The sequence below is a fragment of the Aphelocoma coerulescens genome, chromosome 3 (assembly GCF_041296385.1).
Source record: "Aphelocoma coerulescens isolate FSJ_1873_10779 chromosome 3, UR_Acoe_1.0, whole genome shotgun sequence".
In the NCBI taxonomy this organism is placed as follows: domain Eukaryota; kingdom Metazoa; phylum Chordata; class Aves; order Passeriformes; family Corvidae; genus Aphelocoma; species Aphelocoma coerulescens.
The window spans coordinates 61,978,215-62,100,110 of NC_091016.1; the positions used below are offsets into that span (position 1 = coordinate 61,978,215).

A 121,896-nucleotide genomic window follows, 5' to 3' on the forward strand; every position below is an offset into this window, starting at 1 on the left:
GACCCCTGGAGTGCGTGATCAACAGTAAGGAGTTGAAATGGGCTCAAAATACGAGACAGTGATCAAAGACATGAAATGTTTGTGAAAACCTCCCAAATTAATTTGATGCTTGATCTGCCTCTTGCTTTGTTTGAGGTCACAGACTTTACAGAATTTTATGGAGTTCAGTCTGTGCAGGCACTGTATATGCCATGCTCTCAGCACTTCATCAAAGACATCTCATCTGGCACAAAGCACATAATTTTAGCTTGTGGTAACCTCCCTGACAGGAAATATTTCATAGCCTAAGTTTTAAGTACATAAAGATATATAGAGAAAATACCCAATGAGGTAAACACATGAGTGTGTTAGCCCCTGAAATCCTGAACATGCATTGTAGAAATACATTAGAGTAACAATTCACTTCATGCTTGCTTTCAGGAGACAAAAAACTTAAATTGAAGAATATATAGGTCAGTGCAATCATTTATAGGCAGTTTCACCACTTACGAACTTCAGTCGGTATGGTCCTTAAAATTCCTTTGTCTCCCAAGTTCTTGGAACTGGGTGGTTGGTTCTTGGAACCTGCTGGGTTGGTACTTGGTTAAGCATAGAAATTGTGTGCCATTTCCCCCTATCTATTGGGTCAGCAGTCTCTAAAACATGCTTACTCACCCAGCAGCCAGCCATCCCTGCCCAGCACTTAGGTGAAACCACTACATTAAGGCCCACAGTGAAAACTGACTTGACACCTCTTCAGTATCTTACTAATGGGAACCAGCCCTGTCTGGATGGCATTTCAAATCTGAAGGGAAAACATCTCTCCAGAAAAAAAAAAAAAAAAAAAACTAAATAAAGAAAGAGCCACTCCTGATCCCATTTGTGCTGCATTTACACCTGAAACAGAAAGGTAAGGCCCTTACTCTCTCAGATAAGGAAAATAAGGAAAGATAAGCTGCTTAGAGACCTTCTGAAAGTAGAAAAGCCAGGAGGTTTGGTCAGATTGTCATCTGGACTGTGAAAAATGGGTTCAGCTGTGACCCACGTAGGGGCAAACAAAGCTGATTGGTGCTGGGAAATATGGGAGCTGGTTAAGTAGTCTTTAGAAGGACAAAAGATTCTCAAAAAGGAAAAGCTTCAAGAGAGATTACTTTATGTAATTTATGAGATTACTTTATGTACAAGCATAGTGGAACAGACCTATATGTCAAAAGTCTGAAGTAATTTTTGGATTGATGTGAGTTTTTGAATCCTTTTATTGATGTGAACTGCTGTTCCCAACAATTCACATCAGTTCTGCTACTTCACCTTTTAGACCAATGCCCAAACTTCTATCCTCAAAACCAGCATTTGGGAGCTCACCTTTGAACTTTCAGACTCAGCTGTGGGTATGTATCATGTTTTCTTCAAGATATGAGAATGACCAGACAGAAAGCCAGGAATAGTTGTAGAATGCAAAGACAATTTTTTTTCTTTTGGAGTTTTTGAGAATGCACATGATCTTGAATTTTTTCTTGGGCTTATAGAAATGGGCTGTTTATTTTCAGCTTCCTTTTTATTGATTCAGGTTAAGTGTTTTCTCTTTTACACTGTTACAGGCAATAAAGTTTCGGTATTTGCACTTCTCTGAAAATAAACACAGATTTTCCTAAATGCAATTGATACAATATAGAAGAGACTTTCAAAGCAAAAGTTCATTGAGAAATCACGTGTCTCAAATATTAAAATGAAGTATCCACATATAAGATATAGTATTTCATATTATTATTTCATGAAACATCCTTCAACATTCTTAGAAGATATTTAATGGAGTCGATGCAATGTTGCACAAAATATAAGGAAACCACCCTAACCATAAGTTTACAGAAATACATGAACAAAGTCATAAAAATTGGGGCCTATAAACTAGTGCAAAATATTTAACTTATCATCTCAGAACAGTCATGAAACATTCTGCAATATTTGAAGAATATGCTACCCCTGTACCTAACAATATTCAGACCCCCCTTGCTTGAGGTGTAATAAAAATAAATGTAAAGCAACATTGTGACTACAGGTGCAGTAAGAAAAGAATAAAAAGAGCTGCTTGACTTTCTGTGGGTGTCGCTCACTAGATGTCAATGTAAAAAACCTTTCTGGTTATAGCACTGCTTCCCAGACTTCTGTAATTTTTTCCCTCTTAATCACATTGTGCAAAAGACAGCCTGCAATGTTAACCTGAGTTGGGTGTTGTAATGTAGTCTGCAGTTTCTCACACTGAGATGGAGATCTTAAAATCACTGACTGATCTACTACAGAAATTCTCTCTTGCTAAGCAGCTGCCAGAAATGGAGCCCTCTCCAACTACCCACACCATGCCAAGTTGTTTCACTATTGATTGAAGGCAGATGTGGCACAGTGAGCTGCTGCCAGATAATGATCTGCATTTTCACATGAGGGATTGGGTTCTCTTCACTGCTCTGCAGCTCTGAGACTGTCTTCAGAAACGTGCTACTTCATTGTCCAGAAAATCTGCACTGCACGTTATCCCCACTGGACATCACAGGCACTTCTCCCTGGGCAGTGTTCAGTTTGGGATCCAGAAGCAGCAGTGATCCTGCCGTGGAGGGGTAAGCATATTGCTGGTTGCAAAAGGGTACGACAGCAAACTCAGAACAGGAGAATTAACCAAGAAACGGATGAACAAAAACATAATGGGAAAGATCCCATTATTTCCTTTTTTTTTTTTTACTTTTTTTTTAACTTGACTGACAGGTTCTGGAATTGCAGTCACCTCTAATGCCGTCCAAGTAGGGAAGGAAGATGTAAGTTTCCAACACAGCCAGCAGATAAACCCTACACATGTATCACAAATCTGGGCATGAATGGCAGATTGATTTGTTCCAGATGCTCTTGATTTACTGTGTATATCTCATACATGGTGGGTCCAATATGCCCAGGAGATCCTGAGCTCATGTACAACAAGTCCAGTGCATTCTAGAAGCACAGACTGTGCTGTGCATGTGAGGTAAAGGCAATAATCTGTGCGTGTACAATAAACCCAGAAGCAAGAATTTGTAGGATGACTTTGCTCAAGCCTGCGCCATTAGCCACGTGGATTTGGCTAACCCAACCCCAGCAGTTCTTGCGCCCATGTTAAGTGCCAGGAATTTACAATGAAAGCAAGCCTATAGCTTTATTGGGTTTAAGGACAGAGAATAAAAATTGACCAGAATAAGTGAATAGTAATGTTCAGTATAAAGTTCATGAAAAATTTAGTGATGTTTTCTTTATTTCTTAAAATAGGAACTGTTTGCTTTTAACTGCCATTGCGTGCTGATAACTTCATTGAATGATTCACTGTGCCATGGCTTTTTTTCCCCCACCCTTCCTAATCATGCCAGCTCAGATCCATGGAGTACTCTGAAAATTTTGGATTTCTCTGACGACCTTTTGTTTTTCCCTTTCTATCATTTCAATGTTTTCCCGCCTACCTGTAGTGCAGTCCCATGTCCTACAGATTTTAATTGAGCAAAGCAACTCAGGACCATTAGCAAATGGTGCGAACTACCATCCTCCAAGAACTCCTACCCAGGAGTGAGGTGTGGGCCAGCACTTTGTGGGAGCAGCACACCGCCTTGCACGCTTCAGAAAGTGGGTCATTGCTGCGTCACCTCCACCTACCCATCTTGTGTCCCTAATGTGTTCTGTGCTTCAAAGGAAACTGACACACTTTAAATGCCTTGGAGTCTGTGCCAGCAGCTCAGGGACACAGTGGACACTTTGTTTTCTTGAGCTGAGCAGGTGGGCTTACGTGCGCTTCCCTCTGCAGTGCGTAGCGTGGAGAGCGTGCAGGGTGTGCTTGTCCCCAGGGCCGTGCTGCCACTGGGATGCTTCGAGGTGCTGGGATGCACGCTCAGGGCGCTGTGACCGGCAAGGGCAGTGTCCCCAGTACGGAATCTTCTCAGAAGTGGCCCGTGTCCTTTGCGGGTGGCTTTGGGCCTGTGGCTATCATGTCTCGAGGGGTGCCTGGGGACTGCACACCCCTGGCCTAGCCCCTAGCCAGTGAGCCGGGTCGCTGCACGGCCGTGTCAGCCTGGACGGTGCCGTGTGGTGCCGCCCGAGGAGCGCCTTTCCGGGGGTAGCCATCCCTCTCCCCAGAGCGGCGCGCCGGTCCCGTGGAGCAGCTCCTCGGAGGGTGCTTGGGGGCCCCGGTGGCGGCGGCTCCCGGGCCCGTCCTGCCCCCGGAGCGCGGTGGGCCGGGCCAGCCCGCGGGGCCGCGCCGGGGCCGCCACCTGACTGCGGGGCGGCTCCTGCCCTCCGCGGGGGCGGCTTCCCTCCGCGCCGAAGTTTCCCCGACTTGTGCAAAGAGAGAGGCAGGTCCCGCCGCGGCGCGGGGTGGGAGAAGCATCGCGGCGGAGGAGGAGCGGATCGGCGCGGGCGTGGAAGAGAGGTGGGCAAGGAGCGATGACCTTTGCGAGAAGCCGGCGAGGGAGCGGGGCAGAGGCAGAGCGAGCGGCAGCGCGGGAGGATGGTTGCTGAGACCCGGAGGAGAGCCGCCCCGTAATGTCACCATGTAAGTCTCTTCTCCGGGCTCCGGGGCGAGGGCTGCGGCTGCCGCCCGGGGCGCTGGGGGAGCGCGGATAACCCCGCGGGCTCCATCGTGGGGCGAGGAACCCCGGGCGGATCAGCAGGGCTTCCCCACCGCCCACAGAAGGTGGTGAGTAATGTCAGGGCTGAGGCGTGCAGGTAGGTAGGGCTGACGGAATGGGGAAACAGGGAAGTTTCAGGCCGGGACCTCAGAGAGCAGGACTCTGTCCCGTCCGGGCTCCGGGTCCGTCGGCGGCTGCCCTGCCGGCTCCCGGGCGGCCGGTGCCTTTCGCAGGGCACCCTAAACCCCGTCCTTTGGACCGCTCTGGTGAATTTCCCCGTGCTTGCGGACAAGCAGAGAAGCACTTGGCCCCGCTGGCCGCCTGCCCTGAGCGGCGGTGCCCCCGCATCCGCCCGGCCCCGGCCTCTCGGCTCGGGGCCGCGGCCGCTCACGTCGAGGAGCCCTGGCACCACAGGCAGCCTTCCAGGTGAGGTGCCAGCACAAGTAGGGAAAAAGTAGGGAAAGGGAGAGGAAGGGCAGGGCGGTCTTTAGAAAGCATTCCCAGCCGCACCGCGACTCTCCGCAGCGCACGGAGCGGGGGTAGCGCGGGGCTCCGCCACCCTCGGGAGGCGCGGGGCGGGCGGCGGCGCCGCGGCCGGGTCGGAGGCTCCCCCTCCTGCCCAACTCCACTGGCCCCGGGTGGGACAGTGCCCTGGCCTCCGGGTGCCTTCCCCGGAATATTTCTCCTTTACTGACTGTCCCTCACCGAAGATAAGGCGGCGTGCTGAGGTTTGGGGTTAGGCGTCCCGCCGGTGCCTTCGCAGTCAGGAGCGAGGACCTGTGGATGCACCCGAGGGAATCAGTACAAATGAAAAAGGGCAGGGGGTTCGCACTCCGCGCCGTGAAGTTAAGGCAGGAATCAGGAGTTCCTAAAGACTTCGTGTTGCGGTGCTACCGGGTTGGAAACAGCCAGATTTATTGCCTGCAACTGGGAAAAGTTCCTTTTGAAAGGAAATCCATGGGACTTAGATGGATCTGATAGGGCTGATACTGTTTAAATTAAAAGGCAGCGTCTTTTTTTTTTTTTTTTTTTCATCTCTCTTGATGAGCGTGAGGGTGTTTTCAAAGTTGTCTGTAAGAATAATTAGGAACAAGTAGTGCTTAACAAAATGAAAGTTTTAAGGGGCATTGTGTAATTAATCTTTCAAGACATTAATGTACTACAGTTTAAAGTAATGATTTCAAAGTTAAATTAACCTCTATTAATCTTGGGGAACTAAACTGTGAGTTGCAATCATCTTTCACTTGCAGTTCCACTTGAGAGTGATTAAGCTTAAAATATTTTTGTTTACAATCTATGTGAGAAAAAAAATTGTGAAATTGATGTTATCTTTCCTTTAATTTTAAAGTGTCAGCAACATTTTTCCTTAATAGCTTTAGACATGTCAAAGACCAAAGAAAGTCCTGTCAGTGTGCCTCAGGCAGAATTCACATCCTACTCCAGGGAATTTCTGACAAAGTTTTGAACACAGAAGATGGCGTATTTGAATTTATATTGCGTGTTTTGGGATGGTACAGTATACAAATGAAATGCTCCAGCATTATTCACATTTTGTGTATGTTGTCCTACTGAGCTGTGTATTCCGTACAAGGCGATGCTGTTTTGCCTGCTAGCTGGCTGCTGGCGTGTAGAGTAAAAGATTTAGTAGCTGGATGTAGCAAAACTCCCAGTAATTCCATCTTGAACTGTGTCAAATTACTATCCATTTATGGTTTAGATAATTTACATGTCTATTTTGCTCTTCTGGAATGAATTGTGAATAAGCTCATTGTCTCCCTATATTATAGGGAATGAAAGTAGCACTGGACTGAACTGAAATGGTAGCTAGAGTGCATAGCTGGTCATGTCACACAGTGTCTACACTGGGAAATGCAAGTCCCTAGAAAAATTAGCACTTCAGACTTCAGAAAAATCAGACTCCACAGAAGGCCAAAACCCACAAAAACCCCCAAAAGGTTAAGAAGGATTGCTGTTTTGAGACTATATCTATCTGTAGTAGATGTGCTCTTACCATAGGTGTCCTAATAATTCCCAAATATATTGGGTAAAATGTTTTGGTTCTGTGACAATCTGGAGTGATTTCTTCAGAGCTGCTAGTGTGTTACCAGCTGGGGACAGAACATGGCTTTTTCATTTAAATTGATACAAAATAGAGAAGAAAACTCACTATGAACAATGTTCAGCAATTTTTGTGTAACCAAAGACTGAAATAATCCATATCTCTTCTGAGATCTTTGTTATGGTCAAATGTCCATCCCTTTGCTTACCTAAACTCATGGTGTGTTTTAGTATATTGCTGTTCTGATATCCATTCCCTGTGCTGTTAAAGAATATTAAATGACAGAACAGATCTTTATAATACTATTTAAAATAACACAAGACCAAAGGGATCTCTTGGGCCATCAAGTCAGTGCTGTCAGGGGACCATATCATCTCTTGATAAGATATAAACAAGCACAGAACTGTTTCCCAATTTTTCTATAGAATTATTCATATGCTGTTTGGATTCACTTCTAGATGTTGATTAACACTAGTAATCAAGAAAAAGAACCTTAAAATAAATACCAGTGGCTGTTAAGAGGTGAATAATATCTGCAACTAAGTTGTGATTTTTTTAAAGCCTGGGAAGTATTTATCAGTTGTTACATTATCATAATTGTCTGAAATGTCAAATTATAAAAATATCAGGGATGGATTTTCATGTGGAAGAAGCCTTTTTGTTGGAAGTGTGTTATCTGCCTTTCATCCCTGACAACTTCTCGTGTGGACAGGAGTGTTATGCATCACAGTGTAAGGCTGTGAGAAGTCAGTTTTCTGAATTATGACTTTTTGTCTCTGCAAGATCCTAAGAACATATAAATAACTGATTTCCTCACTAATTTATAGCACTCAGCTAGCAGTTATGCTTTGTAAAATAGTTCTTCAATGATTGTCTCCAAAAGAAACAGATCTGACTCATGGTGCCCATATTAGTGGAGTTTTTTGGTAGCATGCTCTTCTGTGTTCATTCTTGTCTGAGTCTGATAAACCTTTTCCTTGTCAACTAAGATGCAGTGGTGTAAAGAGAATTGTTTTGTCTTCAACGACAGAGAATGTAAGTGGAGTAGATGGTTTGCTATTTTTTTGTATATTTGTTTTGTTTATTTATTTTGGTGGAGAATTGTGTATTTTTTTAATAGCAATTATGTAATTATCTAGCTTTACGCCGGGGAAAAATCTTTATAGCTACTCCTTTCTGCCTTATTGCTTGAACTTACTTATGCTGTTCTCTGTTGTTGATTATGTTCTTGAAATCTTTCCTGACTAGCACTTTTTACATGGGTGAGGATGAGGAAACAGAGTGTAAACTATCACCCTGGAGTACCACGGAGTACTGGCTTGTAAGCATTATCGCAATGCAAGTAAACAGTAACAATAGAAATTGGCCAAATTAAATACTTCTTTCAGACCAATGTAGAATTTCAGGTTCTTTTAAAAAGGCACTAGGGACAGGGTGACTGGGTGCATTCACACCAGACTTAAGCAGCAGAAGCTTGCCATGTTATTTTCCCTTGAGTATCTCAAACACGGTGTCTTGGATTCTCCAGTTATTAAATGAGCAAAAACTTTGCCAGAGCTCACAAAGATATCAAAAGTGACAATACAGGCAATTTATCTGTTTGATGAAAATCAATACAGATTTATTATGAATTAATAAATAATTTTTTGTTTCCTAGTCTGATAACTGTAACTGTGCTTGTTCAAAACAAACCAGCAACAGAAAACAGTAATGATACCACTTCTACAGGTTTGCATTGGTAAATTAAGCAGCAGGATGGCAGGTTATAGTACCTGCAAATTCTTTATTCTGTAGGAACAGGAAAATTCATTTGTTCCTCTGGTATGTCAAGCTGTTAGCCCCAACATTTCCATTTCCCCACTCTGTGAGTATATATGCATGCCATATTTGCTCGTGTGTGCGTATAACTGTTTTCATGCCTTCAAAGGACTTCTGTTCAAATTCAGTTTTCTAAATTAATCTTAAATGCATTGTGGATTTATGAATTATATACATTGAAAAGTAATAGTTCCAAAACCTCAGCTTTCTGTTGTCTGAGATTTTAATAGGGATTTTTGGATCACTAAGTTGAAGGACAATAATTCTATTGTTTGATAATCCAGTTATTTTGTATGTCTGGCTTAATCAAAGAGATTCTTGTACTTCAGAGCCCCGTGTTTTCTGTGCTTGTCTTCAACACTTGTTAAGTTTGACTTTACAATAACTCAGAAAAAATAAATCTGCTTCAGATCCCTAATTAGATATAACTACCCACAAAGAACTGAACTTCTTTGGTAATCAGATACCTATGCTGTGCAACACTGCACTCAAGGGAAGCCTAACTGGTCATAGCAGTCTGCTGAAGTGCCATTTACCTGGGCCTGTTGGTGTCTAGCCCACAGAAGTGCTTTGATGAATGACTACTTTTAAAGCTGAAACATTAGTTGTTCCTTTACAATGGTTTATCTTCCTGCATTGGTTTCCACTTTGGGGAAAAAAAGAAGCTTACACTGGAAAAGGTTTTCTATTGGCCCCCAGCTTTTGCTGGTGGGTTCACGCCAATGTCTGTGGAGCAGAAGGAAGAGTTTTCTCCTTATCTACCTCAGTATAGGTAGATGATATCTTACTGAAAAAAAGCCAGCTATCATCACCAAACAGGAGAGGAAAGAGTTGGTCAAAATAATGCATGTTGTGTTTCATTACTTGTTACTTTCTTTTGCTTGCTGCTAAGTTGTTGAATAAAATGAGACATGAAGGTATTGGAGCACCATTCATTTAGGATGCATGGTTAAAGGTCTGAATAAATTTATTAAGAGTTTTTCTTCCTGTTCTGCCCACAATGGAGGAAACATTTTGGTTTAGCTGTTAAATATCCTCTAGGCTTTAAGGGGAAGAAAACTTTAACTTCAAACTATAACTGCTGGAGACTTTCCTATAACTGCATTTATTTTATTAAATAATCAGGATGTCCCTGATTTCTCTGGCAGCACAGATAAGCTCCTCCGTTTTGGCATGGAAAGTTTCAGGATTTTCATAGAAATTGTCAGCAGAAAACGTCATAGCTATCAAAAAATTAGAGGTGAAAAATGGAAAGCCTTGTTAAGGGCAGAGGCAAATTGTCATCCACCATCTTTATCTATTTAATAACAAATATGTATATATTATGTATAATTTAATAGAATAAATGCGTTTATATGTGTAAAAAACTTCCTATTCCAGAAAAACCCCTACAAATTAACTCTTTCAGACTGTGCTTCTTGTTTCTTTTACTGAAATACCACCCACATCTAACTGCTTAGAAACCCAATGCTGACCAGTCTTCCACTTTGCTGTCTGCTAAGAACCAGACAGTATAATTTCTGACCCTTTTTAGCAGACTTTTGTCTCCATTTAAGTAACACTAGGGCCATCCAAAGTTTTCAAGCACTACTTTATGTACTGCTAGTTAATAGTTTGACTAACAACAGTAGCTTCCTCATTTTCTTGTCTTGTTGTAAAACTCCCTGAATTCTTGCTTGCTTTTCTTTTTCCCCCAGGATGTCTCATGTCAGTGAAATGTGGTGCTATCACTGGAAATGGAAGCTGCATCACTGTCTCTGCTTGTTTACCACTTATATTATATGCATGCAGCAAGCAGGTAAGTCAGCAATTTATCTTCTTGCATAAATAAATGATCTAGGACCCAAAGTTTTAATGACCAAGGATTATGCTTACACATGACTGAATTCTGTACAATATAACACTTTGATGAAAATGATGCTTTATAATTACTATTTATGATTTTATAGTTTGGGTCCTGTGTTCTGCTACTGCTGAATTTTCTTTTTGCCGGTTTTTACAATTTTGCTGTTATTTATTGCTATTTTTTTCCTTTGGATTTCTTCTTTGAGTTCTTTCATTTTCTTCTGTCTTTGCATTTACCTTGTTAATTCCTGCCTCTCTTGAATTTCTTCTGGTTGTTGAAATTCTGTGAGTATTCATGTAGTTCTTCCATTTTCCACAGTACTGTTTGTGCGTGCAGATTGTGTATTCAATAACCCTTCACTGTAGTTTCAAAGTTGTAAAATACCTGGAGTGTGTTTATTATTTTTAAACGCTTTTTATGACTCAAATAATAGAAACATTCCTCAGCAAAGTGTATGCAAGTTATATGTAAGATAACTGTACACTGTAAAGAACCATCAGTTTAAACGGACATCATCTTGATCTGTGGTGACACTTCAGCACAGCGTAATGTAATATTCTGTTTTCTTTAAACATATGAATGAGAGATTTCATTCACTAAATGTCTTGTCCTAACCACTAGAGTGCAAAGTATTTTAGGAGATCCAGCTGCTTTGCTGGAAAAAAATTGCCTGGAGTTTATTCTGGAGCATATGAAAATTTTGGAGCAGCTTGTGGTGCTCAGCTAATTCTGTATCAGATGGTAGTTTTGCTTTGACAGTCTTGCCATTGGAAAAAGGATTGTTTATATATAGAAAGGGCTTCTAGCTTCTCTGGTAATGTTTTTCCTTTTTTAAAAAAGTGCTTTTGTTAATTTTTAAAACCTACACTTTTTTTTTTTTAAGGACAAAATAATGTTGTTGCTGTGCAGTAGCACTTTCCATATTCATGTCACTTTAATAGATATTTTCCATTTCCATTAAACTGTATCCAGAAATGCATTTAGGATCTGCTCTCACCTGTGGCTCCATTGGCTGATGGATTCTGTGTCCCCATGGTCCTGGTCCAAACTTGGTCTTGGGCCATGCAGCTGCCATTCTTAGCATAAAGTAAATCAGCAAAACCTTCTCTCATTTACATCTGCTGTGTTCTGTTACCTGGTGACTAGAACATTAGGATGCCAAAATTATTAACCTTTGCTAATTCCTCTTCATAACAGATAACTGATAATTGAAAGTGTGGGTGTCACAGACACCTAAGCCCTGTGAGCCAGAAGGTCTCAGCCTTCTGTGAGGACAGAGAAAGCCAACCACAAACTCACCTGTGCATTCAGCTAATTGCAGCACACCATGGCTAGCTGTGCTGGTGCTGAGCAAGTAGGGTCAAAAGCCCTGTGCCAAACTCCAAGACACACTTCTATGAAATCATATATGCCCCTAGCTGACCTCTTCAGCAATGAAATTATTTGTGCCATTGGATTGGTAAAAGCAGCCAAAGTGTTTCAGTCTCAAGTGCATCCCTGTGGGGGCTTTTCCTTTCTTGCCTCTGCAGGAATAGATTTGAAATTTTCAAAACTTTCAATAAATGGAAAAGGTATTTCCCTGTATGCATGAATGATAAGTAGATAAATAAGGTACACTGGAAATGCCCAGCTTCAACAGACAGATGTTTGCTGTTCAGCAATGAAAGAGATGATAGGTAGTCTGCTGTTATTACTCGACTGAAATAAAAATGAGACATTTACCTTTACAGGAACCTGTCATTTGGCAGTACTTGCCTGTAGACCCTCAGGGTTCATATTTCTTTTTATGTTGATGTAAAAGCATAAGTTCTGCTTCAAAATAGAGTCTTTTCATCCGCTTTTTGTAATAAAACAAGACAAACAAAGTGGGAAACACTGCTGCTCCTGCATTTTTTATTTCGTGTTCTTAAAAGGTATTGGTCACTTTGGCTGTGGATTCATATGGTATTCATAATCTCTCTGGCAGCTTAAGCTTTACTGAATTTACAGTAGAAATGTCATAAAAGCCTGACATTCATCCAGGTTCTCTAGTGAGCTGTAAGCTTAGAAAGCTATTGGTGCTTATTAAGCTTTGCCCAGAGGAGGTTACATACAAGCAAGGGATTAAGATCATCAGGTCCAGGTTTTATGGATTATTTAAGGGGCTATTCATAAGGATAAAGATACCAGTCATGCTGTGACATGGAAAAATGCAAAAGTAATAATTTTATAGTTTAGTTTGAGGAAAACTACAGTACTGGGCCTGCTTTCGGAAACAAAGCTTAGGAGAGGGATTACACAGCTGAGAATTTAGGACAGGAGAGGGATGGTCTGTGGAAAGAACGTTTAGCCACAAATTGGTAAGTAGGGTACTGACAAGCAGGTGCACCAGTGGAGTGGAATCCAAAAATATAGGTCTGATACCTCAAAGGAGTCAGTGGATGGATAGAGACACTTGAAAAATAATGACAGAAAGAAACTATTAGCAGGGGAAAAAATGATAAAAATATAACATGTACTTTAGTTAAAACCTCAGCAGCCATACACTTTGGGTGCACTGGCTTCAGGTCATGTGTTGTGAGTCAGGGGGAAGTTACAGCACAGCTCAGGTAGTACCTTGTAAGGTTTCCATTCCTGTCTGAGGTAGATGTCCCTGAGGGTTTTATGTGGGTCATTTAGTCGTGCCTAAGTTTCCCTGTGACAAGTATATGTCTTGCCTCCCTTGTAAACAGCTTGCCTGTCTTTCAGTGGAAGGACTGCATAGGAGCTGTTAGAATGGGGGTGTTTTAAACAGAATTAGTTAAATCTGCTTGTATAGGACATTCAGATATTCCTAACTTTTTGTTTGTATGTACATTTCATTGGTTTCAGAGAGTCCAAAAGAGAACAAGTGGAGTGAACAGAGTTCTAGAAAACATAACTAATGAAGGCAGACAGAAAGAACTAAGATTTTTTTGGGCTATAATAGGCAGAAGAGGGAATGCATAAGAACTGAGAATATTTAAGGAAGTAGGTGCAGTGGGAAGGGATAGACTAATCTTTCCAGGTAGTTGAAAGGGTAAAAAAAAAGGGCTTAAATTACAGCAGTATAAATGAGGGGAGGACATCTCATCAAAAGGTTTAGAGAGCAGTGAAATAGATGTCAAGAAAGACTGGGAAATCCCAGTCCTTGGGAATGTATAGTAATATTTACCAGAAATGGCTTTAAATCTACAGTCCTCTTCCCTGGGGCTGAGAAATACATTATGTAATTTCCAAACTTCCCTAATATCTGTAGTTCTTTCTTAATCATTGTCGTGTAGTATCTCTTTTGGTTAAAAATCTGGGAAATGAGGAGATCCTTTGGAAATTGCACTTCTTCGAATATGACAGTGCTTTTGCTGTGCCTAAAAAATTGTCTTGGTGTTTGTCCTGTCACAATGGCTTCATTTTTATCTGACATAAAGAAGCAGCAGCTCAGTATTGAAAGTAAAAATCTGTTGCTTCAGGTGTGTGTAACCTCACAAAAATGTTCATTTTTGTCCCCCCTTGCTTTTTTGTTTTTCTGCTGTCATAACAAAATGTCTAATGTTTCAATATTGTGCTGTCTTTTGGAGTTGTCTGCACTCTCAATGGTAACCCAGGAGCAGAACTGGAGTTTTCTCAGTGACCTTAAATGCAGATTGCAGTTTGCATAATTATTTTCCAATCTAGTTTTAGAGTGTTTTGTCAGCACTGGACTTTCAGTTTTGAACACTTGAACATTTGAGGAGATGGCAACATCCTCATAAGAGTTTTCACCTTCTTATGTCATTAATAGACTTATAATTACATAAGAATCAATAAGTGTTTCGAGTTTTGACTGCTGTGCATCCATATTTAGTTTTATTCAGAATGTGGAAAATAGTTATTTTAGTAAAGCCATAAGGACATCTATAATTCTTACTACACTATTTCTGCATTATGCCCCATACTGATGTTATCACAAAATTACTATGACTGTAGCTAATGCCAGAGTGAACATTTGTCCTTTTGGTCATCCATCAGTAAAGTGCACTGGTGTCTGTAGTCACATTTCCATGTCCTCAGAGCAGTTTAACCAATTCTTAGGAGCTCACCAAAGCGTAAATTTCAATTCTATTACAGCCCCTGGAATTTTAATTTTAGTGGTGATTCAAAGTAAAATTTTGTGCTGTATTTAATTCATCAAGAAAAAAAATAATTCTGAAGTTAGGTCCTTCACCCACATGTCTGATGATGATCCACAATATAAGATCATCTTTGTCTGTTATGCTCCTTAATTGGGCCTGTGTAGATAAAAGGAGGGATTAAAGTCCTCCCTTGTTTATGGGAGCATTTCAGAGTGAATCTGTGGGTTCAGAAGCCTAATAAGAGATGGGAAGTCAGTGTGGTGGGAAGTATTGCTCATGCCACCAGCGCTAGCAGCAAGAGTTAGTGACATAGTGAAAATGGATCGGGCTTTATCTGGCACAGCCAAGTTAGGAAGGGTGGTTTTTCACCACAGATCTCAAACTGCCTACCCCAGACAGGGGCCAAAGATCCTATCACCAGGCAAATGATGAAATGGTTGTCAGCATATTCCCTTAACTTCCTCTGTCTTACCATGTGCAGAGCTGGAACTGAAGTGCCAAGGCATTAACCCAGTCAGTCAGCACAATCCACACGTACAGAGGGAGTGGTTTTGTAAAGTTGTTATTGGTGCTTTGTCAAACTTCTCTCATGGCATCCCAGAGGTGGGAATGGGTGTGCATTTATTGCAGAGCAGGGTAAATGTGACTGATACTGCCATCTCTGACTCGGCCATGGAAATTTTTATTTCTGAAAGTTATGGAAAAAGTCAGGATAAAAAGTTTGGAAAAAATATTCAGTCTGGCAGTCTCTTTCCTTACAGAGGCATACATAAATCATGAGTAATTGAGAGATTAGTCAGGAGGAATCTGTGTATTTAATGAATAGCTCCAAGGTTTTTTTATTCTTTCCTCTTTGTCAGGTTGTTTTTTTTTTAATATTTTAATTTAGCTTAAACAAAACATATTATAAGCTATCCCCTTTATGTTCTGTTTAATATCTAAATTTTTGCTGGCTTGAGGCATGTGTTTGCAATTTCTGTTCATACAAATCTTGCAGAGAAAAAGTTGCTAGTCGTCTTTCTTGTATTTCCCCTAGTTGACAGTTTGTTAATATAAAAGTAAATTACTGTTGAAATGAATTTCACAGGAACCTGCCTCTCATTATGTCTGTTTACGTTTTTTAGCTATAATCTTTTGATGGTGTTGATAATTCTTTTCCCTTAAATGTTTTGACCTCATTGCATTAACCATGACAGTATTGCCTTAAAAGCACAGTGATTTTTCCCCCTCCTCTGATACGCCCCCACAGCCAAACCGATATGGAATGTGCTCAGGCATTTCTAAGCTGACTACAGCCTCATTGTACAGGGTCTCTGCACTCCTTTATTAGAGCACAGGCTAAAAAATATACTTCTGCTATAAAGAATATGCCTTCAAAGAAAGAACAACCTGTCACAGAAGGTTCAATCTTTATGACCTACAGGATTTTGGAATCTGTTTGTTTATTAATTATTTTTGCCTCATTTTCTCTGTCCTCTGTTATAAATTAAAAACATAGCCAACAAAAGTTTGAATGTTTTTCAATACTATTTATGACAACACATAATAAAAGTACCTACCTTAGTAGTATATCCAAAAATAGCCCCAAGAAGACTTGTGGCCAGCTGGGCTGTGCTTTACGAAAGGCTGCCCTGATAGAGGTTATTATGTGAAAAAAAATTTTTTTATGGTATTTGTCAGTTGCTCTCAATAAACTGAATGAACATTTTAGAACAAAATGTGTTTCTGTCTTATTAAAAAACTGAAGTCTTTGAGTGTGACACTTTTTTTCTCCTGTGGATTACTAATGTGAGAAGCATTGCATCATGAAGTGAAGGTGTTAACTAGAAACAGAAGTTTTCCAGGTAAAAGTTCCTAACATACAAGTCTAGCAATTGTGTGATGTACATTTCAATATGTATCACAGTTAATACTGAGTAATTAAAATGGTTGATTTAATATCCCAATGGACCTTTTATAAGTGCGTAATTACCACTGTAAAGTCAGCATTTCCTAATTAATCAGAAGGGCTGATCTTGCAGATTTTACATGCCTGTTGTTATGCCCATGATTATTTTTGCTAGAACATAGTATTATGTTTACTTAGTGGGGTTGCTTAAGTGTTTTGCACAAGGTGTAACACGTAATGCTTACCAGATCAAGACCTCAGTTATCACTTTCTGATAGAGAAATGTTAACATTTGCATTTTCACACAACCACAGCACAGAGATGTCTGAGATAGATATACAATACTAAAATGAAGAAAGACATATGATGTGTATTTTTCAAGAATCTGAAAAAAAAACAAGTGAGAGAATTGTAGCTACAATCTAGTAAGGTACTGTGATATAAGAAAACTCACCTGGAAAGTTACATTCCTTGTTAAAATTGTGTATGAAAAACATCTGATTAAATAATTCACATGTACTGTTTCTGAATTTCTTTGTCTCATCATGGAAGAGAAAAATATCTCTCCTGTGGGAGGAAAATAATGTATTTTAGCTACAGACTGTGAACATTTTCTACAGAGTTAACAAAAATATTAAAGTAATAATGATAAGTTACATGAGAGAAGTACATCCCATACTGTGGTATGTTGAACCAAAACTACTTTTCCTGCCCTAGATATGATAATACAAGCAGGCATATCAAGGGCAAGGGAGGGTTTTCAGAAACCCCTCTTGTTTTGTCTGCGTTCAGTGCTTGTTAGTCTGCTCGGTTCCTGTAAATGACAGACTAGGCTCTAACTCTTGCTGCAATACAGGAAAATGAAGCGTATAATTCAGAGTTAGAGGTCTGCCTATGTAGTCTGGCCTCCAGATATCTTTCACACTGGTCAATTTTAATTGCCTTCTCTTGATAGATCAAACCACTTTCGACTCTAAACCCAATTCCTGACCTATTTTTTTTGGTGCCACAATGAACTTGTGCTCTTCTTTTATGATCTTTCATGTTGTAGGTTTTGTGGAGTTTTTTGCTTTATTTTTTCCCTTATTGTCTGGAACTACAGTTGCTTGAACAATATGTTGACTGTTTTCAATTTGTTAGTTGGAAACAATTTTGCTAATTGTCCTCAAGATTTCAGCTCCCAAACATTTTGCCAATTCCCATTCTGTGAATTTCCTTTTCAGTAACTTCTGAACATCTTTTCAATTATTTACTGGTTTGTCCAAATTCCAGTGTAACAAATAGTCAAATTTGACAATAGAGGCCACCACAGTGGTGACTCAGATTGCACAATCCTCTAAAACTAATGCTATATTAATTAAGATGTAAGAGAGTTTATATGGTGTGGAAGTGTCAGCATGGCATATTTTCAGACAAATTTATTTTTGAAAGTTCTTGTAGACTGAAAAAGTGTGTATTGGAAAATAATTTACTTAATTAAAGAGTGACAAAAAGTGAGTTCCTATTCTTGAAACCATTTTTCTTCTGGATATCCCCAAAGCAGTCCAACTGTCTCCCAGTACACTGTAAAACAACTTTTTTTCCAGAGCTAAATATCTGCAAGAGCTTGTAGGGTAGATCCATGAGAAGACTGTCACACAGCTAACCTAATTTTTGAAAGGATACAATGCAATGGGATTTTTTTCCTAATTCCAGTTTTTTTTCACTCATGAATATGCTTCTTAACGGGTGTCAGACAGAAAGCTGAACCTCCCTGTCTAGAACAGAGTTTGTTTTGTTCAGATGCATGCTCTGGCTTCTCAGAGCTCTTTTAATTAAGAACTGTGCAGTGACAAATCCATACTATGAAACTCAAGACATTTTTAAATCAGAACTTGCTTTTTAGGTGGAGAGAAAGACCTCATGGTTGAAGTTTATCACAGAGGCATTTGTACTAGTGACCCAGTCCTATGAGACTTTTTTTTGAGGTGTGAGTGCAACTGTTTTTTCTCATTGTTTTGAATTTACAGGAAATGTCAATAAATGGGTTTAAATTTTGAATCTTTTAGTGTTTTTTTTCCCTTCTGATTCTGTCTAAATATCTTCCACACCCAAAGTATGTTAGTGATATATCATACTGCACTTTACAAAAACTGAAAGCATACAGAGCATCCTGAAATCACTTGTCTGGTAAGTTTCTGAAAACAGTTTCTGAAACAGAAAGAGACACAGTAATATGTCTTTTGCAATGAAATCTAAAATAACTGAAAGATTTCATTTTGGGTGTGGGTGCCCACCCATCCAGTGTTTTGAAAAACAAATCACCCAAATGGTGTTAAATCATGGGTTTTAATTTTGGTTTAAAGAACCATTATATTTCATGTATGTATGTATGTATGTAATACACACACAAAAATAAAAGGGCAAAATGCTGGTGTTGAAAAAAGGCATCATTTGTACAATGGGTTAGAAGTTGTGGGGTTTTAAAAATATTATTGGATGGATAAAGATACTTAAAGGAAGTGTAACAATAAAAGTAAGGGGCCCCCTCCCTCACATGGGTAAACCTGGTACCTCAAATGTGCACCAGCTGATCCAGTTACAGTTTATTATATAATTGGTTTATAAAATGTATCCTTTTTTCTTTGGCACGTCAGATTTTGGCAGTGTACTGTTTCTGTGATGTCCAGTATTTTGATCTTATTTTGGATTGGATGTGCTTCTGGTAAAATCCTGCTATTGCAACTGGCAAAGGCATTGCGTATCAGAAATGCCACCTTGTCAGGGCTTCCCTCTGTCTGTCTCTGCATATGAGGAATTGCTCTACTGTTAAGAGATTATTTTACCACTTTTCAAGTGAATTGCATTTAACCCTTCTGCATTCCTGGAAAGATCTCTATGAAAGCCAAAAAGGCAGAAGTAGCATTGGTAGAATAATAAATTTCTCCTTCTGATGGCACATCAATCATAAGATGGTACTGAGGATTAAAAAGGCAAATATCTCTCTATGTACACACTCCCTCTCTCTAATAAATTATGCACATATTTTTCACATATGGGTAATACCAAATGAGAAATTTCTAAATCTCTGGCAAAAAAATAGTAACTTAAAAGTTACCTGCAAATAATATCTGGCATAGTCAGTTGTCTTTAGTTTTGGGTGGGTTTCTTTCCCTCTTTATTTGCAGTGTTGACATATGTGATACAAGTGTTCTATTTGACACAACTCCTGTGCTTACTGACTCCTTTGACTACTACCTTCAACAGAAGTATCTGAAGTTGTTCTTTTCTTTAGAGCTTAACAAAATTGAATTACTGGCAGTTTAATCATAGAATTAATAGCTGAACTCAAGATCTTAGGAAAAATATGCTTGGCTGCATAAATAGTTTCTGAATAGCACATCATAGCAATGGAATGTAGTAGATGCCAGAAATGTAACTGAGAAGAGTCCAGTTTTTAAAGCTATTGTTTTCAAAACATTTATCTTGCCTGATCATCCTAATCATTTTTCTGGTGTAATAAATGTTCTGAATCTGAAGGAGCAGATTACAACATTAATTTTAAAATTTTGCCATGTTTTCTTAAAAGCATTCATTTTCTTAAATAAGTATTCAAGAAAGTAAAGGCAAATAACTTACTAATAACATGATTGAGAAAATAATGAAATCATTTTATAGAAGGTGTGTGCTTTTTTATGCTTAGGAATAGTGAAATTGAGACAAATCTGCTTTAATCTTCAAATAATTTTGCACAACTTCTGGAATAAAATATAAGGAAATTCTCAAGTGGATATTCAGCTGTGTATGTTCTGGTGGTTCCTCCATGGACTACATAGCATTCATTTTACTGGGTCCAATGAAAGTCAGTGCAGGTTTTGCTATCCTTGAATAAGAGCAGAGGTGCATCACTGTGGAGCTCTTTGGAAAATCCCTTCCCAAATGTCCAATGAGAACCTATTTGGAAGTTTGTGTCTTGGCCAAGCAGTGTTCCTGTGTCAGAAGAGGCCAAAGTTCTGTCCCATGGCTTTAAAAGACTTAGCTTGCATGGCGCTGCATCACTGTTCAGTGTTCAGAAAGGAAAAAGGCTTAAAGAACAAAAGAAGGGTTGCTGTGTACACTTGGCAAGGATTATATGTTGTAACTTGTTGGTTTTGTCTGCAGATTACTGTGATCTCACCCAGTGAAATGGAAGAGGTTTTTGTATTCTGTTTTTTGTCTGTGTAATCCCCATGTCATGTGAATCCTATCTTGGTACTTAAGAATTGATTTGAGCTGCAGCAAAAAATTCAGATGCACAAACTCTTCTGGAAGGACTGGTACTGAAAGATGTTTTCTTCCAGCACTGCTCCTGCTTTTTGTGAGACATGGTACCATTTGTGGGAGTGAGCACCTCAGATTCCCAGAGATCCAGTGGGAAATTAATATTCTCAGCACTCTCAAAAACTGAGCCAAGGAGAAGCCAGCATTTTTGCTCTATCACTGTCTTTGTCAGCTAGGTTTACTGCATCTGTTTGGGGATTGTTTGGTAACTGTCAGAGTCAGTTAAAATATCATAAGCATGCAGACATCCACTCTTGTTTTTAATACTAATGCACATAGGAAAGCATTGTTTTTCCTTTGCTTTTGATTATTAGTGGCATGATTTTTTGAGCTTTCCTCTTATTTTACTTTAGTGCATGCATTTCTAGTGAGAAGCCAGCTCAGCCTGGCCAGAGTTTTAATCTTTAGGGTGAGGTCTACAGTGCTTCTTATCTTAATCAGCTACTGTGTTTATTCACTTGAAATATGCGGAAATCTGAAGAAACATCTTTTATTAGCAGGGATCAAGCCAAACAAAAAAAAAAAAAAAAAATCAGGTCTTTTCACAATTTGTGATGTTTCACATTAGACTTCAATTAGTTTTCCTTTGCAGAGTTCAATATAAGAAATGATGCAAGGACAGCAGAATGGAAAAATGGTGTCACATATTGTAATAACAAAAAAAAAGGTCTTAAACTTCTTAAACTAGAATCTGGTCATCAAAACGTGACCATTGTGAGTCACAAACATAAACTACTTAACAGCAGTTGATGAAACTTTTTTTCTTGCCAGGAAGCTCCTCTGTGGTACTTGCAATTTGTTCTTTATACTTTGTCATAATATAATTCTCTTTGTGTTTGAGGTTCAGTTTTTTTATACTGGTCCTCTTGATAGTTCTCATCAACAGTCCCCATTTATTCCTCTTATATCATTCCTTATGGTAATTATGGTGTCAGCGTGTAAACTTAGATGTGTGTGTACAAATACTGACGGTAACAAATATGACAGTCAAGTAGACTTTGTATGGCCAAGGTGCTATGTACATTCAAGAACCAGCTGCTTGGAAAGGAGGGAGATATTCTGCACTGTTATGTACCACTGTTGGGCTGTACTTACCAATTTGTCAACCATTATGAGAAACACTGAAGACCAGTATGCCCAGTCTAAACACTGGCGTGGTAAATATGTTCCCTTATGGACCTTTCTTGGGGTTATGGTATGTATTACACATATGAAGCTTTCAGTAAGATTAGCAACTTGCCTGTTATGTTTTTAAAGCTATAATGAAACTCAAAGAGGATTGTCCACTTAAAGTCATAAAATAAATATTAAATAATAATAATAATAATAGTGGTGTTTATTATTTTTCTCCATGTAACATGAGCTTTCATAAGTAAACTGGTAACTAAGTAGAATTATCATATCTCACTGGAGATATATAGTCTGGAGATGGCATCAGCCATTACCCTGTGCTTATGTACCGCCATAAATAAATCTACTTGGCTTGTTCTTTGATGTTACTTTAAAAAATACAATTATTAAAAGTTATAAAAATGGCTGATAAAAATCCTAAAATATGATATGTTTACGATACAACTTTAATAGGAGCCAATGTTGAACTAACACTTTGTATCAGTTTAAGGACAAATATTCATACGGAAACACGGTATTGTGTTTATTTGGATTGTGCAGGTGGATCTCCTGTATGCCCACATGTGCTGACAGATTTATAAATCCAGACACATAGCACAGATCTTTTGTCCACACTTTAAGTAAATTACGTTCTTGAGTGCAGGCTGCTTTGGTCATGGAAAAATATATCTGTATGAGACTTGAATGAATAATGGCTGTTATTGTGAGCACCTCTTTATCAGCAGCAATAAGAGAGGTCTGAGTGAATATCCAGGCTCCCAATTACATATGGGTAATGTCACATCCTTGTAATCTGTCTTTTCTAATTATGACAGTATGTTTATTTCTGAAATGCCACATGCTATTAAATGGCTCTTACTTGTCTTTTACTGCTTTTAAGTAACACAACCCTTTAATCACACCAATTCTGACAAAAGTAAGACATGTACGTATTTTTATTTTGCAGTAATTTCCTGTCTTACGTGGAGGTGAGGAAAAGATTGGGATTCAACTAGTGAAATAGAGAATGATAATCTAGAATCAGCACTTGCTAGTTTAGTTGATAACAGTTGATAGTTGGAAACCTGTGTGGCAGACCAGTGGGAAAGGTTTCCTTTGATTGTCACACAAGGGTAGTTTTCAAATTTGACTTATTTTAAATAATAGAAGAAAAATCTAGTAAGAAAATATATTTTAAAAAGTACTAAGGCTAGAAAGCTGGCAACCCAGTAATTAGGAAATAACAGAATTTAAGAATTCAGGTTGCCTATGGCTTTTTCCATTTTCACATCTATGGTGATGATGGAGAGTTTATTACAAAGCCACCTGCTTTTTGTCATTGGCCTCTAGTTTTGTGTAAAGCAGACATGCCAGGAGGCTGAAAACAAACATGGTTTTTAAGGTCTTTGTTTAAAGCGTGGCCAGAGGTTAAATATGTACGCTGAATGAGGAACTGGATTGCAAGAAGATCTCATGGCAAGGGTGGCTGAAGGCTGTGCTAGAAAACGGAATTGTCTCTCTAACTATTTTCTGTTACAGATGGCTCAGCAAATTAATTTCTTGGCTGTCTTTAATGTGTCTCAGTTTCTGTCACTAACGTAAACTTATAGAATGATTTTCATCTCTGATTGCAGCTGATGTGAATAGGAACTGTGTTTGACTATATTAACCTCTATGTAATGCTGCAAATCACAAGTTAGCTCTTGCATGTCTGAAAGGAGACGCCCAACATCGGAAGATTCTTCTGGTCTTGATGTTCCCCAGCTATACTTCTGTAAAATGAGTTAAAGAGAACTTTCTCCCTCACAGTCATCTTGTAAGTTTTAAATAAAATGACTGTTGCAGAAATGTTTGAGTGTTATACTAATGAGCACCACAGAAGAGCTCATGAGGAAGTCAGTGATAATGTCTCAGGAGAGGACTGGAATCGCTTCAAGGCTGGGGGTAACACATGGAAGCACAGAAGTAAAGCTGGATACTGCAAAGTTGCTTATTTCATGGGATTTGTCCTTCCTGTGCACTGAATGAGATCCTGCAAAAACAGTAGTATGTGATTATGTAATTGACGATTTTTTTTCAATTATCTGTGCACAAAGGCCAGAGGAAGGTTAACTCTGGCATTTCCTAACTTCAGTCGTCCTTGATTGTGCAACCCTAATGGTGTCTGACTGTTTCTGGGAGGGGTTTATATTGTTGTCTGTGTATATGTAGATAAAACTATAATTACTTTTAGAGATGTGTAGTTAGAATTCTAATGTATCCCATATGCAGAGCAGAAAGTCCTCAACAGAATGTAATTTACTTATTTTTCTTGTTTCATTCATTCCCACTTAATCAAGATGTTCTCCACTATATTTTTGAGACATTATAAGGAAGCTGAAATTGACAGTGATTGGAGTAATCAAACTACTTCCCTGTGAAGCCATTTGCTCAGGACTTCCTTTTAAATTTAATTATTTATTTCAGCCTTCAAATGATCCAGCAATTAGAACAACAGCAACCTGTCTCTGCACAATCTATGTAACACCATAAAACAGTATTTCATAATAAAAAGGAAAAAAAGCAACAGAAAGATATTCTGTTGTCATACTTCCAGCACACTCCTGTCACTTGAAAGATTTTTTTTTTCACTTCAATTTTTTATTCTATGTATAGCTTCAGGGAATTTCTGGTTACACATTTGAAAAATACCATTTCTTCATCTTTTCCGGTATTCTCTCCAGGATGATGTGTGGGTGCAGTTTGGGTTGTGTTTTGGGGGTGTTTTTTTCTTGCTTGTTTGCTTTTAGGTGTGTTTGTTTATTTTTAAGGCAATGTAATTTTTAGTTTACTGATGATTGATTCGTGTTGTGCTGTTGGAAATAAAAACCAAAACACTTAGCATTAGGAATAGGGGATTCCTTGTTGCTTTTAGCAAAAGAGTGACAAGAAAATACTTATCTAGGGAAAAAATGGTTAAGACTTTTACTTTTGCAGTGTTAGTTTCTGAAGGAGCAACTGAAGAGTGTTGGAGTCTGGATGAGCAGATCCTGTGTGGACTGAAGTTTGAGGGAAGGTGGCATTTTTCTAGGAAGTGGGGTTCTCTGTAATGCATACAATCTTTCTCTGTATCTGAGGTAATGGCAGGGTGCCCAGAGCTTTGTGGAGAGATTCCTACTTCTTCAGCAATAAATAAAGTAAATAAATAAATATATTTAGTAAAGGGTAGGATATCTTTGATGTTAAGATAGTCTGCTAGATGAAAGACTGGAACTGGCATGCAGTGCCAAGCACCCTCTGCTTCCTTAGTGTCTTTGGTGCCAACATCCTCAAAAAGAACAAGGATCGTAATCCTTAAGACACCAGACTTAAAAAAGGATTTCCTTTAGAGCTAAGGTTGTTTTTCTTACTCTCCAGGCTTGTAGCTAGTGGTAAGACAAATGAGTCTTCTAGAAACTATGAAATGTTTAATAACTGTGTCAATTTTCAGATTACAGATTACATCAAATAATTTTTTTTCCTGTAACTTGATGCCTGTCTGCCCTTGGAACAGAAGTAGGTCTGTTACTTCTTTAAGACAAGGGTCAAACCAGCCCAGTGTTCATATTTGGGCACCTGGAAGAGAAGAGTTAAAACAAGGCCTGTGTACTTGATACTTTCCCTCAAAACTCTCCTTGTCTTCAACCCCTTCCGTTTTGGGAATGCAAATCTAACTGAGGCTGGTGTGGCTTCCCTGTTTAGCCTGTGACGGATTTCTGCCAGCTAGTTGCCCACTCCCTTTGAACTCCTACATCCACAGTTGTCCTCAGGCAGGGTGTGCCATGTGTCCACTTCCTGCTGTGTGAAGGACCATCTTGTTCTCCTTAATTTGAACCTGTCTTCTCTAACAAAGGGCCACTAAGTGATGTGAGTGAGCAGGTACTCCTTATCTCTCTTTTCCCTTTCACCCACAGACCTTTTGTAGACCTTTGTCTCTTTCCCAGCTTGAAGAGTACCTGGCTACTTCTTCTTTTGCCCTGGCCATCCCCATCCAGGACCCACACCCATGCATCCTCTTCCTGTGGCTCAACAGCTTCATTAAACCAAGGCTGGGACATCCACATGTGCCCTGGGCTGTCACCTGGCTGGGAGCAGCAGGAGCTGGGTTGCCCATGATGGAGGAGGATCTGGAAGCCAGACTGACACCAGCACAGAGTCCTCACTGACTGGGTACTGTCTCACTATGTCTGGGCTGCGCTAATAGACAGGGTAAGGTGAAGAAGCAGGTCCAGGGTCCATCCAGAGAGTCATGTTAGGAGCAGCCAGAGACAAAGGCCAGAGACAGATACACCTACTGCATATGTCCAGCAAGAACTGAAAGCCAATTAAGGGCTTTTAGTGCACTCAGGGCACTGTCACACTTATCTATATTGAATTTTATTTGTTATTTTACTGCCTAGTCACTCTGTCTTATAAGAGACTCATTTTTCTATTCTTTACAGTTTGCCTTCAAGGTATCTACTGTCTGGAGAAGCTTTCCATCATCAGCAAACTTTGCCTGTACTCTTCTACTGCTTTTCCAGATACTTTCTGGATTCACTAATTAGTGAGGATCCCAGCAAAGACCCCTGTGCAACTCTTCTGGTGACTTTTGTGTGTTTGGCACCTTCACGTTTTCTCCTATGCCCTACTTCTTAACCAGTTACTTATCCATGCCAAAACTTTGCTTTTGATACAATGACTTCTTAGTGGCCTTTAAAGCTTACGGTGAAAGTCTTTGCCAGAAACTTTCTGGATATCCAAGTGAAATATGTCAGCTGAGTCACGTTAACCCACATAGCACAACTGAAGCCTGCAGAGAACTCCAAGAAGCTTACAAGACAAAATGTCACTTTACAGAAGTCATGTTGACTCCCCAAATAGATTTTATTTATCCAGGTGTCCACTAATTCTAGCATTCCTTATACCACAGGTCCCTTGTGGTAGCCAAGGCCCTGGTCTGGTCAGAGGGAGAAACTGTAGTAAACTAGTTTTACCTGACTGCCAGTTACCAGCAAACTTTACAGGTGATAACATTATTAGCAAGTCTTCAGAATGTATGACTTGTAATTACACTCCTGTTCCAGTGCTCTAGACTGTGACTGCATCTGGTAAAAATGGGCCCAAAAATAATAGCATGTATTTGATCATGGTGACAAGCAGTGGAAAGGACTGAGCGGTACTTCAGGTCCTTTATTAAAATGTAATGAAAGCTTCGAGCAGCTCACTTGAGTGGTAATTCCTCACAACTGTGAACATTAGCAGAACAACATTTTCAGTTGCAACGAATAGCTAGACCACCCTCTGACACCTTGGTGGAGGTGTCAAATGACAGTTTTCCCCTCAGAATGTGAAGGCAAGAAAAGTGCCATTACTTCAAAAAGAAAGGATTAATTTCTGCTTTCTTCTGAAATGCAGAAGACACAGAAATAAACTACGATGCAGAAGGAGCCAAGATAGTCTGCAATGCACCATATATGCTTTGAGTTCTTTCTTACAAATGAGGAAGCAACCTGTTACTCTGCACAGTGCAGACCTGGTAGCCATGGGACTAATGGTGCTACCTCTCTCTAAAAGGACAGAGCACTTCTGCATATCCTCATATCAACTCAGATATGGTCACATAAATAGATTATATCTTATTGGTGGGCAGTTCAGAGATCAGCTGGTTCAGACATCAGAGGTTTTTAGACCTTTCTATTTGAAAGGCCATGCAGATGTCAGATCTAAGTGGAAGATAACACTGTTGTGCTGGTTTTGTTTTCTTAGTAATCCGAATGCCAAGAAACTTCTGATGCTATTACTTCTTGTAAAGCAATTGCTTTCTCAGAACAGAGTGGCTTGTTGTCTGTAAATGAAGCAGCAGTGTTTTCATGTGCAGGGAAAAACAAAATTGGCTTAAAGGAGATTTAACTGTGAGACAAAATGTTAAATATTTGTACACTGAAACTGGTTTTTTTTATTGTCATGATCATTTTTCATGAAATAATACATTTCACATTGCACTGGTGCTAAGAGTCACAGATTACACCCAGAATAAGGTTTCCCCTTACAGCTCCTGCTTTGGCTTTTGAAATGAAACTGGGCCTTTGGTTAGTGTTGGGGATACAGTCCTGGGAGAAGGACTGGTTTCAGACAAAGCAGAGAGTTGCTTTGAGCAGAAGTCTGCTGTATGCAGCAAAGCTGCTGTAGTCCTGCTACATACGATGCAGGGTGGCCTTGCTGCCATTAGGGAAAGGATGTGAATGTGTGTTTCATGCTTATCACTTCATAGTAGGTGCTGCAAGGTTGGCTTCCTAACTGCATCACACCCATACCACTCAGCCCTCTCTGTCCCTTATACTTTGCTGAAGCTCCTTCATCACAACCATCTCTCTATAGACAGGCAAAGACCATTCTTACCCTATTCATAAGATGATTGATATTAATGTAAGCATGGTGGTATTTATTTTTGTTGATTTTTCCCACTTGGAAGGTTTGTATGATCAGCTCTTTTAGACTGAAGTATTTATATTTTTGTCTCTGTTACTATTTTGCATTTGTTTCATCGGTTGCCTCAGAGGTAGCGCTTGCAAAGAGTCAGGAAGCTTGAAAGAAAAGGTGCAATTCTCTGTCTAGTTATAAATTAACTCTTCACTTCCAGCAAATGTTTTTGAGTTGGTGAATTATCTAGGAGTTGCCTGATTGCTTACAAACAACCCTCTGCCATTTCCATAACTAAAAACTGCTTAAAGTTGCTGCTGGCACTTCATCATAGTTATGTTTAGAGTTCAGGCTGAAGTAGACTTACCAGATGATCTGAAAAGAGTTTTAAGACTGTCACCATTATTACTCCATAGTGCAGCGTAGTATCTTCAGTAGTGAAATAGGAGATCACAGTTTCAGAGCCATTTAGCTCAGGCTGACATCACCTTCTTGAGTATATGGCACTGCATAGATGCAAGCAGTGCCTGAATGGTTCTGTCGGAAGGAACGCATTCCACCTGACCATTAAACACTGCTCTGCAGGTTTCATAACTGATCCAGACTGAAGAAAATATGCAAGCAGTTACCATCAGAGCTATTATAAGAACTTTTCCTTCATGTAGTTGTTGCAGCCTGATCATAATGACTCAATTACCACATGCTACAAAATGTTGTAATTGCTGTTAGTCCTTCATACTTCATACTGTCAGAGCCTGTTTTGGCTGTTCTGGCTGAATAGTTTTGAGTCTGACTACAGGAGGTGATCGGAGCTGCCTGGATGGAGAAAAGCCAGCAGTCATGAGAGTCACAGGAGAGCTGTCTAGCACACCCAAAATCTTTTCATACTACAAATGGATCTCCAGCAATCTGTCTCACCGCAGAATTTACTGCATAAAAACACTTAAGAAAACTACAAAGAGGAAAGAAAATATCAGTTACTGGAAAACTATTTGGATGAGGAATTCAGTTGTTATTAAATAATATTGATTTTTCTCCCCAAAACATATTGGTTTTTGTTGATACTTAAAGGTGTATTAATTTTTAAAAAAAGTGATGAGATAAAAATTCTAGCTTAAATGTTTTAATGATAGAAAAAAAAATTGCTCTGAAAATTCAAAGCAAAATTTTAAGTAATTGTTTTGAATTTTCTTCAGTATTTAAAAAAGGTTTGCTAAAAGTTTTAAAGGTGGTAACAATCAAATGTTTTGACACTTATCAGAAATTACTTTGCAGATTTTTTTTTTGAAGGAGATTTCTTTTTTTCCTTTTTGTTTTGGGAAATAAGATTTCCCATCTAATTATTCCTATACTACTTATTTTCAGAAGGCTGATTACAACTATCATTTTTTAATTTTTCAGTTAATCTTTGCTACACCAAATTAATGTCTGTATCAGCTGACCAGGTATAAGGTTAATATTAGGTTTAACACTTGCAGGTATTAAAACATTCCTCAACTTTTCCATGCACGCTGAGAGAGAGCTGTACTGAAGCTATCCTGAGCCATACTGAAGAGTTCCCTGTTGGTTTGCATGCACTGCTCAGCAACTTTTGCTGAAAAACTTGCAATGATTGATGCTAGTGCCAACCACACAGCTACTAAAATAGATTTAATAGATTTCATAAGAACTAGGAGATCTGGAATAGCCTGTCTCTTAAGGAAGTAGGTACAATAATTCTCTAACTCTAGGCCAGCAGCGGTTTTGCAGACCTTGGCACTAGGGTCAGCTGGAGTAATTAGAATAAGAGGGAATACTTTCCCTAAGGAGCTCTTCATATTGACTGTAGCTTAATTGAGCTAATAGCTGAGAGTCCTTGATAGAAAAAATCCTGGAGAACAAGCACAAAGCCACTAAGTTTTATTGGCTGAACTCCTGACCAAAGTCAGATGATCTGCCTAAAAATTCTGCCATTCTTGCCATGGGAGTCTGCCATAGTTCTGGGCTCAGTCACTGGCTTTTGTGGAAGAAATAATGCTGTCACAGGACAGGAGCAAGGTGGATTTAGATTAACATGACGATATGCAGAGTTAAATTACTATTTGGTTATGCACATAGGTAGTGGGAAAGAAATTTTTTCAGTTTTTCTTATCCACAGCAATTAGACACCATGGTCAGGGTGAAATGCAAGACTTCCTTTATTTCCTGTTTACACAGGCCCTATCCTTTTTGCTCTGTGCTTCTTACTCGTGGTTTTGGACTCTTTCTCCTTGTTCCTCTGTGCTTTGACAGCCTGTCCAGCTTAGTTCTCCTACAACCATGGTGTTGGATTAATTTCTGCAGAGCTGTTATGAAATCACTCATGACTCATTCTTCTCTTGCTTCCATGAGTGAAATATGCCCTCTAAAAAAATCTCATGGTATGGCAAGGAACACTTACCAACTTGTTAAGTATGCTGAGCTGTGTTTAAGCAGGTTATAAAGTGGGTTCCAACCTACACAGTGCAGCATTAATATGCCTCTTCTAATTTTGCTGTGCCTTACCTTATTTTCAGTGTCTGTAGTTTTCCTCTTGGGACTCTGTGTTACAGCCAAAAGTCACCAAGTAACAGCTGTGTGTTTTTAGGCCACTTCTTGCCTTTTCTGACACGACCTCTCTAAAGGTAACATATTGGCCAAATGAGGCTTTGTATTTATGTTTTTCCTTCCCTTCAAAAAAATGCTGTGATCTGCTTCATTATCTTACAGTTTTTATTACTTTGCACATTCAAATATATGTTAGAGGGATATAGGGCAGTGTTGTTGGAACAATTTTTCAGATTACTTTTTGTTTCTGCAGATTTTCTCTTCATTGTGTATGCTTGGTAGGGACGACCTTAAATTCAAGACTAACACTGTAGATTTATTAATAAAAAGAACTAAGAAGACCTTTCTCCACATTGTTGCCTGCTGTTTTATGATCAGATATTATAGTCACTCATAGGTAGTATGCTTTCCATATGGAAACTTGCCACGCTTTAGGTGTTCACCTTAAGCAACTTTTATATTTCTGTTGAACTTTGTGTGTGAGGATAATAAGGTAAGTCCTTTGTTTCTATGACAGAAACTGTGCATGAAGTCAGGTCACTTGATCAGATTTTGTTATTGTCAATTACAGTTTTTTATGTTTGAGTCTAAAGTCTGTGATCCAAATCCTGCTGTGAGAACATTTCTTTTGAGTTTTGAATGAAGCCTAAAACTAGATGGTCCAGCCAAGGATGATGAAAGGAGAAAAGCTTTTAGTAAGAACAAAACGTTGAACTAAAAGAGATTTAGATGTATTTTATATGATATTTGTTTAATGTTTAAACGTAACTACTTCAAAACTTTAAGCTTATTACCCTGAATTCCTATTTTTAAGTGTTCCTCTGGACTTCTGATAAAATATCTAAGATATCTGGGTGAACAAAAGTGAACAGAGTTCATGGTAACTTTCTACTTGACAGTATGATAGGATGCAGATGTGGGAGATAGCCACTGTTCCCACCAGTCTCCTCAGACTGCTTTTGAACACTGCACTGATATGCTTCAATAGCCCCTGAAGTAAATTTTCAATTCAGGGAAATGATCACTGAGATAAACACTAAAGGAGCAGAGAAAGAAGTCATTGATGGGTTCCTTTATGAACTCAAGTTTACAGTTTGCAGTTTAATAGTTTAGACAGCATGTATATATGAGTTAGGCAAAAAAAAAAAAAAAAAAAAAAAAAACAATTAAAAAGAGAACCCCAAGAACACTGCCTTATTCTACTGTTGTAGGAGGTGAGTTTAAATACCTTCCTGCTCTACTTGGTGCATTTTGAAGGGTCATACTGGTACCAACATGGCATGTACCACCGAAATGGGCATATGCTTTATATTTTGCTGCATTTTTATTAATTGTCACATGTGGCAAATTGCTTTTCTGTTAATCACTTTTTTCTGTGACACTGAGATATTTCTCCCTGATTCTCCCTCCAAACTTTGCAGTTAATGCTTCATAATTATAAACCTGTGGTCATGGGTAAAAATATACTTACTTTTAACTATTTGTTTCTAACTTTTGTTATTGGCTGTTATTGTCAAGTAAATCTACATTCAGGAGGCAAACCCCCCTCCCTCTTTAAGAGAAGTGGGCTTATACTCTCCATGCTGTTATGTTTCTGTCTTTGGGCTTGCACCATTGCTTGTTCAAATGGTAGCTCAAAAATTACTGTATTGCAAACGTTAAGATTTTTAGTATCCGCAGAATCAGAGTAATTGTGCTTAAACACTATAGTAAAAGGTAAGTAATGTGAAAGTAGTAAGAATTGTAAGCTTTCTTGGAACTTCAGAGTAAGATGTTCAATATCAGAATTTGATTAGTGTCTCTTCCATATTTACTCCTTTTATTAGGTCCAATTTAGTTTAGATCTCCATCAGACTTCATCACTGGAAGACCCAGGACTTAGTATCCTGAAGGAGTCAATCTTTGTGGATTTGAGAATTTCAGCAACAGAAAACTTGAAGTCAAAGTGGGCTTCAGTTCTCAGAGGTGTCCAGATAATCTGTCTAGATACTCAAATTACTTTCATATTGTTATTAGTTCATATTTTGGGTGCGAAGACAGAAAAAATTGATAAATGGACTCCAACTCTAAATAAGGAGGTAGATTTTTCATTGTGGGTTTGAAACAGGCTTTTCTTTAGAACAGTTGAAATGTAATAATAAGTGGTGTTTGAAAAGGTGTTAAGGAGAGTGCCACAGTCACTGGTGTATGCTGAGGTAGGTTTTGCTAGAAAGATTAGCTGAAAATTTGCACAGTGAGGATGTTAAGTTTTGAGATGATGACACATGTTGGCTTGCTTGAACTTCAGAGCTTTATTGAATACAAAACAATGGCAGAGTTTAATATTTCAGGAAAATATTTTTAAAAATAAACTCAGAAGGAATATGGAAGCAATCCAGTACTTGTCTTTCTTTAATTGAATAGTTAAGGCAATTAATGCAGTACAATGTGTTAAAGGTCAAGTAAAGGCACAATACTTGGTTGTAAATGTGAATGTATAATCATTATTAAGAGAGAACAGTTTGTTCACACAGTTTTATAGAGGGATGATGCTGTAAAGTTTTGTCTCATACTCACTTCCTGTCTCATTTTAAGGAACACAGTGCACCTGTCATTATACTTCCTAATCTTTTAAAACCTCCTTAAACTGCGTCTCCAGAGCTAACAAAATACCTTTTTCCTGTCTGCTTTATATGTAAATAACAGATTTATGAAAGAGGTTTCCTTTGCTTGATTGGCTTGGTTTGGTTTCAGAAATTGCAGGGCAAGTCAATTGTAATACTGCAGTTTCCATTAAAAGGCAAGTGCTTTAGATGTTGTTTCTAAATAATGCTGATGACTGCAGAACCATCACAGAAAATAAATTCCTTCGCATGAAGCAAGTTCTGTTAAGACTAAGAAAGCATTCTTGGTCTTATATTAAGCTGAATAACTTGCTGATTTTGATTTGGGGAAACAAGAAGTTTCCCCAAACAAACAGGAAGCCTATTTTCAGAATTCCTCTTTCAGTTAAGAATTGATTTCTCCTGGTAATTGAGATTGAAGCTGTCTAGTTTTGTGTAACTAAATAATGTACATGTTTTTAACACAGAGACCAGTTTAACATTTTTGCAGACATGTCTAAAAACATCACATCAATATCTGTAAACCTGTTCTTTAAGATGTAGACAAATACTAGAAATAAGACATAAAGCATTTTAGAATCTAACAGATAGGCTTTAAAGCCAAACTTAGTCAAGCTTATCATAGTTGTTCTCGCTTAAGGAGAGAAAATTTTTAGGTTTTATGTGGTAAGTGGTCATAGTTGAAAAAAAAGACAGTTAATCAGTTACTTATTTCTGATCTGATTACTGTAAATTTGGAGTTCTCTTTCAGTAAAGAAGGAAGATGCAAAAAGGGAAGTGAGGCACATAGTGTCCATACTTAAGGAGTTAAATGCCTGTAGTTTGATCAGAACTAAATTCCTAACTTTGAAGTCCATTCATCCATGGAATATTTTTCTTTAGGGAACTGGTAGAAAAATGCTTTAGCATTGGAAAAAGCACTGGAATGTGTGGGGAGAATTTTTGATTGATTGCAGTGGGAGTTCACTGTCTAGAGCAGTTGCAGTACTGGATGGAGGTTAGAAAAATAAATTGCATAGCCCAGACTGACAAAAAATAAAAGGTTCAGGTATAGTCACACAAAGATCAGTCCTTGTGAGCTTAATGGAAACAATGAGGAGACACTTGGCTGTTCAGTACAAGACTTTGCAGTCTGTGTTCACAAAGGTTTCTTTTCAGCTGTTATGTGAGGAGAAATACACCAACATACCAGGAGTAGAAATTAGTGATACATCAATGAAGAAACTACTATTTTGACTTAGGTATGCCAATCTCTTCCATCTTTACATCTGATAGAAACAATATGATAAGAAAGCTTCTAGAGGCTGTATGACTGCAATTATTCAAAATTATAATGAATGGCTTGTTTGAGAATATAGATCAAAAAAACAGTATTAGAGATATCAGAGTAACATTAAATGGCCAAAATACACACACTTCCCCACCACAATATAAATTAGTCTGCCATATTGTACACAGCATTTTTCTGTTGTCATCAATGAAAAATGTTGAGAAGTAATTTCTGATCTCGCTTTTACTTGTGTATCTGGACTATTTCCAGCAAGTCCCTAAATGAAGTAGGAAAGGTGAAATCTTGCCTTAGCAAAGAGGCTCTAACCCTTTCCAGTCTTCTCACCCCTTCATTAAAATTGTACAAGAAAATACCTGATATTCTTATTTGGGACGTCTTTTCAGTTTGGTCTGGGCAGAACTCATTGAATAATAAGTGTTAACACTGAATATGTTTTTGTCTGTGGAAGGTGAAAGAATGGCTGATTTTCTATGATGGGGTACAACAGAATATTTCTGTGTGTAACAGGAAAACCCTTTATTATTTTGTGATGTTAAAAAATCCCGAAGTTTTTGACTTATATTGCTACATCTTGCAGATCAGATGAGACAAATATATTACCAACAGCATATATTTTTAATAAATTCATAAAAGGACCCAGAAAATACTACTGCTACTACTACTTATATTTATAAGTAGCCTAAATAATACTGAAATAGATACTTTGAAAACCCATAGAGAGGGCAAGTAATAAAAGGCTTAAAATGTTTCAAAGGCTCTGTATGAAATCAGTTTTGAGTTGGTGTTTCCCAGTATGTCTAGAATGCCTTGCTATTTTATTGTAATAGTGAATTCCAGTGTAGAGTAATTTTGTATAGTTTCTGTAACTTGTTAAACAACAGCAAAATGTAGTTTCAACATCTACGGCAAGAGATCCATGTAATTAATACCAGATTTTCTGGAATAGCTAAAAAATTCTAAAAAAAATTCTAAACACAAAATTTGGCCTATAAACAGACAAAGCTTGAAGAATATAATTGATAAGCCATACAGTAATCCCCATACCTGGTGTTTTCTAGAGGTCTTTATAGGAGTTGAAAATGAGGCCTATTCAGAGTACTGATAGTAGCAGCTGGAAAAGATGTTCCAACATTGAAGCCTGGGAAAGAAAACTCTGCAATTGAACTATCCTCTTATAAGCAATAAAAGATTTTGAATGCATCATGGATCAAATGGAAACTACTTGGGATATTGGATGTGTGTTAGATTTGCTGGGTGAAAATGCAGTATTTTCTACTTTCACTGCAGAGAATATTCTGTTACCCAAGAATTTAATCCTGACAACTTCTTTAGTCTGTTTCCAATGTCTATGTAGAAGAAATGTACGCATCTGTATGACTGAGGTTTACCAAGATCACCTGTGCCTAGCTGTAACGTTATTTTAACCTGTATCTGCGCAGCTGGTGGGAACTCAAGTTCCTACAAACCACTCTTCCTCACTAAAAGATTGTCAGCTGTTTTCCCACTCATTTTTTGAACTACTTCCCAGAGAAGCGTGGCACTTGTTTGCACGAATGATACCTGAGAATTTATTTAGCCATACAGCTCTTCAGGTTGTGCAGCCTGGTGTTGAATCTAACTGCACCCATCCATTTACTCTAGCTGAGGATGTGATCCTCATTATAACAATGCAGCAGCTGAACAGGTAGGAGCCACCAGCCAGAACTTCTTGCTGGAGCAGACAAAAGTATAACGTTCTTGATGACCATTCCTCTTGTAAATCTTAGCACAATTTGTGATGGAGTGGGATATGTAGATCCCAGATTGAAAACATTATGTTACATGCAGCAACCTCATAGAAAACCCCTCACCTGTTCCCACCCTATCCCTCCCCTGGCTTAATTTTCTTTTTACTGACATGTAAGATAGCTTATGTGCTCACTGTACTCACCTGTATACTTACTAGTTAATACCTTTTTACCCAGCCTATCTAAACTGAACTGTCAATACCTTTCTTTGTCCCAAACTTCTGCTACTTTGTGGAAAAAAAAATCCAACTCAGGCCAAAACTAGCAAGTCAATTCTGTTATTTTTACAAGATTATCACAGGAATGCCAATGAAAATATTCTTAAGTTACAATGGGTGTAACACAGGATTTTCACATTACCCCCTCCCTCTGGGGGAAATCCATAACTTTGTCTACAGTGTGAACTCCACTCGTATGGGTCACGGCTGATTTACCCAGTCAATGTGTTTGTTTCCACTTCCATTTTCATTGGCACAAAACCAAACAACTAAGGGGAAACAGGCAGTGCAGGGCCCCCACCCTGGCTCTGAACGTATTTTCTTCTATTGTAGCTGGTTCCCTCAATTTCCCAGATCAATCAAAACCTGCTGGAGTCACTGCTGTGATAAAGTTGGTTGCTGTCAGGGAGTAGGATATCTGTGCTAGAGTGATCAAGAGGGGTCAGAGCTTTTTTAGCGGCAATGATAACTCTACAGAAATAAATACCTACTGAATTCCAACACAAAATGGTGCTGGGGAGCAGTACGGAATATCTTGAAACACACTGAATCTCTAATGGTCCCTGTATTGTGCTGGCATCCCAGTCAAGAGCATCAGCTCTTACCTTTCCAGGACTATCATAAGGTTTTGGAGATCCAGCACATAACAAATACTGTTAATGTCAATCCTTGGATGACACCTTTGAGGACTGGATAGGATGCTACTCTTGAGAAGTCAAGAGGTCAGTTCCCTGAAATGTCCTGTCCAAAGTGTCAACAGCCTGCATATGAATGGTACAACTTAAACCAGTATAAAGTTCCAGTCCGTCTATGTGCCTAATGAAAACATTAGGAATAAAGTTGTGGTTTATATATTTATTTATGAAAAAAAATAAATAACACAATCTCTCTTGGTGTAGGACCGTGTTACACGGTTGTGTTAAGAGGAAGTGCAAATCAGCTTCTGCTCTCCTGGGTTTAGTGGAAAGCCTGTTCTTGGATTTAGTAGTAGCTGGTTACTGCCTACATTCATGGTAAATGCTTCCTGAGTCAGTAATTTACTATTCTCATGTCTGCTTTTCTAATCTTAACCTAATTTGAAAATTAAGCTTTGCTCTTCCTGATTTTTTTGGTACATTATTACTGTTACTGACCTCAAGTGTATCCTGAAAGATAATTTTGATAATGATGTTAGAAACAGGATGTAATACCACCTGTTTCTCCCAGATTTCTGTGTAGTGTTTGAACATCAAAACTAACAAGAACTGCTCAATTGGCTCCTACAAAAGGTACACAAGACAGAGCCTTGTGCTCAGCCTCACATGGCTTCTTTTGCTTTTCCACACATGCAGTGGCCACTTCTACTCCAGTAAATGAGACATGCCCAGGGCTGTTCTCTGCCTCAGAGGCCAGCTCATGCTGTGTCTCAAGTGCATGCACTTAAAAAAACGAGGGTAGCTGTATCCAGATTGCATGTTGGGAATGGCCTTTGACCTGGGCTGGCTGCTCAGCCATACCCAGGAAGGGTTTCAAGAAGACCTGTCTGGGCTGGCCTTGAGCTGCAGCCGTATGGGCAGGAGACTGGGATTGTGTCCACGACCAAGAGGGAGCTATTAATACTGTTCCTGGACAGTTAGTTAAGATTAATTTTAAACATAAGCCATGAGGTTTACCATTTCTTACAGTTATGCCTCATCAGTTATTTTATGTCTGGAGGGATTCAGAGGTCCTATTAGATACTTGGGAGAATGTCTGTTCACTTTCTGAGTTTTATGTTCCCTGCTTTGATAGTTTTCAGGTCAGAGTTCCACAGGCTGGCATTGTTACATAAGAGAAAATATTGTCTTTTATCAGCTTTCAATTTGCCACATACAATTTCATTAATTAAGTGCTTTGTTCTCATCTTACAAAAGAGAGAAAATAATCAGTTCTAATTCCATGTGATGACAAATATAATTTGTTAATAAACTGATAAGCAATAAGGGCTAGAACAACAGGAAGCAGGAATAATAAGAAAATTCATAGACAACAGTTCACTTTTATGTAAGTCTCTATACTAGCCTGTGAGGAGATTTTTTTCCTAAGATTTTATTATTTCTAGGTGCGCCAACTGGTTCATCCATTTACACCATATGTTGCTGGACATAATGCATCAGCAAAAGATGATGCAAGGCGAGCTGATAGGACTGGCCAGGACATAGTATGCTCTTTGTCTCCTGGCTCAGTGGCCAAAACCCAATTGTTGAATTATTTTGTGAGAGCACAATCTTGTCTTTCATTGAATTATAAAAGACTCTGCCAGGATTATGTGCTATTTCCAGTCAGGAATATGGAGGCTTTAAATTCTTGCTGGGTACAAGGAGTACTATGAAGATGAGGCAATGGGAATGATGCAGAATGAGAGGCTGGACTGAGTTTTTAATAGTGCTTAAAATAGTGATTCCTTACAAATCAACCAAAAGAGTCACATTTGCAAATGAAGAATAACACAAATATGAAAGATTCTTGCTAACAACTTTATTGTACTTATGCTCTGCAAAATACATACGATTACATATTGCAGAAGAATAATGTAAAGTTTCACTCATAAAGCTTATAAAATTTTATTTTATAAAATATGCTGGTTATTACTGATGAGTATATGCAGGTGCTTTCACAGAAAATGTTGTAGTGTTTATCCTCTTGGGAGTTCTATTTATTCTACATCTATTAATAACAAAAAAAAATTATTTTAGGTATTTTAGGTTTTAGAAAAATATTTAAAGTTTACTGAATTTCATTTTCTGATGACATACACTACACTGCCTGGGATTTTCATGACCGGCAGTTTGACTGTTCAGTATTTGGAGAAATTCAAAAAACCCCAAGGGTAAACTGAAATATCTTTGTCCACACACAAACTGTCCAGTATCAAAGCCTGCTACTGATGCCTTTGCAGAACTGGAAGTTAAGTATAACATAGTACTAACAAAGGATAGTGGGATGGGTTTGAACCCAGAGAAATAATGCTTTTTTTTTTTTTTTTAGTGGGAAGGACAGGGAATAAAAGACTTGGACATGGTGGCATTTTTAGAAAGTTCATGGCTGAATTAGAATTAAACCTTGCCTTTCCTGGTCTTTAGGCAGAAAGTAATTTTGGAAGGAAAAACAGATTCTGGAAGGAACTATTTCATTGCAGTTTAGTATAAAAGATAACCTCCTTCTCCCCCCACATTCAATCAGCTTTACTTAATCACATGGTAACCACCTTTCCATATGCATCCTGTGTGTTTGAGAGTGGATCTCTCTCCCTGAATGGGTGTTTGCTTATGCTGGTCCAGTTATCACTCCTTTCATTAAAAGGAAAAGATAAGGGTCAGAATTAGAGAGGATGGCACAGCCTTCCTCCCTGCTCGGGTCTGTGCCATGCCTCCCCTGTGATTTCAGACAGCAGCAGTTATGGAGTCATGCTCTCCCATTCAGCCTTGAGGGGGCTGCAGGGCTGAAGACAGGACTGTAAAGCCTCAAATACAGGACTCAAAGACACCATTGTGCAGGAAAGGACTATAAACAGTTGCTGAATTTTGAGTCCATGCTTAAATTCAAAGCATATCTGTGAGGTTATAGGATTTGCTCAAGACTTTTGGGAATTCAGAGCTGTGCACATTGTAGAAATGCTTAAGTAGAAATTGTTCCATATGATGATTACAAATCAGGGAATATCTGCATTTATACACAACGACAGTCATATTTTCAAGCAGTAGACCTCCACCCTGTAACATTGTACGTGAAGGGACAAACTTTTGTACACATCAGGATGAGAGTCTTCCTTCCTTTCTCTTTATTACAGAGATAATCCTTTATTTTATTTTTAAATCTGAATGTTTAAATAGGATTAGGATTGTCTGTTTAATTTGGTAATTAAAATACCTGCAAACATTAAATTATGTGTGGCGTATAGTAATTTTTATCAGAATACTGTAGCAGAATAAAGATCTTTTTGAGAGATCATACAGGTTCTACAATTTAGAGAGTAAATAAAGAAGCAAAAAATAAACCTGCCACATCTCCTCATCTGAACTTTCCCAGACTGAGCTCAATAAAAGTGTGGGTTGCAGAGAGCAGAGTATGTGGTCTGCAGAGGCTCCAGAAGAGTGCTAGGCTTCCTATTTTGCATAAACAAATTGAAGAGGTCTTATCTCATAACTAACTTACACGTGAGTAAGCAGAGCAGAACGTTACTTTATGTTCAGAGTAAATGATAGGACAATTCCTTGCAATTAATATGTTCACACTTTGCATATGGACATTTTTGTACATCTACAGAGTGCCTTTATGTTCAAAATTATTTTTAAGGTGAAGATAAGCTACTGTCGAAGCCTCTGCCATAGGATAGCTGTTTTGGGTTTGGTGTTTGTGTCTTGTTGGAATAACATGGGTTTGTTTGTTCTGTAGCCTTTCCAGCCCACCCACATCTTGGTGGTTTGGCCCTTCCTTGTGCTTGTCTGCAGGTGTGCCCATTGCTGACCTCATTCACCCATCTATTTGCAGTCATAAATACATCTAACCTAACGTTTGGCCATATTTGTGTTATGATATTCTTGAAATAGAAAAAACCCTGAACAATTAATTGCTTATTACAAAGCAAAACTTTTTTTTCACCTAATGTTCATCAAACTAGGTGTTTTTTCATGCTGTGACAGGAGATTATTGTAAAGTTTCTCTCCTATTTTGGGTGTCACTGCACACTTGCTAGTGCCTCTGCCATGTCACCTGCCTGTGCTCTCTTACTTAGTTCAAATGGCCATCCTTGTACGTGCTGCCTTTTCAAATATATGTAAAGTGCTTAAAAGGTCTCAGATGTCAACATGAAAGCAAATTATAATTAATCTGTACTGCTTTTTTATGTCTAAAGTGCTAGGCACTCTAGCTAAGATTTTCTGTGGTTTAGAATTGGCCTAATTCTGTCAGGCAGGGGAGATTTTGTTGTCCACTTGAATATGACTAGAATTAACATAAATATTTTGGTTTGTTTTCTGAAAATTCAATTCCAGAGCTACATAGATTTATTTCAAAATATTTTCATATGAATATTGTATCATCCACAGAGAGAAGCAGATTTAATTTGTATGCCAAAATTAAATCCAGCAGCATTCTCTTTTACTTTTATGAGGAAACCTTTTAATGTATTTAAAAAAAATACCGGTAGTGTAAATTCAGCCCATCCCAGCTATGATTGGTATCCTGTGCCACTGCCTAACCATGTGGAGTCATTTGCACTTCTGTCAGGTGGGAAATGCTGAGTGCCTCAGCTGGGAAAAGAAATTTCCAGTGTAAAGCATAACTTAGTGTGAAAACAAACTGGATAATGCACAGACTGCAAGTAAGGACTTTTTCCCTCCAGTGACCCTGTTTTCTTTTGATCCTAATCTTCACAAAACTAGGGTCTATAAGGCTGAAATAGACAGTGTTCCAAGCTGGATTGCTTTTGCACTCTTAGAAAAATTCTTGGCCAAACAAAATTTGTTGTCCAGCACTTCACCAAGGTTGGATAAGTGCAGAAATGAAAGCAGATGGAGAGGTAAACTCATGCCTGAGAAAGAAGTGCTGAATATAATAGGAGAAAAGACAGGTTTTAGGGGTAAACGGTGACAATGGAGAGAAGTAGTGTGAGAAGCTAGAGGAAAATATGAATATTAGCACAGATTTTGGAGGCAAATTCTGGAATGTGTTAGTCATTTAAGAAAAAAAAAAATTAAAAAGACAAGTACAAACGTATGGGAGAAGATTATATAAAGAATGTTTCCTTCCCAAATCTGAAGTTAGGCTTTGTAGCTCTGCATCTGGCTGTGGCTTCAGCTGCCCACAAATGACTCATGAAGTCGTTTTGAAATTGTGTATTTCAGTACTTAGAGTTGTCTTCATGAGTTTATATAGTGGAATTTAGTGCTGGTACTCTAAAGAGACAAAATCAGTGGACAGAACAAGCTGGGCAATTAATTTTGTTTCATAGGGTGTAAGGTTTGCATGTACACAGGTCTTTCTGTGTGGTGCAATCATTAATAAGTCAGATACTGTTTCCCTTAGTCCCTTAGTATTAGGGCAGTCTTCAGATGATTCAGCATGGTGTAGAAAAGCCTAGGATAGGGTATTTTCTGCTTCACAGAAATTAAAAGGTGTATATGTAAAATTGTCAGGAAACTCCTACAAGAAAGGGAATGGTTTCATGGTTAGGAAAACTGGCAACCATGAGAGTGGGATTCTATCCCTGCTTTTACTGATAAGTTCCTATTAAAAGTGGCCAAATTGCTTTGATCAAAATTTTTATTGGGCAATAAATACTCATTTTTAAATTTTCTACAGTGGGCCAGATTGTCAGAGTGCTCTCCCAGATACAGTTTAAAGCCATTGGTGTGCTTTGCACGTATAAAACCCTGTACAAATACTAAGTAGTTAAGGAAAATCAGTAGTTTCATTTCTTTGGTGAGGAATCCAAAATCTATGGAAAGTTTTTCCATTTTTGCCCATTATATCCATGCCATGATAGGAAAAAGCCATTTCCCCTACAGTCTATTCCACTTCTGAAGTCAATTAACGTTTTTGAATCACTTAGGTAACTGGTGAAAGGTCTAACTAGCTCCAGAGGAATTTATTAATTTCCATTTTTAGTTTTGTGTTGAAGTGTCACCCTAAATACTTAAATATTCTTTATTATAGGAAGTGTGAGTATGATGCAGAAAAAAAAGTGATTATGAAATTAAAACCATACTCCAGTATATTCTCATGATGGAAACAAATGAATTACCCAGTGAAGTTTTCAATTTAGGAAATGTTGAAATGAAGTCTTCGATTTCACTATCTGAAAAGGGTGTTCATTTTGGTTTGGGAAAGGATAGAGGGGGAAAAAGAGAAAGACCTTTAGTGTATAAAATATATTTATAGTGAATTTCCTGTGGTCTATGGTGGTAAAAATTACTTGACAGGCAGATTCTGGGTATGTGGGGCTCCTAACCAGGTATATCGTAGCTAAATTTGTTCCCATTAAAATCAATAAAATATCTTGGATTGCTTCTAGAAATGTTTGTGGTGTATATTGCAACAAGTATTTGTTCTCCACAGGTCAGAACTGCTCTGGGCCAATGGGATTGCAAAATATCTGTCAGCTTTGGCTGACAGCCTAAGGTTGCCACAGCAATTTTTCTCTTTAATGAGTAAAATAGGTGATGTTTATAGAAAAATAACTGTCTCATGAGAAGCTGTGCAAAACGTTCCATTCAAAACCATTCTGTTTATATATAGTTTTGTTGTTTGTTTTCTTTTCTTTTTACTTACTACTGTGGACATTTGCATGAAAACAGGATATTTCTACTTCAAATTGCAGTCATGGACAGAATAGCTACTATACCAAAATGGAGCCAACCCACTTCAAAAAAAAAAAAAACCCAACTATTTTGCTTACCAAATCTGTTTCTTCTGTGTATGCAAAGTTTTGAGCACTTATTTTCCTACCTAAATTTAGGGGCTTGTTTTTTGCATTAGTTCTGTAAAACCAACAAAACAATATGGATGTAATAAAATAAGAATACATTCCTGCAAAGATTAAATTATTTTAAAAAATCATGAGTGACATTTATGTTTTAATATTTACAGTGACAGAAGGGATAAAAGTATTTTTGTTATATGTACTGGCTTTTTTTGTTTTTACACAGCCTAGAAACAATGATAAATACTCAAGAGAGAGAGATAAATAGAAAAGCTGAGTCCTGGTTTTGGTTGTTGATGATCAATAGAATTAATAAAGACAAGGAACATCAGTGTTCTCTTTGATGGACAAATTTGACTTTTTCAGACTCAGGTTGAGTGTAATATTCTACCAATTAGAGAGATACACTTTTACTGACAAGTAGCATATTTTCTCTGGTTCGGCAATGTCTTATAATGCCCTTAAGATTACTTCAGGTATCCCAGGATGAATGTGTGCATTAACAGCCATGCTCCTATATGTATTTACATCACTTAACACTTTAGTCCCTGGCTTTGGGTCCATCTGAGTGCCCAGGGAAAGTTCTCAACTGCCCAGAGAGCATTTGTTTCTCTGGCAGGAATGAGAAGCAGAGTGAGTGAGGTGTGCTGCCAAATCGTCAGCCCCTGTAAGCCCTCGTCCTAGCAATCAGGATCCTGGATAACTGAGTCTTCCAGCTGGAGGCAGCTCCAGCTGGAGCTGTCTTACAGATGCTCTGCCCTGTAGAGGCTCACTTGCTCTGGACTAGGAGACTGCCTGCAGTGGCTTGTGGCAGAGAGCATGCTTTTCCTGTTCGTCCTCCTCTCATTTAGGGTGGTTCTCTGAAAACTGATACCTGTGTCCTGGGTTGAGGTGTATTCTATTACCATCCTCATGAGCTGTTGAAATCAGGTGGGGCAGTGTTTCCTTGCCTCCTCCCCCCAGACTATCTTTCTGTTAATGGCCCATCATTGTCCTGCTGCATGACTCAGAGATAACTCCCTCCGGACTATCTTCTGTTAACGAGCCTAATCAACACTTGGCCTCATGACTCATTACCCTATTGTGAGATGCTCCACCCAGAGGGAGGAACCAAGCATCCCATCGTGGATATAATCTGGGACTCTGAGCACCAAAGATACTGGCTCCACTGGATTTCCAGAGGACAGGAGCTACACAGCCACCGCTGGACTTTCTGAGGAAGAGCAGACCCCTTCTACTACAGGATCACCACTTCAGAGGATTGCAGCCACCATTCCACCAGACTGCTACCACTACCCTGCCTAATAGGGACTCAGGTTGTATCTTGACTCTGTCAGTGTTTTCTTTTACTTTCTTTTCCTTTTCTTTAATTTCCATTAAATTGTTATTCTGACTTGGTGCTTCTCACTGGTTTGTTTTCAAACTAGTACATAATTTGGCGCCCAATGTGAGGCCTGCTCTGAGAGAAAGTCAGAATTACAATTTTGTATTCACCATGGTGCACAGCTTGTCTGCATGGGTACTGTATCTTTCTCTCTATATCTTTCCTCACATGGGGAACTACCTGCCTGTAGTATTACTCCTGTTAAAACCAGGGAATGGTATGAGAATTGCTTTAATGGTTTATTATGTCTATAGCATAATAACCTGCGAGGTGATGAATGCCATTCGGAAAATATACTCAGTTTTGTTTGGCTGTCCTAGTCTGGGCTCCTATTTCTGGGATCTCCTCAACAATCACACCCAGCCCCTGGTGGGAGGAGTAGAGAGTGGTTTCTTCCAGCCTTTCAGGCCAGGCACAGCAGTTTTTGAAAATATTGAACTCCCTCTGGATGTCAAAGATAGCATAAACTTGCTGTCAGTTCTGCTTTGTCTTCTCTGTACAGCCTGCACCATGTACACCATGCTCAGAATCAGAGCTATGGCACAGCATCCTCAGGATGAGGGAGGGAAGAAGAGCAGAGCAACAAACACCATGTCTGCACAGACTGTCGCAGAGAAGAAAGAAACCAAATGCAAAACAACAGCGTCCATGTCTACGCAGACTGACACAGAGGAGAAAGGAACCAAAAGCACCGTCAGCATCCCCACGCAAACCATCACTGAACCAGAACAGCCCAAACCGATTGCAGTTGCCCCCGTTCAGAAGAAGAAATCTAAAAGCAAACCAGTCCGCATAGTGACTGACGAGGATGCAGCAGGACCTTCGCACCCAGCAGAAGATGCAGAGCCAGAGATCATCACTCAGTCGCTATCCCTGGGTGAGCTGCGTGACCTGCGGAGGGAATTCACCCACCAGACGAATGAGTCCATCCTGACCTGGCTGCTCTGCATCTGGGACGCTGCAGCCAATGACACCATTCTGGACGGAAGTGAGGCCAGGCAACTGGTATCTCTGTCCCGGGATGTGGTCATTGACCAGGGGATTGGGAAAACCCAAGAAACTCTCAGCCTCTGGCGGCGACTGCTTACAAGTGTAAGGGACAGGTACCTTTGTAAAGAAGACCTCCAGGTACACCAAGGAAAATGGAGCACAATGGAACAAGGTATCCAGTGCCTGAGGGAATTGGCTGTGCTGGAGATCATTTTCTCAGAAGACGAGAGATTTCCTAAGAGCCCAGATGGTGTCCAGTGCACGTCACAGATGTGGTTGAGGTTCGCACGCCTTGGACCAGAGATATACTCCCGTTACCTGGCAACGCTGCAATGGAGGGAAGGTGAGGACAGGGTGGGCGTCTTGGTGAACAAGCTGAGGATTTACGAGGACACCGTCACAGCCCCGTTTCGCACCCATGTCTCATCCGTGGAAACAAGTCTTTTGGCTGAGCAAGTCCGGAGCTTGGTTGAAGAAGGCCATCAGAAATTGAAAAAGGAGCTTAAGGAAGAGATTTATCACATCTCGCCAGAACCAACAAGAGTCTCTGCCATTAGGAGCCGGCGCCCCCCAGCTAGGGAGAGAGGATACACCCCACGAGGTAATCTCTGGTTTTTCCTTCAGGAATATGGAGAAGACATGAGTAAATGGCATGGAAAACCTACCTCCTCCTTAGCAGCCAGGGTACGTGAACTAAAAAGAGGGACAACTACCACAAGAAGCGCATTTAGAGTCAACATTGCTCTGGTCTCTCACACACAGAACTCCAGACGATACCAGAATGATAGTATGACTGATCCTCTTGAAGGGACCTCAGGAACATATTCACCGGAAGGGAGCAACATGCACCAGAACCAGGAATAGAGGGGCCCTGCCTCTAGACAGGTAGAGGAGAGGGATAATTGGGTCTTTTGGACTGTGTGGGTCCGATGGCCTGGCACAGCTGACCCACAAAAATACACGGCTTTGGTTGACACAAGCGCTCAATGTACTCTGATGCCATCAAGGTATGTGGGAGCAGAACCCATTTCCATTTGTGGGGTGACAGGAGGATCCCAGCAGCTGACTGTACTGGAAGCTGAAGTGAGTTTAACTGGGAACGAGTGGCAGAAACACCCCATCGTGACTGGCCCGGAGGCCCCATGCATTCTCGGCATAGACTATCTCAGAAATGGATATTTCAAGGACCCAAAAGGACATCGTTGGGCTTTTGGGATAGCTGCTGTGGAGACAGAAGATATCAGACAACTGAGTACATTGCCTGGCCTCTCAGATGACCCGTCTGCCGTGGGACTGCTAAGAGTTGAAGAACAACAGGTACCAATCGCCACAGCAACAGTACACCGTCGGCAATACCACACCGACAGAGACTCTGTGGTTTCCTTCCATGAGATGATTCGTAAACTGGAGAGCCACGGGGTGGTCAGCAAGGTCCATTCACCTTTCAACAGCCCTATATGGCCAGTGCGTAAGTCCAACGGAGAATGGACACTGACGGTGGATTACCGTGGCCTGAATGAAGTCACACCACCATTGAGTGCTGCTGTGCCGGACATGTTGGAACTTCAGTACGAGCTGGAGTCCAAAGCAGCAAAGTGGTACTCCACTATTGACATTGCCAACGCCTTCTTCTCCATTCCTTTGGCAGCAGAATGCAGGCCCCAGTTTGCTTTCACCTGGAGGGGTGTGCAATACACCTGGAACCGACTGCCCCAGGGGTGGAAGCACAGTCTCACCATTTGCCATGGACTGATCCAGACAGCATTGGAAAAGGGTGAGGCCCCAGAACATCTGCAATACATCGACGACATCATCGTGTGGGGAAACACAGCAAAGGAAGTATTTGAGAAAGGAGATAAAATCATCCAGATTCTCCTGGAAGCTGGCTTTGCCATCAAAAGGAGCAAAGTCAAGGGACCTGCCCAAGAGATCCAGTTCCTGGGAGTAAAGTGGCAAGATGGACGACGTCAGATTCCCACCGAGGTCATCAACAAGATCACTGCGATGTCTCCACCGACCAGCAAGAAGGAAACACAAGCTTTCCTAGGCGCCATAGGTTTTTGGAGAATGCACATTCCTGAGTACAGCCAGATTGTGAGCCCTCTCTACCTGGTTACCCGCAAGAAGAACGATTTCCACTGGGGCCCTGAACAGCAGCAAGCCTTCGCCCAGATCAAACAGGAAATCGCTCATGCGGTAGCCCTTGGCCCAGTCAGGACAGGACCAGAGGTGAAGAACGTGCTCTACTCTGCAGCCGGGAGCCATGGTCTGTCCTGGAGCCTCTGGCAGAAGGTGCCTGGTGAGACTCGCGGCTGACCACTGGGATTCTGGAGCCAAAGCTACAGAGGATCTGAAGCCAACTGCACTCCCACAGAGAAGGAAATCTTGGCCGCCTATGAAGGAATCCAAGCTGCCTCAGAGGTAATCGGCACAGAGGCACAACTCCTCCTGGCACCCCGACTACCAGTGCTGGGGTGGATGTTCAAGGGAAAGGTTCCTTCCACGCATCACGCCACTGACACCACATGGAGCAAATGGATTGCTCTCATCACACAGCGTGCCCGTATTGGAAACCCGAATCACCCTGGGATTCTGGAAATTATAACAAACTGGCCTGAAGGTGAGACTTTTGGATTATCTTCTGAAGAAGAGGAAGAGCAAGTGACTCGTGCTGAGGAAGCCCCACCATATAATGAGCTACCGGAGACTGAAAGACGTTATGCCCTCTTCACTGATGGTTCCTGCCGAATCGTAGGTGTTAACCGGAAGTGGAAAGCTGCAGTATGGAGCCCCACACGACAAGTTGCACAAGCTACCGAGGGACAAGGTGGATCGAGTCAGGTTGCAGAGCTTAAAGCCGTCCAGCTGGCTTTGGATATTGCTGAACGAGAGAAGTGGCCGAGGCTCTATCTCTACACCGACTCGTGGATGGTAGCCAATGCTCTGTGGGGATGGCTGGTTCGCTGGAGAAAAGCCAACTGGCAGTGCAGAGGGAAACCCATCTGGGCCGCTGAGATTTGGCAGGACATCGCCGCCCGAGTAGAGAAGCTGACCGTGAAGGTTCGACACGTGGATGCGCACGTACCCAAGAGTCGGGCTAATGAAGAACATCGCAACAACGAGCAGGTGGACCGAGCTGCCAAGGTGAAAGTATCACAGGTGGATCTGGACTGGCAGCACAAGGGAGAATTATTCCTAGCTCGTTGGGCCCATGATGCTTCTGGTCATCAGGGGAGAGATGCAACATACCGATGGGCCTGTGACCGAGGGGTGGACCTTACCATGGACAGCATCTCACAGGTCATCCACAGTTGTGAGACCCGTGCTGCAATCAAACAGGCCAAGTGGGTGAAGCCTCTGTGGTACGGTGGACGATGGTCAAAGTACAGGTATGGGGAAGCCTGGCAAGTTGATTACATCACCCTTCCCCAAACCCGCCAAGGCAAGCGCTACGTGTTGACCATGGTTGAAGCAACCACTGGATGGCTGGAGACCTACCCTGTGCCTCATGCTACAGCCCGGAATACCATCTTGGGCCTGGAAAAGCAAGTCCTGTGGAGACATGGCACCCCTGACAGGATTGAGTCAGACAACGGGACTCATTTTAAGAACAGCCTCATCAACACCTGGGCCAGAGAACACGGTATTGAATGGATATATCACATTCCTTATCATGCACCAGCTGCTGGAAAAGTTGAACGCTGCAATGGACTACTTAAAACCACCCTAAAGGCACTTGGTGGGGGGACCTTCAAAAATTGGGAAGTGAACTTAGCAAAGGCCACCTGGATGGTCAATACCCGAGGGTCCATCAATCGAGCTGGTCCTGCCGAGTCTGAATCCTTGCACACAGTGGATGGAGATAGAGTCCCTGTGGTACACCTGAGAGGTATTTTAGGAAAGACTGTTTGGATTAATCCCACCTCAGGCAAAGGCAAACCCATCCGTGGGATTGTCTTTGCTCAAGGACCTGGTTGCACTTGGTGGGTAATGCAAAAAGATCGGGAAACCCGTTGTGTACCACAGGGAGACCTAATCTTAGGTGAGAACGGTGTGTAGGGTTTCATTGTATATATATATATATATATATATATATATATGTATGTGTGTTTAGAGTTTAAGAAGGTATTGATTTGAGATGATGTAGATGGTAATAGAATAAGGGGTGGATAATGTCCTGGGTTGAGGTGTATTCTATTACCATCCTCATGAGCTGTTGAAATCAGGTGGGGCAGTGTTTCCTTGCCTCCTCCCCCCAGACTATCTTTCTGTTAATGGCCCATCCTGCTGCATGACTCAGAGATAACTCCCTCCGGACTATCTTCTGTTAACGAGCCTAATCAACACTTGGCCCCATGACTCATTACCCTATTGTGAGATGCTCCACCCAGAGGGAGGAACCAAGCATCCCATCGTGGATATAATCTGGGACTCTGAGCACCAAAGATACTGGCTCCACTGGATTTCCAGAGGACAGGAGCTACACAGCCACCGCTGGACTTTCTGAGGAAGAGCAGACCCCTTCTACTACAGGATCACCACTTCAGAGGATTGCAGCCACCATTCCACCAGACTGCTACCACTACCCTGCCTAATAGGGACTCAGGTTGTATCTTGACTCTGTCAGTGTTTTCTTTTACTTTCTTTTCCTTTTCTTTAATTTCCATTAAATTGTTATTCTGACTTGGTGCTTCTCACTGGTTTGTTTTCAAACTAGTACAACCTGTCTGTGCAAAATCCACTGGATGAAGCCGTCGTCTGTTTGTACAACTGCAGGATTTATAGTCACCATACTAATAAGTAAATATTCCTTCTCTGGTTAATAAATGGAACACCAGGGTTGCAGTGCAGGTGAGCATAGTCCTCTGTCTGTAAAGATTTGAAGAGAAATTAAAAATGGACAGACTTTTTTTTGTACTACACAGATCAAGTTTTCGAATTCCAGGAACACCACTTCTTCCCAAAGCTACCTGCAAATCTTTCAGTCAGTCATTTTTTCTCATTTGAAAAAATAAGCATCCCACTGAACTTTCCTAGTGTAACCAACCTGTGTTTGTTTCTGAGAGCCGAAACAGTCTCTTTACCTCTTTGGGGCCATATGAATTTGTGCTTTGCAGATAAAAATTGTAAAAACTCTGTAAAATATACCTCCCAATTCTAAATGCAGATGTAAACTGCTTTTTTGGCATGCAGCTTCACAGGGTCAGGGTCCATTTGCTTGGGCCAAACACCATTTAAATATGACTGAAAAAATATCAGGACCCTGTCAGTGGAAAGAAACATCAAGGGCTTTTTGGAGAAATAAGTTGCATTTATTCCTATTTTATAACTGTTCTGTATGTAATTTTAACTCGACAACTTTTTAAGTTGTTTTTAGTTTAGGCAACTAATAATGTGTATTTTTTCATCCTTTTGGATTTGACATGGGATTGTGGCTTGATTAAATGCTTGCAAAGTAATTCAGCATAAATGAGCCAGTTAGTTTCTTTGGTTATTTCTTGGTGATATTCAGTTCCCACCTGTTTTGTTCAGTGCTGCCTTGGCAAACTGTTACAGATTTTAGCAGTAGGCAGTTCACGGTAATAATATCATATAATACACTAAGTAAATATGTGATAAATGAGCAAATGTAAACCAAACAAGAAATGCAACCCTGGGGACTAACTGGGCTTGAAATTCTCATGGGTAAACACAGCAGGTGAGCAAAGGAGTATGACAAATAGAGTAAGAATTTCTTAAAGCCTGACTGCCACAAATGTGTCAATGGAGCTGAGTCAGCATGGGAAGAACACAGTAATTTACTGTTGATTCAAAAGCCAGTAGCTCACTGCTACCCTTCTGGGTGATGTGGAATGCATTAGCTGGAAATGGAGATGACTAACCTTTGGGGACTGCTGCTTCTGCTGCTCTTCAGCCCAACTCTTGTGCTGTCCTTTCCAGGGACACTTCTCTGGAAACAACAGCATGTCATAGAGCTGCTGGGATAACCTACAGTCAGCATCAGACCATCAGCCAAAAAATGTGCATGATACTGTCATCTTTTTAGAAGTTTCAGTTTTAGAATTTGCCTTTCTGAACTGAAAAAAATTGCTTTCACTTTGCCTTTGTCAGGCCAATATACATGTTAAATATATATATTATGCACAAGTTAATATTTAGAATAATAATTTATATTTCTTTGCTATAGGATTTCTTACATAAAGTATGCTTTTGCTATACTATTCCTCCAACATTTTGCCCACTAGAAGCAGGGCCTTTTTCTGCCTTTCTGCCTCCCATCTCTGTTTATATTTTTCAGTATAGAAATACATTTAGTTATTGTGCTGATGGTTACTTTACTCTTAAGTTACATCTGCCTGACCTCCAGTTTTTCTCTGTTTTTATTGTCAGCTCATGGATGCTATGACTGTAGGACCGTGCTAACTGACTCCTCTGGAATTTTCACTTCTCCATGCTTCCCCAGTGACTATCCCAACAGCCAGGCGTGCAAGTGGATCATCCGAGCACCTCATGGATTTATCATACAGCTAACATTTATTGACTTTGACATTGAAGAAGCTCCGGGTTGCATTTATGATTCACTGACATTAGACAATGGAGAAAGCCCAATGAACCTTTGCGGCATCACTGCCAAAGGATTATCCTATAATTCTACTGGAAATGAAATGATTGTGTCATTTAAAAGCGACTTCAGTATCCAAAAGAAAGGTTTTAATGCCAGCTATGTAAGAAGTAAGTAAATCCAAAGCATTTCATCCCATTACAGATGTTATAAGGAAATGTCCTGTAAGGATTAGAATGACATTTCCCAAAGGAATCAAGTCCTCCATGAGAAGAGAATGAGTGGGTGAGGCTGCATTTCACAGGCTACAGGGTTATCTTGTATCTTTTGTTAGCTAATTTATTTTTCTTTAGATCAAAATTATTTTATTCTAGGACATGACCAGAAGTGTGTTAGAAAAACTCTTCACATGCAAAGATTTTAGGCTTAACAGTTCTTTCTCTGCCAGTTTATGCTGGAGGATTTGGAAGCAGGATAACTGTCCTTCAGGTCAGCACACCTGCAGAGGGACATAGAAACCTAAAGGAGAGCGTGAGAGGGAACTCTAGTTGAGCCAGAAGGAAGATCAGCCCGAACCTCTGGCCCAAAGTAACTCCCAACAGTGGAGTTTGTGCAGAAAGCAGAACTTACCAGAGTTCATCCAGCCTCTGGAACAAACTCCCAGGGATGAACTGACATTGCAAAATGGCTACCTGTCATTCCAGTTCCTTGACCTTTTTTCTCCTTCCTTAAATACATACCAATGGTTTTAAAGGTTTTAAAAAGACACTCATGCTTTTTTTCCTAGAAGATAAGTGTACAAATAACTTCTGGTTGGTGTTTGGCTTTTTGTTTAGAGCATTAATTAGAATTAATTGGACAGTAAATTAGACAGTAAAGGGCAATGAGGTACAAAGGGCATTAGGACAGTCACTGACAAACCCCATATGTGGCTCACTGTTTATTCCACTTCAAGGTTATAGTTTCCCATTTCATGCTCTCAGTAGACTTCTTTTTTGTAGAAGTTAAGCTGAATACCTGTATTGCATTGAGCTTTTGTATTATTGTAGCACAGTTATGTTCTGCAGGTTGGCTGGCTCTGAAAACACAGAACAGGGAAGTTTGGCAATTCTCTCTTCAGCCACAAACACACCTTCCTCATGGTTATTTTAAAAATATTTATTACACATATCACTTATTTTAAAATAATTAAGATAGTAACTCCCAGGAATCATAAGACAAAAGTAGGCATGATTATATAATCAAAATCTGTGTGCCATCCTGAAAAGAAGAAAGGTAACAGCACAGAGGAGCTAAAAATACTTCTCTCTACTGAGGTCCTTTCATGCCGACAAAATAAATGCAATAATAATTCTAGGAGCATCTGTTTTCTTCTGAAAGTCAAAGCAAATTTTCTGAAAAGCTTCTCTATTTGAATGAACAAAACTATTTCTGTATGGTAAGAAGTTGTAATATCAAATGGATCATAAAAAATCATATGTGGTCAGATTATGCAAAATGATTTATTTCTTTATTCTTCTTTAATATTTTAATGTTTAATTATGACTGTAAGGGATGAGTTTCAATTAGAATTGAAAGATGCAATGTTGACCCTAGCTGTGTTTAATGAGGAGGAGAGGAAAGGTCCACAAACGTAGGTAGAGAACCCTTTGTGTATATATACCTACATGAATATATACACAGGTACATATACATGTACAAAAGTAAGGTACTTTTATGGAAGCAAGAGTATTACCTCCATGCCAAATTGAATAGTACCTTATGCTCATGGATAGCACCATCAAAATTAAATAGTCTTGGAAAATGCCCTTTTATTTTGAAAAAGAAGACTATTCTCCACTGTGAGTAAAATTATTGAAGACCTTCACCAATGACATATATTTTAATACTTCACATATATATTAGCTCAGAAGCTCTGTGTTAAGGCTTGCTGTTAAGCATCTAGGCTGAGGCAGGCTTCATTTGATTTTATTACTCCAAATGTGCAACTTTCACCTGACATCTTGATTTTGACTGGATGCTGAGAGAGCTGGCTGCATTCCTCTAGAGCAAGTTATAACTATATTCTTCTTATTGCTCGCAGGTGTGCAATTATGTTACTTCCAGAACATAGTTACAGACAAAGACAATAGTAACACTTAACCTGGAAATGGATACAGAAAAGGGTCTTGGAAAAGGGATCATAATGTTCTGCTTTCCTTTCAAGTTACAAAAGCATGTGGACCATAGGACATCAGTGTGCACACACACTGAAATGACAACACATCCACATGGCAGATGTCAGTACTATGCTCTGCTATGCTTGCAAAGAGTTCCCAAAGCCATCTGAGAGATTGCACACCCCTTCACTTCAGATCATGTGAAAAATTGCACACACCCTCACTTCACATGAAGTTTCAAAGCTTGTACTTCAAGCTGACACTGTTTTTAACTACTAAAAATGTGGTACGGGAGAAAAAGCATTAATTTCTCCCAGAATAAGGGGAATACTGCTGTATTTTTTTCCATTTCTCAGAATTTATAATTTTTAAATAGTAAAATTAATTATTTTGTTCAATTTTGAATTTCACAAAGCAATGCAAAGCTGGAAAGTAAAAGGCCATTCAAAGACACACAATTTACTATCTGGAAACATAGTTTAAAAATACATTAGTGGTACATACATCCTAATGTGCAGTATGTACAAAAGACAAAATACATGTGGGGAAAGACAGACATAAGAGAGTGAGTTGTGGGAGGGAATTAGTTTAGGAATAGAACAGCTTTTGTGTGGCTGCTCAGTTTTCTGTAAGAACAGTTTCAAACTGAGTTTTGCAGAGTCCTGTTGTCCATATCAAGTTGGGCACCCACACAAATATTTGTTTCCTGCTTGCCACCTCCTGCAGCACACCAATAGCAGATGGATGGGCCGTATCCTCAGCTCCAGTAAACCAGTGCAGCTTTGCCAGTCTTGGGGGAATTATGTCAATTTACACCAGCTGAGGGTCTGTCATGGTAAATAATTTCCTAGTAACACTTAACTACGTAAGTAATAACTCTACCAGTAAGTAGAAGTCACTCAGTCACCAAAAGGGGAGGAAGAAGAGCCAACAGACCTGTGTTAGTACAGAAATGCTTGAGGCAATGTCATGTAAATTTAGCATACAGTTAAGCAGGACTGCAGTAGCCCAGATTAAAAAGCACAATTCACTGAGGTAGTAACAACACACTCTCAAACACGTGCTTGATATGTGGACACTTGCAGACCTCGCTAAAGTTTGACACATTTCTTCCAGCATCAGTGACAGAATAGATGAAAGCAGGGGAGCTAGAAACAGCAGAAGGCACCTCTTAAGCACCAAACTATACTGAAAAGCCCATCAGCTGGTAGGAGACCAGTGTTTCCTGCAAGGGATTGTAAAATAGATTCTAAAGACTCCAGTCTTGCTTATGCACGAAGGGTGGTATGAGATGTGAGACAGTGAGATGCAAGTAAGGTTTGTACATTCTTCATGAGAAAATGTGTCAAAAAACCCTATGCCCATTGTAATCCAGTTATCACAGAATAGTCTGAGTTGGAAGCGACCCAGAAGAATCATCCAGTTCAGCTCTGAAGTGAATGGCCCACACAGGGATCCAACCCACAACCTTGGCATTATTAGCACCATCCACTAACCAATTGAGCTACTCTCAGGATCTTCCTAAGAGAAAAAATTTAACATCATTCTGAAAGTATTCTGGAACACCTGGATGAGTATTGCAAGAGTATATGTATATTGTTCCTCAGAGAATAACCAGTTTCTCTGATATAAACATTCATCAGTGTGATGACTGACTGTGCAACAGGAATCAGGAAAGAGATCTGCACTTAATATTGATGGCAGGATTCAGCTTTCTCCATGTGGACAAAATACTTGTTAGTTTTGTCTTTTCAGTATATGGGGAAGGTGCCAGTGGTTAAATCTGTATGATGAATACAGCAAAGTTGAGTAGACTTTTTCAGTATGGGAGCAAAGTCCCGTTTATTTCTCTTTCTATACTGTTTAAATGTGACCAGGTGGTCCATAAGTTTCCTGACCACCATAACACAGGCTAGATGGTGCTTATATGAATAAGCTTTCTTCTTTTTCAAGTCTTGAATCCTTACGCTTCTTCTGGAACACTTTCCATGTTACGCAAAGTAGCTTACAGTATAATTAACCCACTAAAAAATGCCCCTGTTTTCAGGTTGAACGCTTATTTCTATCTATAAAATCATTACAGCATGCTTTTTCCCTTGGGGAGAAAAATAAATCTATGAAGTAAATCCAGTAGCTATAAAAGCCCAGTGTTTTTCTCTCTTCCCTCCTGTTAGGCAGTTGCTGGGTTGGCAGATAATGTGCAATGCTTTATGTTATTTTACTATGTAATATGTTGGTCAAATTATGTTCTTGTGTATATCCAAATATGGTAATTTGGAACTCAGAGTCGTTGCAAGCAGCTGGCAAAGGGAACTTGCAGTACCACAGACAACATAGAATCCTTATACCCCATATATCCGTGTCTTTTCCTGGGTATGGCGTGACGGTTACCCTTCCCTCATGTCTCACCCTCTCATATTTGAAAGGGTTTTATTTCATTCTGAGGAGAGAATACATGTATTAATTAGTGTAAGTGTTGTGACATCACTGAAAAAACCCAGAGCAGGCTGGGAATTAACTACTGTGGCAGTTATTCTTCAGGTTCTGCAAGAAACAGTTTAACTTCCAGTATACACACTGTGAAAATGTGTAAGAGGTAGCAGACATTTGCAAGAGATACAGTCTGATGCAGAACTGTGGAGCCAGAAGTAAAAGCGAGGGCTGTTGCAATCTGTACCAGACACCTTTGCATGTCTGGTAGCCAGAAACTTTTCTGTGGACAAATTTGCTGGAACAATTGTGCTGCCATAAATGTGCCAATAAAACTGAGCATATTAACATTTTATTTTGAAAAATAATGTTCTCCAAAATAGAGTGAACAGAATTGTCATAAATGTACTCATAGAGAAAAAGTATATGTCATGTGATACCTTTTCTTCATTTGGTGGCTGCCATTTTGCCCATGCAAGTGAGAATGCTTAATAACAATTAGAGCAATTCTGCCTAAATACCCTTACAGCAATACATAAATAGCAGTAGGAGTAGAAATTTCTGGATACTTGTGCAAAATCCAAAACTGCTGACCCAACTGTTAGCAAATCGGGAACAGCTTGGATATAAATATTCATAAACACACAATTGCATTATTTGACCAGAAAGCTGCTGGGGACAAAATGAGAAGATGCCTAATTTCTGCTGCGCAGAAACACCCATTAGCTGAATTCAGCAACAAAAGGCTTCAGTTTGCCAAGGAATGTAATGGGGTCGTTCTTCTATTGCAATATTCAAAAGAAGGAAGGCCTGAACTTCACTGGTGTATTGCATTCATGCAGACAAGTAATTAAAATAATACATTTTAAAAGCAAGTCATACTGTGTTTTTCAAATAACTGGTTTATTCCATTGCATAATGCATCCTTACTAGATGAATGAGAAGTAATTTTTATAAAGTGAGCTGAAGCAGAGTTGGAAGTCATTAGGTAATACATACTAATATTGCTCTTAATGCAACTTACGGGGTGGTTGTTAACTGGGTGTCACACAGCATTCTCTGTGCCATTGAAAGGATCGCTGCATATTTTCGGCTGAGTGCACTCCTAAGTCAAATTCCCCTTGGTGTGTGCTGTTGGTATATTACAGTGATAAAAATGACCTGATAAATGTTTGTTTTAATGAATGTTACTTTAACCCCTGCTGCCAGTCTGCCTTTATTCCTATATGATTAATTTTTTGTTGTTGTTGATTTACTTATCTGCTCTTGGTTCTAGTTGCTGTGTCTCTGAGGAATCAGAAAGTCATCATTCCCCAGGTTCCCGACATCGATGCTGTGTCTGTGGCAGAGACCGTCTCAGTGCCAGAGCTTAGACAGTTCACACTGTGCTTTGAAGCAACCAAGGGCAACAGCGATGACAACGACGACTGGAAGGTTTTCTCCTACACTGATGCATTGTTGACAGAACTCCTCAGCTTCGGGAAGACCACAAAAGGCCATTTTCTGTCCATCTCAGGCACACAGTGCATCCTTAAGAATGCATTGCCCCGAAATGCAGAGTTTTTCACAGGAACCTTTCAGCAGCTGTGTGTTGTATGGGATAGCTTCTCGGGCAGTATAGGTATATATGCCAAAAGCACCTATCATGTAGTGAACTGTCCAGAGATCTTTGACAAAGTTATCCCTGGAGATGGGAGGCTGGTGCTGGGCTCTAACAGCAATGAAGTGAGTTCTCTAAATGGGGACATTTACAACTTCCGCCTCTGGAATTTCACCATGAATGCGCAAACACTGGCCAACCTCAGCTGTGATGTGAAAGGAAACATTGTAGACTGGGAAAATGAATTCTGGAGTATTCCAACTTCAGCACTGAAAGCAGAAAACAATTTGAGTTGTGGTGAGTATGCCTTGCCAAAACTTTTTTGCTTATTTTCCCCCCACACTTCTGTATTGTGCTGAACATATCACATACCAAGATGGAAAAAAATGAGAGCATTCCCGTGAAAGAAAAATAGCTAGGTCTTACCTTTACTATACTTTAGCTCTACTCTCACCATATACAGAGCCTTTGAAAGGGTCCAGAGTTGATTCCTTAAACAAAAAGAACAAGTCTCCTAAGCGTATTGAGTTGCTGTTTGAAATGATCTGCAGATCAAACTTTTTCCGAAACGCTCCTTATTGGTTCATACAAAAGGGAGATAATGGCAACTACCTGCTGGCCTCAAATAAGATTACTGTGGTCTCTAGAGAAAAAAAAAGTGTATTAGCTAATTAATTACTAAATGGTTTTGTACCTGCTCTTTGGTCCTTTGATTAGCCAGAGGAGCCCTTGCTAGCCTTGTGCTGTGTATGCAGAGCCAGCAAAAGCAGTGACAAAAACAGTGCATAGGAGACAGCAAACTAGAAGAAAACACTAAATTAGAGGAAGCGGACACAAAGGAAGAGTTTAGGATCAAAATCATCAGATTTTTTCTTTATGATGATGTATTATCAGTCCTTCTTTTAACTGGTAATTACTGAAAATCTTTTTTCCTGTAGATTACTCCAGAAGATAAATTTCAATACATTTACCAGCCTATTCTCATTTCATGGCTCAGACACTTGGTTCACATAAATGTCCTGGAGTACTTTTATGTATATGTGACAGAGCATTTGTCAGCATTCTGCAAATCCTTTAGATTTAACTTTAGAAGAGAAGCTGGCACCTCTGAGGCATGCTAGTTTCTGTATCTAATAGTTCATGAGGGAGTAAGGTGGCTAAAAAAGCTGCCTTGCTTGCTTTATGGTACTCATATCAAAGTGTGGGATACTCATTGACAGCTAGAACTACTGAGAAAGATCTCATCATGCCTCTGCTAAAAAAAATTAAGCAACACCTCTATAAAAGCACAAGCAACTAGGTGCCTTCACTTTTCTACCAGAACAAAGAAAAGGCTGATTTGACTGCAACTGGTGAACATGTTCTGGACAAAAAAAAAAAGTTTCTATTTAGTCAGTACAAACTGATCTGATAGAAGATAACTTCCCAAAAAATCTTAGTCTTCTTACACTGTTACACCATGATGACTACCATAACACTTTTACCAAACAATCTACCAAGATCTCTGTAAAAGCTGCAGTCTCATTTAATTTTGACCACAGTAGGAGTCTTGTTCTTCCTTCTGTTAAAGATTGTGCAGTCCTATGACACAAATATAATATCACAGCTGTGGTCATAGAAACAATAGAATTATTTTCATTCCACACCTTTATTCCTTGGGATGTGAGTGATCAGTTGTTTTCCTGCAGCAGAACATTGTTTTAGAAAAAGTATATTAGTGTTCCTACTTTAGGCCCAGTATCTTTACAGGTCATTTAAAATGTATCCACATATAAACATTGTTGTTGCCTCTAAATAAGACTACCAGGAAACTAACTCACTAGCCAGTCTTATTCTTTCCTTGAAGTGAAATCATCCCCTGTGATACAAGCTTTCCTGAGCCACAGTATTTTCTAAAAGAAAATTCTGGGTGCAGTGCCATTTCAGAGATGGTTACTAATCCCAGAGATGAAATTGTTAGAATTGTCTTCCTTCCCTCCTCTCAAGTAAAAGCCTTCTTTGTAAAACCAGCCTTCAACAGGAGAGTTGATGAGTCAGACTATCAACCATGAATAAACCACTGACATTGAGGAGCTGACTCTGATTAGGCTTCATTTAACAGCAGTGAAAGGATTTATGCAGAAAAGAGTTTTTCGCACAGCTCCAATAATGCTTCACCAGGAAGTGCCTTGTATCTTAAAAAAAAGCAAACCAAGCATTTAGCAGTGATCTCAACACATCTTTGCCTGAACAGTGCTTACATTTTCAAGGGGTATTATTTTCATGGTTTTTCAGACAAAGCTTTTACAAGTAGATTTATGGAGCATAAAACACTGGCAAATTGTTTCAGATAATCTTTTCATAGTTTTAGCTTTTATTAGCTTATTCCTTAGACTAATGTTTTCACAGCTGTACAGCCGTGGTGCAGTGCTTGTGTAAGACATGACAGAATTCTGTTTTTATTGCCATATCTTTATGCAGATTGCATTTAAAGGTATACATACACAGCCTAGGTATCTGGACTCACTGTAAAACAAGTAGCCTAGGCAGTGATAGAAGTGTATGGCTATTGACCAGTTCAGAGTTCAGTACAGGCAAACTGAGGAGCATTTAATCAGCTTCTGGTTCTTATTCTGAAGCCTGCACTGGCTACAGCTGTAGCAGGTTATGATCTACTCATTTTAAGAGTGACATGGCTGCATATCTGTCCATGCCTGCAAGTGCTTTTTTTTTTCATGTGCATTTTATGAGTCCTTCATTTCCAAGGCAAAAGGAATCCTTAATTTCACTCTCAGATTTAGCTCAGTGTGGGATGTGTCTGCCTTAGGCAGCTGGGCAGTGTTTCAGGCTAAGCTAATTGCCCTCAGTGCTCTTTATGAATAGTGGAATCAAAAAGGCTATTCCACAGGTCAGTGCATCTCATGCTGGAGAAGATGTCTCAGCGAAGTCAAAATTCTTTTGCTGTAGGAGTGCCTGTTCCTCTCCACTGACTATAAAGAAAGTCTAGCAGATACGGATGTCTGAGTTTTAGACATTTGGAGTGCGATGTATCACACAACATGTCTGTAATACAGGTCCATGGGGTCACGTGTCCTGTCAGCAAATCTGCTCCAGAATGGGCTCCTGTCTTCATGGGTCAACAGGTCCTTCCAAGAGCCTGCTCCAATGTCAGCTTTCCATGGGGTAACAGCCACCTTCAGGCATCCACCTGCTCCAGCATGGGGTCCTCCACAGGCTGCAGGTGGATCTCTGCTCCACCCTGGACCTCCATGGGCTGCAGGGGCACAGCTGCCTCACCATGGTCTGCACTGCGGGCTGCAGGGGAATCTCTGCTCTAGTGCCTGGAGCACATCCTGCCTCTTCCTTCTCCACTGACCTTGGTGTCTGTGGGGTTTTGCTCTCACATTCTCACTCCTCTCTTGGCTACAACTGCTGCTGTGCAGTAACTTTTCCCCCCTTTTAAATCTGTTATCCCAGAGGCACTATCACTGTCGCTTACAGGCTTGGCCTTGGCCAACGCATCCATCTTGGAGCCGGCTGTCATTGGTTCCATTGGGCATAGGGAAAGCTTCTGTGAGAGGCTTCTCACAGAACTGCCCCTGAAACCCCTTTACTGCCAAATCCTTGCCATGCAAACTCAATGCAATAAGTCATCTGACTTAAATGTTTTGTAAAGCTGGATTTGATTTTTTTTTTTAAGTTTTACCAAACCAAATCAAATTTTATTTTGATTTACTAATTTTAAATACTCATTGAAGAAAATATGAACACCCACAATATTTCCAGCCAACTCTCAGGTCATCTTTCCATGTTACACAACAGGGGTGAAACTTAGAGTAGGTTTTGATATTGACTGTTTAATATTAGCAGATTTATTTTAAAAACCCCACCTCATGCAGGAGATAGTACACTCACTTAGAACATCCTTCCTGGAGTTCATAGGAAGTGTACCAAGAAAGTGAATTAGCTTCTGTCTTTTAATCCATTAAAAAAAATTGTTGAAATTTAATATTTGTTGAGGATTGCTTGTTTTAATTCTACCCTGTCTTTGTTGGCAATACATGTAGTGGTATCTGTGGCATGATACAATTTCTGTGTCAAAGCTCCATGCTTCATTTGTTCTTGCATCACAGGAAATATTTTCTTAGCTGTCTTTACAAGCCGATGGGTGGTAGCTATTTAATGTTATGGAAGGATAGTGTGTTTCATGAGAGAACTTCATTGAGTCAATATGATTCTGAAGTGGTAAAGCAAAAGCCAAAAGGGCAAAACTCATAGTAAGTTCACATTTTGACAGATCTCTATGGTCCCATTATTTTCAACACAGTGTGCAAAGGCAGCTGTATCTGCAGCTGAACCTCTGGGATACATGAAGTATAATTATGCAGTTGCACCAATTCTTTTTTGTAGCCATTCTTATGTGCCTTGGTTTTGTCTCCAGATCATCAAAGTGTAATGCTTGCTGCTATGAATAATGCTGTAGAGATACAGGCTTATAACTTTATCTGTTTATAAATCATGCATACCAGAATATTAATCACACCCTCGCCCTGGGCAGAGGAACAAGTTTAATCACCTTTTATCTGGTTGGTGTCTGTCACAGGCAGATTACTCAGAAGTGTGTGGTGGGTAGCCTGTGCTGCAGCAGCAGAGCATAGCTGCTCCTCCAAGGCATGTGTTGTTGTGAAGATCATATAAATCCCAGGGCCATACTGACCCCTTTGCTTAAACCCATTTCATGGAGTACACACAAGTTGTGTTCCTTTAATGTGACGTTATTTAGTGAAAGCTAAGAAAACCACAGGAGGATATGTAAGTGACTCTTAACTTGCGAGTCAGCAGGGTTTTCAAGGATCCCTGAAATGCAACAGAAAATGAAAACTTTTAAGTTTTATAGGCAAATGGCAGTGTCAGTTTTGCGACTGAGAGAAATTAGGAAGAGGAATGTGTCACTGCATGATATAATGTGTTTTCAGACATGATAGGTTTAGGCCCAATAACTAACCCTTTCTAAATTATTTGCTTTCTTCTTTTAAAGGCTCATATCTAATTCCCTCTTCTTCAATTGAACCAACCAGTTGTGCAAACCTAGGAAGCCTTTGCCAAGGTAAGAAATCCAGGTCCTTTTCACAGTTTCATCTTTGGGAAATCTTTATTTTCTTCAGGGTTTTATTCCATTTCTTTTTTGTTGTCATTTCTAAAAGGGTGAGTGGCAATAAAAAAGAGCAAGGAAAGGAATTCTTTAGTCTCATCAAGTATGTGGGTGTCCTGTACATGCAATATGTGGAAAAAATGTGATCACTCCTTTGATGATACATTTTCCAAATAGTCTCCATTATATCAAAACTGAATTAACTGACTGCTTTCATTTCTTTCTCCACCTCTTTTTCTCCTGCACATTTTCACAGTAAAATATTAACCAGTATAAGAACTAGGTAAATCTGTAAAAAAAATGAGCAGATGTAAATAAAGGAACTAGCTTTTATTCAGGGTTGTTTTTCAATAAGCTATTTTGAGGCTAGATACTTTGAGATTAGAAGGTAAAATAATTAACATCAAATTGCAAAATTCAGCAGCTAGAGAAAGAAACACATGCTACAACACTTGGTGATGATTTAATAGTCTAAAAATCATCACATATAAAAATTCATTAGGAGTCTTTAAAGGTCAGCTCAGTTGAATGCAAGGAACGGGTGAACCCTACAGATTCCATCTCACATGAATTCCTTTTCCATGTCACATGAATCAGTGGACATGCAAGGATGGTTAATTTGTATGGTTCTGCTTAGATGCTGAAGTTCCATAAGAATTGCTTGACATGAGCAACATCAACCCATTTCCACAACACATTCATGAACACAGGCCTTATAATGTGTTGGTATGCTATGTTAAGCTTTAATTACAGCAGCAACTGCACCAAAAATATCTAGCTTCGTAACCCCTTTACAGCTGAATGGTGGAAGAAAGAGACAGGAGAGAATAAAATATAAGAGGAGAAAAAGAAGTCTCAGAACTCTTTCAAAACCAATATTTGTAAGTAAATTGGATTTAGCTTAAAAATAAAAGGGAAAATGCACTCTGATTGGAAAGCCAGTAAGAGATCTATGTCAGTTTTCAGTGTACTTTTCCCAGATTTTCCTGAGGTAAATTTGGTTCAGGTTCTTGGAGCATATTGTACTGGTCTCCACAGGGAAAGTGAAATGCCATTAATGTCCATAATCAGACTTTAAACAGTAATTTTCAGGCATCATATTCCCAAAGCATAGTATGATCTAAATACTACTACTCAAGTAGTTTGGGTAAATGAGGCATCCACAATTATTCAATATTAGTATTTTTATTTGTAAAGGGTACCACCGTATAAATACCTTCATCCATTCTTTTGGAAGATCTCTGAGTGTTTTCCTCCATTAAAATGGCATGGTATACAAAAAGAAGAGAATATCTTTCATAATGTCAGCTAATATGGCTGCAGAAATGGACACACTTTCAGCTAAACAAGCCTGCTTTTCTAAAAGCCTCATCCTTTGTCCCAGCTTTATTAACTTGTCTAATAGTAGATATTGCCTCTAATAAAAGAAGCTGCCTTTCAAACTTGCCTTCTTAAAATCTTAGACCATCTCATCTTCAATAAAGATTATGAGTATTTTCATGAAAGTAATACTCTTTCTTTCTCTAAAAAGTGTTTGGTGAAATGTCCCTTGTGTTCAGTTAGTCACTTTGGAATAAGATGCCAGATAAGGTTTATCCCACTCAGCACCATCATCATTATTGTCATAATAACGAAAATTGTAATGAGATGTCTGTCTTTTCTGTCAATACCACAGACTTTGTCTAAACTGAGAGGCCAGTTTGGACTCCTTTGTTTGTTAGGTGTTGTGCAATAACAACAGTAAAAAAGTTTGTGGATGCCAGGTTATGTCAGCTATGTCTGATGAAAGAACTAATCTCTCCATTATGCTTAGTAGAAAGTTTCATTCATTAGATGCCTCCTTTAACAGCATTGGCTGGAAGACACAATCTGTAAGAAGTCTTGTAAATTACTCCTCAGACAATATAGCTCTGTAGTTTCATGGAAGAGCTTTTTTTATATTACAGGGTGTCACTTTATATGCTCACTTTTCCAATTAGAATCTGTTTGCTCCAATGTCCAACTCTTCCTTCTCTTTCCCTAATTTTCTTGTCTCACTGAAACCTGAGCATGAACCTGTTCCTTATGCTGTGACAAGTTTGTGTTTTGTGCTCAAAAGGTTAGATAAATCAACCTAGCAAAACATTAAAAATGTGATTTCTTGCCCAAAATATAACTGCTTAACCTTCTTAGGTTGATTCTTGGTCAAAATCTTCCAAAGCCATGTAACACTGGGAGATTTTACCAACCTTCAGATTTTAAATAAGGGTTTTCAGGAAAAAAAAAATCTATGTGAGTGGATTTGCATTCCCTGGAAGTTATTGAACAAAACTAAATTGTTTTCCAAACCATTATTTGAAAATATAGTGGCATGATCTTTGAATTCCTCTAGCACATATATTCTCCCAGTCCATCATGGGGGAAATTTGCAGTTTTGGCTCCTCCTAATTCTGAAAAGCGTTCATCTGTTTCCCCAGGATTTTGTGGAGTGACTCCTGTTGGTGTCAGTGGGAACAGTACATCTGAGTTCCTACATAAATCTTTCAAAATAGGTATTCTACTTCACCTGTTCCAAGTCTGATTTCAATTCTCTTCACTGTTTGGAGTTAAGTGGATCCTTATGTGGGTGTTCTAGTTACTCATTCGTTTGTCATATTCAGTTTTTGAGGAGGGACAAAGACTCTTTTCACAAGCAGCATTCTAAGTGTGTGCGTCTTAGAACTTATGCATTTTCTGGTCTTTGCGCAACTAAGGTTCTCAGAAGAGGATTTTGAGTTTATGAAAGAAGTGCAGGACTGATCCTGCAAAATTTACACTGGCAAAATTCCCACTGAAGTCAGTGCAAGTGAGGATTGCAGGACTGGGGCCTCAGTTCGTATCTATTCATCACTTTGCACAGAAAAAATAGTGTGTTTTTTTAACATTTACGGCATTGTGTGTAGATGGTTTCATTTTACATTGTCATGCATTGTTCCCATTTTGTCTTACCTTATTAACATTCATATTTCATTCAAGTTCACCTCTTTCTCATCTTTATTACCAGCTACTGTAAATGCTACTACTCCTACACCACCCACTGTCACCACTAACATGCCCGATACTAATAGAAACGATAAGCCAAACAATGGTAAGAAATCCTGTGTTACATTTTTCCTTGTACTGTGTCTAAAGCAAATTTGTTGTATTTTAAGGTGTGTTTTTCCTACCATCATAATGTCAAGGGTCATGTCTCAATTCTGATCTCATTTACACTGAATAAATCAGGACTAAATCTCTGGACCATGTCAGAATGGTGCAAATGGGAACAGAACCAAACTGTGTTTATTTGTATTGTGTTTACCTGGCTTTGTGTCACCCATTGCATTTAACAATGCAAAGAGCAAGGGAAGGGAGAGGGATTTTTGAAAAGGGTCCAAAAAGAACCGTGCTATTGAAGTGTTTCAAGGCTGCAGGTTGTCAGATGTTGTGTAGCTCCTGCCTGTGCAGCCAGGGTGGTAGTATGCTTGGATTGTCTGTTCCTCACTAGTTCCTCGCCATTCCTCAGGCACAGGAGCCAAGTGGAACCATTCCTATGGAGCAAAGCCACTTCCACTGAGTCAACAGAAATCTTTCCACTGACTTAAAGAAGAGCTGGATCAGACTTTACTAGGGAAAATGTTGACAGTATCAGATATCGTTTACTTTTCATTTAGAAAGATTAAGGGAAAAAATAAGGTAGTAAATGAATGTATTATTAGCACAGGAATAAAGCCAGGATTTCTTTTGAGGTTTTCTCAAATTCTGTGATATCACTGTCTCCTAAAGACTGACCATCATTTTGTGAAGTGCTGCTAAAATATTTATTAGTTTGTTATAGTTGGTTGTTAAACACAGAGATAGATTTCGGCAATTTTCATCACAGGCTTAAATATATATTTTTTTACAGATTTATTTTTTCAGTGTACTCCACATGAAATAAATTAGAATCCGGGTGGAGTTTGTGGTTTGGTTTTTAGGTTGGTTTTTTTTTGGTTGGGTGTTTTTTTCCCCCAGTCCATTAGTTGTTACTGTAGGATTTAAAACTCTTGGAGTATTTTTTCTCTTGGCAGATCATTTATTGTACACTGGCAATCAGTACAGTACCGTACAGTACACAATGTGAAAGAATTTATCTGAATCCAGACTGTTTGGTTTTAATAAGCTGTAGAAATAAGAAGAAAATAGTGACAATTTGTTCCAAATAGTGTCTGCTTCCTTTTTGTGGAGCCACTCAATCTATGTTCACCATGAGCACTCTGATTTTTTTAACAGAATGAACTAAATCTTATAAATATTAGTATGAATAAAAATTGGACAATTAAGTCCTTTCTCTAGCTTTGAATCTCTCAAGAAAAAGTAGAAAGACTATGAAAATAAGCCAAATTCACTTACGGTAGAAGGAAATTAAACTTTCACTCAGCTAACAGGCATCATTTTCCACTCTTGGTAAGTTGATTTTTAGACTGAGAACAGACAGTCAAGAACAGAGAGTTAAGTTACATATATTTTCTTTAATCTCTTAACTATATGGCTTGTTACACACAGACCTGCAGGAATTCAGACTTCCTGCTACAGTTATCTTCAGAATGAAGAGAAATTCACCTGAATTTTCCCATTCACGACCACAGTGGCAGCAAGAATCTAAGATAGAAGGGATCAAAACAATAGGAATTATCTCAACCCCAATTATTTGGCCAGTGAAGCAAAGGCCTCAGCGGTTCAGTAAAAATTCAGCAGATGATAACCCAGAGAGAAAAAATCCATACAGCTTGTTCCTTCCAGCCTTGTCCACATCAGCTTCTTCTGAGGAGACTGGCAACGTAATCTTGTCTGCTTTTACTGAAAGCATCAACCTAGATAATACTGTAATGAATCAGTTGCCAAATGAAAATATTTTGAATTATTCTAGAAGTCCATTCCGTGGTATTTCTGATGCAGCAGATGCAGTTACAGAGCCTCCTGTGAAGGCAGCAGTTCCTCTTCTTCACAGCAGAAATCCTAATGCAGAGCTAGCATGGGCTTTGGCAAGTAGGCTTGGTCGTTCTGACTCTGAGCCAGCGTTCCGCTCTCCTGTTAGCAGCAGCAGCAGCAGCACTGCTTACGAACACAAAAAAGAAACTCCATGGATTTCATCTTCCAACAGCGACACAAACAATTTCATGCATACAAGCAATGTCTTGGAGCCTGTGAACTGGTGGAATGAGACAGTGTTTCATCATCATATCACCTCTGACATTCAAGAAGACACACATCATTCTCTTTCTAGCTTGTCTGTATCATCTACAGATGAGAAACCACCATTCCAAAAAAGTAGGTTAGATTTGCTAGACTTGGCACCTGAAAGTTTTTACCTGGAAATGATAGAAGGCAATGCTGATAGGAAAACTTTTTCTACACTAACAACAAACAGTGCATTTCAGTTTAGAAAATCTATGCACATTAAGGAACATCACTCAGGAGGCATTACAAATCTAACCTCTGTGGAGATTCTACACGCAAAACCAACAAGTTTTTTCCAAAACATGAAAAAAACGTACACAAAATTTATGCCTGACATCCAACTGACAAATTCTGTCCAAGGACACAGTAGAGAACTATTAACATTTTCAGCATTTCTGGTAGAACCAGGCTGGACAAGCTCAGCATTTAAGCATGTTGTAACAGCCCTGCCTGTTTATCAACAGCTGTTGACTGACACATATTTGAAAAGTGACAGCATATTTCTATCTAGTAGTAATTACTGGTCTCGTTATTTATGGCATTCATTATACTTTCAAAAGCCAAGTGAGACCCTCAGAAAAGGAGCACTGGAGAAAAATTTAGATGCATTTCATGATAGTAATGAAGAGTCAGCTTTTTCCATATTAGAGCCAGAAAACATGAATCCAGTTGGTGATTCCCGGGACTCAGATTACTTGGATTTTCCAACAAAATACGTAGCTATTTCCCCCTCTTTAAGAGCAAGTTTCTGGATTGTTTCCCATCATTTGAAAGAAGCATCTCAAGTGTTTTCTAGGGAGCCATCAGAAAATTTCTGGCTCTCGTTTAATAAACTGCTTTCTTCCCCAACAGAGAGATTGCTGTCCATTAGTTCGTATGCTAAGTCTGACAGTATCTCTGAACAAACATCTGCCATTAGATCATTAGGCAACAGAGCTGAAGAAATTAATTTTTCTAGTCATGTATTAACTTTGGAAACACAAATCTTTAGTTCATTTATTCCAGGTCTTACAAAGAGAATTTCAGAAAGTAATGCCAGGTCAATATCACAACAGTCAACAATGAACTTTGCAAACCTAACTGTGGTTTCCAACAGTGAATTTTATTTTGATTTTCCTTTCCCTTCCCTGGAAGCACCTTTCACTCAATCTTCTGTATGGGCACAGGTAAGTCCTTTTGATCAGGTACTCAAAAACTCCACAGATAGTTTGCACATGCAAATTCGAACTGACACAGTAAGTGATCAAACTGGCATGACTTTCCTAAGCAGTAGGCATCAGCCTGTGTCTGTCTTTCCAGCACATTCAGGAACCCAGCCTTCTTGTTCAAGGGATAGCCGAGCTCCTTTCTTGATCAGTACACCTGAGACTCAGGTTACTTGGGTAGTTAAGAGTTTGATAAGCAGTACAAGAACACACAGAACACCACAGTCTCAAGGTCTTCTGGAGGATGATGCTGTAACAAATACCATTGATAAACCAAGAAGTAAAGTTCAGAAAGATGCAGGTGCTTTTTTAAAATACATCACGTCAATGAGTTCTGACTTTCTTCCAATGTCTTTGGAATTAAGGCAGCTTCTTCATTCAGACTCAAAATTCAGAGTCAGCATACCTCCTAGCAGGTATTCCACGCCTCCACTCCCACAAAGTTTTCAGAACCATCTTGATACAATTTCTCCAAGCCTGCTCCCTCAGTGGGATGTAGAAGAGTTAAACTTGCCAACGACAGAAACACCAAGAAGTTATCTTACTCTTTTAGGACAAAACTCCATTGAAAATCAACTGGACATTCCAAAATACTCTCTCTGGGCAGTAGAACAAGAAATCATTGACAATATTAAAGACATAAGTGATTTCACTGTTCTGACATCAGCAAACATACCAAGGCTTTCTGAATGGAACTCAGAAGTGGAGGTATATGGATCCTTTAGCAGGAACAGAGAAGCAATGTCTATCATTACTGCTAATGCCTTGGATTTTGAAAATGCTGATTATGGACATTTTGCAAATTTCTCTCCTGTTTTGCAGTCATCGAGAACTGCAATAATGAATGATGTGGTACCTTTGCCATCTTCATATAGCAGACTCTTTATTCAGCACAAAGAGACCATCTTGACAGGCACTCTGACAGCAGCTGCAGCAGCCATCCATCACTCTCTCATGCAGACCCAAACACCAGTTTCTTCTGTGAGGTACCATGAGTCATCAGTTTCAGCTGATGTTTACTCCTTGGCCAATTTACCATCTGGGACAAACCAAAACAGCACCTCTTACCCACCACTGAATCAACTCATTAGCTCTCCTGCAGTCCTTTTGCCTTGTTTATGTGATTCCTTCACTGAGATGGGCTGCCTGTGTCGACCTGAGGTCCACTACAGTACGTCAAGCCTGTTAAGTTAGATGTAGAAAAAAACCCCAGATCATCTTATCTATTAGATACTCCGTTTGTAGACTGAATGTAGAAGTAGCTGTCTTTCGTCCTTTAGATATAGGACCATTTAGCATATGAAGATGTTTTGGAATAGTAATATAATTACACTAGAAGGGAATTTTAACATCTTAGTGACAGTAAATGTCATTTATGTGTGATTTCTAATATTTGTTTACTTCTCTAAGACAGCTCTCAGGAGACTGCGAGGATAATATACTGGTTGCTGTGTATTTTCTATCATTTAATGCCCTTTTATTGTTTGGAAGTGTATGAATGTTCTTCACTGACATATTTTTGAGGATTTCACTTTCAAAAAGAAAAGATTTTTCAAAACTAAACGTTTGGATAATTTTTGTAACAGAATTTTAAAAAACACTTATATTTCATCTATCATTATATTTTTATAGCTGGTGGTGGGTGTAGGGAGATTTGTTTTCCAGGCTACTTTTTCCTCTTTTTTTTCAAATTGTCTTTGGCTACTTTTCACCAATGTTATACTTTTTTCCTTTATTTCATTCAGCATTTTGAGGTGGGATTTCAACTGTTTAATTGTAAGAGGGATAAGTAATTTTTAGTTTTTTACTATCTGCCACTGCAGTCTCCTGAGAGTATTTTAAAATGTAGATTAGTTCTGTTCTTTTTTTTGCCTCATTAAAACATGCTTTGGGTCACCCTCTGGTGGAGATCTTGAAGCTGTTGTCTAGTTTGTAGTTACAAAGTAGTTACTGTGTATGATTTTTAAAATACTTTGCACACTCCTATTTTGATTTTGTCACTATAATTATCTAAATAAGGTTATAATTATATATATAATTACATATGAATTTTTAAGACTATATATAATGCACACTTTCTGTATGTGTGTATCTGTATGGCACATGTAAAAGGTACATTATAGATTTAAAATTGATTATGTGCTTATATGAGATATATACATATAAAGGACATCCAGGTCTTGCAAGTGTTTTCAACTTGCCCAAAGTCCAAATTTCTACTTCTAAAGAACTAATTGTTTTAATCATTTTTTTTTATTTGAAACTATCACAGTAATAATAAACTAAAATACATTTTCAGATTAAACTAGGCACCAATTTTGTGTGCCTCCTGAGTTAAGAGAGGAAAAAAAGACAACAAATTAAAACAAAGTTCATTCTGCTCATGTCAAAAACGTAATCATAGCTTACCGAAGAAGGTAACTAGTAAATCATCTTCTTTAGTGTTTTATCATAGAGGAATTTTCATACCAATCTCAATGTTCGTGTTATTAATTCCATATTGTAAAGAAAGAACAATACTCCAACCACTTCATGAACAGTAAGCAATGTATGCACATTTAAATTGGAAAATACTGACTTCAAATTTTTTTCCAGATGCCTTTATTTCGAGCTGTTGTGCAATAATTATCTATGAAATTGTAAAATCATGACATTTGCTCCATTTAGAATAAAAGGTCTTTTATTTAGAGTCAGAAAGATAGACCAGTTCCTTTCCATTCAGAGACAGAAAGGGATTTCTGTATAATTATTGTCATGTCCTGCTCTGTCCTATGTAGTGTCTCTGTAAGATTTACATAAGATTATATAAATGCAAATTATATGATGTATCTGTGATCAAGACCCATAACCTTGGTAGCAGCCCAAAACCAAGCAGTGCCATGCATGTGCATACATGCCAGTGAATTGGTCCAGAAGTTCTTAAACCTCCCCCACATCCTGGGAAATTTTATCCAACTGGAGCTTACAGAATGTTTAGTAACTTAATAAAAAAAAAAAAAAAACTGGCTTGTGAAAAGTACAGACTTTTAACACAGAGCATAACTCTGAAATGATTTGATGTTATTTATTAGATGTGAAATCTTGTAATGCTGCCTACCCACTCATGAGTTTAAAGAAAACTTATATTTAGCCAGTGCCATTTCAAAACAGTTTTCTGAATATAAAATTGCACCAAGCCAAGTGTTACACATTTTGTTACTGAAAGATGGTTTGTTCAGCTGCCAGTTTTGTAAAGCTGATGTGGGTTCTTCTACTGTCTGGCCATTGCCAGGCCTGAGAGCAAGACTGTACTTTGGAAACAAGAGCTCTAGATCCCTTCTCACACCTAATTCTGTCCTCACTTACCTGGCTACTTTTAATTGATGAGTTTCATCTGCTCTCACAATATTTAAACTCTAATCTGCAGTGGTTCAATTCTGGAACATATAACAAAATTATAACAATATGCCTAGGAGCAGAATTTATCTGTGTTTCAGACTTCATTAATTATAATAATTTTTCAGAATTGTGATACTTTCATTATCTTGATTTTACACACCACGTTAGAGGTGTATGCAAAATACTATTTTTATGTATGTTGTCCATGAGTTTCCATGTCACATTTCAAGTGTCTCTGAAAATATGGAGGGGGAGGAAATTCTTGTCAAAATCAACAGGACTGGTGAGAATGGGCCCAAACCTGCAGGGCTTATTCATTTCAGACTTTAAATGCCAACAAGAGCGTGAGGTGGCCTTGTATCTGGGGTTCAGCACAATTTTTATATTAATCATGAAGCTAAAGTCTCATTATTAAAAAGGTACATTTGCTCAGTTTCTAACATTATAATGTTGTTTTTAATGGACAGGTGGGCTATTCTACAGGATATCTATAATTGTCTCTAGTTCCAACCCCAACTCGGTGTCGAAAGTACATGATGTTGTTGCAGAATGGGTAAGTTAAGTTTTCTTTCCTGTGTGATTACACATATGAATCTGGCCCATCGCTGTTATCAGTTGGGGAAAAAAATAAAAAAGAGACTACCAAAAAAAACCTCTTCACATGTGTTCTCTAAATATCTTTCTTTTATTGATTTGTGCAGTAATGAATTCAGGTCTGGCTGGGGCTCTTCAGCACTATGGACAAAATTTTGAAATGTCTGCACTATACTGGCTAGCTTCTTAAGAAATGTAGATAGTAGGTGAGATTTTGGAAAGTATGGAGAAATCAGAATTGTCCACCAAAAGAGGTACATATCTGAGTTCCAACATCACGATATAAGACAAAAATTGTCTCCCCAAGTGCTAAAAGTTTTGAAGTTATATTGTGGCAGAAATCCTAGAAACACCAGGCAGTGTTGATTTGTGTGAGGCAATAAATTTTTCCAATTTATCCTGATGTTCTCTGCCTCAGAAGGTTTCTGCCATAGGTCACTTGCTGAGCTTTCTAGTAGTCCCTGGTTTTTCAGTCCATTTTATCAGACATAAGCTCCTCTCTGGGTGAGGGATTCTTGAGGTTCTTGCCTCTGAAAGTTCTTTCTGTCTGAATAAAGATATTCTCTCTCATTCTTGACAGTTCACATAGTCACACTGACACAATTTGTAAAACCTTTATACCAACTACTTATGCAAAAATATGATATCATGAAATATGGCAACCATTCTTTATTTTTCTTTTAGTAAACCTGGAGATTTCAGCTATCAGAAGCTAAGGAATCTATAAACTAGCATATATATATGTAATAAACTGCAAACCAGAATTGCAGTCATCCACACCTGCCAAGGTTGTTCCCTTAGCAGCAGTAACCAGGCAAACTACACAGGTGCCTGAGGCAAAAAATCTAGAAAGGAGACCTATGCAAAGGTGTCTCTCAGGGGAAAACTGAGCAGCTGTTGAACACTCGGAATAAAGAGTACAAAGATCTGAAAAGAAGATCATTGTAAGTTTGAAGACTTTCAGGTGAAAATTTAGCCAGTAACTTTTTCAGTAAATCCATTCTAATCAAAGTGTATCTGAGAATTTAAGATGTGGAAGAGAAGGAGAAAAGGAAAAGGTCAGCATCCTGTGCACTCACCTATTCACTGTGTCATGGCCTTATACAGATTTCCTGTCCACAAAAAAGCCACATCTCTCACTACCTGTTGTACAACAATCACCTCACTGAAAAGTGAGTGTTCTCTTTGCTTTGCAAAACTGAAGGGGATTTCTCAAGGGGCAGAAGGGTGAAATTCTGACACTGCCTTAAGCAACAAAGAGCCCCATTAACATCTCACCATTCATGTGATCAATGTCTTCCTGTTTTTCAGCTGAACCGTACTTTCCAGAACTGGAATTACACCGTATATGTGGTCAATATCAGGTAAATTAAGGAGGAAGATATTTATGCTGTATTCCTTTGGAGAATTAATCCACCCTAATTAATGTCTGTTTCTTTCACAGCATCCACCCTGCCTCCATAAGAGAGGGAGCAAGACAAAAAAGAAGTATTAAAAGGTAATATTTTGAACGACATTTTCTCAATAGAGGCAACAGCTGCTATTGCAAGTGGCTTTACAACAGGCTCCATTGTCTATTAATGGATTCATTGCCTATTATTTGGTGTATGCTGCAAGTCTGTAAATATATGACTGCTGGCAAGATCAGTGTTCTAAATGTGCTTAGAAACCTAATACTGGTTATCATGTTTGGTTTGGTTCAAACCTGTTGAGCTTTAAACCTTAACAGATCATTTTTTCAGAGCTCAGATTTCATCTGTCAGAAACTGAATAGATACAGGATATAGAAGTTGTACAACACACCCAGCTTTCTTTAGCAACAAGTTTTGGTACATTGGTATCTATCCACTCTCACTGCTTTTTTTCTCTTGAACCAGAGTCTTTTGAGTTAATAGACATCTTACTAGATGGAAAACACTGAAAAATCATGCTAGAATTGAAAGCTAAACGAGTGTGAGTTAAACTATTTACCATATGCTCTCATTTCCTGACTTCTGCTGGGCTTGGAGGCACTGGAGTTGGAACGACCTCAAAGGCAGCCAAAGAATGTTAGATGTGTCACCCCCCCCTGAAAATCTGGCCTCCATGGGCTTCTTTGAAAGCAGCAGGCTGATTTCTGAGGGATGTCTGGGGAGGGAGGGAATCTTAGGACCAAATTAAGGAGAGGAAACCAAAACATAGTAAGTCTTGGGAGGATAGGGCAGTAAGTGGGTATTGGATATATCTGTTTGCAGTGTAGGCAAAAGTCCTGTGAGAAAAGTTTTAACTGCTGACTCTTGAGAACTGCCAGGATAATGGCAGTAAAAGTTGGGCTTTTAAATATCAGAGATAGCCCAGTATTCCCAACTTACCATCAGGAAGTAATTAGTGGTGCTTCCAGTTTTCAACAGAGTTTGCCTAGACATGAAAAGATCTGTAAAAAGGTAATATCTCCTTCCCACATAGCCACAGCAGAAAGACAGCTTTTATTGGCAAAACCATTTAACTGGTACAGTGCAAGCCCAGTCTCTGAATGGGCTCTTTTGCTGCTTGACCTACATTTACAGTAGGGTATAGTGATGTGGGTAGGGGTTTTTTTCACACTTCTAAATGATACGGTTATGCCAGCAAGGCCTTTCAAGTGGAGACCTTGCCTCAGGTCTTACTAACAATCCAAGTCTGCTGAGGAATGTAAAGCTTTCTCCATCCTTATTCTCTCATCTTTTATGAGTCTAGCAGCCAAGCTGTACACCTGATTTCTTCTCGTCTCACCTTTCTACCATGCTGCCTCCTGGATTTTTTTTTTCTCCCTAGTCTACTCAAAAAAAAGGTTGAAGAAGGAGAAACTATTTTAGTAATTTCCCTTTCTCTTCCCTTTCTTTTCCCTCTCTTTTTGACATACAGTGAATATGCCACTAAATTACTTCTCATAATATATTGCTCTTATGGGGAAGTAACCCCATTTCTATTTCTTTTGTTCATTATATGTCATTTCAGAGGCAATGGAATTATGTGTTCATAATGTGTCATTTTTCAAGGGAGGCCTGGTCTTATGAGAAGCCAGCCTTCTTATGGGCTCTAGTGCACTTTGTGTCAAGGTCAAATGGCATTTTTTCATCATTCTGAATGATTTAGTATAAATGCTGATCATGTTACACCAAATTTTAATGTTCTCCAAATGATCAGGAATGTCATGCTGTGAATGTTTTCTTACAAAACAAAACAAACAAGACAAGTCAAGATCCTGCCCAACCTAGAAACCCAGATGGGATAATGCAAGGATAATGAAAAATTTAAGTGAGCTACATGATACACGACTAACAAAAATTACACTTACTACACATTGTATATGTACATACACGTATATAGAAATACATATACACATGATTTTCTGCCTTTCATCATATAGCTTTCATGTCTTGAATACATTTTCATGCATAATTCACCTCTTACAGAAGAAATGTTTGAGAAAAATTGGTTGAAGCATCTTTAGGTCTTAGGTTTTCTGTGTATATATCTATGCTTGTACATCCCTCCCTTCTGAAAGCATAAAAGGATCAGCTTCCCATTGGTCTTTAGTGTTCCTGGGTTTAGTCACCAGTTCTTTAGTTCTTTGAGGTTCACACATCTGTTTCTGAATTTTGTGGAGGAAAAATATGTTGAATTTCTGAAGATGCATAAAGCAAACCTTTTTTCCTACTGCTTCCAGATTATTGGTATCAAGATTCTTTGTTAGACTTTCCTTGGATTTTTCCTGGTTATGATTCTTAGGAAATCCTACAAGATGCTAGGGTAATGTTTGAGAATGTAAAACATTAGCAGGTTAGAGGTTAGAAGTTCTAAATACTTGATGGAAGTAATAGTAATTCCTGACTGCCCAGGTGAATCACTGAAATTTTATGGCTGAATTCTTGCATGTAACTTGCTCACAGTGTGATTTCATGCAGTTCCTATTATTTAAATGTTCCTATATAGTATTTCTGTGAATAGTTGCCCAAATATTTTCTTATTTCTTCATTTTGGATAGTCATGGATAAGTCTGTTGCAGTCTTAGGCATTCTACTATTTCCCTTAGTTTTTAAGTATTTCTTATTCTATTTACCTTCATGTTCATCTGAACAGAAATTCATTCCACAGTTAAAATTTAAGACCTAACAGAAATATCACAGCCTTAACTTTATCTTTTACAGAAGTGAACATATTAGTCTTAACTCTTAATTCACTAAGCCTTATTTCTCTTTTCTGAACTTTCCACAAGATCATAGCCTTCTTATTTCTGAGGCAGTATAATAGTTCTTAAAATTGCTCTTTGAGAAGGTTTTTCCCCTTTTTACATGAATTCATATTCTTGTAATTCAGTTCACATATTTTTTGCTTTCCTTTTGGATTAGTATTTTATGGAGCAGTTAAAAAAACCCAAAACCAACAAAACAACATCCCCCAGCCTGTTCTATGCATTTTGCTTTGCTTCACCCTTATTTATCACACTGCTACCTCATCAAGGATCTTCAGCTGTCACTCTCCCCTCCTAGTCTTTTTTCATGTGAAAGAGAAAGAATCATTGGAGAGAACGATTCAGAGAAGAGGTAGAAGCTGGAAGTAGGAAGTAGGAAGTAGGAAGCTGGCTTTTTTTGTCACATTAAAAATAGGTGTTTTTCAAAAAAAAATATTTTAAACTGTACTGCATTCTGGAGAAGGGAAAAAAACCCAAAATTATTGAAGTGGATTGTTGCTCTTTCATTACTGTGTTCTGTGAGCTGCAGGAATCCAAAGTACACTGCGCTGATTACGCATTTATGTACCCGGTGATGAGAGACAGAGTGCCAAGTCCAAAAGTGCATATTATTATCAGCACCTTTAATACTGTGACATCTCTGGATGACAGCAGTATATATCAAGCTAATACTTTGGTAGATGATTAACTACTTTAATAGACAGAATTTTATCACAACTATATTTGACTTTGTCTGTATTCAATTTTTCCTCTGGCTGTACTGTTTCCACCTCTTAATGAGAGGGCAGCTGTTCAAACTAGACAGGAGTTCAGCACGGGCTATGGATATAGCTCTTTCTTTGTCCCTCATTATTTTTGCAGAAACCTTTGAAAGCAAAACCAATTTGTGGATTTTATCCAAGTTAGCCAATTTTGTGGATAAACTATAAAGGTGTTTGTTTCTTTCATTAATTCTGTGCCTTTTATGACTCTGGAGCTGTGTCAAAACTTTCTGTAACTGCTGCTGCTGCTTTTCTCAGAAAAGTCCTACTGATCCTAGGTTTTGTCAGATGACTACATAGGACTGCTTCACAGTAGGGGAATTGGTCTTTAATAAAGAGTTCAGCTCCCTTGCTTCTCCTTTCTTCTCTTATTTTGCAAGTAATTTTGAGAATTCAGACCCCAATTAATTGATGATTTTTTTCTCCGCTTAACATACAAAAAAGTTTATGCTTGTTGCAACTCCCACTGCTTGATTGTCATAATTTTGGCCTATTTCCAGTTTTTGGTTGCTCTTAATATGGGAAACAATATTAACATTAGTACGGTTAAACATTTCATCCAAATTAAAAAACGCAGCGGCAGCCTGCATAAAAACTACTAAATCTAAACAGAAACAGAAGTCCCTTGTCTTGGGAATGAAAATAGAGATGAAAGCAGGAAGTCAGAGCTACCTGTGCCTGGTCCTGCTCGTTGAAGTCTGTGGGAGTTTTGCCACCACTGTCAGTGAGGCATATTCAGGCTCCTGCATGCTGTGTTCTTGGGTGTTGTTTTGCTTAATGGAAAGTTTAATGCACTTGGATAAAACATTAATTAGATTGTGTAATAGTTTTAGACAAGAGTTAGCAACACTAGAGCAGCATAATTTCACTTTTCTAGTCCTAAGTAAAGTATTAGGCTTTTTACATGCTTTGTAGATTAATTCAAATTGTTTGTTATGAAATAATTATGCTATTCTTGTTATAAATGAACATATCTGTGATGTCTGTTCCTGTTTCAAAAATTTTCTGGGTTTCCACTGGTGAGGTTTTAGGAAGGATTTGGACCTGTCCCACCTCTACTCCCCACAACTTCAACTTCAGTGTTACTGAAGGTAGTAAGGGACATCCTTTACCAGGGCTGAGAAAAATTTTAAAATGCTGCATAACATATACATTATGTGTAATATTTCTGTTTGAAAAACCAAGTAAATAAGCACCAGGTGAAAATCCTCAGGTTTCTCCACAGTGCCCTGGTGGTATCTTGTGTCCATGACCTGTAAAGAAAGCCTCCATCACAGGTGGAAGAATTTGGGATTTCCCTTTGAGTGACTGAAGGATGATCCCTTCTTAGTCTGCTGATGAAGCTTCCTGCCCTTTTCCAGCTTCCAATGACTTCCTTTGTCTTTCCACTGACTTTAATTAGATTTAGTGTAGGTCTGACATTGTTAGATGGCCTTTTTAGAAAAGCAGTGTGTTGGGGAATGGGGGTTTTCTTCGTTGTTTCAGAATATAGTGCAAGCGTAACCAAAATCTCATTTCAGCAAAGACCAGCTGTTCCATGTGAGGGATTCCAGTCCTTTCTGGTTTGGGTCTTTGCAATATTCTCTAGAAATGAATAGCCTTCATCCCAAATTAGCACATATTGTAACTGCTTTCTGTTGAAAACCCAGAGTTGCTTGTCTTCCCACACCAGATCTGCAAGGAAGAGCAAGACCCAGAGACACAAGCACAGGCACGAAGCATGACCATGGTGCTTGCAAAATTGTTCTGCTATGACAGTCATTGACTTAAAAGGAAGACTTAGGATGCTTTTACTTTTAGTAGTCCAAAAAGTAGCTGCAATTTTTAGTTTTGTGTCATGAAGTCTCAGATTTCATATCCTAACTATAACATCACCTTCTCCAGGGAAAGGAAGCTGTTCATCCTTGACATTTCTTTAAATGTGTCTATTATGTCAAGTCATAATTTTTTTCTCTCTGTTCTGACCATTTAATGTATAGCAGTCAAAATCACCTCAAGTAAAAGATTATTCACAACTCAGATGCTTTTGTGCAATGCTTTTAGTTTCCCTCTGCTTTCATACTTATTTCTGTCTTATTCTGTGTGTTACTCTAACATTTTGTCTGCTCTTTGTATTGCATCTTCACTAGTGACTTATGGAACAGTCAGTTCTTATTTTTGTCTGTCCAGTTAATGTGAAGTGGTTAAAACTGTTCAGAGGTGGCTATGTGGGCCTACCTGTGCTGTCAGCCTTCAGTTACAGCAACCCATCACTGCTTACCTTCAGAGCCAACATAACAGTAAGATTAGTAAAGAATTTAATGTTGACGTTTTAAAACTATTTAAAATATGCCAGGGTAGTTAGTACTGAAATTGCCAATGCCTTTTAGTGGAAATTTAGATTCCCTGAGTATTTAGATTCTTTTAAAATGTTTCTTTATATTCTTTAAATCAAGTAATATTAACTATGAAAGAAATTAATAGTGATTTGTGAAACAGTTTGACAACAAGAGTAATTCAGTATTTGCTCAGCCTGTCTAGTACAACAGAAAGGAGAAATTTGCATTGCTAGTTATCAACCCCATCCCTTCAGGTGCAAGACAGTCAGCGCTGCAGGGTTCGTGTGGTTTGTTAATCCTTCCTTTGGGCTCCCCTCATGGCACAGCAGCGCGACCACAGCCCGTGTGTAGGCAAAGTGTCCTGGAATAGCTCTGAGTCACGCTGCTGGAGAAGAAAGCTGGCTTTGTGGGCTGCACCATGGCAGTGCAGGCTCCACCACCACTTCCTGTGCCTCTGATGAGGATGCAGCTTCGTAAATGCCTCTCTCTGAGCTAGATTAGCTCAACAGACCAGGACAAAGTGGGATAGACACTGGTCTTCCCCAGCTTTCCTGCTTGCTCCAGCTGTCACCATTTCAGTCAAAGAAAAGAGAAACATACTCATTTATCCCTTGTGTTTACCTACACCTCAATCCATTTTTCTTTATTATATCGATGGCAGTACTGTTGGCAGTACAGATTACTGTAGATGATGTGTAATTTGTAATTGATTACTGCTGTTAGAATCTATCTGCTTTTATATGGCACACAATAAAAGATTAAAAGTTGGATGTAGCAAATCCGGTGACACCAGCAGAGCATGGCAGCCTTGCCATTTATTTGAGTGCAGTCCTACTGTTTCCCAAATTGAGAATTTGCTCTTTACCATTATAATGTTTTCTTTCTGGGATCTGAGTGTGACAAAAGTGGAAGGAAGCACTCAACTTCATGTTGCGTCAGCTGTCAAGTTAAAAGGTATTTATTTACTCTGGGAAGCGAGCATGAGTCATTCTGAAATGTTTGTAGAAATTGTTTTCACCATAATATGGAGTAGGCTCTTATTATACAGTATACATGACTTGTGCTCTAAGCGTTTCTCAGAAAACAACAGATCGGTTTAAGAGATTATTTTTATCAGTGCTTCATAATCAATACTTTTCTCTGTAATTTTTCCATGTAGCTGCAATCAGTTGTGCCCCATCTATCTGTGAGGAGAGATAAGATTGATTTGGGTTATAGGTTGTGTGACATGCTTGTAGAAGTACATGGTAGTACAAAGAAGTATATGGTAGCACAAAGGAGCACATGGCAGCACAGAGAGGTTTGTTTTTGTTGGACTCTGTGGGGAGGAGGTGTCACACAACAGATCCTTACGGAGGGGAGTTTGCCGGGAGCTGACAGACAGATGAACAGGGTGTGATCACCCCACAGAAGGATATTTGGAAAGCGTGTTGCTGATGTGGCAACATGGGATAGGTCACTACTGAGAATTACCATGTAAGGAAATACTGTGCCTTGAAAAGGTCTATAAAACTAGCTCGTTTCTTTGAATAAAAGATTCAGATTCCCTGCTGGTCTGAGTCCTTATCTCAGTCACTCACATCTCTCATTATCCCTTCCATTTTGTTGGAGTTATCCCTCCTCACAGTTATGGATACTAAATATCATTTTGGTTAGTTGGGAATCCTGAAACAGGCAGCTAAGCAGTAGCCGTGACTGTTCAGAATGTCTGTTCTGCAGCCAGAGTGCTGAGGTAGGGAGTGGCATCAGTATATTAAGTTTTCCTCTTCTGAAGTAAAGGGAATAGACGAATGAAGCCAGAATCTTTTAGGAAAGATGGTTAACTGCCAGGAGACTCTGGGGCTGAAGTACTGGAGGGCTGAAGGAATTGGCAGTCTCGTAGGCAATTTCCATACTTCTGCTAAAAATAAGTGCCGTAATAAACTTGTGCTTGTAATATATCTGAGGTGTACAGCAAATGCCTGCTAATGCATATCCACCCTACTGAGGCTATTTGCCATATACATGTTAAACACTCCAGAGACCAAAGGAATGTTAGGAGGAACTCAGTATCTCTGGGAGCAGGGAAGGAGCGACCTGGCCAGGGATAGCTGGAATTTCTCTGCTAAAATACATCCACTGGGAAAAGAGAAAGCCAAGCCTGCAGGTGGTCACATTTTTATCTTTCTTCTCCAGCAACATGTTACCAGTAAAACAGTGAATATGTCAAGAAAATTAGGCACATATGGAAGTGCAGTTCTGAGCTGTCATCATGGGGGTGTCTTTCTGAAGGCTTTTTTAACTGAAGTCCTGGTCTGTCTAGGAAGGTATACCTGAAAACCCTACTAGCCCTGTTCAGAACCCCTACAGAATTTTTTTCTGCTACTCTTCTTCCTGTAGACCACAAACCCCTTTAGCTCGCTGTTGCTTTCTTGCACGGGGGGCCACAGGTGAAAGAACCCCTGACAGGCGTGTGCCCTGCTCACTGTATGTGTGCTGGCAGTGCCACCACTGCCCAGGCTGCCAGGAACAGCTCACACACTCCAAAGGTCTGTCTTTATTCAGGCTGATGGGTATCCAAGGGCAAGGCTAAGATGAAGACAGCCCAAAGCAGGTTTGCTTTTTCCTTTTTTCCACATTTTGGCTCCCATGGACATCCAATGTTCCGTGCTTTAGTGGCTTACCTCCTACTAGCCAGAGCCAAGCAATGCTCTTGGGTACCGACGTATTCTCATCTCCAGTTTCCTTTTGTCCCAGGAGGAAATTTCTGGGCCTTCCACTCTGGGCTTATTTCCTGTGTCCTGCTAGAACTGGTTGGCTGTTCATTATTTCCCTTCCAGAAAAGTTATGTTTTGGGACAAGGGTGGGGACTGTTTTATTTTGTTCACAGAAAAGAGGCTTGGGCACTTTGAACTACTTCATATGCCCAAGAAAGTAGCAGTGGGCTACAGTACAGAACGGCTATTAGTGCTCAAACTTCAGTTACTCATCTGAGGAACTCGGCTTTCCTAATTATGACTAAAAGCTTCAAAAGTATGTCAGGGTGTTTTTCACTCCATAAAAACCTTAAGAGATTTAAATGTTAGGCATCTGTTCTTTGTTAATCTCCTAGTCTTTCTCTGTAGTCAGTGTAGAGGTGGATCCTCTGGAGGATGACTTGTCCCACCCTGGCAAGTTTTGTGAGGTGGGGTGAATCAGCTCTTAAGTTCCTAAGCCATTAGGAACCAGATTTTTAGAATTAATTAGGGCCCATTTAGAACTCACAACTCTATGGTTTCATCTTCTGAACTCTTCTGAAAACATTTCTTAGCTCTTTTGATGAGATGCTTCTTTAATGGTAACTAGAAGATGAAATTTCCCAACCATATATTCTTGTCATGGCACTATATATACCAAAATAATAATTTACAGATAATGAGCAACACTGATTTGGTGACACTGCTCCATACTCAGAAAACCAGAGTTTGTTGGATATTTTTATTTCCACATATTTGGCCTCTTTGGCCTCTGCTGTTCTGACTGAAATACTTGGATAATTTTGCTTGCAGTTTTAGCGCTTTGGCTCTTCTGGTTTATAATGCTACCAACAACATCAATTTAGAAGAGGAAGACATCCGACAGAAGCTCATAAGTAATAATCGAACCATGGAAGAAGGATATCAACTTCATACTGTGGATGTTGATCCAGTGGGTACGTAGTGTTCAGTTTTGTTGCACAACAAATTTATTTTTGCTTAATCATAAATAAGCATCTTCTGTGTTAAAATAATCACACATTTCCAAGCAGTATGATTGTTTCAGATTTTAAATTGTGCCTATAAGCCTTGTTGGTCCACTAATCTCAGCGAGCCATGCTCAAAATACCACTTTTAACACAAACAAAGTTGTCCAGATTGCTTTAGTCAGTGTCTTGCTGTCTGGTTCAAAGTGGCTGGGACAGTTCCTGACAGCTCCTCTGATGGTCTGAGGATAAGGAAATATGCTTTACAGCCAGAGCTAAAATGAGATATTTTGGACCTCTAAGGCACCTCATCCCCACTTCTCAATGCTGTTTGTGTTCCTGACAGCTGTTGCCCTTAATCAATCTTCTTTTAGCTCTTGTCTTTTCCCATCCAACTTCTACCAAAGATTGCCCTTCCTTTGGGAGGGAAGAGGTGGAGGCTGGTGTTGTGCAGATGGATACAGCATGCACGTTCAACTCTTTCCCTTGAGAAGCAGCAGCATGTGTGATCCCCCATTGTGCACTCCTCTATTGCAAACAACCAAGCATTTCACGTGAAGACAATTTTGTGCTGTAGACTGGTTGATGAGCTGAGGACAAGAAATGGAGGATGATTAGGTGAAGAAATTTACTATTAACACTGATACACTCATTTTTACAGAAAAATGTTTAGCTGAAGAAAACCCTCCAAACTATTTTTGGCCAGATACCAGGCCTACTGTGACCAACATCACATTTTGCCATGGGAGCTCAGTTCAGACTGCATCAAGAACCTGGTAAGTGTTCAAGTATCTGAGAAGCTGGGTTGTTTCAGACACAGCTCTCTGGTTATATATAGTTATTATTTAGGTATATATAATGGTTGCCATTGGCTGGTATTGTATTTCAGGAAGACGCTTTCTATACTGTGAGAGATTAGGTGGGTGCAATAATAGTATGTATTTCATTGGTAAGAAAAAAAAAATCTACCACTTCTGTAGGGCATATTGGGGCCCACAATTAATACATGTTCAACATGACTATAAAAATAGCACCTTCTTACAGAATGAAACTGTGTGATTCAAGTCATAGAATCATAGAATGGCTTGGGTTGGAAGGGACTCTAAAGATCATCTAGTTCCAAACCCCACTGCCATGGACAGGGATACCTTCCACTAGACCAAGTTGGTCAGACCCCCATCCATCCTGGCCTGGAACACTTGCATGGATGGGGTATCCACAACCTCTCTGGACAACTTGTGCCAGTGCCTCACCATCCTCAAAGTAAAAAAAAAAAATATTCCTAATATCTAACTGAAACCTAATTTCTTTCAGTTTAAACCATTTGCCATTGTACTGTCACTACATGCCCTTGTAAGAAGTCCCTGTCCAAATCTCTTGTAGCCCCCTTTACTTGCTGGAAGTTCCCCAGAGCCTTCTCTTCTCCAAGCTGAAGAGCCCCAGCTCTCTCAGCTTCTTTTTAGGAGAGGTGCTCCAGCCCTCTAATCATCTTTGTGGGCCTCCTTTGGACTTGCTCCAACAGATCAACATTTTTCTTATGTTGAAGGCCTCAGAGCTGGATGCAGTTCTCCACCTGAGATTCCATGAGAGCAGACTAAGGTGTCAGAATCACTTCCTGGTGATAACCTGGTGGCCATGCTGCTTTTGATGCAGCCCAGCCTATGGCTGGCTTTCTGGGCTTCAAACACATATTGCCCAGTCGTATTAAGCTTGTCTTCAACCATCCCTGAGTCCTTCTCTTCAGGGCTGCTTTCAATCCATTCTCCCCCCCAGCCTCTTTTTGTTCTTGTGATTGCCCTGACCCACACGCAGGACATCGTACTTGGCCATGACCTTTATGTTACTGTACCCAACGCTTCACATTTGCTACCACTCCACCACTACTATCTGACTTGTGTAAGATTTAGAATAAAATTCTATGAAGATGAGATGTGTATTTGTCTTAATCCAAAACACCTCGTCTCATCAGGGGAAAAGTAAAAGAAATTGTGAAACAAACATTCTGCCAGTAGTTAGTCATAATTGAAGGTGGGGATAATCTTATGCTTAAAAATTTGAACTTGTGTTTTTAAGGTTTAAGAAATTTTCCCTAATGTAGAGTTTTTTTGCAAACATCTACAAAAGACTTTGATTCTCTGGGTCTATTTCCCATTTATAAAAAGGGAATATTATTACTTCCATTTATATATTACCAAAACATTATGGCTTTGAGTGCCTTAAACGTGGTTATGATGATGCAATATTAATTAGTTCCTTCAGTATTTAGGATGATTATCATTAAATGCAATATGTTAGTCTTATCCACCCACATTGCATCTGGAACATGTTCTAAGAAGACCAGATCTTTTACTTTTTGAAAACAGTATGGCAACATGGATATGAATCAGCTTTGAGGTTCAGTGCCAAACAGGAAAGCAACCTGCATTATATTTAAATAACTCACTTCTTCAGCCTCCTAATCTTGTACAAGAACTGATTCTGACTGACCAACTTTTGTCATAGAATGAGTAGTGCAGAAATCAGATTGTTTTTATGTCAGAGCCTCAGAATCATTAAAAATTAAGGTTTCTGGCCTTTGCTGTCCCAGTATTGCTTATCTTTATTATTCATGTGTGGTCTACACTATACCATTGATTGTCTGCATACAGCACTTCTCATTAAAAAAATAAATTACTGTGTTCTTCCCTGTGCTGTGCTTTCCTTGCCTCTGCCTCCACTAGCTTTTGCTAATATGGAGCACTGGTGGGATGTGTTTTAGGAGAAGAGGAAGCTCTTCTAACAGTCTCTTCTAGTCATCTGCATTCCACAGTTGGTGATTACCTGCGCTGTTATAATAAATGTGATCAGCTGAGGAATAATGTTATTTTATCATGTGCTGAGTAAAGGGATAAATTTTTCCCATTTACCATCCTGCCTTTTTCCATGCTGTGACAACATGATTGTCTTTAAAGAAAACTGAGGCAAAAGTGTGTTTAATTTTGGAGCCAGTGTTACAGGGTGATAAATATGACTAAGGGATTGGACCATCTCTCTTATGAGGAAAGGCTCAGGGAGCTGGGCCTGTTCAGCCTTGAGAAGTGACAGCTGAGGGGGACCTCATCAATGTCTATGAGTATCTCAAGGGAGGGTGTCAAATGGATGGAGCCAGGCTTCTCTCAGTAGTGCCAAGCAATAGGACAAGGGGCAGTGAGCAGAAACTGATGCCCAGGAAGTTCCACCTGTATGTGAGGAAGAACTTCTTTACTGTGTGGGTTACCAAGCATCAGAACAGATTGCCCAGAGAGGCTGTGGTGTCTCCTCACTGGAGTTACTCAAGAACTGCTTGCTCTTGACTTGCTCAAAGCCATTTATAACAAGAAGAAATTATAGAAACTGCATCTGACTAGGCCATAGTAGAGGTGTAATAGTTTGTGTCAAAATTTGGGTATTTCCTGAAATACAAGGCAAGAATTTCTGCTGAAGAACTGGGGCTTCTCTCAGCACTATCATTTAATCAATCATACACTTTCACTGTCACGTATACATACTGTGTTTCACTAGGGGCCATGTTACTAGGAATACTAGTGAATTGAGAAGAGTGGACCACTGTGACACCTACATAAGAATTATGAAATATTTATGTAATTTTTTTACTATATTTCATGTGAATTTTGTCATTTTTCCTCTTTAGCTACTTGGGTCTGCAGAATTATACATCGTACTGGGGTCAGCCTGATCTTAGAAACTGTACAGGTGGGTATATTAATGTTGGTCTGTGGAAGAATATCTTTTCTCTTTATGCTAAGTTGTTTAAAAATCCTTCTAAACAAATCAGTGCAAAGTAAATAATTAAACTTTGGGGAAGTGCACCCAAGTTCAATTCAGCTCACCCATTAAAAGCTCTGGATACCAGTTACTGGATTAAACGACACTTCAGTCAGGTGAAAAGAATTAGACACTCATATGTGTTTCAGAATACCTACAGTAAGCTCTTGCTCTGAGTTGCTTTGCTGGAGAAGCCTCTTTTTGTTGTTGTTGTTGTTGTTGTTGTTGTTGTTGTTGTTGTTGATAGAGGTGTCCTAGGGAGCCTGGCTACCTAACTTAATCGATTGAGTATTTGCAGTCAGATTATATGAAAACATCATGTCATGTAAAATGAACATTCTACAGTATTAGACTGTAGACTGTAAACTGTATTATAAAAAACAACTAACAGCCAGTTGCAGGCTAAAGAAGGCTGATCTTTCAAAATGTTATTTGCGAATTCCAATAAATCTCAAATATTTTTTGATGTTGTAAAAGGCTAGTGTTTTTATTAGTTTTCTGTCCAGGTGGCATTGAAATTACCGTTTTAACATGTTTTGCCATTGGACACACTATCAAACTTTCCAGGAAAATTCTTCTCATGAAATTTGCTTGTATGCTGTGCTTGTCAGCCCTCTGACAAGTAAGAGTACTGTCCTCTGAAAGAACTGAAACATTTGCTAGGGGATCAGACTTTCTTTGGAAAGCTTAAAGGAGTGATTACTTTTTCAGTAATAGAGACTTTGAAATGCATTTGTTTCACTTCAAGAGTGAAACCTTTTCCCAGTGAAAAAGAAAGGATAGCATTAGGAGAAAAAAAGAGAGAGAATATGCATTTTATTTCTCTTCTTCATTCAATTACCCCTTTCTATAATAGTTCTGATTTACAAACTCAAATCAAAACAAAGAAAAGAAAGACACAGCCAATGAGAACAGTATACAATCAGCAGGTTCTAGATATATTTTTTAAAAATTTCAAATTTGACCAAAGGATAAAATCCCATGTTCATTACAGGTACCATAGAACATACGTTAGCTTTCAACTGTGCTAATAAAAATTTGCATTTCTGGATTACTTCAGGACTGTAATGCATTATTTTCTCTTTTTGCTTGATTCTGTATGCTCACAGAAAATGCAGCAGATATTGCAAATCAGCTTCTGAATCTCACTGGCGAGGGGCAGCAGCTGACCTCAGACAAAGTAAATGACGTTGTGCAGAAGCTCAAAAAAATTGTGAATGATGAAGAAATTGATGAATCTCTGGGTTCTACTGTTGTGACAATTTTTTCCAATATTCTAACCAGTTCAGACAGTGTACTGGCAGCCTCATCTTCAGAGTAAGTATTTCTGCATTTGAGAAAAGTTTTTGAGAGCAACCTGCAAGGCTGTAAGGATTCATCCTTCCATGTATAGACAAATGAGAAAATCAAACTCTTCTGATTTCCATTGAAAAGAATTCTCCAAATTATATACACAGATATTTCTTCTTTTACTGTACATGACAAAGACAAAATATTTGGCTGGAAAAGAAGTCTTCTGATACATGATGTAGCATAGATCTAAGTATTGCTGGAAAATTATTTCAGGACCAGTGATATGTAGTCAGACAGTTTCTGTCAGTCAAAAGCTTTTGTTTTCAAGAGAGATGCATAAATTTACAGTCAAACGGTATCCTTGTGAATACGCAGATGGGTGACAGAAACACAGTCAGTAACAAGAGGATCATCTTGTGATGTGGATAGCATGCAGAGCATAAGTAGGTTTTGTTCTGTATTCAGTTTCCAGAATAATTTTTATTTCTGTTTTTAGAGCTCTAAAAACTATTGATGCCTTGGCTTTAAAAATCCATTTTGCTGGACCATCCATGACTATTTCAACACGAAATCTCGCACTTGGAGTGTCTTCTATAAATTCAACTTCATTCAAAGGTGGTTCTTTCAGTGTCAGTCCACAGAATAATGCATCTGATTTCCAGGTACAGAACAAGCAGTTGTATTTGAACATGAAATGTGCCTGTTGTTCCAAGTGTGTTTATTGTGGTTCCTATAAATCCACTTACAACTCCCAATTCTCCGCCTACTTTCTATTTCCTTTTTCCTACAATCATCCAAACAGATAACAGATTAATGTAGTATTTCCTTGAGTGACAGGAAACACAGATAAACTCACATTCCATGCAGATAAAAAGTAATTTGCTTATAAATCCAGAACACACTTGAACCTTTTTTAGTTTTGTGGGGTATTTTTACTCATGAAAAAGGAAAATAACCTTTAACAATCTGCAGTACTGACTATTGTACAGCAGCTAACAACTCTATTGATGTCTTTCAGATACTTAGATATAGGTATCTACATATAGATTTCTGCAGATACAGTAGTTCTTCAACCTTCCAGTATAAACATTTACTGCTAAAAGAGACTTAAGTCTGATCCAGCTGTCCACACACAGGTTGATTGGCTTGTACCATTTAGGATGTCTGAGGTAGTGGAAGTCTTTCATGTGGAGCTTGACCAGCCTAGACATTAAAAAGTAAAACAAAGAGAGATCACACAAAATGTAGGAAGGTCTCCAGTGCTACAGTATCTAGACAGGATACTATAGGTAAGATATTTATCATCACCTCAAAAATTTTTTCTTCAGTTTTTTCTCACAAATAGAAAAAAACAGACATCTTAAAGTTTGAAATAACATTTGAGATGCACATGAGCACCTATGGGATTTTCCAAAGGTTCTTTTGAAATCAGTAGTGATGAGGTGCCAAGAATTTGTAAATTTCACTACATGCCTGTCTGCATCTTATGGCACCTAAATGCTTTTAAAAATGGAGTGGAATTTTTTTTCTTTTTCAGTTAAATAGGAAGTCTGTGACAGTGGTAATGTAATCTCAGTTTCCTGGGTATTTAACCATTCAAGTACTACTAAAGTAGTAGTAATAGAGTAGGCTTCAGGACTTGCGCATGTATATAGACTTTGGATCAAAACTTGAGTGCTTGTTTAAATAGATAAAAATATATTTAATGTAGTTGAGTTTTCACATATTTATATTCCTATATATTTTAGCTAAAAATTCTTTGAATCAATTTTATCAGAAATTTTTGGTGATTGTAAATCTACTTTTGTTTAGCTCTTATATTAATGAAGCTCAGTAGCTGTTTGTGAAGCTGAATAGTTCTTTGTTATCAAAGGAATGTTTCTCCTGCAGATTTCATCCTTTATTTATGGAAAGAGGAAAGGAAAAATTCTAAAGCCAGGTTTTGGATGATCGCACGTATAACAGGAATTACCATCTGTGGCTTGAGGACATCCAGGAATTTTCTCGTCCTGGAATCATTTATTACAGCACTGTCTAAATAATCATAAAATCCAAACTCTGTCAAATTATTTATAGTGTTCCTATTGGAACATGAGCTTCTTCTCAGACTTTCACATTTCCAACAGCTGATTGAGAATTTTTAACATCCTTCCTACCAGAAAATTTGCAGCAGCTGTGGTAACCGTTTATATTTTCCATGCCTGTAAGAAAGATACTTACTATCCCTGCTGAAGGGAGATTCCCTTGTGAAAGCCCAGGTTTTTCACTAGTGATGAGATGATCTATCCTAGGCTCATCAGGGAACATTAAAGTCTTCAAGTTGTATGTCAGAATGTTTCCAGATTTTTTTTAGTATTTTTTTCTTAAAGTAGATACCAAGCAAATTTATCCATGGCAATTTGGAAAGATTCTATTTCAATCCACTCTGTCTTTATGTTTCTTGCCAAACCTTTGACTAAGGTTTTGGTGATTCATATTATTAAATTGTTCCTGTAATATATCCATGCTTCTTTGGAGAAGCCTCTTCCACTCTATTTGCAGACAATGCCTAATGGGACATCTTTATCACATACACACTTTCTGTTTACTGTGGCAGAATTAATCCACTGAAAACCTGGGTTTGAACTACACTATCCCTGTCAGGAGATATCTATGAGCTACTTCTTACTGATTTCCAAGGGTGAATAATCTGTCAGTAGCCTATGACTTTTAACTGTCTATTAGCTAGCGATGCTTTTACAATTATACAGTTCTCCATGAGAGGCATAAATACATGACCAGGATGCCTCTGGGGAAGTCAGTAGTGGGAGTTCCCATATCTCACAGTAAAACTCTTAAAAGCTTTTATTGTAGAGCCACTGTGAGCTGGCTTGCTCCCCTTCTTTCAAGGGATATGGTGGCACACCTTGAGTAGGCCATGGTGGGAAAGTGATCCTTCATAGAATTGCTAATGAAATGCAGGGTTGCATCCTCTTTTATTTCTTCCTCGTTTGTTACATCCCTGGGCCACAGAGGGCTTTTAGATACATTGCCAGTATAGATTAAATTTATATGCTGCCAGAAAGTGTCTTTTTTTGTGCTACATAGCACAATAAATATGGAGAAGTGACACTAATAATTTTTAAATCTCCTTTCTGTAGCAGAGAAACTATAAAAGCTCATAAGAGAATTATTTCAGATGTGCAGATCAAGCCAGCTAATACAATTTAAGAAAGAAAGATTCAGAGCATATTTTTTAGTTCTCAACATTGTTTGCTATGAGGAAAAGTATCTTGAACCTTACTGAAAATTATTATGACTGTCGTAATTGCCATCTCGTTATTTCCAAATCATCATTATAGCAGTGGAGGAGTTTGTTTCTTTGTTGGTTTTGTCTAATACGTTTTTGTAGCAGAAGGCTGATCTCATGCTGGAAAGGTGGAAAACCTTCCCAGCCTTTAAAATTTATTTATTGCATCAACTCTTACATAGACACAAGTCATTTTAGTCTTGATTGGTTCTAGTCCCATATCTAGATATTTCTGTGTAAGAGTGTGAACGCAGTTGTGGACAACAGATGGTTTGTTCATTGTTTGAACATGTTCTTTTGCTGTTTTCATTTAACAGATAGATTTTGACAAGGATCAGACAAGTGCCTTCGCTTCTGTTGTTCTGCCACCAAGTTTACTGAAGAATTTAAGTCAAGACGAGTTTGAAGTTATATCCAGGGCTCAGTTTACTTTCTTCAATAAAAATGGTCTTTTTCAGGTAAACATTAATGTGCTTGAAGTCATTTCAGATAGGGTGGGTCAAAGCCAGCTGCTAAAAGTTTCCTGTAGTGTAATAATTTCACAGTACTTCATGAGTTACAGGAATTAAAAGATGACAGCAAATGTAGGCACTGAAGACAGCCTTATGTTCAGAGTAGCAAAATAATTGAGGTGCCCAAGTTGAATTGAAGTCAGTGGTTTAACTGCAAATTCCTGTTACATGTGAAATAAACCTTTTTTTGGGGTAATTTATGGAAAATTGTATCCCAGCTGCTTAAAATCAGAGGAAAGAAGCAAGGCCTCTTAACGGGCATAACTTCTGTTAAAATGCATTAATGTAAGTCCTTGATGTTCGGTGGAGCCAGGTTCTTTTCTATCAGGAGGGAATTTGGCATATAACACTGCCAAGTACTCTCTTTTCCTTATAAGAGCTGGTTAGCAGTCATATCCAGCTGACTGCTTTGTATTCATTTGGAGTCCCTGGGCTGATGGTTAGCAGCCAGAGAACAGTTGTTTCTATATACACACTAGTCTTTTCATACCTGTGTTCTCTTATTCAGTAGGAATAAGGATAACAATGCTTGTACCTGAAACCTGAACATGCTCAGGTAGATTTGATTTTTTTATTTTTTGGGTCTTATCAAACGGTAATTGCAAATAGCGCCTGCATGGTTGGTGCCAAAAATATTAGGAAGAGTTTGCAGCTTGGAAAAAGAAAACCAAAACCATACTTATTTGGAAAAAAAAAAAAAAAAACAAAAAAAACAGTTAATTAAGAAGGAAACATTGTTTCTTGGTGAACTGTAGAATATGTCTCAGAAGACTTGAGTTTGTTTTCCCATCAGTATTTCAAGTGACCTTTGGCTCTTGTGCATCCGCAGAACTCCTTAGTATTGTATTGTCCCTATATTATCGTTTTTATTGGAGTGTATCCAGATTCTTCAGATAATCTAGGCAAGAAAATACCCATGACCCACAGTTGCCTTCTGAAATACACCCCAAAGTATCCTTATTTTAAATTGTATTCATTTTAAGCCTGCTTTTGAGAAAAACAGGATGGATATCTTTAATTAAAAAAAATGCAGAAGAACACAGATGGAGGCTGGTCATAATGGCATAAAATCATATGAAGTCAGAATGTGTCCCTTAATGGTGCTAGAATGCATTTCTAAGCAGTACTTAATAAGCCATTGAAAAACAAAAACCATAAAAATGGCACCTGAATTTGTAACTAAAATGCCTTTCATTTTTTGTGTGTTTTTCGAACTCTTCATGGGTGATGTGTTTAACACAATGAATTAAAAACGTCCAATCCTCACATTTTTAGTAAGTCTAAAAATAGAGAAGTTCAACAAAAAGGGGATTGAAATAGGCCTGCAAATAAACTGATCCACATGCCATCTCAAACCAAATAACTTTGTATAGTATATATTAGTATAAGAGTATTTCATTTTTATTGCATTTCATATTTCTTCCATTTGCAATTACAAGTATCTGAAAGCTGTTTGCTGTATTCCTTAAAAGTATTCAACATAACAGTGAAACACACATTGCAGCATTGGAGGTGGTGGTTTTTTTTTTTCAACTGAGAGAATTCCAGTAAGTTTTATCTTGTAATTCATTAAAGATGATTATGTTACTTAGAGAACTATATAAAAGCTGTTCAGGGTGGGATTCACTTCACCAAAGGCAGGTGTGTTCCATGTACACATCTATGCCTGAACTGTTGAACTTTAGCTGAGCACAGCCTTATTGCTAAATAAGTAGTTATCTCTATTTTACTTTAATGCACACGTTATTTCTATTACCTTGTAAGAATAAGTAAGAATATAGTAAGTTGCTTTCTCTAAAGAGACCAACTGTGTCTAGTTTTTCTTATCTGCTTACAGACAGAATCCACTGAAACCTGTAGAAATATGTCCAAGGACTTTCATAGACTTTGTCAGATGTGCAAGTTTAGGTGGTAACCAAGAGATTTTTTCTTGTCTGAATGCTCAAGAACTGCCTAGAAATTTGCATTTTCCTTCCTCTTCAATTTTTAAGGTTTTAGGAAATTTTGCCACAAAGCTCCAGTATAATCTGAAATACTGTGTCTGAAAATTCTTGAATATGGGTCTTAAAAAATAAAATATTTTTCTCAGGATAATGTGCACTTAATAACTGAAACTGTTGTGTCTCTCATGAGTGGTGGGATGTCACGAGCCCAGTGCTGTGCTGATACCTGACATCTTGTTAAGTGAACAAAACCCCTAGATGGAAGGAATTGAGAGTTCAGAAGTTTGGCAGACCAGATTTTGGGAGGGAAAATGAGTGGCAATAGACTTCATTTGGCCTAAGATCTGCCACAGACAGTGACCAAGCTTCCCAACCAGACATCTAAATATGCAGGTTTCAGTAGAAGCTCATCAAAAGAAAATAGCATTTCCAATGCACTTCCATTTTAATAAATATTTAGTTTCCAAGGAAAACTTCTCTTCCAGAAAATTGTCAGTTGCAGGTTAAAAATCCTATTGGTCAGTGATAATGTCAGAATTCTATTTAAATACCTATCAAATAAGATCTTACAGAAAATGCTATTTCCTTCAGTATGTAACATTGCTTTGAATATGTTTACTACTTCACAGTCATTCATTTTAAGATGGAGGATGATTTAACAACTATATGCAGAAAACAGTTTATTCTCTAAAAACTTTGCATTTAATAAAGGACAGTGTCAACAATAAGATAAGAGAGCTCGTTCATGCTTGTTTAGGGAAATGAGCTAATCATATCATGGGTTGTTATCTGCTACATTGTTTGAGTTATAATTTTGTTCGCCTTCTAACCTCTCTCTATAATTGTGCCCATGTATGATTATGACTACAAGGAAAATAGGGAAGCTTCCATGAGGCTAACCCATAATTTGATTTTATAAACATAATGTTCTTATATTGTGTGATCAAAAGTACAGAAATGCTGACAACTTACTTATTCTGGCACACAGCAAAAATGAAACTGTGTGCTATGGCCTTTATGTTATGTGCCATGTAAGCATTTATTATATTTTTTTAATCTTTTGAAGGATGCAGAAAATCCTGCCAATTTGACCAGTTTTGTTGTGGCATGCAGTATTGGAAACTTAACCATTCAGGATCTTCAGGATTACGTGAAGGTTACAATCAAGCATACCAAAATTCAGGTAAAACAAGACTGATTATTCAGAGGAACAGTAATGTGAATTATATATAGTAAAGGCTAAGCATATAGCCTGATTTATATGGATGGATTCTGAGCAAGCAAAAAATGAAATTAAGAAGTCTAGAACAAAAGCAAGTAAGCAAAAAGTAGAAACAAATAACCTCTCCCATCCTCATGCATTCGTACTTCATTCATGAGCTAACATTTACCTGAAAGACCATTGATTCTGCCCCTCAGAGGTAACTTCTGTGCCAATAACTGTAGGTGAAACCTGTGTTTCATGACCATATTCGTGACCAGGGACATGATTTATTACACTGGAATATCATAATTACTTAAATTCTTTGACCAAACATTAATCGCTTTGTTAATAGTTGCCAGAATTATTTTGCTGTCATGTGGTTTTCAGCAGAGGAATGGACAGAAACACATTAATAAGAGATGACTACAGGAAATTTAGGGAAATACAGACCAAATGCAACCTTATGGCACATACTGTTTCAGTTAGAAAATGTGTGAGCTTGAGTCTGATCTCAGTATCTAATGCAAAAGAGGCAATAGCACTAGAGCCATTAAAGAAAATGTTAAAATGCAATACCTAAGTAAATTGTTTATGTAATGAGAACCTGGTTTGTAATTTTCACAGCTCGATTACCTTTATCTTGCATTGCATTACAATGAATATTTTAAGGTGAGGCAAAACAACCTCCACTTGGGTTCATCGGGCATTGGCACATTTTCGAGGCCTTTCATAGAGGATTCACGGAGAAGCCCTAAGGAAGTAAACAGTAAAAAGTATTTAGATTCTATAAAGACATCATTTTCATGGCTAACTTCAGTGACACAAGAAAACTTCATTATTCTGAGGATGTACAAAAGGAACTGTCGAACAGTACATAGAAGCAGTGCTCTAGATTTTGCAATTTGGACAAATCTGTCTTTTTAGCAGAAAAAACTCTTAATTTGACACGAGACAAGTTTTCAACAATCAAAATGATATGGATTCTTCTGCTGCTTAAATGAAAATATATGCATTGCAATAGCTTTTATAAATGTTGATGAGATTTAGGTCTGAAGATGTATACAAAGTCTACTTTTACATCTATTCTTAGGAAGATCCTAAACCTACCTGTGTCTTCTGGGATATGAACAAAAATGGTGAGTTTAAAAATACTGTAATTTCTTTCATGTGGGGAATAAATGCGTCTGAGTTTTAAAATTGGTCACAGTATTGGCTATTTTGCTTCCAAATCAATCTTTACAGAATTCCGTAAAGTCCATTCAATGAAGTGTGTAATTTCTTCTATTAGTTACTTGTATATTATTAGTATAGTTACATGTAACAGCAAATGTTAAATGCTCCTTTTTAAAGTTTATGTTTAATGCAAATGTTTTTAGGATTTTAAAATTTTCAATTAAGTTTTTCCACTTTTTTCCCATATCTGCAGTTCTTCACTGATCTCTCTGTATCAGCAAATTAAATTATAATGCTACTCAGATACATGAATGGTTCTTAGCCATACTTTTGACTCCTCATGTTTTTAAAAATTGGGTTATATAAGTGTAAGATTTTGACTGTTACAGATCTTAAGCTTTTTTGGTCGCATACGGAAACACACATTAATAAGGCAACATTTTAGAACATTCTTCATTGCTACTGCTAAACCTGTGTGTGATGTTTTACTCAAGCTCTTAATCCTTTGCACAAAGTTGTTCTCTGGGATGACTTTCCAGATCTTGCTGTTTTAGAGATCACTACTGAAATGTTACTCTTCTTTACAATGAAACAGAGCTGTAGGATTTTGGATGGAGAGGTTTAGTACACAGAGTCTTACAAGAAATAAAATTTACCCTCCGAATTTGTACTTCAAAGAAGCAGGAAATACAGACAGAGCAACTGAGGAGAATGCAGGAGGATAAAAATAAGCAAATAATCATAGAAACTAGTTCGGAAGCTGAACTTGAGAATCACATTAAAGGAGAAACACACAAGGAGGAAACTATTCCCAGTGGTTGCTTGAGTGGAGAAGAGTTTTAAGTGGTTTTGGAACATCTTCACAGTATTTTGAGAGAATGTCTTGAATTTGAGTGTTTGATTGTCTTGAAGTTACAGAGCAAATTATGCTGGATTTTGTCAAGAGCTGTGAAAAAAAAAGTCTTTAAGAGTCAAAAATATTAATTATTTTAAAAAACTAGCTCATATTTTGGCAGGGAAAAAAAGAAAAAAGAAATTTTACTTTTTAGCATGTTAATTTTTAAAACTAAAATCTTTCTACTTATTTTTCAGAATGGCCTTTTCAGGTGGGGTGAGTTGGGAATAGTTTACCTTATGTTTTTTTGGAAAGGCCACCAGGGTTCATTGGGATGACCCACTCTGACCTTCTGCATTACATGCTGCAGAAAGGAAGGGCGGGACCCTCTGCTCCTGAGCAATAAAAGCTTTCATGTGCCCAAGGATATATGAGTGGGAGGCAGGCAGGTGTAGACATAACATCAGTGGGGGAAAAAGGAGTTCTGAAACCATCTTATTATTGGGCAAAACTAAGGCATGTCTTAATGTGTGATCCACATAGTAGGTCTTACTCACTAACCAAAAACCTCCCCACCTTTATTATACATCTCTATTGCTTCTGCTCACCAGTCCATTCCTGGGACACTCATCTGGGGTGATTCTCTGCAGAAACTAGGAAATCTGACACTTGCTTCTCTCCTGGTTGTTTTTAGTGCTGGCTCATTCGGTTTGAGAAAGTACTTCTGTGTTTGCACAAGATGAAGTGAGAAATCTGCTAAAAGAGAGGTTGACATGTGTTGGTTGGACAGCAGTTTCTCATGTTTCATTTCCACAGGTGGCAACGGTGGCTGGAACCCTGCGGGCTGCCAAGTGGATGCAGAGTCCAATGAAAATGAAACTGTGTGCTTGTGCAACCACCTCACACATTTTGGGGTCCTAATGGTAGGCAAACTCTCTGCTCACCAAGTTACCTTTCCCAGGAAGAGCAACACAGCTTTTGTGTGGTGTTAAGACAACTCTCATTTTTGTTACTTGAGTTCTTTCTTTTGCATATATTTCTTAAAAATAATAATATGTGGGTTTTTCCCCCCTTATTATCATAAAGTTATCTTTTCATAACAAAGTAGCTAGCGATAAGGATTCAGGAATGAGATAATGAATAAAGTTAGCAATGGAAGAAAATTATTGTTATTTTCATTATTAAATTCTTTACAAGTGGCTAAATATTATTTTTTTAAATTAAAATGTACCCATGAAATTTTTCTAAATTTTAAAAATACTGTGCCACAAAAGACCTAAGATTGAGACTTCTGAGTGATATCAAAATACAAATAACATATTATAACATCCAACTGAATACAACCAAGGCCCAGTACTAATATTTCCACTGGAGACACAGGAAAAAAAAGTGATCTTAATGAGCCCTAAGTTGTAGGGGATCTCTGACATGTCCTTTAACAGTATAATCTGACAAAAGTGACCTGCAGCTGAGGCAGGAGGTATGCAAAAAGAGGGAAGTGAATAAGAAAGAAGTCTAAGTATACTTGAAATTTCCAGATTGAGAAAGTGGGAAGTTGCTTGCAGAAAAAAAAAAAAAAAAAAAAAAGAGAAAAAAAAGAAAAAGCATGAGAAGAAGTTAGAAATGCTGTTTTCAGAACAAAAAGAAGAGAGACTCATTGTCAGGAAAAACAGGGAAAGAAAAACATCCTACAGACGGTAGAAAACTATGAGAATGAAAAGTCAAGGGAGCACAATAATTCTCTTTCATCCTTAGGTCAAAAGGCTGACTTGTCCCTTGCAAATCTAGTTTGCAAATTTGACAAGATTTATCTAATGTCATAAACTATGAAGTGGCACCTTTTGCACAATGTGTAAACCCATATTGGCTGTTTTCTTGCTTGGCTTTAATCCATTTTGGGGATGCCTTATAATACAGGCCTTCTCTCAGAAAAAGACTGCTCACAGAGCACTGGTACAAAACACGTAGCCTGTACTCTGTCAGAGCCTTAAGCAAAGTCTCCAGACAGGGTGGCTAGCAGAGCAAAGCCTATCAGGGAGATGAAAGAGGGAACCATATGGTGCACTTCAGCCTCAGCAGCATAGCTTCCAGCAATTTGCACTTGTGAAGTGTTTTTCAGAGAGAAAAAAAATCCCAACGTGACAAAATGGAATACTGCTATCTTTTCTTAAATTTGGTGGTTGTTTATGCTCAATAACAGGCTGATACGTTTTTTTCCGGCTGAAGTTAACATTCTTTGGCCTGTAAAATATAGCTGCAGAAAATATGTTGGCTCCTGGTCACAGCAGGAATAATTCCTAGGTGGAAGTATTTGGGGTTTGGAGTAACTTGTGGCAGTGTCACATACACTGACTTTTTCAGCTTTGGCCTTCCAGACCCTTCTTAATAGAACTGCTTCACATCATGCCGAGATGTAGATATGAAAGAGCCACAAACTTTGTGTCTTCTTGCAAGCTAAATTATGGTCTTGTTCCACTTTTCACCCCCAAAGGGATAAAGAAAAGGCTTTCTTTAGGATATATTCAATGAGCCCCTTCTCTTCCCTGAATGCTTTAGTGGCAGTAGGAAATAAGGCAGAAGGTCTTAGAATTTGGGCTGCATTCCAGTAGATTTTTACACAGTTTTGACCATTCTAATGGCTTTTCCATTTTAATAATTTCTTCTGACTTTATTTAGATACTAAATTATTTCCAAAGAATACTCTCCTTATGTTTAAATAAACTGTCATATAAGGCTGGAATGGACTGTAAAAGGCTCCTGCCTTTTCCTATGAAGGATGTAAAGTTTTATAGCATTTAATGTTTCTTTTTGATAGCTAGTTTTGCTAGGTACAACAATGACAATGACTGCAGAATTGACATCATTATCTGTTAGTGTTTGCTCACATTTTCTCCAAAGTGATATAAATCCAAACATCCTCATATTTCCTTGTCCTTAAAAAAAGGAAATAGCACTGGCATTTATTCTCAGATGGTACTATGTGGCAGTTACAGTTAGACAGAAAAAAAAGAAAATCCTCAGCATGTTCCTACTTTATTCCCCAATTTTTTTTTTCTGTTGTCCTTTTCACTACTTTTCTGACCAATTCTATTTAAAGTGTAGTTCTTATATCAAAACAGACCCTAAACCCAAAGAGCAATATCTTGCCCTTGGTTTCACCTGTAGATGTTTAGTTACATTGACTCTTATGAACTTTTAATAACAAAAAGGCCAGAAATTCCCCACAATGTTGCACATTTCAATATGAATACTTTTAAGTTACATTTTTCTAAATCTTACATCTTCTGAAAGAGAGTTGTATACACACAACAGGATTAAAAGCCTTGGAAACTGGAGACTTTTCCAGAGAAGGACATTTGAATTCCTGGTACTGAATTATAAGGATCAGAATCAGGCTCTATCTGCCATTCCCAGCAGTTATAATACTTAAAGCACAATGTTTTGAAGAGCTGTGGGAAGGAAGTGAAAGGTGTAACAACTGTAGACCAAGTACACACAGTAAAAATGACCCCCAGTGTCAAGGTTATAGTGGTGTTTCCAAAGTGCTTTTCAGTTTTATTGACTAATTACCAAAAAGACTGCTGTGCTCAGAGAAAAGGTGCTGGCTACAACTGAAGTCTCTTCCTTCTCTCTCCCAGGACCTTCAGAGAACCGTGACGCAAATTGACCCACAGAATACCAAGGTCCTGACCTTTATCACTTACATAGGCTGTGGAATATCTGCTATATTTTCAGCTGCAACTCTTCTGACATACATTGCATTTGAGTAAGTACCAATTCTGTGAACAACATCACAAGGAAGTAACTGTACGTGCAGAATAAAATAAGTTAGTTACATGGTTAGTCTGGTTTTTTTGCCTAGGAGGGGAAATCTGTGTTCGAAAAAATCAAACCTGCAAAATCAGAGTCACAGTGTTGTAAAGTGGAAATTTTTTTAAGGGGACATGAGTTCAGAGTCTTTCGTCCAGTTTCTTCTGTGTTGTGCTGCTCAGACCTGGGAATAAGGTGAATGTGTATCAAAATTTTCCTTTTGGGAATCCTCTAGATTTTGAACAGATAGGTATTATTTTAAAATTCTCAAAGAGGCTTTTTATAAAAACCAAACAAAACTTGCCTATGCAGGCATAACAGGTTCTAAGTTTAAAAAGAGAAATTTCTAATTAGAGGAATTACATTTTATACCCCTTCAGAAAGAAGTGGGAAGAGAAAGGAAATTAAAATAAATTATAAAGTGTTACAAGAATTTCAACAGAACTCCTGCTGAAATGTGAAAGTGACTCAAGAGAAAGCAAAAATTTTGAAGTAGTACAGTTCTGTGAACAGTAAAAAGAGAAAATGAAGTCATGTTAACACAAAGAAAGCATTCTGCCAGTAACAGGACAGGACATAGTAGCTGCTAAAGAAGGATAATTTTCTGGGGACAGAAGTGGGGGAGGGGGGCTGGAGAAGGGGGTTTTCAAGTTTTAAATAACTTCAGTGATTGCATTCCTATTACATTACCTATGGTATAGCGTTCTGGTTCAAGCTGGTAGAAATTGTTTGCTGCCCCCCACTACCCACATTTTAATGGAGAGCAGTTTGAAAAAATTACTTGTTCTTCAGTCTTCCTAAGATCCTGTTTAAAAACAAACAGAAAACCACATCCACTGGACAATACATTCCAAAACTTAGGCTAAGATTTACATACCAAATGATCACAGATGACCTTCTGGTCAGCTGTATTTTTTTTGTTTTCATTTCCTTCCATTTTTATTTAAAATAAAAAGTACTAGCTTATACTTAATTTGAAAGATTGGTTTGGGGTCTTTTTCAATAAAACAAATCAGTTGCTAAAATATTGCAGCAGTTAATTAACTCATTATGGACCCAAAGAACTGGTAGCTTACCCCCAACCACACATAGCTGAAGCCTTCAACAATCCCTCACAGAAATACACACCACTATGTCTTACTGCACAAACCCAGCTGGAGGGGGTTCCCTGTGCTTTTATTGACTTTGTGAAGGGGTAAACCCAGCTGCAATAGGTGGTTTGTGTAACTGCAGAAGGTTAATCATGTGCACCTGTGTTTCTCTCATTAGGAAGTTGCGAAGAGATTATCCATCCAAAATCCTGATGAATCTGAGCACAGCCCTGCTCTTCCTTAACCTGATTTTTCTTCTTGATGGCTGGATTGCATCCTTTGATATTGACGGCCTCTGCATAGCTGTAGCTGCACTTTTGCACTTTTTTCTCCTGGCCACCTTTACATGGATGGGACTGGAAGCTGTTCACATGTATATTGCTCTAGTGAAGGTGTTCAACACGTATATACGGCGATACATACTGAAGTTCTGCATCGTTGGCTGGGGTGAGTTCAGTAGATGCAATATTTACATAAAATGTATGCTGCTGTATAAATGTTCTCTATAAATGCTGCTATATAAAAGCTCTCTATCAGAAATGCAGAGTAGAATTAATAATATCAGTGTGTTGTTTCCTTACCCCAGCCTGCAGCAATGCCAGCATGCAGGCAGCCCTCTCTGTCACCAAGTTCCCCCATGTGATTCTGTGTAAATAACACTCTAGCTGGCACTCTCCACCCAGAGCAGCTCACAGCCCCAGAATGAGCAGAGAGACCAGATAAACTGGTCTTGTTTTCCAAAGAGGCCAGAATGGGAGAGGGGAAATGTGAGTGTTGTGTCAGAGACGGAGAACTGTGTCAACCCACTGAATGCAGAAACTCTTACAGTTACTGCAAAGCCTATGGAGGTTTTGCACTGACTTTCAAAAACTTTAAGTACAGCTTAAATTTTCTTGCCAATAAATACAAGCCTACTGTGGAATCAGAAACAACCAAAATTTTCTGAGATTCAGCACAATGTTTAAACCACAAAGAGATCCTGGCTGCCCTAAGCAATGTACACAGCAGGACTTAAATGGAAAAAGGAATACTGAAAAATAACTGCGAGGCTCAAGCAGCAAGACTTTTATTCTTCATTTTTGTCTGTATCAGGAATCTGTGGTTTCTCCCTGAATGAACATATTGTGTTTGAAATAATACAGCACAATACTAAGCCATTAACCTTACGGCTAGAGCACTGACCTCGGTACAGCTGATAATTGATGTCTTTCCATTGGCAGCTAGCATCCTCTTTGGCAACCTCAGCAGAGGACAAGGACTGAGTGGTCGGAAAAGCAAATTAACCTCTTCCCCTTTGAATCTGTTCTGTTATAGCAAGGATAAGGCATGTAAATAAGGCATATCAGGAAACGTACATTTCTTTTGTGTGAGCTGTACCTTTCTGCAGAGTTCTCCTCTGCATAGTTGTCTACTTTCCCCAAACACTCCCTCTGCTTTTTTATTAAGAAATACATAGTTTGTTTTATGGAACCGAGGGGAGCACATATAAGTAAAGTATATATAATATGTATAATGCTGTAGAAGATATGTAATATGCGATATATAATATAATGTGGTTGAGAGAAGCAGTGGAGAAATTGCAGGTTTAAGTTCATGTTCCCCAGTTACACAGCCTAATGAATTCACATTAGCATGAAAAAAATCCCTCAAAAAATTCCTAATACCGTCCCTCCACTAGACCTCATTTTTGCAATAATTTGTTAATCTCACTATATAATGAGAGCCTGTGTGCAGTTGCAAATTTAACTTTGGGTAATTAAGGGATATTATTTTACTTTAGTTTATTGTTTTAGTTTCCTTATCACATACTAAACTTCTTATACCTTACAGAACATTACAGGGCTTATTCATTAATGCCTCTTAATTACTTTAATAGTTCTATATATTTGTACTGTTTGAAAAATTGTTTCCTTCTACCTTCTCAGTGCAGTTTTCTCAGGATACTCTGTACTAAAACTATAGGGATGGAGACATCAGTAATTCAGCTTAGCATGGTGAATTTGAAAGTTTAGGAGATTTGAAAGCTCACCAGATTTCTTGTGTTACAGGTTTGCCAGCTCTGGTGATAGCAATTGTTTTAGCAAGTGCTAATACAAATGCAAGTCATGTTTATGGCAAAGAGTTATACGGTAGAGGTGCTAACGGGCAAGGAGGGGATGACTTGTGAGTATTTCTTTCACTGTCTTAAAATTCAGCATTTATAGTTGCTTTGCAAAAGTCAATGGTCCATTAAGCAAGCAAAAAGGGCAAAACTGTCTTCTGAATGATTAGAATCTGTAATGTGAAGAAGGCTGTTAGAGAAATTGGAGGGAAATCTGCTTTACCCAATGCCAGGTACAAACATGTCTCTGGCAAAGAATAATTTATAGGTTTTGTCATGAAAATAAAATAAAAATACCTGTTTTGGTTTGTCTTAAATGAAAGGTATATTTTCTAGGTAAGAGCAAAGAAAGAAATTGTATAAAAATAGTTTCCTTTGTAAATAAACCAACCGTTTGCCAATGTAGTTCAATAGTCCTCTGTGTTCTTCTCTTGATGTCCAGATAGTAACTCCAAATGCCAAAATTTTTATGTGAGTGCTCTTTTCCTTGCCTAGTGAAGCTTCATCATGATAAATAAAACTTCCATTTTTTAATTTTATTATAGTATCATGCTGAGCATTCAGGCCATTTTCTGCAAGAGAAATTAGTTAGGTCTCTCACATGGCTGACTGTCAAATGGCTGCCTCAAAAGTCCTGCTACTTCTCCAGTCGTGTTCAAGTTCTCCTTTAGCTCCAGTGGCAGAAACTTCAGATTTTTGACACTGAAGATCCAAGTTTGCCCATTCTGTTTTTAAAGCATTCAAAGTTTCACACAGATGACAGCAGTGAATTTCTTTGTACTTTTTGCATTATAGGATTGCAGTTCCCACTGCTTCCCACCTTTTTAATTAGCTTTGACTAAAATGGGTTACAGCCCTCAGATTTCTCATATGTTAACACTATAGGCCATGGTCATTTAAGGTGCCTCTGGGCTTCATCCTGTTTCCAAACAGAAAATGGACAAAGGTTTCATTTTACACTGTAGCTCTGCATTAGTGGTGTCAGAAATCGGCTCATTTTCCTTTAGTCATATGAATAATTCCATTAACCAAAAATGATCCCTTTTCTTTTTCTTTTTTTTTTTTTTTTTTTTTTTTACAGCTGCTGGATCAAGAATGAAGTTGTCTTTTATGTGACTTGTGCTGGCTACTTTGGAATCATGTTTCTAATGAATGTTGCCATGTTTATTGTGGTGATGGTGCAAATCTGCGGGAGGAATGGGAAAAGAACCAATCGGAGCCTGAAGGAAGAGATCCTGAGGAACCTGCGTAGTGTGGTCAGCCTGACCTTCCTCCTGGGCATGACATGGGGCTTTGCCTTTTTTGCCTGGGGTCCCTTAACTCTTCCTTTCTTGTACCTCTTCTCAATTTTCAATTCATTGCAAGGTAAGCTGAATTTTTGTTCTATGAATGAATAATATTTGATCTGTTACTGTTCTGGGGCTTACTATGTCCAGTGATTGGACTAGGGAACACATATCTGAGCTCTCTAGGTTTTTCTTTGATGCTAAACCATCAATAGTTTCCCCTTATGTGGAATAATGATACCAACTACACCTGGGTTGAATATCTTACATAAACTCATTATGGTTTCAAGGTCTTTTTCCATAACATGAACTATATTGTAAATAGAGCTCTTCCTAGCTAACAGTCTGCAGTGTTCTCTGTTGAGACACATGCTGTATGACCTTCACCATTTCCTTTCACTGATTATAACAAATATAGAAAGCCTTTTTCCTTAATTTATTCCTGTAGAAAATCTCTAAAACTCATAACTATTTTATTAAGGCATGAGAAACTCGTAAAATAAACTTCAGTCCTGTCTCAGTGTGGAGATATAGCAGAGACATATGGGATATTCTTTGCTTTAGAAAAATCCAGTGACTGTTATAGTCAGTTTATTTTTCTTTCCTTTATTCAAGTTTTCATTATTTTACTTTTCCAGCATAGTTTGCCTTCCTGAAAAATGCTGTAAATTGTAATCAAATGGTTAAAAATTACAGAATTATATAGCTGACATTTAAAAACATTCAGCTCAGAGCTAAAATTTGCATATGTTTCAACTGCCTTAAAATTCTCTACCAGTGCTTGCCCTACCCACCTATAAAGAACAACTAAAAATTTAATGAAGAGAAAACCCCAAGGAGGTCATTGGAAGTGCATGTGTTATACCACACACATATTGATATAAAAAAAAAATCTGCCTGGGAAAAAAAAAACAAAACAAAAAACAAATTCAAGAATATCATTGAAGGAACATGTGTTATGCAACACAAATATTGAGATAAGAATTAAATTTTCTTAGGGTCAGCAAAATACTTTCTCTTTAGGGAAAAAGTACTTAATGTCACCCTGTGCAGATTTTATCTGATACAGTTGAGGTGTATTTACTGTGCTGAAAGATTTCTTGAGCTTTCATGGGAAGAGAATAATGGTGTGGGTTTTTGTTTGGGTCAGTTTCAACCTAAAATGCTAAGAAAAATGACAAAAAATATTTGGATGTGGTGCTCTTACTAGAGACTGTTTTTTCCAAATGACAGATTCTGATACTCCCCTAGCAGCATAATGAAGTATTTAGTGCATTGTGTCTGTGTTAGAAATTTAGAAGGGCCTAGAGAGATCAGAAGTATGGGAAGAACATGAAAAAAGATTTAAACTCTGAAAAGCTTGCCAAGGGTCAAATTGATCAAGTTCTCTGCAACTAGAATTTCCAGTGCAGTTAATTAAGCTTGTAAGTGCAGAGTGCATACAAGGCTGACCACCACTGCTTAAGTCTCCATGGGGTAATAGCACTATTTAATGGAAAATGAATATTTGGAAGGCAGTTAAGTCAGAAGATGAAACTGAAAAAGATGAGAAGTAAATGTAAAAAGAAGATTGATGAGCTTTCCATGGATTGTGGTAGCAATGATGGTGCAGTCTATGCTCAGGCATGTTATATCAAGCAATAGGAAATAACAATCTTCTATCTGAAAGTACGTATTGCTGTGTCAGAAAGAGCTAGGCAAAGCTAAAGAATAAAGGAAGAGGATGTTTAAAATCCCATATAACTGGTGCAGTGTTCATGTAGCAGTAAGGGGATGGAATGGGGCAAATCTTTATCAGGAAGCATTTCCTAGCAGCAAAAAATGTTTGAATATGGCAAGTCTTTCATCAGTATTAGCAGCTCGATTATGGAGATGTTGGTAAACGCGTCTATTCTCTCTTAAGTTTTTGAAAGCTGCATGAACATTTGAAGCTATACCAGCAGCCTCCATCAGCAATTTTTTGGGCACTGGCAATGAAAAAGCAAATTGCAGCAACTGCTAGTGTTACTGTACTTTGCTATTTCCTCTACATAGGAAATTATTTTTCTCTCCTTGACACTCAGAGTAAAATATCTGGGAACATTTCTTTTTTGGCTGCTCATTTTATATATATGCCTGGGCAAGCCAAATACTTTCATATCAGAGCCAAGCAAGAGCCAAGCCTAGGGTCTGATTTGTCTCTGGGAAACAAAACCAAAGCTGTACTACTAAAAGCACGTTGTAAACTTAATGAATAATGAAATACAGAGAAAAAAGTTCTGGAGACCAAGCCCAGACAGGGCAAAGGCAAAGTACTTAATGCAGTACATTTGTTTTGCATTACTATGGAATATGCATTTTCTTTTTAACTGTTCAGAGCATTCACTGCAATTTAATTAAGCATCAGTTTACTAAGTTTGTAAGCTTTGTAGAAGCCCTGAGAGGAATTTTGGGCCACAACCAGCTTTATACCTCTAACCCTGTAAGAGCTGCCAGTGGTTGCATTGGACTTGCTCTGTGATTTAAACAAACCACATAGAAAAATATTTTACTAAATGCAAATACAGTATCCATAATCCAAGAGAAACTACGTTTGAGATGCATTAAGGTGATGCCTTTTTTAAAATGTGCTTTTCCTTTTTTTCCCCATCAGCTCTTGAAAAATTTTGTAAAAATTGTGTTTCATGACCCAACCCCTACCTAAAGTTAACTGATTTCAGAGGTTTCAGCCTGGCTTGGTGGCTATAAGCAAATACAAGCCCAGTTCAATGGCATGCATTAGTGCAAAATTAGATCTCAGCAATCTGGAGGAGAGACGATAATTTGATTCTCCAGAAGATCTTTATCCAAGCCACAGCCTGCCATTGTGTTCTGCCAGCTGAAACATACTAGACATTAGTATACAGAACTGTTCATGATGATCATAAAGGAATGGTTTTAGAGGAAGCCATTTGACCACATTTTCCCACATTATGTAGCATTTATTCACATTTAAGGTAAATCATGAGGGATCTGGCAGTAGCGTTTGGCCATCAGGTGTTCGGTCTCGGGTTGACTCTCTCATGAGAATACGAGTAAAGCAAGAAATAGTCTAAGCCCCAGAACAACAAAAGATTCCACAGCCAGTGCCTGCCTGAGAAGAGTCAGGAACATATGAGATTTCCAACTACTATATTTAGCTCTGAAGTACAACTGTAGGTGACGAAATTGTACCATACGTCCTGTTAAGACCTACCTTATCACATGGTAGGATGCTTACCTCCTGTCTTGAAAATAAAAACTTTAAAACTGCATGAGAAAAATCAACTCTACAAAAACATTCTTAAACACATTTACAACTGCATGTGCAAATCAGTTAGTTTTCTTTGGGATTAAGTAGCTGGACTTCTAATTGGTACTTGTGAACATATTCTTACCATTTTCATAATCATTTCAAGTACATGCATGTGATGCACATAAATCCAAGTGTACTTTTTCAGAACACCCTTAAGTGCCATTTACAAGATGTCTGGTTTTAAAAGAATACAGCCCACAGTTCTGCATATATGGAACCACATCCAGGAGATCTCTCCTTGCTAATATAGTAGCATTGGCATTTACTTTGCAATCTCTCTCTTGCAGTCCTGTTGGGTGCAAAATAGTAGTTTGTTTCAAAGAAAAGAAAGACCTTTTAATCATTTTCCTCTAAGCCAACAACAAAAAAACCAGCCCCCCCCAAACCAACAAAAAAAGAAAAAAAACCAAAAATTAAAAAAAAACCAAAAAAAAAAACAAAACAAGACAAAAAAACAAACAATAAAACCAAACACATGAACACTGAGCTGAATCTAAATCAACAATGCCAGTAAAAGGCATCCTAGTCTCTGTATTCTGATATCCTGTACACTTACATTGCAACTAGAGGATGGGAAAACTTTAGTTAATTTCCATACCTCTTAAATGATGCATGGATGAAAATAATAAAATATTAAGTTGACTTTTTTCTTTATTTGCACTTCACAGTCTTCAGATAACAAACTTCAGTTAATCTGTTTATTTGTTTATAAATACCTGTTTGATTTGGTGTTTATTTGCTTTTATCACAGGTTTGTTTATATTTGTATTCCATTGTGCTATGAAAGAAAATGTGCAGAAACAATGGAGGAGACATCTCTGTTGTGGCAGATTCCGACTGGCAGACAATTCAGGTAAAGGCAGTTCACAGCTCCCCTCCTTAGGTGCTGCAGTTGTCTAGGAAAGTCCAGGTGAACAGCTTCCTATGTTATTTTTAATATAATAGAAGGTAAGCCAGAGATGTGGAAAAATAGATTCATCATAGGCCGTCACTTCAGTACTAATAATTGCCAAGGGACTTTTCAGATATCACTTCATAAAAATTCTCAAATCTTTCAGTGTTCCATTAAAGGCAGCTGGTAAATTTTGTTATGCCATGGGCATGGTTTTGGAAGGCCCTTCAGACCCTAAAAAAAAAAAAAAAAAAACAACTAAATAAAGATCCAGAGATTCAAATTTTGTCATTCAAAATCCAGTCTTACTCATTTTCTCCTATATTAAAGTATTTTGACTTTGAATTGTGTGGGCTGTTAAGCTGATGTAAGAGCAATTCTTAAAAATTGCATAGAAATATTCTGACTTCTTTTGCTTTTATCTTTGCCTTTTTAAACTGTCCTGTCCTTTACCATTTAATTCAGAGACTATTAAAGACTCAGAAACATGGAAAATTCCTCTAACAGAAGCCTGATTAGGTTCTAGAACTGAAGTTCATCTTCATCTGCAACAGTCAGAAAGGAGAGATTTTGGTTTGGACACATGCAAAGTGCAACACTTGAGCCACAGCATTTATAGTTTCCTGCACTTTTGGCCATCTTGGATGGCATGAGATTGCTGTGTTCAGGCAACTGGCCCTTCCTTTGCTGCCTAATGTGGTGATTTGGACCATATAATTCTTTCTCGTATGGTTCTTGTTCAATGACGAGTGTTCAAATCTACAGTTGGTGTAAGGTGGCATAAGCTCATTGCTTGCTATGGTAAGCTTTCATTTTGTAGTAAGAAAGCTTGATTCATTATTTCAAGGAGTTAGTACAAATTACGAAAATCATATTCATCCTGATCAGACATCCAAGTTGTTTCATATGTTCAGTTTCCATGTGGTTTATCCTGTAACTCCTCAACTGAAAAACAAAGATAGATCAAATTATTTCCTTTCTTTTTTTTTATGCTGCTGTTGGGCAGCTTGTGGGTATGAATATGGTAGAAATAAAAGCATGAAGGATTTGAATATTACAGTGGTATAGTTAATGTGATGTCATTATGCCTGGCATTAACCAGTGCCACAGGCTGGTTTTAATATCCATGAACCTGACACTGTTTTCAGGCAGAACAGTGAAATAGAAGTCAAATGTGAACTTGCATACCTAACTCCTGTAGCAATAATTTAGGATAAAGTATTTGTCCTGATTTAAATCAAGACTAAAGTGGCTCACATATCTTTGGCTTGGACTTCTCTTACATTTTGTGAATTTCATTGAAGTACAGTAAATAACAGCAAGATGAATAAATTGTGAAACTTCCTGCACTTAACCTGCAGTTATATGATACAAAAGTAGTTAATTTTATTCTGCTGGTATTGGGACACTTGTGATGAGTTTTTCAGTGTTAGGGTTCTTTGGTCAGGTTATTGGTATTAGCTATTTAATTTAATTTTGGAAGTTGTTCCAGTCTAAGAGCCTATTGTATTAATGGTTTGGAAAAATTCTTTAAATGTGAACTACTGAATAAACTTTATTATATAAATAGTGCACCAATATGCTAAACAACAAGTTAGTTGTTAGTATGTAGTATCTTCCTCGGCAGGAGATCAAACCCTCAGATGCTAAGACCACTGTAAATCCTATCTATCCCTTTCCTATCACCTTTGGATTTTGCTCTTCAGGTCGGGAAAGTTTGGTATCCCTGTACTGCTACAGAGCTTCTCTGCACTCCTGCATTCTGGAAAGCCAGATCATACTTGCAGTTCTGCTGTCCAGCCAAACCTCTGTTAGAGTGTTAGAGCCACCATTTTCAACTGCTGTGGTAGAGTAAATCAAGTTTGAATAATTTTATAGTTCTTTAAAACCAAAGAGGATACCTAACAGGAAAAGGATAGGGTATTTGTTATAAGCAATGCTAAGAAATGCATCAGATATTTGAAATACTCATAATTGAATAAGTTAAGCATTTATTATCTATGGCACTTATTTACGTAAAACTTCTCAATCATCTTTAGATTGGAGCAAAACAGCAACCAATATTATAAAGAAGAGTTCAGATAATCTTGGGAAATCCTTATCATCTAGTTCCATTGGCTCCAATTCAACCTACCTAACATCCAAATCAAAATCTACGACAAATACATACTGCAAACGAAACAGCCATACAGGTGAGTTCTTGCGCTGCCACCCAATGCATCTGTGAATACATGGGTTTGTGCTAAAGGTACAGTAAGTGTTCCTACCCAAAGGTTAATGTGAGAAAATGCCATCAATTCATATAGTGTCAGTGCTTTTAAAACATATGTTACTGTTTAATAAGAATCCTTACCTAATATGCAGTACATCCAATATATAGATCTGATCTCCGCATGTTCCCATACTAAATGAAATAGGCTTGATGAAGCAAATTTTGCTTATTATCCTATTGTAAACACAGGGTAGCCAAAGCACAGAGAGATGACGTTCTTCACCCAAGGTAACGTGAAAGTTGGCAGTACAGCTGGAAATAGGAATCAAGTCTTCAGAGTCCAAGTCCACAGCCGATTGTCTTGGTTAAACTCCTTTCATCTAACTGTAAAACATTTATCGGTAAAACAACAAATGGAGCCTACTCGGAAATGGACATTGTGTTCCCAGAGTATGCATTGTCTTGCCCTTCTACAAATAGCCATATCTACTGCGTATTTATTTAGATGTCAATGGTATATGTAATAAAAGGCTTCATCTGTATTCCACTCATGCCATGAAAATGTGCTCATTTTAAGAACGCTTTAAGGGAGCAAAGAAGGAGAGCAGCTGGAATGATTTGCAAGTTTGGTTATGTCTGAGATACTATTTCAGAAATTCACTTATATAGTTCAGATTTTTTTTGTTACTCTGTTTTTGTGAGTGCATGTTTTTGTCCTGTGTAAAGTCACATAGCATTATTACACAATACTCTTTTACAAATATAGTGGAAATAAAATCTGCACACATATTTAACTCAAAGGTGTGTTTACTTGCTTTAAAATATTTATTAGAAAAAATGTTTGCATATGAATTAGATTATTTCACTAGAAGGAAAGGTATGTTGTTTCTTAAGTATAAATTATTTTTAAGCCCCCAATGTCTCATTTATGATGGCACACTCTCCTTTCTTGATACGTGACATATTTTCCAGGAAATACCTTTTATTTTTTTTTTTATTGATGATCATTACCTGCTTCAGTTAGGTACACACATCCCTTTTTTTTTTAAGAATTACACTTGTTTTCTTGTTGACCAATATTCCGTGCATCCACTAGCATGAGGGATTGTGCATTAGGTATTTTAAGAGTTTAAAACCTTATTGGTTATTGACAACATACATGAAGTATGTCTGCTTTGAACACAGTAAAAATGAGAGGTATCTTAGAAATTCCTGATAACTGATAGCACCTGGGCTTGCTCTCAGGACTGCTATTCTCAACTGCACTGGGAGCACACGGCTGCTGCCTGTCTCCCCAGGCTGTCTGTCCCTGCTGCCAGGTTGGGTTTGGTGTACAGTGCACCCAGCTGCCCTGATCAAGCTGTTCATTCATCTCTTCCCTGTAGGAACACTTCTGCCAGCAGTCTTCCACAAACAGCATCTTTAATATCCACCAATCACAGTGCTGTTGTTGAATTAATAGTAGAGGAGGACAGCATTTGTGCCCTTTCTGCAGCATACAGAGAATAACCTTCTGTACTCATGACAGATCAGTCTTTAGATCCTTGGTCTTGGGATTAATGATAAAAATATGCTTAGATGCTTTGTTGGACTCAGGGCTTTTTATCAGGATAACACTTAAGAAGACTTTGTGGTGGAGTTTATGCAAGGTGTTCTTGAAGTAAAACAAACTGTTTCAGATAAAAAGTAGTAAAGTTAAAATAAACTTACTTATAGATGTTCTTTAAAAATTATGAGTTGAATCCCATGAAGAAATTATTCCTAGAAAGGATTGCAGTTCTTAATGTAAACAAAGTTTGTAATGTGATGGTTTATTGGGCATTAAGGGACTACAACAATTTTCTTTTTATTTTTTTTTTAATTTTATTACATTTTACTTTGTTCTCTAAAAATACGCATCTTATTGTGATACTCCACAGGAATTTTTGATAACACTAGGTTTTTAAATACTGACATATCTTCTCCTCTGTAAAAATAATAAAATCATAAAAAATAACATTCAGATTCTGATTTTTAATATAGCTGAACTTCTCAGTTTGCCAACTTAGCTAAATTGCAGGCAAATAATGTCATAGCTACATGTCTTGGCAAGTCTTGTTAATATGGTTATAATGTGCTCCCTGGAATTGACACAAGCATTCATGTGTTTGTGGTGTAGATAATGTCTTCTAAGGCCCTTTCCTCATCAGTGGTGGAGCATTACAGGTAAAGTGAGAATTGCTTTTGTTGAATGCATGGTTGGAACAGGGTGGAGGGATGCTTCTTGCATGATGTCCTCATTGATGCAGAGGATTTTGCTAATCAGAAATGCTGCTTATTTCTATTCCATCTTGCGCCACTGATGCTGAATCAAAGGATAAGCATGCTTCAGACTCTGGGTGTCTGCACTCTGCATGGGCCACAAAGCATTTAGAAGATGCCACTTTAGAAAAGAGACCATGTCCTGACATTAATGCCTGTGTACAGTAGTCTAGGGAAAGGGGATTATCCTGAAACACCCGTACACAAAGTATACATTAAAAAGCAAAAACAATCTGATTGAGTTCCAGAAGATTGTTTAGTATTTATCAAAGTTATTACAGAAAATTTAATGTATTTATATTTGGTCTATGGCCATTACTGGATTAGTCTTCTAGACATTGAGATATTTGTATCTATTAGCACCCAAAATTACTCTGAAGGATGAAATATATATGCCTGAAAGCCATCCTGTGAACTGCTGCTTGAATACAGAATACACCAACACAAATATTGGATGGACCCTCATGAGTGAACAAAAGAGGTCACTACAGCATCTTGTGCCCCAGCTGTCTACAAACACAAACCAAATTCCTCGTAGAAAGTAATGCCCTCTGTAACACTTCTGTGAATTAGAAGTTAAGACTATCTCTGCAGAGAATTTGGTCATACAACTCCCACTTAGTTCAGGGATACATGATTTTAACCCTGTACTTAGATGTGAAGCCATTGGTTAGTAAATGCATACATTTGAAAGGCTCTCAGTACTCAGAAATTTGCCATTGGACGTGGAGTTATTTGCTGCAATTCATGAACATTCTTGCGTGCTTTGAAAAGATCATCCTGATAAGCCTCAACATGCCTGTTCCTGTTTTAATGGGTGAAACTGTTTTGATTTCTCTGTCTGCAATCCATTTCTCCTTTGCAACACTTTATGCTCTTTTATGGCTTGATATCATGACTTTTCCAGGGATGGGTTACTTTTCTGTTTATTTTTAGTTGGTTTATTTCTAAGAAAAGTTTTTTATGAAATCATAGTTCAAGTAGTATGCTTAGTCCTTAAATGATCCTTTAACAAGGAGTTTTTGGAAATTACTTTGCCGAGGTCTTGTAAACAGCCATCAAAACTGTCACTTGTAGAAAACATTGCTTCTCAGGGTATTCCACCTTACTGGGCTTGAAATGGTCCAGATCTTGCCCAGGTTCAGAGAATTAATTCCAGCTTCACTACAGTGACAGTGGAATTAGGACAACATACTTGAGAAAATGAGAGACAAGCTCTCTCCTCATTTCTCGCTGCGTTAGCTCTACCTACTGACCATTCTCTGAACAGCAATAATGTGAGCCACTGAAGCAGACTTTCCCAGTCTGGCCGCGAGTTGCCTTGCTTCTTTATCTCTTCAGCTTCACCCTTGACCTCTAGCTCATGGACTCTGAAGGGATGCCCAGTTGTTGCATCATTTCCTCCCTGTAATTTTTCAGCCTGTACCCTCCACCATATGGAAAAAACAAAGTGATGCTAGGCAAGTACAAAGTTTTGGCCAGTTCTGGCTCTGGTTATCTGCTTTAGGATGCTACATTCAGCACAGATTATATTATTTCTGTGCATAGCTCAAAACATCCACTGTTGAAATAATTAAATCTGTTTACTGTCATTCTACAGTACTTTATTATGTGGAGATGCTCTTTATGGAGATCCAGCGCTATCCAAATGGTTTTGGTTTGTAAGATTCAGAGCATCAGCAGTAAATTAAAATATTAAAAGGTCATAGGAGTCAGTAACATTTTAGGCAAAATAATGGGGGGATAATTTCAAGAGATACCTGAAAGATCTGCCCACAAAACCAGACATCTCAAAAGAATTTAGAAGAAGCAATGCCAACCCCAAAGGGCATTAATTTAATTCAGCAATAGTGGCAATTTAAGGCATATCTATGTGGGGGTGACACATTGAGTTTGCTTAAGAGGCCCTAACTTCTTCTTGTTGCTTTTTCCTCCTCTCAGAGAATGTTTTTCTTGACAAGCCATCTTCAAAATTTGCCCAAGAGGATGGAGAACAGACATCAATCATCCCTGTCCACCAGGTTATTGACAAGGTCAAAGGATATTGCAATCCTCACTCCGACAACTTCTATAAAAATATCATCATGTCCGACACATTTAGTCGCAGCACAAAGTTCTAACTGGGTTTCTAATAAATTGGAATACAAAGGAATACAGAAAGTCTGCCTGGAATTGAGAATATTGGATGTCATAGAACGTGACCTGTTCAGTTATTTTTTCCCAGTTTATAGTGTTCTCCTGTAAACAGCTTCCACTTAAGGACTGATTTCTCTTTTACTGTTGTGGAAAAAGACAATTTTCCACCATGGTATTGAGCTGTTTTTAAATGTGTGCCAGCCAGCATGATGCCTGGACAGCCAATTGTAATCCTGTGTAAATATCTTTTAAGACTGAAGAGCCACAAGGCTAACTTTAAATTATATAATCCAAACAGAAGCAAGTCGTGACTCCTGGAGAAAATAGCAGACATGTCATGAAGTACAGGCAAACTTCTATTGAGCAGTTTGCTGATGGTCTTTTTCTTTTGAAAAATATGGATTTTCCCTATTATACTTGCTAGATTCTTGCTTCTTGAATGTCTAGTGCTGTTCTTTATTCATAAGTGAGTAAATCCCTAACACCAGTTAAAGGGTTATTATAAACCATTTTGCCTAAATAGACCTAATCATTACTTACCAAAACATTCTGTGCTGTAAAGGCAGGCCAGTTTGTATCCCTGTACATAGAAACACAGTTTACACAGTCACGTTTCAGCATTTATTGATTGGTATGTACGAAATTCAGTGTCTCCCATCTCAAGTCTATGTTTAATGTTCTTTTTTCACAAAACAAAATAACAAAAGGACATTCAACAACATATAGATATATAAATATATACCTAGAACTCTCTCTACACATATATGACAATATATACCAGAGACAATCTAAAAATAATGGACGGTGCTAAAACTTAAGTTTAAATATTTAAATACAAGATGAATTCTTTGTAAACCCATGAGTTTGTCAGTCTCTGTACTTCAGATATACTGTATGTATAGACACCTCCATCAAATGGCATTGCAACATGAGGATAACCTGGTCAACCTATTGTTGACCAATAAATAAATAACATTTTTCTGGGCACATAACGTTATCAGTATCAGTATCCCTCTCTTTCCTCCCTGTTGAATGACATGATTGAGGTTGTTGGATGCACAGAGTTTAAATGGTGTTCAGGCAATATTAGGGAATTGCACATTGCTATACTGTGTCCATAATGACACTGAAGCGTGTGTGTGTGTGTGTGCAGAGAACAGAGAAGAGCATAAAATGCTTACTTGTTTTACTCTCTATAAATGTGTGACATATTAGCATGTGACCTTGAGTGCCAAAAGGACATGTCTCCTCATGAACCATGTTTCACCCCATGACAAGCTTTATAAAAATTGTAGCTGCACATGTTTCTGAAGGCATGTGCTGAAACATCAAAGGTTTTTTCAAGTACTGCTTTCAGATGAGAATGTGTCCTAATGGAAGTTTTAATTTTTAAAAATTAATCCTTTTTTTCAACCAAAATATTTTTAGCCGCATATTCAATTATTTAAATTCAGAGAGCAGAAAGTTGTGCTGAGAGTTTTCAGTTGCCAAGCAGGTGGATGCTCAGTGATTAGGGATGTGGATTTGTGCTTTCCCTGCTCTTTGCACGTGCTTTTGAGTGCAGAGATCATTTAATGCTGTGACCGCACAAATGGCACACTTTCCCTGGCTGCAAACACCTGGTGGGAGGAGCATGTGCTGACAGTGTTCCACCCAGGAACGCTGCTGTCGCTACACGGACCTGAACGAAACCTCAGGCTCGTAACTGCAAATACTTCCGTGGTGTATGAATGCAAGTCAGCCCCACTCACTCAAAATGTAATTAATAACAGCAATGACTGTTGTCAGATACTTTTAATAATTGAAATCATTTACGGAGAGATTATGTACAAGCATTTACTGAACTTATATTTTATCATCTCCCTTGCTTAACTACTGTAGATAATAGTGTTCACATAGCAGCTTACTGTGAGATTTCTACCTGATTAAGATGTTCAAAATTGAAGAGAAGGAAAATCAAACATTCCTGAAAAAAAAATGAGGAATCAATAAAACATATTAGATCAGTAAAACATAAATAAAAAGAAAACACAGTATTCTGAATGAAGCTGAGCTGTAACCTATCAGTTTAATGTACATCTACCTGTATTTTTGCTGAATTAAGATTTTTTCTCTTTTTTTTACTACCATGTAGTAGTCTTAAACTCTGTGTCACTTAGTTGCTCTTGAATGCTCTCAATTCTACAATGTAAAGCTTCTGTTTTGTAGTTGACATGCTGTAACCTCCCTTGTATATATTTATTTATTTGTGAGGTTAAATATGTCAAATATAATTAGCACTATAATGACTGTTCTTGTTACTTTAATGCTAAGTTTCTGCTTCGTCATAGAAGAAGAGGGAAAGAAAAATTTCTTGTGTTTTTTTCTAAATAACTTGTGAAACAATTTACCATAGTTCTATCTTTTGCAACTTTGTGGAAACTTGTCAGTGTAATTTGTAATACTAGTCAGTGAAATACAGTGTAACAGGTTTGAAGATGGACTAAAATGGAAAGAAACCTTTTCAAGTAAACATTTTTTATGTTAGTGTTCCAAATAATTAAAGCCTTTTAATAGTGAATGGTTGACTTTTATTTTTCCTTTTTAGTGTTTAATGGCAAAAATTACACAGTGGAATTCTGGAAAATAATCTTGTGGTTTTTTAAGTACTTGAGACACGTACACGCCTAGCCAAAATGTTGGAAATAAATGTGCAAGACTAACTCCATCTCATTGGGGGAACACATTTTGCAGAATATGCCTTTCCCTTTTGTAATTTACTCAACGCCACATTCAGTGAATGATCTGTAAGTTATGCAATCCCATTTATTTAACGGTGGCAGTCGTGTCATAGAAATGAAAGGAAAATCAAGGCAACAGGATATGCTGGGATGGTATTTTAAAGTAATACAAAAGAATAATCTAAAACTCAGGAGTTACTCCTTTCTATATGTTTCTCTGCAGCTGAATGTAGTCCATCATTATCAGTAATTTCATTCAACTTGTAATCATACTT

General features: G+C 38.5%; 1 protein-coding gene and 3 long non-coding RNA genes across 13 annotated transcripts in view; 2 read left to right on the forward strand and 2 right to left on the reverse strand.

The window, feature by feature from the left end:
• LOC138107261 (uncharacterized) overlaps window positions 1-1,024 on the reverse strand; it is a 5,641-nt gene extending 4,617 nt beyond the window's left edge. The window contains exons 1-2 of one of the 4 annotated variants that reach the window (XR_011149356.1): window positions 947-1,024; window positions 490-564 (exon numbers count right to left, since the gene is read on the reverse strand). This is a non-coding gene — a long non-coding RNA (uncharacterized lncRNA). Of the gene's footprint in view, window positions 1-489; window positions 568-654; window positions 822-902 lie in introns of those variants that run through there. The other 3 variants (XR_011149358.1, XR_011149355.1, XR_011149357.1) reach the window with 3 other exon arrangements.
• A 105-nt stretch (window positions 1,025-1,129) lies between these two features.
• LOC138107262 (uncharacterized) lies at window positions 1,130-3,137 on the forward strand. The gene is made up of 4 exons (XR_011149359.1): window positions 1,130-1,216; window positions 1,295-1,367; window positions 1,578-2,588; window positions 2,734-3,137. It is a non-coding gene; the product is annotated as an uncharacterized lncRNA (long non-coding RNA).
• A 1,121-nt stretch (window positions 3,138-4,258) lies between these two features.
• ADGRG6 (adhesion G protein-coupled receptor G6) lies at window positions 4,259-121,461 on the forward strand. Of its 6 annotated transcripts, XM_069010535.1 has the most exons (26): window positions 4,259-4,534; window positions 10,185-10,285; window positions 52,829-53,170; window positions 58,866-59,486; window positions 64,207-64,275; window positions 67,343-67,426; window positions 74,588-74,673; window positions 76,026-76,078; window positions 76,159-76,212; window positions 85,534-85,676; window positions 86,368-86,482; window positions 89,377-89,438; window positions 90,620-90,827; window positions 91,300-91,465; window positions 94,410-94,550; window positions 97,614-97,730; window positions 98,842-98,887; window positions 100,576-100,682; window positions 103,398-103,525; window positions 104,839-105,107; window positions 106,709-106,823; window positions 107,843-108,126; window positions 112,112-112,213; window positions 114,292-114,444; window positions 116,623-116,669; window positions 118,707-118,792. In XM_069010535.1, coding segments are annotated over exons 1-25 (3,582 nt in total). In that variant the 5' UTR covers window positions 4,259-4,532; the 3' UTR covers window positions 116,637-116,669; window positions 118,707-118,792. The 6 variants fall into 6 exon arrangements, with proteins under 6 accessions (XP_068866636.1, XP_068866632.1, XP_068866637.1 ...); XM_069010531.1 differs by lacking the exon at window positions 116,623-116,669 and having other exon boundaries at window positions 118,707-121,461; XM_069010536.1 differs by lacking the exons at window positions 116,623-116,669; window positions 118,707-118,792 and adding an exon at window positions 114,714-115,264.
• Window positions 103,451-104,747, reverse strand: LOC138108209 (uncharacterized). 2 transcript variants are annotated; one of them, XR_011149902.1, is made up of 4 exons: window positions 104,646-104,747; window positions 104,260-104,374; window positions 103,653-103,753; window positions 103,451-103,538 (listed from the first exon to the last, which is right to left on the reverse strand). It is a non-coding gene; the product is annotated as an uncharacterized lncRNA (long non-coding RNA). The 2 variants fall into 2 exon arrangements; XR_011149901.1 differs by having other exon boundaries at window positions 103,480-103,564.
• Window positions 121,462-121,896: the final 435 nt, after the last annotated feature.

Coding starts and splice junctions, on each gene's coding strand:
- ADGRG6 (XM_069010531.1), top strand. Junction 53,171..58,865: donor TAATGCCAGCTATGTAAGAA/GTAAGTAAATCC, acceptor TCTTGGTTCTAG/TTGCTGTGTCTCTGAGGAAT. Junction 67,427..74,587: donor AAACGATAAGCCAAACAATG/GTAAGAAATCCT, acceptor TTTAATGGACAG/GTGGGCTATTCTACAGGATA.